This window comes from Eumetopias jubatus, unplaced genomic scaffold (assembly GCF_037043125.1).
Source record: "Eumetopias jubatus isolate StellerSeaLion01/CBP00866 unplaced genomic scaffold, mEumJub1_p1.0 scaffold_10, whole genome shotgun sequence".
NCBI lineage: Eukaryota > Metazoa > Chordata > Mammalia > Carnivora > Otariidae > Eumetopias > Eumetopias jubatus.
In genome coordinates, this window is record NW_028274816.1 from 118,240,157 (window position 1) to 118,379,339 (window position 139,183).

The following is a 139,183-nucleotide window of genomic DNA, read 5'->3' on the forward strand; positions in this document are numbered from 1 at the left end:
TGCCATGGAGGCCACAGTATGGAGCCCATGTGTTGGGGGGTGGAGGGATTAGAACTTCTCATCTCCTAGTTGATTGTCCACTCCATCCCACACAGGTGTGTGCCTTCAATGGGCTGAGCAGTACTGCCCATCTTTCGACACTCATCCAGGGTGCACCAGCAAGCACCCTGGATAAGGAGAGGGGCAGGTTCTAAGAGTCAAGCAACATTCACTATGCAGCACAATAATTTTAAGAATCCTTGGATGGTTCAACAATCCTGAGGCCACTGCCTGCCCTTCCCCCTGGTATGAATTCATCCTTACAGTAGTACATGGTCCCCTGGGGCTCTGCAAACTGTGTCTAGCCAGAATGCTCTCTGTACCCTGGAGAGCCTCAAACTGGAGTGGCGGGTATTTGTAGGCACTGGACCTGGTTCCTTTCATAAATCTCTGAAGAGCAGGATGTGACATTTACTTCTGCCAAATGAGTGCTGACCACATGCCCAGCTCCTCTGGAGTGCTCTCTCAAAACCCTTTTGCCTCAGCTGATACCTCATCTCTCTTCTAGCCTGAACTGAGGCCAGCTGATGCTAAGGAGGTATGACTGGGCCCTGGACTGCCATGAGGGTCGCCATGGGATCCTGGGGCAAGCCAGGGCGTATGTGGGGTTGGTCATGAGCTCCGGTGCAGTCATCTGGCTGCCCCTTCTGGCGTCCTATCAGCCCTCTTCTCTGGACTAGTTTCTGGCCCAGGAACTATATGCAGCTTCTTCTTGCTGCCCACCATTACTGCCATCATGATTATGCTAGGCAACTGTGCCATTTACTCCCCCAGGACAAGGTTCTAGACTCTTAAGTTGCAGAGCCCTTCACTGGGAACACCTGGTCTCCCCTGCCTGCCTGAACACTGGGTGGGTGGGGGGAGAGGTTGTGGGCATTCACAAAAGTTGGGGGTCATCCAGAGTAGAGGGAGAAGCATCCCCACTGCAGGGAATGTGTACAGGAGGAATTCCAGGGATTGTCTCACCTCAACCTCTTCAGGTAACAGGGCCTACTGGGTTTGGATGCAGGTGGGAAAAATCAAGTTCTTGGAAAGTGAGGCGACCCTCCCCTGGGCCCAGTGTCCCCACACAACCCGTAGGACAAGTTGGGAGAGGGCAGTGGAGATGCCCATAATGTGTGAATGCCTACTCATTACAGAATGGAGCACAGGAATTGAGTACTGTCCACTTTCCTGTGCTGAGTGGCCCCTGGAAAACATTGGCGTTCTCTTGGCCCCGTCTGGGAAGCTTGGACCTCCAAGGCGATTCCTTTAAACCTGCTGAGGCAGACAAGCATCCTTGTGGATTATTAGGCCAGTGTGAACAAGGCCTGGAGTCTCCTGGGTTGGGAACGGCGGCTGTAGGCAGAGACTATTCTCTGTTCTCTGGCTGCCGGGCCCAGCATGCTTCAGCACTGCGGGCTGGACAGCGCCTTTCAGGGCGAGCGGTGGCGCCCGGCAAGGACGACTGTCCTCACCTCTTAACCAGACCTTCTCACGGAAGGAACCGGACGGAGTTTCCGGGGTGGGCCCTGAGCCGGCTTTGGGGTGAGGGGCAGGGTGTCCTTGTCCCAGCGCGGTGAGGCAGGTGTCACGTGACCTGGCGCCACCAATCCGCATTAGCCAGTGCCTGGACTTCTGGCATTCTGCAAATACGAGGAGAAGCGGCTCCGCGGGGATGCTGGATCCCTGCCTAGGAAGCCACCCTTTCTGGCAAACGCTACCACCAGCGACTGGCCCAGAGAGGGCCTAAGCATCGTCCCAAGCCACACAGTGAGGCAGGGGAGAGCCAGCAGTAGGTAGGACATGAAACATCGGGAAACCTCCTTCTAGTTCAAACCTATGAGAAAAATCACCGAATAAGCAGCCTCGAATTTACCCTCCTGCTGTGGGCATGTGGACCCTCAGTCTGTGTCATCTCTCCACTAACTGCCTTTGTCACAGCATCATGCAGCTGAGCCAGAATGTCCAAACATGCTCTCAAGGTCCTGGCAGCCTTCTGTACCTTTTTGGACACTGTTCTGGGGTTTGCTATTCCCAGAAAGCCAGCCATGAGGCAGCAAGACTGGTTCTCAGGCCACATAAGTGGAGAATGTGACTTGAGAGAGTGGTCATTTCTCAGCTACCAGGAGAGCCAGAGCTGTTTGGATCTGCTTGGGAGGAAGAAGTGCAGATATCAGCTGTCTGCAAGTGTTCCTTCACGGAGTAGCAGAGGAATCAGGTGGAGGTGGATGGGCAATGCCCTCCAGCCTGTTTGTGTGATGGGAAAGGTCCAGAGGAAACCCTGATGCAGGAAAGGGCACTCTTTAAAAGCTATGCTAATTTTTAAACTTCTTATTTTGAAATACTTTGAAGCTTACTGGAGAAGGTGGTACAAAGAACTTCAGTAAACCCATCACTCACATTTTCCCAAGTTTCTACTATTCTCTGCCTTCATTTTCTCCCTCCCTCTCTGTTTCTTGAGTACACGCACACACATGCAATTGTTATTATCACTGTTGTTTTGAATCACTTGCCAGTGAGTTGTACAGGTCTTACCTACTCATAGTCTGTGAAAGAGCCAGGTCATTGGGCCCCGCTGGGAGCCACAGCCCAGGGGGGAATCAGCCTGGGGGGGGATGGGGTAGGTGGGGGTCTAAGTAGAGTGATCAATTTAGTGGGGACACTGAGGGAGCCTGGATCTCATGGTTTTCATCTCCTCAATGAGCCTGTGGGGCAGGTTGTTTGCATCCCTCAAAAAGCAGGTCACCCCCCCACCCCGACTCTGTCAGGGGAGGGGCCCAACCCAGGGGAGGAAGCCAGCTCTAGTTCCTACCTCAGTGAACGGCTCCCATTCAGGGGCTGGAGTTGGGGAGGGGCCCAATTATCCCCCTGCCACTTCCTGACCGCCATTGACCGTTTTCAGCCATGTGATCTCTCTTCAGGGGGACCAGATTCTTGGCATGGGGCTTGGCAGTAGGAAGTGAGTCCTGTCTACACATAGCATGACACCCACACAGGCCCTATTGAGACAATCTGCTTAGTTTTTCTCCTGTCTTGGGTGCAGTTTTGTTACTTTCACTCTTCCTCCCACCTCCCTTTTCTCCATGGCTTACTTTCCTCTTCTGGGTCCCTTGCCTCTGGCTTCTGGTTGTCATGGATTTTTTTTTAAGATTTTATTTATTTATTTGAGAGAGTGAGAGAGAGCGCATGAGCCTGGGGGGGGGGGCGGGGGAGGAGCAGAGGGAGAGGGAGAAGCAGACTCAAGTGGGATTACAAGAGGCCTCGGAATGGCCAGATCCTGAGCTCCTCAGAAAATGTCCAAAGGGAAGAAGAGAATTGGTTAGAGGCAGGAATGGCAGGAGAAGCCTGCGGAGTGTTGAGGAGGCCAGAGCCAGCCATCGCTCCAAGCTAGTGGTGGTTTGAGGGTTGTTTTCTAAGGTAATTTCTGACTTATTTTTGGTGCTGACTTTAGGATTTAACCTTTATGAAGAAGGTTAATATATTCAAACCTTGGGCGCCTGGGTGGCTCAGTCGTTGAGCATCTGCCTTCAGCTCAGGTCATGATCCCAGGGTCCTGGGATCGAGCCCCGCATCAGGCTCCCTGCTCAGCCTGGAGCCTTCTTCTCCCTCTTCCACTCCCCCTGCTTGTGTTCCCTCTCTTGCTATCTCTCTCTCTGTCAAATAAATAAATAAAATCTTAAAATATATATATATATATATATATTTAAACCTTTACAGGAACACTGGCTTCAGATCAGGGACAGATGCCTAACAGCTCTAATGACATTTTAATTTTTCTCCTTTTTCTGGTTGAAGCTGAAACTATTAGCAGCGAGTTCCTGGCTAACCCAGAAACACACGTGGAGGCTGAGGTGGTTGCTGCTTTCACCAGCCATGCACCGTGCAGTGAGCGTCCGACTGTCCGGCCGAGGAGGCAGGGAGGCGTACTCGGCCCCAGACAGGCCTGAGTTCGGAGGCTGGCTCTGCCACTGAAAGCTGGGTGACTTCAGGGGAGTCCTTGCATCTCCTGGGCCTCACGTTCCTCCTGTGTGTGGGATCCCACCCACCTTGCAGCCTTCCCTCTGGGAGTTGTCTTAGGCTCCGGGGCTCCCAGGACCTGTGCTAAGGCTGCATCTCTTCCTGGCCTCTGCCCATGTCCATTACAGGCTGTGTCCACTGAGCATCAGCCACACCATCCCTGAACTCGAAGCCGAAAGTGGGACTGGATTTACCAAACCAAATCCTGCTTGGAAAACAGGTCCATTCAATGGAGATCCATTCTAGCCAGAGACTTTTCATGGGGTCATTTTAATTAGAATTTCTTTTTTTTTAAATTTTTTATTGTTATGTTAATCACCATACATTACATCATTAGTTTTGGATGTAGTGTTCCATGATTCACTGTTTGTGCATAACACCCAGCGCTCCACGCGGAACGTGCCCTCCTTAATACCCATCACCAGGCTGACCCATGCCCCCACCCCCTCCCCTCTAGAATCCTCAGTTTGTTTTTCAGAGTCCATCATCTCTCATGGTTCGTCTCCCCCTCCGACTTACTCCCCTTTATTCTTAGAATTTCTTTTTTTTTTTAAGATTTTATTTATTTATTTGACAGAGAGACAGCGAGAGGGGGAACACAAGCAGGAGGAGTGGGAAAGGGAGAAGCAGGCCTCCCGCCGAGCAGGGAGCCCAATGCGGGGCTCGATCCCAGGACCCTGGGATCACGACCTGAGCCGAAGGCAGTTGCTTAACCAACTGAGCCACCCAGGCTCCCCTTAATTAGAATTTCTTCGAATGTTTGGATTAATTAAGGGATAATTGGCATCTTTAGTACAGAGGATTAGCATTCCATTACTTAGGTACTCTTTGAAGTTTTTCTAATTGTTCGGTAATTTCCTCTATGACATTTTATGGTAGCATATTTACAGATTCCCCATGAGCTCTTTGGAAGAGAACAGTGCAATCACCCAGGGAAGGCCAGAGTGAAATGTGACTTGAAATTTTGGCTGGGGAGGAAGTAGGGATTTGGCACAGAGTTCCTTTTGAAAGGGAACCAAACCTTAGTTTTTAATAAAGAAAACTTTGCCAAATGTTATAATCTTTTATGTGGTCTACCTTCATTATACCAAAAACCCAAAGGTTTAAAAACAACCATTTGGCAGTAAGCAAATGTCATGTCAAGTTTTCTTTCCGCAGGGGATTTGCCACCTTGAGTGCCTCCATATTTCTGTGGAGATGAGGATGAAGGCTTGAATGACTAGAACATTTAAGGAGTGCGGGTCTCTGGTAAACTTCAACAGGTTCTTGCCTCGGAACTATTCTCTTTTTTTCCAGGCCCTTTGAGAGATACACACCCTTTTCTCCTTAGTTTCTCTGACCCCTATTCATTTATTGGGCTGATATTTCTTAGAAAAGCATCATGCCAGAATTTCTCCCAAAAAGAGGAAATAATTCTAGAATTTGATGGTAGTGATCAAAATAGCCAACCCAGGGAATTAAATGGCTCTTTGCCATCTCTTATTTGCTCCATCTCTGATAGCACTATACCTGAGTCTGGGGACACTGATCATTTATTCCTATGGATCAGCTACCATCCTTTTTACGGGTAAAACCCTCAAATGATACTGCAGAATCCTCAGTGCACCTCCCATCAGGATTCAAATAGAGTCCTTCAAACCTTTCTCCAGAATTAATCAATACCCTATGAATAACAAAGACCTTTAAGGTATCAAGCCCATAATAGAAGAGTAGAAGCCTCAAGGCCTCATCATCCCCAACACTAGTCCCTAGAATACCCTTATTTTACCTGTGAGAAAACCCAGTGGCTGAGGATGGAGGTTTGTTCAGAAACTCCGAGTAATAAGTAACATTACTATCTCTTGCCGCCCTGTTGTTCCTAAACCCCATGTGCTACTCACATCCATTCCCACGGAAAGCAAACCTTTTCACTGTGATTGATGTATGCAATGCATTTTTAGTATGCCAGTTGATAAGGAGAGGCAATATCTTTCTGCTTTCACTTGGGAAGAATGGAAATGCACCTAGACAGTAACGCCCCAGGGTTTCAGAGTCCTTTTTACCTTTCACAAATCTTTTTTTTTTTTAAAGATCTTATTTATTTATTTGAGAGAGAGAGAGAGAATGAGAGATAGAAAGCACGAGAGGGAAGAGGGTCAGAGGGAGAAGCAGATTCCCTGCTGAGCACGAAGTCCGATGCGGGACTCGATCCCGGGACTCCAGGATCATGGCCTGAGCTGAAGGCAGTCGCTTAACCAACTGAGCCACCCAGGCGCCCTACCTTTCACAAATCTTAAAAGCTGATTTGGATGCTGGAAGGGTTTCTGCAGCTTGCCCTTGGTCGCAGTGAGTAGATTTGCTTCTCTGTTCCCCTTCTCAATCCTCTTCAAAAGGAAGACAGCATCCACCTGTTAAAACCTTTGACCTTAAAGGGACATAAAGTCTCCAAAGAAAACTACGCAGTTTGCTCAAAGTCAGGTTCAGTACTTAGGGCATCTGATCTGGGAATGAGGATGACATTTGGACCCAGATGAAACCCTCACAACTTCTTAACAATGACAGATTACCTTTCGACTCCCCATGGAAATTTACAGAAAACTCTAACAAATGCAGATTATTCATAGTTTACCAATGGTTCTTATTTATTTTTTTAAAAAGATTTTATTTATTTATTTGACAGAGACACAGCGAGAGAGGGAACACAAGCAGGGGGAGTGGGAGAAGGAGAAGCAGGCTTCCCGCGGAGCAGGGAGCCCGATGCGGGGCTCGATCCCAGGACCCCGGGATTACGAGCCCAAGGTAGATGCTTAACAACTGAGCCACCCAGGCGCACCCAATGTTTCTTATTGAAAGGATGAAAATGGTGCATTTCTTGCTGAGTCTGCTATTGTAACTCCTTTTGAAGTCACGGAGGCAGCACCTTAACCTTTCCCTTCTTCTGCCCAACAGGCCGAATAATCTGCCTTTACTCAAGCTTGTACCCTAGCTAAGGGTAAAACTGCCAACATTTATACTGATCATTGGTATGCCTTTGGGGTAGCTCATGACTTTGGAATATTATGGAAACAGCAAGATATCCTTACCTCCAATGGGAATAGAATTAAAAAATGGCTCTTATGTCCAAAAAATTTATTAAATGCCATTTTGCTGGCTGCTCCAGCTATTATGAAGGTTCCTGGGCATTCCAGACGTGACTCCCTGGGGGCCAAAGTAATCTACCTTGCTGATATTTCCACCAAAAATCCTGCTTTCAAGGAAGCCAATAGCCAAACCTCAGTCATGGTTCAAATGGATGTTCTCCCAAATGATAATTTGTAAAAGTTGACAAGAGATACCCAACAACTGTCCCAGAGAGGGAAAAATTTAATTGGAAATTTAATAATTATTGGCTCAATAACATAATTCGGTTTGGACCAAATAACAATCTGGGCCTACCAGAAATTCTAAATTCCCACTACTTGCCACTGTACGTGCATTGAACCATTGGTCTCCTAGCAAAATGACAGAATTCATAAATGGGTATTTGTGGGGAAAAGTTAATAAGGCCACAAAAAACTCCCACTTCTCTTGTCCAAAGTAGAACCTGGCAAAACCTGCTCACACAAATGGATTTCATACAACTTCTCCTCTCATTATGTTTCATGATATGTTGAATAAATCTGTTTTAGTCGTGGTTTGTATGTGTTCTCACTGGATCAAAGCTTCCTGTTGTAGACAGGCCAACGCTTCTTCTCTTGGAGATTATCCCTGCCTGGGGAACCCCTCTCAAACTTTATGGTGATTAGGGAACCTATTTTCCTGGTCAGGTGCTTTGACAAGTCTGTGCTATTTGGCTAGTTGTACCACATATTTTTGTTTTGTTTTGTTTTGTTTTAAGTAGGCTCCGCGCCCAATATGGGGCTTGAACTCACGACCCTGAGATTAAGAGTCACATGCTGTACTGACCAGCCAGCCAGGTGCCCCTACAACATTTTCATTGTGCATACCATCCTCAGTCCTCAGGGTTAGTTGAGCACGCTAAAGGCACCACTAAGACTCAATAGGCAAAATTTGTCAAGCCCCTCCAAAAACCTTAGCCAAAAGCCTTGCCATTGGTCCTTCTAAATCTCAGATCTACCCCTTAGAGCAGGATATCCAATACACTTGGCCCCTGCCTCCTTTGACCCACTGTTGATCAAGGAGATTTACTTCAATATTGTAAAGTCCTAATTGCTTCTATTAAAAGTAACCATGCTGGGGGCACCTGTGTGGCTCAGTTGGTTAAGCGACTGCCTTCGGCCCAGGTCATGATCCCGGAGTCCTGGGATCGAGTCCCACATCGGGCTCCTGGCTCAGCGGGAACCCTCTGACCCTGCTTCTCTCTCTGGCCCTCTACCCTCTCATGCTGTTTCTCTCTCACTCGCTCTCTAATAAATAAATAAAATCTTAAAAAAAGATTATCTCTTAAAAAGAAAGTAACCACGCTTTGGGGCACCTGGCTGGCTCAGTCGGTAGAGCATGCAACTCTTGATCTCAGGGTTGTGAGTTTGAGCCCCACATTGTGTGTAGGAATTACTTAAAAAAAAAGTTTCTGTTTTAAAAAATTAAAAGAAAAGACCAGAAAGACTCTTCCGCCTTGATGGAAAGGTCCTTTTCCGGAACTGCTCACCAACTCTTGTGTCACCAAAGTCCAGGAAACCGACTCATGGAGTCACATGACATGAAACTTTGGACCAGCACATCATCTGATGACCTGAAAGTAAAGATTTCCAGGAATTGGAGCCGACGACACAGCTTTGCCAAGATGTCCAGACTAGGCCTGTACACCTTTTTCTTACTGTTGCTTCTTCTGTCTCTTTTGTGGCAAGAAAATGCCCTTGTCCACGTTTCCCAAACTCTTATGAAAAGGGGTAACTTCTTCTGTGACTATGGCCTTTCGGACACAGTCTCACCATGATCCTGTGACAAAGGAATTTTTCACTTGCTTTTTCTGAAGGGCTAGAAGGTTCCGAATTCATGAAAGTCTTCTTTCATCTGAACTATTATTATCTGATTCTGGATTCTTATTCACATTCATGGTTTCTGAATTTACACCTTTACAAACTGTATTACTGAAAACCTGTTTGGTTCTAAACAGTTATTTTGAGATAACATTAGTGTTTTAAATCGTCTTTGAAATTGTGCTGTTTTGCAAAAAGTTCGTTAGCTGTTGCTCTATGTTTATACCTGCCCTGAATCTTCCCAAACGCACCGGGTTCATTCTTTCAGCGCGTTCCTGCACGTTTGCTAGTCACTGCTCTCCGGTTGCTTTAAGCGGAGACCGTAGGAGGCATACGGGTTGCCAGGTCTGCTCTTGCAGGATGGACCTGTCCCCCTCAGTCTCAGTAAGTGCCAGTTACTTTCAGACCTAGAGTCCTGGTTCAGAACCATGATTCCATTTGGAACTGTTATGTTACCTCTTTTGTTATGTATAATTGTTTTAAGTTTTGTATTTTGTTGCCAGTCACACTGTAAAAAAACCCCAAAACCAAAAAACAATGTACCCAATAAGGGGATGCTGGCTCAGTGCTTCAAGATGACCTCTGACACCTACGACCTTGAGAAGATACGGAGTTTAGATGGGAAGTACGTGAGAGTTCTCCCTCCTAGTCTTCCCTATTACTCAAATGTGACCTTAAGTGGTTTCCAACTGTTATGCACTTTCCCTCTGATGTAGGGTATGACGAAAGATCTTGATCAAAGGGGGAAAACGTGGAAATTAATAAAAGGAAACCTTGTTTAGAATGGAGTGGGGAGGGGCGCTTCCGTGGCTCAGTTGGTTTAGTGTCTGTATCGGACATCCTGTTCCAAGGAGTAGATCTGAGATTTAGAAGGACCAATGGCAATGCTGTTGGCCAAGGTATTTGGAGGGGCTTGAGAAATTTTGCCAACTGAATCTTAATAGTGCCTTTAGCGTGTTCAACTAACCCCGAGGACTGAGGATGGTATGCACAATGAAAATGTTGTAGGGGCGCCTGGCTGGCTCAGTCCAGTAGAGGATGTGACTCTTAACCTCAGGGTCGTGAATTCAAGTCCCAGGGTTCTGGGACCAAGCCGGACATCGGGCTCCCTGCTCAGTGAAGAGCCTGCTTCTCCCTCTCCCTCTGCCTGCAGCTCTCCCTGCTTGTGCTCTCTCTGTCAAATAAATAAATACAATCTTAAAAAAAAAAAGAAAAGAAGAAGAAGAAGCTGAGATTTGGCAAGGCAGCAGAGAGCCCAACCTTATGAACCTCCCACCTCTGATAACTGGAACATGTAGCTCAGGTTGGGTGATCAGATCCCTCTGCCCACCCCATCATGGCACCAAGGAAGGTGCAAGGAAGAGGCTCAGGCCCTAGTTAGTAACCTCGCCCTCCCGAGAAGTACGGTTAAACTTCCATCAGCTAATGTGGGTGGCCAGCTTGCAGCTGGATCTCCACCCCTTGGGAATGCCAGGAAGGGTTGGGCGATAAGCATCGGTGAGTTTGGCCCTGGAGGGCCAGCTGCAATTGGAGCCCTCTGCTGATACAGGTCTCGCTTTCGTGGAGGAGACACTCCTGCCCATCCCGTCGCCGCCTTCAGCACCGCGCCCTGCAAGCTCTTTCCTGCCACTTGGCGATGGTCGAGGTACCGGCCAATGCCTGGATTTACCCTCCCCTGCGCGCGGAGACAGCCTTGGCTCGGACACGGAGTGGGGTGGAGTTTACTCCTATCCAGCTCGAGCTCCGCTACACCAGGCCAATCTGGACCTGGAGCGCCCTCTGGCGCGCAGTGCCAGGCTTTGAGCTTGGTCCCGGGAATGCGCTGGAGGGCGCCTGCCGGGTGGCGGAGCTCTGAAAATCATTCGGCCTTGATTATTATCTCACCCGTCTCCAGGTCCGGCTCGGGGAGGCGCAACGCAGCCTTACACAGCTGCTAGGATGGGTTTGGACGGGGGTCAGGGAGAACCAGGGTGCTGCTAAGGGTGGCTACATCAGTGTGGACATGCCGTTGCTGGGCCTGGAGTCATACGTGTTTTCTCTGAACTGGCCACTGCCAAGAAGATCTATACTGGCCTTGCTTGGCCTTTTGATGTTCCCCAACCTCATCACCACCGCTGTCTTTTCCTGGACATTGGAGCAGGAGGGGTGCAGCTGTTTCGGGATGCTGGGGGTCTCCCAGAGTAGAGGGAAGGCTGTCTTTACCGCGTGTAATGTCATGGGAGGAATTCCAGAAACTTTTTCTTTTCACTGATGTCACCATCTCTGGACCCAAAGGTAGAGGAATCAACGTGGTTTGGATGTGGGTGAGTTGGGGTTGAGCCCTGAAAATTGTAGAGACTCTCCATGGCCTCAGCCTCCAAAGACAGCTCACAGGAAAAATCTGGAGTGGGAAGTGGTGATGTCCACAGTCAGCAAATTTCTACCAGGTGCCAGAGAGGGCACAGGATTCAAGTGTGGCCTGGACAAATCACTGACATTCTCTGGCCTTCCCAGGTAAGCGTGGACCTTCTGGGATGGTTCTGGGGTGGTCACGACTATTGAATACAGGGAATGCTGCTGATTACTGGGTCAGTGTGGACATGTCTTAGATTTCAGGCGGGTCCTGGGATACCCAGGGGTAGCTGCATGCGGGGCAGGTTGGGAACTATGTCACTTCAGCACTAAGGACTGGACAGCATCCTCAGGGCAGTTTCGCAAAGCCAAAGCAGGGACGCCTGATGGCTTACGCCCACTGAGGGTGGCCCATAGAGGCTGCCGGCAGAACCCTTTTTGAGGGTCCTGAGCTTCGGGACCCTGGCCTTGAGGGACTTGGGACCTGACACCTGCACTCATAGGGTTGGGATCTGAGCTCCAGGAGTTACAGACTCTGGGTATCAAATAACCCTTTGTAGTGCTTCGAATTACAAACTTTTAAAAAATTCAATCCATTTCTTTACATATAAAGTCTACATGAGTTACGAATCCTCACTTCTGCCACTCTGCTAGAACTTTTCCAGAAAGCCTCCATTTCTTCCTTGATCTTGTTTTCTACCAGTAATGCGAAGTTACTGTGTTTTGAAGGTTATAGCTGTTTGTAAACACCTGCTTGTTGGTCTTCCTGGCTAAGTGCTGGGCAAGGCCAGAGGAGGTCACCATGTCAGAATTGCCTCTAAGGAGGGAGGTAGACACAGGGATGGAATCGTAGCTTTGCACATGGCCACCTCGAGGCTGTGCAGGTGTGGCATGGCCCCCACCCACAGGAAGAGCGAGTCCATCAGCTGCATGACATGGAAATGCGTGAGCTGCTCCTACAGCCTTGTGCTGAAGTTGTGCAGAGAGACATCCTCGACCTTGGCGACCCAAGGCCCCTTCATGCCACAGCAAGCCCCGGCCCTCAATCATCGAAGACTCTGGCTCCGCTCAGATTACATACACTTTTACACATGGTCTTTTCTGTGCTTCTCAACAGCTCAGGAGAGCAGGCCTGCACATCCACACTAATAGGTGGGGGACCTCAGGGAGGGTAGAAGTCACATAGCCAGGGAGGGGTTTGAACCAAGACTGAACAATTGCCTTGGTCCTAGCAGATTTATCCACAAAAACAATGACGATCATGTGGAGCCCTTATAGTAGTGGGATCCTGAGGGCTGATGGGCTCAACGCAAGGGAGGAGGGATTTGGGAGTGAGAATGACTTACGGCCCTAGGTGGGCACTGTGTATGTGGGGTGGGAGCCCTGGTTAGGCTGGGCAGTGCTTAGGGCTTTAAGGAGGCACAGGCTACTAATGAAACATGACTGTTCCTGAAGTCTGAGGTGCCACTCAAGGCCCATCACAGTTCACAGTTCATCTATCCAGACTCATTAGGCCAGGACCCCCTCCTTTGGGCCAGAGCTCCCTCATCTGTTGCCTGACCAAGCCATCCCAGCCAGGGCTGGGACTAGGGTGAGTCAAGTAAGGAGCCTAGGGTGCAAGATTTGAAGAGGCATTCACTGTCAGGGCCGTGCAAGTGCAGGCTGGCACCGGCAGGACCCTAAGACAGAGTCTCTTCTCCCTCCCCTCTCCCTCCTGCCTTCACTCTAAGCTTTGAGCTCCTAGAGGGCAGAGACTGTGCCTGCTACTGCCTTGGGGGCCCCGGCCCAGCATGTGGGCTGTGCAGTGCTGTTCTCAGAGCTCAATAAACATTTGTCAGTGGTCAAGCCTCAGCTTTCGTTCCTGAGAGAAAAACAGCTTAAGCAGGGAAAAGCATGTGCGTGTCACTCAATCTAACCGATTCTGGTTTGGCCACGGTCTGGACTTCTCATTTGCTAAATATAAGCAAATGGAATGTCAAGGGGGAGAAGGCAGTGCCCTTGCAAGATTCAGAAAGTCCAAGTCAGGGGCGCCTGGGTGGCTCAGTGGGTTAAGTGGCTGCCTTAGGCTCAGGTCATGATCCCAGGGTCCTGGGATGGAACTCCGCATGGGGCTCCCTGCTCGGCGGGAAGCCTGCTTCTCCCTCTCCCACTTCCTCTGCCTGCCACTCCCGCCAGGGACAACAGCTAGATCTAATCCGGGAAGCCAAAGCAGCTACTGGATGTGGATCGAGTGTATCGACTTTCTACTTATCAGGACTGGAGCAATAAGCAGGATCGATCCATTGCTTTTGACTGCCAGTGAGTGCTGCGCGCCGATTGGTCCCGGTTAAGGAAACGAGGAAAAAAAAGGCGTGCATGTGGGTGCCTCGGTCAGAGACTGGCGCGTTCGGTGGGAACGAGGCCGGCGAGGGACCATGGCGTCGCTCAATTGCAGCGCCGTCGTCTGCGTGATTTGTTTGGAGAAACCCAAATACCGCTGCCCCGCCTGCCGCGTGCCTTAGTGAGCGCGGGGGTTGTGGGGAAGGGGACCGGGCGGGGGCGGCGGGGGGCCGGGCGGGGACCCCGGGAGGGTCCGCGCGACCTTTCGGGCTGACGCGGCTCGTGGCTTCTGTTGTTACAGCTGCTCGGTGACCTGCTTCCGGAAGCACAAAGGTAAGGCACCGGCGTCCCCTCTCCCCCCCTACCCCCCGAGCCGCCGCTCTCCTCGTGCGGGCAGCCCCACGTCCCGCCGCCCTCCCTCCCGGCCTTGCCTCGCCCGATCCTGTCGGAGCCCCAGGGGGAGCCTCTGCCTGTGAATGCCTCCCCGGATTTTGAAGTCAGAAACTTCTGCTCTGCCTTTCCTCCTACAGACTGTCCTCCCCACCCCCCCCTTAAAAATCGGCGACTGCTTTGGCCGTCGAAGTGAGCCCTAGCAGTTTCTTCATCTTAGTATTCTGACTCAGAAGCAAGACCATTTTCTTTAAATGTCTGGCTAGAAACAACGAGGTAGATCTGTTTGCCTTAAGGAGCGATTAGTGCTGTTAAATCTACATTTTAACTCCAATCAGGAACGTCTTAGTCCTCAGAGACCGTTTCCCACGACTTCATGCTGAGTTGACTCTGGTTAAAGTTCTATTGGTTTTTTGCGTCTAGTGTGATCTCCCCGCCCCCCCCCCCCCCAAGCCAGTCTCTGGCTTAGAGGTCTGTTTCAAGCTGCATCGCTCCCCCTGCTGTTTTGTTTTTTTTTTTTTTTTTACCCTAGTATCTCGAGCATTTTCAAAGGAAATTTGTCAGTTCAAAGAAGTAGAACTGTTTTGCTGGAAATAGGGTCGGGGGAGCCAGGTTGGGTAACTTTGCTCTGGCTCTGCAGCCCTGGGTGGCCCAAGAACCCCTAGGGCAATCCGGGGCAATCTGGAGCTCTAAACAGTGTGGCCCTGCTGCTGCCAGGGTTTTTCCTAAAATGCACATTTGAGTAATTCACTCCCTTGTTGAAAACTCCAGCCTCTCTAGCAAAGGGAGGCAGTGGTTCTTAGCCTGGGTATTGCTCTTCCTAGGGAGACACATTGTGACAATGTGTCTCAGTAGCTGAGGAGGCTTGGGGCCACTTCTGGCAATTGGTATTTGTGCAGATAAACATCCTGTGGTGAGACCATCTTACACCGTTAAAAGACCTTTCCACCCTGAACATCCCAGTGCCTTTGATGAGAGACACTGGTCTTGGGAAGGCCAACCTCCCATGTGGCATTCTTCTCCTGCTTTCTCCACTTGCACCCCAGCCACCTGCCAGGCCTGCCCTGTCAATCAGCTGCTAGTCAGGCATCACTGTGTCCTTGCATGTGACCCTGTTTTTCAGGGGTCTGGTCCAGCTGTAGACCTTTTCCTCTGCTGGGAATGCTCTTTCGCGCTGGCAGCACCTCCCCTTTGTCTCCCAGTCCTCTCAGGTGACATCAATCAGACTCTTAATCCAGGGCTCTAGCTGCCAGCCATAAGGCTCAACCCCTTGAGGTGGGCCTGATGACTTTCATCTGTGTCATCCCAGTGGCATGTGGTACATGCAAATTTGGTATCTGAAACTGCTGAGAAAATAGCTAATTGAAGTCAGTGTGCTACTTAATCTTGGGGAGAGCCCTGTGAGGTTAGGCGGTGTGAGGAGGATGGGGACAGTCCTCAGGGTGCATGAGGCCTGCTTCCTCCACCCTCTGCCAGGCTCAGGATTTCTTTTTTTTCTGGGTGCTGCCCTTTGATTGGATCCCTCGGTTCCTTTGCATTTATCTCCATCCCCACCTACATGCCTTACCCCGTACATGTTTCCCACCTAGATGCTGGCTCGGTGGGGAGGTGCAGCCTTTAAGTGGAAGTGATGTGCATCTGATTTATGTCTCTTTCAGAGCAGTGCAACCCTGAAACTCGTCCTGAGAAAAAAGTAAGGTCAGCTGTTACAGCAAAAACTATAAAGCCTGTAGCAAACAAAGGTGGGTTGCTTGACTTCAAAAAAACCTCGGAAGGGGTTTCATACAGAAGCTTAAGGAAGAGACGTGGGTTGGGACAGGGAATCAGGAACAAAGGCTTCATCTTAGCTCAGCACCAGGATGGGGGGGGGCACCTGTTGTGTATTTTAGAGCAGCCTGAGGGCATTGTTAAGGACAAGAAATGAGGGGGTGAGAGGCAGCAGCTGGCTGTGGTGTGGGGGTGAGGGGTGGACCCTGCTGGCAGGAACCTTCTCCAGTCATAGCTTCAGGTCTCCCTCCCTGGGCCTGGATGGAGCGGTCCGTTCACCTGAGCGAGGCTCAGGTAGGAGGCTGCCTTGACCTAGCTCACCTCCCTGCTGCTGGGGGCCCCTCATGGCTTATTGTGGGAGTGGGCTGTCAACCCATCCATCTCTACAGACTTCGGTATCTCCTGGGTGTCAGGCACCATGCCAGCCTCCGAAGGCAGCCCCTCCTGGTGCCAGCAAAGAGGTACTGAACATTCACAGCATGGGATAGCCTATTTCTGCCCTTTGAGAAACTTCCTTGTTGGCTTTAGGCAGTGTCAGAAATTTTTGGCCATGCTGAAAGCACAAGGTATTCACGGTAGCAGGTTTTTATAGAGCACCTAGTTTTTTGGCCCCTGACAGGGCTGGAGCCATAGTGAGGAGAGCTGGGGTGATAAGAACTGGAAAATGAGGCTCCTGGCCCAAAGACCACAGAGAAACACATAGAACAAGCATGTGAACACGCTAGGATGCATCTGTTAAACTCCCCAATTGTTAGCTTCACCCTCCTTCCCCAAAAAGAGGAATGTTGGTAAAGTCACAAATTCCAGAAAAGGTCACTTTTGTTTTGTCAACACCTGCTTACCGCTGCTCCTGTCACTGGTGTGCACATTTATCTGTTGGAGTAGTTCGTCTGGCAGCTGGGTTCTATTTCTGGTCATAACTAGTTGTGTTCTGTGTTCCTCAGATGGTGAGGACTCTGTAGCTGACTTTCTCAACAGTGATGAGGAAGAGGACAGAGTTTCTTTGCAGAATTTAAAGAATTTAGGTAAGTGTGCTGTGCTTGCTTCTTTATCGACCACTGATACATTTAATCCAATGTATAGAATGTGATTTTAAGTTACTAAATACAGGTGACCTTTGAACTGCACAGGAGTAGGGCTCCCTTCCGTCCACCCTGCAGCTGAAAATTCATGTATAACTTCGGACCCCCGCAGAACTTAACTACTAATAGCCTACTGTCGGCCGGAAACCTTACCGGTAACATAGTTGGTTACCACGCAGTCTGTATGTTGCATGTATCATATGCTGTATTCTTACAATAAAGTAAAAGAAAATGTTAAGAAAATCACAAGGAGAAAATATATTTACGTCACTGTATTTATGGGAAAAACTCCATGTATAAGCGGACCTGTACAATTCAAACTTGTGTTGTTCAAGGGTCCCTGTACTTGAGTGTGGCACGCAGAGCCCTTCAGCCACATGACCCTGTAAACACTCAGGGCTTCCACACTTCCCCGCCTTCCTACGACCCCCTCGGCCTGGAATCCTACTGGTTTTGTGAGTTGGCAAAATTCTCCTCCCTCAAGCTTGGTTCAGATTACCCTTCCTCAGCTCAGTTTTTCTTAGTCTTTTGTCTTTCTCAGAAGCAAGCACTTTTCACCTTCCCATGGGGCCTTGCAATATACCACTCGTATTTTATGGTACCTTCTCTCTCCCACACTGGTCTGTAGGGCAGGGACCTGCATTTACCCCACCTCCCCAGTGCGCCATATGTGGTCTAGCCATTCAAGCAGACGGTAACCCCAGGAGTTGGGAGTTTTAGAGGGATGAGAATGTTCGTAACGCCCGGTGTTTCTGTAGGCCCGCGCGGTCAGGCCTTGGGGCCATTCTGTGACCCAAGTGATGAACGGGCCTGGGTAGTTCCTACACGTGGGAGGTTTCACTTCCGCCTCACCGTCAGGCCCACCCTGCTGCTCACCCAGTCCCACAGCAGGGAGGAGACTGAGGGCAGGTGTGAACGGTTTTGTAAACTGTAAGGCACCACGCAGATGTTGGCGTCTGTTCATTGCTACTGAGCCTGCAGTGTGAGGGCCATGTGCTGGCTTCTGCAGCGTTCAGAGTCTTTGGTGTAACTCTCCTCACCAGGGAGAACCTTTAGGCCTGTGAATAACAACGTGCCATCAACTTCATGTTGTTCTCTGTGGTGTTCTCTGTGTTTGTGCTGGAATTTTTTCCTACTTGAAATGGTGTAAATTTATAGAGATGCCAAGAACAAGAATCTGTGATGGCATTTAACTGGGAAATCATCTGCTATGCTGACCTCACCTTGTTTATGTGGAGCACTGGTTCCATTCTCGGGTTTAAAGGTGAAGGGAATGCACCACCCTTGATCTGTACACTACATCGGACGCATTTAGCTTTTAGCTGTCTCCATCTGTTCCCACTTGAACTCACACTGGCTTTCTTGTTCATTTTTAAGGAGAGTCTGCAGCATTAAGAAGCCTGCTGCTCAACCCCCACCTTCGACAGCTGATGGTCAGCCTCGATCAGGGCGACAACAAGGCGAAGCTCATGAGAGCCTGCATGCAGGAGCCCTTGTTTGTGGAGTTTGCGGACTGCTGTTTAAGGATTGTGGAGCCATCCCAGGATGAGGATTCCTAAGATGGATGATTGTGCTGCTCACTGGAACGTGTGCGTGACTTCGAACCTGCCCGCACCCCCAGGAGAACAGCTAGCGAGGGGCCCTCAGCGAGGGTGCTGACTTGCAGACTGGCTGGCGTAGGGTGGGCTGCACAATGGCCTTATCTCCAGCACTGTAGGTGTGGGTTTCAGGCAAGAGGAGGATACTCGAGGTGACAAACCCTTTATGGAGGGAGAACTTGACATTCTGATGGTGTTTAAATGTTTTAATTTTGGTAGCGTTTAGACATCACACATGATTTGTCAAGTAAGTTTCATACCCATTTGAGTTAAAACTTGCTCACTGTTGCTAAATAAAATCAGGATATGGTGATTCTCTGGTAAATGGCATTGTTCATCCTTAGTTCATAATTGCTTGAAATTACATTAATCAACCTATTAAATAGTAAGGTTTTGTTCCTTTCAAAGGAACTAAATGCAAATATCCCAGTCGAAATTTGGGGGCTACTTTCAAGCTAACTCGGCCTGTTCTGTTTGCAGGGACTTGGGGGTGCCCCACTGTAGTGATGGACTACACAGCTCAGTCGGATCTCTGAAGGTAGTAAAATTGGGGAAATCCTTTCTGGCCCTGAGGTTTCTTAGCCCTGGTTTGCTAACCAACCCTTGACGTCTGTCAGGGCCTGAGATGTGCATGGAAGCCCCGGGCAGCGAGTGTAGGGGCCGCAGCAGCCGTTGCTCACTCACAGGAGCTTGGAGTTGTTGTGGGAGTAGTGTGGCGGCATTGTGTGGATTAAACGTCTTTGGCAAAGCAGCCGGCAGGAAAAGGCCTTGTAAACACAAAGGCACCAAAGGGTTGCCCAGCCAGGTGAGGCTAGAAAGTGGGAAGACCTCACTTGTGGCCCAGGCTGTGTCTTTCCAGCAGAATCTGATTAAAGCCAGTAACACTGTAGGGTGAGGGTTCAGGGCAGATGTCTGCATATGGCAGAGGAGACTTTTTGCAGTGGAACTTGATCGAGCCCTGAGGGGGAGAGAAAGAGACCACTGAACCCCAGCTCCCAGCTGTGCCAGCCCTCCGGGTGCCCCCCGCCCTGAGCCAATGCTAGAAACGCACAGAGATGTGGACGAGCACTGGTAGGAGACCAACAGCAGGAGGATTGGGTTCCTGCTTTTTGCTCATTCTAAACCAGTGGCAAATTAAAATACAACATTTCACATCCATTCACTGTGATGGATGAGGGAGCTCTCCCCTAATAAGAGTATTATCTGCCACAGTCTTAAGACTGCTTAAAACTGGAAGAGCAAACAATCCCACTTCTGTTTATACTCTGGCTGGCTTGTGTGTTGTCATGGGAGATCTTCTCCAGATTACGTCCTATCGTAATTCCTCTGGTATGGAAACTTTCCTTTTGACTTGTGTCACTTAATCCTTGCTGGGACCCCATGTGGTAGGTTGAGCATTAGCCCACTATATGTGTTGGCTGACTGTCTCTCCGGCAGCCCATAATATAAAAACAGAGCTCTTGGACCACTGACTACCTGCTTGTCATTTGCACAGCTGGAGCAGAAGATAAACCAAGTAATAATGTGAGGAAAATAAGATGCTAACTTCAGAATAAACTGTCATCACAACCCAAATTTTAAAAAGTGGAACTAATTAAATGGAGGTTCAGAGGAGCCAGAACACTCAGAGGCAGTTTTTAAAAAGTGAGAGGGCTCTGGAAAATTCCTAGTTGTAATGATGGAAACCACCCAAACCGGCAGCCAGTTGGGAGACTCAGGCTTCTGGTGTCCTGAGCGGGGTCAGGACAGCTCTTGTCCTAGCCTCAGCCCTGCTCCCACCACAGACTCATGGGCTTTGGCTCCTGCCTTCTACAAGGAGGTGTGAGGGACCCAGAGGCGTGCTTACCTGAGGCAGTGCTCGGATGGATGTGACACCAGCTTGTCCTTGGGCCATCTGGACCGTGTAGCTACTGGGGCTCCCCATGGGGAGCTGGAGGCAGGCCCAGACCACCAGCTTCCTCTGAAAGCCGCGGACACCCACAGCTGCGTTGGCCAGGACCAGGCCCAGGGGCCAGAGGCGGATTACTGCCGCCAGGAGGCTGGTCTGTGTTTGTGGCAGCAGGAGGGAGCCCGTGGGAAGGGGAACTTGAGACAAGTGGTTTTCTTCCACACCATCCAGTTCTTTCGAAGCAAGGAAGGCCATTCCAATCTAAAAAAAAAAAAAAGAGTGCCACTTTATAGCTTTCAATGTATTCTTAATGGAAACCAAAATGATCTTTAACAAGGTAGCTTAACAAGGTGACCTGAAGGGCACTGGGCTGGATGCCTTCAACTAGATGGGCGCCATGTGGCCGAACTTCTTTATGCGCAGGGCACCTGTGCTTATAGGCCTTACATATGCTACTTTAAGAACAGCCTTGAGATCTAATTGATACACCATAAAATTCACCCCTTTAAAGTGTGTAATTCCATGGTTTTTAATATATGCCCAGAGGTGTTAATGTCGCCCTTTCTGCGTCCCAGGAGCCCCACCCCAGGGCCGTCGGGTACCGCCGTCCACTGTCCATCTTGCCCAGGGGGTCAGATACTCACTCGCCACCTCCGCCACGCGCGCTTGATGACTGTGGCAGCTGCATGAAGCCTCCGCACGTGTTTCCGAGCTAACCAGGACCGGATGGCTGAGGGGTTTGCCCAGAAACAGGAAGTGAAATGTTCCTTAGAACTATGTGTAGCCTGGCCCTGCAGCCACACCCGAGCTGCTGAAGAAGTTTGGAATCGGCGCATCTTCAGGGGACAGCTAGCCTATGCCACCCGGTAAGGGAGGGAATGGAAGTTGGTACCGAAGTGAACTTGGCTCTGAAAGACGCCCCTCAGACCGTCAGGCTGGGACAGACGTCGTGTGAAAGGGCCGCAGGGAGCAGGCTGAAGTTGCCTACCGGCCTTACGAATTCATAAACTGGACCCCACTGGGCACCCACGTGTTGGTAAAGGTGACACTACTGGATGGTAGACTGGCAATTTTCATTTCCTTCTCCTGCAATTTCAGCATTTTCTGGTTCTTTTACATTCAGAAAAGGAGCTATTCCATTCAATATTAATATGTCTGGATTCTAGAAAACTAAAAAGCTTAAAGACAGATCCAAATCCTATCTCACCAATGCAGACAGTTCTTTAGTTTCCTTACGTTTTTTTAGGCCCATACACACAGAAACACACTTGAGGAAGGTGGCATCACCCTTGACGTGCAGTTTGGCATCCTGGTTTGAACATCACATTGGAAGTAGTTTTCCATTAAATTTAAAATGTTCTTCTAAAACACTTCCTAGCTGCATCATAAGGATGGTCCGTAACAGCCATGACTTTATCACTGCCAGCTACATGGGTGGTTTCTAGTATTTTCAAAATAAGACTGCTGGGAACATGGTTCCTATATCTCTTCCTTTGATGAATCAAATCTTGTCAGTTTTTATCTTCTCAAACTCATTACAAGCCCTGGACCCAACATGTAATTTGTCATAGAGGCAAAGGAAGGTGGCGGCATAAGCTGCTCTCTAGGTCTGGGAAAGGGGAATTAAAGGCAAATTTTCAGCCTCTGCTGCCTACAGAGCACCCTTATTTGTGGTGTCACCTGGTTTCCACTGAACTAGGGAGACACTCTGATGAGAATTCGAATCCCAGTGTACCATAGGGTCGTGCCGTCAGTGTCTTGAGGCTGGGACACAGCCTTGGCACAGGGGGTCTCCAGGAAACCCGGATCATTAGGGGTCTGCACGTGGGCCCGTGGGCCCCAAGCCCATGCACCTCGTACCTGCCTGGATGAGCACGGCTGCCCGCCTCCGCCTCCCCTGCTTGCGGGACCAGTGTCGCCTCCAGCTGCCCTGGATGCGGCGAGCACACTGCTCCAGTACTTGGGCACGTCCGTGTTCCAGAAGCTCCAGCTGGGAGAAGGGGCATCCGCTGAGGGCCTCAGCCTATCCTCCCATTGCCCTGAAGTGGTCCCAGACCCTGTCCTGCTGAGGAGAGCACACGGCTGGCTTCGGGGAACCCCCCTCCTCCTCATAAACCAGCTTACCGTGAAGTCCGTCATGAACACCTTGGTCCTGCCACAGTGAACTGGGGCTGCTGAGGCCTCAGATGGGTCACCAAGTGTAGCCGCTGCCTGAGTCAGAGCTGGAAGAGTGTGGAGGATGTCCTGGAGGAGAGGCTGCAGTGCGGCCGCCTCAGTGCATGGAGACCATTCTGTGGGATGGGAAATGGAGGTCCCATCAGCTCTTGGTCATTCACACGCTTCTGTGGATTGGAGAAACCGGTTCTGGTCTCCCCAGTACTCCACAGACTTCTCTGCTATTCTTGCCTCTAACCACTTCCCCATCCTTTTTTGGGGGAGGCCAGAGGTGACTCCTCTAGTGTTCCTCAGGCCCTGGCTATTCTGAAGAATACAGGAGTCCCCACTTGTGGCTGTGTCCTGGGCTGGCCTGCAGCCTCCATCCCCACCAGTCCCCTGGGCAAGCTCGCAAAGGGCACTTGGTGCCTGGACCCCAACCTGGAAACCCAGGCTACTCAGCCGGCATTTGTTCCAAGGCCCCAAACATGCAGGGGACCAAGCAGGGCAGCTGAGCCGCTCCCTCTGCACTGGACCCCTTAACTCCCTGCCACGTATGAGGAAAGGGAGAACAAATCCCCGTCCCAGGGAGGCCCAGCAGGTGCCCCTGCCTGCCCTCTCGCAGCGTGCAGGGCTGGCTCCTGTAGAGGATTTACCTGAGGGCTCTGACCACCTTTTGCTGCCCAGCACCTCTCTGGAGAAGAGGCTGCCAAAGAGGACGCCGCAGACGAGAAACCGCAAAATCGACTGGGGGCGAAGGGGGCTTTGGGCACGAGACACAGCAGTAGAGCAGATCATAAAGAGAGGAGAAGGAAAGAAGTGGGGGAAAAGAATGAAAGGCAAGTGACAAAACTGTGCCTGAGAGAGGCGGGAAAGCAGAAGTGTTCCAGGTCTGCTGGGCCCCAGGGTAGGGCTGTGTGTGTGGGAGCCGTGGCTGCTGGGCTGGGGTCCGGCTGGGCAGGGGCCTTGCATTCAGTCCTTGGCCCCTTCTTACTCCACCTGTGAGGGGGGGCTTACCCTACATGCTGACGACCCCAAACCAGGGCCACACGCCAGACCTTTCCCTTGACGTTAGAGCTTGCCAATGGGATGACACCAGGGACCTGGAGCTCAGGTCAGCCCCGCGCTCCCCCAAACCTCTCTTCCCCACTGGCCGGGCACAGTCTGACCAGTTTCTTCCCAACATTGCCCACTGTGCTCACATCTCTAGCTTGACTCTGGCCAACGTAATAGCCTCACGCCCATGGCCTCCAGAAAGCACAAGGCTGACGTCACTCCCTTCCTCCTCTGAGGTGCCTCCATTTGCCCAGAGAATAAAGCTCGGCTTCTGTGACATGGCCTATCACCCCAGTCTCACTTCCAACTGTTCTTTGGCCGTATGGGCGAGCAACACTGGCCCGGAGTTCCTCACACACAGGGTTGTCTCCTGCATGTAGCCCTCCGTTTGGATTACCTGTCAGGTGGAATGCTCTTCACCTGGCCAATACCATCTGTCCTCAGACACCACTTCCTCCAGGAAGCTTTCCCTCATTCACATTCCGTAGCACTACCCACGGCACTCTGTTCCCAGCTCTGCCTTTCTACTTTCCCCACTGTCTTCTTTTAGTCTGTTTTCCTGGCTGAACCAAGAACCATGAAGGCAGGGCTGTGTTTTACTCTGAATGCCCAGCCCCTACCCCTGAGATGGCTCAGGATAGGCGCTCAGTCAACTGTGGCTGAACACACAACTAGCAAATGGGGCCCCACTCACCTGAGCGCCCTTCAGCAGGAGGTGGGCCGTGGGGGCCCGGGAATGTGTGAGCAAGGAACCTTCTCAGCAATTCATATCGTTCCACGAAGTTCCGGTGAGGGATCCTGGAAGCCAAGGGCAGCGGAAGAAATGAAGTGACTTCATCTGTGAGCCTGGAATAGCGCTTGGGGCCAAAGGGAGCTCCTCTGTTCAATCTACTCAACAGCTGCCTGACTGTGCCCACAATGAATGGATGAGGTGGTGCTTCTGGAGGGATGACTATGGTCACTCATGGAAGCCCGTGGAGACCATTTTAAACTGGGTCTGCTCTTCCTGCCGTCTTGGTCTACCCAAACAAAGCTGTTCGCTCTTCTTGTAGGGGATTTGCGGCCTGCCGCCTTCCAAAGGGGCTTGCAGGCTTCTCCCCAGTTGGATGGCTCCTGCTACGTACGTGGTCAGCCATATCTGTGCCTTCTGACCCCACAGCCTCCCTTGCTTCCTCCCGATTTCTCTGCTCCCCTTCACTGCAACACTTAAACAGCTGGTGACACCGTGTATCTATCTATACCTCCTCCTCCTGAGTCTGGCTTCTGTCCCCAGCATTGTTCCCATGTGGCTCTTTTTGCAGCCATCAGCAGACACCACGCCACCAAATCCAGTGGCCAGTGCTCTGACTGGCTGATGGGAGGTGCCCGGCTGACCCCCATGACCCCCGTGAGCCTGGCTTCCTCCTTCACCCACGACTCCTGCCCAGTTGTTGCTGGTTTCTCGTCACCTACCCTAAATGTGAATGCTCCTCAGGGAATGGCTTCAGAGTGCTTCTCTCTCCCCACCGTGATTTCCTCCTTGCTCCTGATGTTACAACCCACTGAGGACAGATCCTCATGCGCCCTCCAGTTCCCAAAGCTCTGGGCCCCGAGCTTGTCTTACAGCCGCTGCAAACCTGACGAGGTCACGTTCCTGACTCCCCCCACCATCCCACCTCCAGCCTGTGCCTTCCCCAGACATCCTATCTCAGGGAACTGTCCCCTGATGCATCCATTAGCCTCCGATGGAAGCCTGGAAGTTTCCTGTGTAAGCTGGAAGTTGACTGCTCCTCTGCCCACAACCCATGGTCATCCAACCCCCAGTCCTGTTTCTATCGCAAGCCATACTCCAATTTCACCGATTTCGCTCCATTTTTCACGGCTGCCCCCCTCATCTGGGTCACCATCTTGCCTGTATACTGGCAACAGCCTTCTCACACATCTCCCTTCTCTCCTGCCCCTACGTCCAGCCTCCACACAGCCGTCACAGAACATGAATGGGAGCACAGCACTCTCTCCCCGCAACGTCCAGTGGCTTCCAGGCCCTGTGGACAACCTGCCAAGTCCTCGTGGGACCTGTGCGGCCCCTTTCCCCCAGGTCCCTATGCTCCCATCACTTTAGTATCTTAGTTCCTAAGCTGGGAGCTTTGTGCTTGCTGTTTTCTCCGTTCCCAGAGGCCTGATCTGCTTAGAGGGCTCCTCCCTGACCAGCTCCAAGATCCTCTTCCCCCATTAGTCTCCTAGCAGCATTTTTTGTTTCCTTCCTACACTGATCAACTTTATACTTGTGTGTGTACCCGCAGGAACGCATGCCCCAAGAGGCAGAGTCACCTTCCTTATTCACTGATACTAAAAACTGTGCTTGATACAAAACAGTACACAGAAAGTGAACAGATAAACGAGCGAAGCCTCTCGAGTTGCAGAGGTTGACCTCTGCAGACCTGCTTCTTTCTCTTCACCTCTACCTCCTGCTCTGGGCTGGGCAGCTCTTGTCACGCCTGAGTCCCAGGCTCCACCCCAGCACCGGCCCTGCCCACTCACCGGACGGGGAAGCCAGCAGCACTGATGTGGATGGTCTCCACGAGGCCACAGGCCTCCAGCTGACTCAGGACCTGCAAGGGTGGGAGACAGGCTGGGCACCTGCGGCCAGAAATACCACTCCTGCCCTCTCTCTGAGGCCGTACCATGGCCTTGGTTGGTATGAACCTGCAGGCTGTCTAGAGGCGTGGCTGATAGGGGTCTATTCCTTGGGATCTCAAGAAAATCTCCCTGCTGAAAAGGGTCCTGGTAGCCCCAGGTCCCCTTATCTGATGCCTGGCTTCTGGTGCGGCTGAGGCAAGTGCTGGCCCTGCTCTTCTCCCACTCCTCCAGGTAGTGCAGAGCTTCTGCCTCACCATGCAGCCCAACCCCATTTGTTTCCTATTTATTTTCTATTTTGTGGGCAACAGAGTAAATCATAGCTGAGAGGGAGGAGAGATAATATTGTAAAGATTCTTTGGGACCTGAGTGGAGAGATCCTGGCCTTAAACCCCCAGGCCAGTTGACTGTGGGACACTCTCCAGCACTGTGCAGCACTCAGACCTCATCCACATCTCAGAGCCCCGTACCCTGAACAAAGGACAGCTGCTGGCCACCGACTGCTTTTGTGCAAATCAGAAAACACTCGACCTCTGGTCAGAAATGGCTGCACTGTGCAGGACTGTAAGGCGACGCAGGCTTTCAGCGAATCACAAAAGCCACCCGCCACCCATCCCTCGGGGCAGCTTCAGTTTCATCAGGGCACGTGATGGGCGAACAGAGTGTCAGACGCAGTGCAGCCTTCCTGGCTAGCTTACTGTGCTGTGCACAGACCACAAAACCGTACATGACTGTGCTGCCAAAGCAGGGGACACAAGATGCCCTCATGTGAGACTCAGCCCGAGAGACACGCTCTGTGCACTCCATTTGGAGCCTAAGTTCTGCCTTTCGGCCGTCCCCCCCAGGGCCTTGGCCAGATGGAGCTCCCCTCTGGCCCCGTGAATTACCTCCTCCCGGAGAAAGGTGTGCGCCTGGCCCTGGCTGTTAGGCTTGATGCAGCGAATGTAGTGGGGCGTAGTGCTATGTAGAACCTGCAGAAGCTGCTCCAGGGAGGCCTGCAGGGGGGGAGACTGTGGGGTCAGGCAGACTGGAGCTGCCTGTGTGCATCAGCTGGGTCGTGGTTAGTGACTGCCTCAAACACCCGAGGCAGTCCTCAAAGTCCTGAGGCGGGGATGCTCCTGGGCCCTGGGATGATTATGGGAGGTGCTGAGTCCAAGCACCCTCCTGGCCTGACCTCCCACTGCTCCTCACCCCTGCCTCCAGGGGCCTTTCTGACCTGTGATCCTGTACCTGGTTGGTCTCTGCTGCCCTCCCCCCACCCTCACTGGTGCAATCTTCCTGGAAGAGCACAATCTCGGAAGCCAAAGCCATTCATTCAGGCAACAGCTGTTCTCATTAAGCCCATCCTGTGTGCCAGGGGAGCTGTGCTGGGGCAATGACAAGGTCTGCGGCTGAGCCCAAGGTCTGACGGGCCACACAGACATGGGGTGGGCCCCCTCAGTGGCATGTCTGAGGCTAGGCAGGAAAGTGCCAACAAAATCTGGGCCCCACAAGGTGCTTCTCCAGGAGGTGATCAGGCTGAGGTTTGAAGGAGGAGAAAGCATCAACTTAGGACAAAGGGTATAGAGGGTGGGAGTGTGTGGGGAGGGCAGGGGCATCCCAGGAAAGTGGAACAGAAAGTGCAAGGGTTCAGAGGTGACAAAGCCAAAGGTGCTAGAGAAGGTGACAAATCTGCTAGCCAAGGACAGCTGGAGCAGGAAGCTGGAGAACTGGGAAGGGACCGGCACACAGAGGTTCACGGTAACTATTGCTCTTCCATGACCGCCCTATCAGCAGTGGATGAGAGGCCCTCACTGTGCCACCCACAAGCCCCTAGGCTTCCAATCATGTCAATTATACGTCTGTCAGTTTCCTGTCTCGGTCTTCCCCATGAGACTACCAACTCTGCGTGGACCGGGACCATGTCTACTTGACTCGTCAACACTCCCTGGCACACAGTACCAATCCTGGAAGGTGCTGGGTAAATATCTGAGATTGGTGAATGAACCAAGCACATCGTATCAACACCCCCCGACCCACCTTGAACTTGGACACCACAGTCAACACAGGGGCTCTGCTCTGGCCAGAGGGCTCCTCCTGGGCCTTTTCTTTGGGGTCAGCAGGAAACAGCACCTTGAGTAGGGGGTCCTGGGATTGCTGTAGGAGCCTGGTCAGCTCAGGTGGGACAGGGTCCTATTGGAAAAGGACAAGGGCAGCAGGTAAGGGCACGTGGAGTGCTACCCAGGGCTGTCTACAGATGAGCCAGTCCTGCTCACCAGCGCCCCAAAAGATGGCTTCTATGGGAGCCCCACTGTGGCAGGAGTCATTTCTGGGCAGCTCATGCCTGATTATCAGGGACCTTAGGCAGGCCCTAGAGGTGACTTTGGATTCTGGGAGGATGTTCAGGAGAGAGTGGATGACTGGAAACTTCCATGTATGTGCAGCAATGACTCAACAACCTCATTTCACGCAGGCTCCCACAAGCCATGGCCTGGCCCTCACCTTGTTCTTCTCCACCAGGCCTGCAGTGTGGTACTGCACAGGCCCCGCATAATGCACCACGATGAAGCTGGGCTCCCGGCTGAGCTTGTTGTGGCCCAGGCAGGGGCTGCCCGCCAGCGCACTCTCGATGCGTGTCTGGAGCTGGGCTGCACTGCTTGGCCGATTAAGGCGGCATTCCTGCATGGGATGGGATGGGCAGTCAGCCACAAACATGAGACGGGCCCACCGCAACCCTCATGGTCCCCACGCCCTGTGGCCCCCCCCGACAGCAGAGTTGTCACACAGTGGCTCTCAGAGTGAAGGAATGTAGGGATTAGCAAGCCCATTTGGCAGATGGGAAGACAGAGGCACAGGGTGGGTACAGTATAGTCTCCAAGGCCCCAAAAAGGCCCCAGAAAGGCCCAACTCTGGTGCTCAGCATACTAGCTGACCCCACCTCATTTATGAGGGAGCAGATGCTGATGGGGCTCCCCTCGATGAGATCTAAGCAGGGCTGGTTGTCCTGGTAGTTGACAAATGACCACTCCAGACCCTCGACTGCATATTCCTCCTAGGGGACAAAGGTGGGGGTTGGGTGGCAGGAGAAGGCAACTGTGATCTAAGGCCCAGATGGCTCATCCATGGCTGGCCTCGATACCACAGCATATTCCAGAATGGCATCAAAGAAGGAACTAAAGGCTCTTGGTAAGATCCTGGAAGGAGCATTCCACCCCTCACCTGTTGAGCCCTTAGGTAGTGAGCCACAAAGTGCTGTTGCAGCTTCTCATTGGCGTAGTTGATGCACAACTGTTCCAGGCTGTTGTTGGGAAAGGACTCAAATCCGTACACATCCAGCAGGCCTGAGAGGATGGGGAAGAGCCCATGGGGCTGTTGCAGGGGCAGGGGGGCAGGTGGGGGGACTACAGGAGCCTGGGGCGAAACCTCACGCTTGGCAGCCTGGAGATGAAGTTAAATGAGCATGACACCTGGCAGTGGGCACAGCACACACCCCGCCTTGGGGAGGGGCCCACCTCCACTTCATAGCCTCTCAGAATTCAGAGCAGGAGAGAAGGCTGAATGAGGTTTGAGGGGTGGCCTAGAGAACATTTTCTGTGTCCAATCCAGTTTGGAGGGCCTCGATCTCACCAGCCCAGCTGGTATCTAGAATTCCACTGTCCCTTGAGCAAACTTCACATCTTTGAGCTTGACTTCCTCCCCTAACTATCCCACCCCAGTTCCAACCACGTTAGCGTGTCCCCCAAACCCCCTCCAATCTAGCTACCTTGCCTCTCCCCCCACTGCTCTCCTGAGGCCGGACCTGGGTCTCAGGGGAGAGGAGGGGCCCTCACAGACAAGGCACCATCTGAGTCTGCCTAGGGAGCAACAGACGGGGCAGACGTGGGCACCGAGAGCACAAGCCGTCTTCCCCAGACGTTGGTGGATGAGGAGATGGGAGTGCAGAGAAGGGAAAAGAGCTGGGTAGAGTCGCACAGTGGGCTCTACTGTTCTTTTTCTGAAGGAGTGCTCCTGGAAAGGTGAGCCCCTGCTACCTATGAAAGTGGTCCAGGAGTCAGGGTCTGCACAGATGCTGCTATTGATCACGGATACCAGCCAGTCAAACAGCCTGTTGGGGTGGGGGTGGAGGGAGAGAGGACTCTGGTGAGAGGTCAGGTGAGCCTGAGGGGTGGCCAGACTGCTCCTCTAGCCAGGGTGCCACACTCTAAAGGGCCTGTATCCCAAGCCTGACAGGCCAAAGGGTCAAACCCTCTCCTCCAGTTCTCTGGCCCATCCTGTCTTGCCCTACCACGAATGCAGTCTATGGTCGTGCCTGTTCCTAGGTACACATAAACCTGGCCTGTCCTGCCAGCACGCTGAACACAGGACAATGAGACCTTGGGGCTAGATAGGGAGTGGGTCTCCATCAGTCACTTGGCCGGACACCCAGCTGGTGTCTTGACTAGAAAGGAAGGGGCCCGTGGGTAGGCCTGCATGAGGCTTGCGAAGAACCAAGTTCATTAGACTCCCCTGCAAAACTAGACCTGTGGTGCCTAGAGCTCAAGATCCTGCTACATCCCCCCCACTCGATCCTGCACAAGTGGGCCCTGAGTCACCTGAGGTCAAGTGGCATCCCGCACTCTGAACCATCCCCCCCCCCCGCCGCAGAAGATGAGGTGGTCGCGGTCCCGGGGACACGTTTGGCATGATGTACGGTACTATTAAGGAGTCTCTTTCTTACACTTTTTCTTAAAGTGACTGCTCTGCAATTTACTGCAATCCAGTCACTGGTTTCTGTTTTTGCCATAGGGGCTTCAAGTACCCGTCTGAGGTACTGAACACAAGTGACCCGGCGTTTACCCCGTTGGAAATGTTCTATTGCACACAGGCTCGCTCTGTCTGCGGTCCTCATATTTATCTAATCTGCTCATTTTGCAGTGACTTGACACACAGGCTTTAGAAGACTTTGGCCTGAAATCAGCTTCGGCGCAGTGGGAACGAAGTCTCTTGCTGAACTGGGGTCAGTCTGAGCCCAGCTGCCGTGGGCCACTTTCATCCCAGTAGTGCCTCTCAGGCTCTCGCCTCTTCAGGAAGTTCATGAAAGCAGAGGGACCCTCTCTCCCCAGTGCTCAAGTTCCCATAAGCAGCACATGCATACGCACACGTATGTGTTCTGTCCCATAGCTGTGCAGGATTCCAGGGCCCTTGATACCTTTACTTGGTACCTTGAAGGTTCTCAGAACCCAGGGTGAGAAATCACCCTTAACCACATGGCCAGAGTCCACGTGGAGATGTCCAAAGAACCAACCAGGGAAAGGCTAGGACCCCCACCTTCACCATGTTCTGGGCTTGCACTTGCTGCACACTATGTCATGTGAGACTGTGGGCCACACTTCTGGCTCTACCGTCTTATCAGTCTCCCCAGGTAACATGAAAACATGAAGTGCGAGGGCACATGGAGACAGAGGAGCCGATTCACCCATAGGTCTAAACCTGGAACTGAGAGGGCCCCAGATCGCCTTGGCAGCCTGCTCTGCCAGTGGAGAGCCAGGCAGGCTTTCCTCACCCACTGCCAAGGGCAAGGCAGGCTTCTATGCTTTAATAATGAGTTGAATCTAGCCCAGACTATGGCAACTTCCCCACACAGAGGACTCCGGAATTAAGGTCAAAGGCCTTGCTCAGGAAAAATCCAGGAGCCACCACCTGCTGTCCTTGAGGGTCTGGGAAGCAGGGAGAAGAATGTGTCTGCTTTATCTGGAAGGCTCCACCGTGGGCCCGGGCCTACTGCCTGATGGTGTCTGGTCCAACTCCAGACAGGGGAGAACCTGGAAGGTGGGCAGGGCCCCAAGTGCTCACCGTGCATAGACTAGTTTGGCCACACAGTCTCTGCGGGTGTCGCACTCGGCTCGGGAGCAGGGCTTCTGGAACACCTGCTGCCTGCCTGCCCTGATGGTTCTGATCCGCAGTGTCTCCAGCAGTGGGTCTTCTGGAAGCTGCAGCAGCAAGGCTGACGTCCTGATAGAACCTGAGGACAAATCCCCTCCATGCACACGGCCCTCTTCACAAGACAATGTGACGTCATCACAGTGGAACCATGGAATGGAATGGAATAAACCCCGGTTCAGGTGCGGGAGGCTTGCCCGAGGCAGAAGCAGGACTTGAACTCAGGCCTTCTCTGTCCCAGTCCACACTGCCTCATGTGGGACAGATCACGTCATAAATGCTCTTTTTTCTCATCTGTAGAACAGGGCCGCCGCTGTCTGCCTCCCCAGAGATGGGGGTGAGCAGGAACATCATGGTTTCACCGAGGGCATCGCCTTCCACATTCCAACCCCGGGCCTCCCCGCCTCCCCCCCCCAATCCCACCCATGTTGGCCCTTTTGCAGACAGGGCGGGCCCTGCTCCCTGGCGGTGTGACCGAAGCCTGAGCCCCAGGCCCCCGCCCTGTCCTCACACTTGGCATCGCCCATCAGCTGGCAGGGCTGAGCTTCGTCCTCAGAGTCGGCAAAGCGGATGTTGCCGAGGTGCAGCAGTCCAGCCAGGACCTGAGTGGGCAAGGGGACACGGTGTGAGCTCTTTCTCCAGGGCTGGAGCCTCGCCTGGGAAGGGCCCGTCTCCTGCTGAACAGAGTCCCGGTACCAGGATCATTAAGACAAGCTCCTAACTGATGCCCCCTGACTACAAGACCCTGCCAGGCACAATGCTGTACGAGTTACATGCATCACCTCGTTTACTTTTCAACGATCGCTAAGGAATGTGCTGTGATGATGCCCATGACAGACAGGGGTGACAAAGGGAGAAGTTCAGTCGTAAATCTACAGGGCACCTGGCTGGCTCAGTGGAGCGTATGACTCTCAATCTCAGGGTTGTGAATTCGAGTCGCACGTTGGGTGTAGAGATTACTTAAAAAAAAAAAAAAATACATAAAATCTTCAAATCACAAGCCTGCAGGCCACAGCCTTGGTAAAAGACAAAGGCTGGATGAGAACCCAGGCAGTCTGACTTGAGGTGCCTCCCAGGGCAGCCAGTGGGGCTCCCAAGTCACCCACCATCTGTCCCTGTGCCTTCCCTTCTCTAGAAGCAGACTGTGAGACCACTCCTATTACCTGTGGGCCAGGCTCACTTCTGCATGGCCAGTGGGGCTTTGGCCCTGGCTCCCTCTGGCCTCCTCTCAGCACTGGGGCTCTCTGACAGCTTGGCCTGGGGTAGAATCTGGAATTTTGGTCTCTGCACATTGGGCTCAATGTCCCAGGCCACACTGTACAGTGGATTAGACCCTTATCGGGAGAGCAGGACCTCTCCCACAATCCCCGTCTGGTCCCAGGACAGAGGTCTCCACATGCTACTAGTGTTCAGGCCACAACCTACCTTGGGAGAAGACTGCCATACCCATTGGGCAGAGGGTCATGATACTGCAAGGCCAGAACCCTGGGGTTGTCCACTTGCCCTGGGCTTGTCCCCATGTGCTGTCCCTCTGGCCAAGCTCTGGCCTGATGTGCCTATGCTGGCCATGAACCCCTCCCTGCCTGAGCAGCCCCCATCTAGAGGTAGAGGTCACTGTCCACTGCACTGTCACCTCCCTGCAGAGGCTTCCGTGTGGCTGCTGCCAGCCTATCCTGTATCCCTGCCCCCCCTCCTCTGGTGGGTATGGGGTGATAGGGGAGGGCAGCAGTCAGCCCCATTAGCAGACACAGAAGGGAGAAGGGAGGCCACTGGCGGGATGACGGGGGCCCAGTCACCTAGGTCAGCACTCCATCTGAGAGGAGGGAAAGGTGGGAAGTCGGAATTACTACGTCTGGTACAAACTGTCACTTAGTGATGTCCAACCCGGGGAGGTCACTTTACCTCTCTAGTTTTCTCAAGCATAAAAATGGAAAAAATCTCCACACACACAGGACTGTTGAAAAAACCAAGTGGACTAAGAGGTATGAACGTGATTTTAAAGTCTGAATACACTAGATGAACCTGTGATAGCATTACTTCTCTATTCTGTACTCTGATCACTGCAGTAATAACTGACCTGGGCCCTGCGCCCCGCACCCTCCCCCCGCCGCCCACTGTTAGGTTTTATAGCACAGCACTGCACACTAAATCACTGTCCTCTATGCCCTGTCCGGGCTCAGCGGCTCAGAGGGTAGGTGACTCCTTAGAGACTGCACAGTGGGGCTTAAAGTCCTAGATTTTCAGAGTTCAGAGAAGGGACGTATGAAAGGGGCTGCCCATCCATCACCTCTGCCAAACACAAGAGCTGTGCCTTTTCTTCTAACCTGAAAGATGTTGTTCTGAGTGGGGGTGTCGATACCCAAATGAAGCATGGCCTCTCTGGTCACCTCGAAACAATCCTCTGAAAAGGAATCCAAGTCACAGCCCAGGGTCAGGAACAGAGGTCAGCAGGGGCATCGAGGGGTGAAGAAGGCAGGCCCTGTGCAGAGGGTGAGTGGGTACTGACGGGCCAGCCCAGGGTGCTGGACAAGGCTCCCCCTACCTTCCAAGGTCCTCTCTGGGTTGGGCAGCCAAGAGAAGGCTGCTCCCTCGGGGAGGTGCCACTGGAGCCTCTCGTCCGTGCTGGCTCCTTTACAGATCTGTGGGGAACGGTGGGCGGGTGGCCGAGGTGAGGGTGTGAGGAAGCCCAGGCCCGCATAAGCCTGGGGTTGCCACGAGAGGAGAAATGCTTTGATATCACAAGGCTGAGAGGTCCCTCCACAGAGCCCAGGGCAGGCCCAGGGGCAAAAGCCTTAGCAACAGTTCTGAATGTCTCTAATCTGATGCAAGAAAAGCCTGCTGAGGAGGCCTGTGGTCTGATGAGGAAAGCACGACTCCTGTCTGGGGAGCCCCAGGTCCCATCTGAGCTGGGAGACATACTATCCAGGTTCTGGGGAACCCAAAGTCTGATTTATAGGAGACACATCAGACACAGCTCTAGGGAAGCCCTCACTCTGCTGGAGACCTTTGCCATTGTTAAGAGTCCTCGGTCTCATGAGGGGGACCCAGTCCCAGTCCCAAGGACCTTTTGGTCTGATAGAGAAAGCAAATGCATCTCCATGTCAAAACCATCCTGGGAGCTGAAGTCCAGCATGAGGCAGAAGAGTTGTACAAAGCCTGCAGGAGTAAGTGGCGGCCTCATGGAAAGCAGTGGGTGGGGCAGGCCTAGAGCATGGGGGCGGGGGCGGAGAGGAGCGTTTGGAGGCTCAGACCCATCTCCACCCTACATCTGGGCAGCTGTGGGCCCAGCTTGACACAAACCTGGTAGAAGATGTGAAAGTTCCTCTCACTGGATGCCTGACAGGCCACTCGAGTTTTCTCCAGGAGGTACGTCTGGACTGCAGCTCCAGTCATCTGCTGGGCCCTGGGCACAAGCAGGTAGTCATTTATTAAGGACTTACCATCTGCCAGAATGCAACCTAGCCACTCTCCCAAAAAGCTCTTCCACTTAGTCAAAGTGAATCTTGAGAACTAGGGACCAGCCAGCAGGTCCTCGGGTGGTCTGGAACATTGCCCTGTGACCAGCTCAGGTGGACAGGGCCAAGCCCTCTATATACCATTTTGTCCCATCTCAAGGCAGGAACAGAAGCCCCAGCTTCAAGCTCAGGGGTGCAGTCCAGAGAGGTGGTAGTTTAACTAGAAGCTCCTGAACCAGGGTAGAAGCCAAGAGGAACTCACAGGCCATAACAAGCACACTGCCTCAGGGTCTCTAAGGCTGGAGTAGCTAGAATTCTCCAGGTTCAAAGATCACCCCCAGGTTCATTTATTCCACAAACATTGCATGCCAGGAGGAGCAGGGTTCTGCCCATAGGAGTAGCCCAGGCTGGAAACCGCCCCAGCCACTTTCGGTCTCCCCATCCCCATCCTCCCATCAGCCAGGGCGGCAGTGACCATTACCTATTCAGCTGGAGCTGGATGAACTTCCCAAAGCGACTGCTGTTGTTATTCCTCAGGGTGCACGCATTCCCTAGAGATCACACTGAGGTTTATACCACTCCCCCATGCTGACCAGGTCCTTGTGGGCCAAGGTGGGGGCACGTCTTGATCCTCAAGTCACCTAACAGCCCCTTTGTGGGTTTCCATGAAACAGGGCACAGGACTAGGGAATGGGCACTCGCGCTTTAGCAAATGTTTCCAGAGGATTAGAACTTCTTGGCAATGAATTGGAATAAGCAAGGCTAGGAGGTCAGGGACTGTCTTCTTTGAAGGGAAAGGACCAAAACCAACAAGCTGTCACTATTGAGTTAGACAACATCTAGGTACAACAGACCTATCTCCACCCCGCGTCTGGGCAGCTGTGGGCCCAGCTGGACACATCTAGGCTCGAGTCCCGACATGGACACTCACTGATGAGCATTCTTAGGCAAGTCCCTTTCTTCTATGAACCCTCAGGAAACCATTTAAGAACAGGATTTGAACTAGGTGAGCCACAAGGTCCTCTCCAGCACACTGTTACATCTGCCTAGGCCAGAGAATGGGGTGACTCTAATGGAAGGAGTCCAAGGGCACCTGGGAGGTTGAGGGTCCAAGGCAGTGAGACTCTCATCCTCCATCTCCCAGAGATGGGCTCAAAGCACTACCCCTCTCCCTGGGTGGTGGCAAATCCCAGAGGAAATAGAATTGAGGTACTGTGCAGACGACACTGAGCTTACCAAAAGCTTCCATGACAGGGTTGGAGTTCAAGATTCGCTGCTCAATCCTCTCTGTAATCCTGTGGCTCTCCCAGGATGTGGGTGAGGCGGCCACCACAGCAAAGAACTTCATCAGGCAGCGGGATGTCCAAGTCTGTGGCAGAAACAGCCCTATGGGAGCTGTGTTCATGTTCCCTCCCACCATACCTCAGGATGTGGGGCCCACCAGAGTCCTCTTCTCTACCAGGCACGTTGCTGACCGAATGGGGGAATGTTGAATTCAACTGTGTCCTTTACAGTGAAATGGGGGGTTGCTCCCTTCTGCTGCTCCTAGTTCCAGAGGACACCTTTAAGAAATGAAGGAAGGAGGGACAGAGAAGGGACAACCCACCTTGATCTGGGCAGACTACTCAGTGTCTCTGAGGGCTCACAGCTAATACTGACTACTCTGTGGCAGGCGCTGAGCTAATAAGGATGCTTTCTGTGCATCTTCTTACTAAACCTATCGATGCACGTGCCAGGATATACCTGTTTTTAAAATGAAACTGAGGCAAATAAAGATACTTAATTTTACTGAAGATTACACATCTAGTAAATGACAGAGTTCTGATTTATACCCAATCTAATTAAAAAATTCCCAACTTGTTTTTAATCAGCTGAAATGAGGCACATTTTCACTTCCAATTGTTTGTTGCTAGGGCATGGAAATACAATAGATTTTTAATTTTGTTTTTTAAAGATTTATTTATTTATTTGACAGAGTGAGACAGCGAGAGGGAACACAAGCAGGGGGAGTGGGAGAGGGAGAAGTAGGCTTCCTGAGGTGCAGGGAGCCCGACGCGGGGCTCGATCCCAGGACTCCGGGATCATGACCTGAGCTGAAGGCAGACGCTTAACGAATGAGTCACCTAGGTGCCCCAGATTTTTATTTATTTACTTTGTAACCTGTTACTTTGCTCAACTCTCTACACACCTCACTACAACTTTTTAGTTGTAGTAAAGTTCTGTAAATCCTTTTAGGCCTTTCTATGAGGTGGGAGTTGTTCCCTTCTATTTTCTGAAAGACTGCGTAGAACTGGTTAACATTACCTCCTTAAATACTCAGTAGAATTCACAAGTAAAGCCATCTGGGCCTGGAGCTGTCTTTGTGGCCAGGTTTATTACCATGACTTCGGCATCTTTCATTGATAAAGGCCTATATATTTCTTTTTTTTTTTAATGGTATTTATTTATTTATTTATTTATTTATTTATTTAAAGGTTTTATTTATTTATTTGATGGAGAGAGAGAGCATGAGAGGGGAGAGGGTCAGAGGGAGAAGCAGACTCCCCGATGAGCAGGGAGCCCAATGCGGGACTCGATCGATCACGACCTGAGCCGAAGGCCGTCGCTTAACCAACTGAGCCACCCAGACGCCCAGCACTGCTAATTTTTTTAAAGCAGATTTTGATATGTCCTGTTTTCCTTTTCATTCAGTTCACAGTATTTTTCTAATATTCTTTGTGGTTTTATCTTTGCCCATAAGATATTTAGAAGGGTGTTAATTTCCAAATGCTTTGGGTATTTTCCAAGTATCTTTGCTACTTATTTTTAGTTCAATTCTACTCAGGACAGAGAACACAGTTCGCATGATTTTAATCTTATCAAATTGAGATTTGTTTTAATGGCTCAGAATGTGGTCTGTTGGTGAGTGTATCATGTATACTTGAAAAGAATGTTCAGGGGTGCCTGGGTGGCTCAGTCATTAAGCGTCTGCCTTCAGCTCAGGTCATGATCCCAGAGTCCTGAGATCAAGCCCTGCATCCGGCTCCCTGCTCAGCGGGAAGCCTGCTTCTCCCTCTCCCACTCCCCCTGCTTGTGTTCCCTCTCTCGCTGTGTCTCTGTCAAAAAAATAGAATCTTAAAAAAAAAGCTCAAATCTCAAACTATAATTTTGATTTTATCAAATTCTTTCAATTCTATCCACTTTTGCTTCATGTATTTTGAAACTGTACACATTTAGTATTATCTTCTTTTTTAAAGTTTAATTTTTTTAGGAATCTCTACAGATTGACCTCAACCCCAAGATCAACAGTCACATGTTCTTTCCAACTGAGCCAGGCAGCTGTCCCTAAAATGTTCTTTGTTCTGTATAACTGCTTCAGCTTTCCTTTGATTAATGTTGGAATGAGGTATCTTTTTCTGTTCTTTTACCATGAACCTACCTGTATAATTATAGTGGGTTTTTTGAAGACCTATAACTTGAGTCTTACCTTAAAAAAAAAAAAAAAAAAAAAAGAAATCCAGTCTGATGTTGTCTTTTAATTGGAGTGTTTAGTCTATATTCATTTAATGTAATAATCACTATGGCTGGGTTGAAATCTACCATCTTGTTATTTCTTTGCGATTTGTTTCACATGATCTTTGTTACTTTTTTCTTCCTTTATGGTTGAATTTAGTACTTTTATGATTCCATTGTATCTCCACAGTAAATTGTTACTATCTTTGCCTTAGAGTGAATTATTTTTAAGGTTTTTTTTTTTTTTTTTTTAAGATGGGGGAGAGAGTTGGGGGGGAGGTGCAGAGAGAATCTTAAGCAGGCTCCATGCACAGTATGGAGTCTGATACGGGGCTCAATCTCACAACCTTGAGATCACGACCTGAGGCAAAACCAAGAGCTGCCTAACCAACTGAGCCACCCAGGACCCCCTAGAGAGAATTATCTTATAGAGATAAAAAATAAGATATCACATCCCCAATGTTCTTTACTCCTTTGTATCAATCCAAATATTCACCCGCTTTCATATTCCTTTGGTCTAAAGAACTTCCTTTAATGTTTCTTGTGTACAGGTCTGCTGGCAATGAATTCCTTCAACTTTTGTTTGAAAGTCTTATTTCACTTCCATGGTTAAAAAAATTTTTAAAGTAATCTCCATGCCCAAAGTGGGGCTTGAAGTCACAACCCTGAGATCAAGATTGTATGCTCCACTGACTATCCGGCTGGGCATCCTTTGTTCTCATTTTTTTAGATATTATGATATTTTTGCTGGCAATGGAATTCTAAGTTGACAGGTATTTTTTTCTTAAAAAAACAAACAACAACAAAAAAAACTTTCCTTTTTATTAAGTAATATTTACACCCAATGTGGGGCTTAAACTTACAACTCTGAGATCAAGAGTTGCATGCTCTACCAACTGAGCCAGCCAGGTGCCCCAACAGATACTTTCTTTCAGCACTTTAAAGATGTTGCTATTACCTTTGGGCTTGCAGTTCTTGTTTGTGTTTGTTTTTGTTTTAAAGATTTATTTATTTTCTGGGGCGCCCGGGTGGCTCAGTCCTTAAGCGTCCGCCTTCGGCTCAGGTCATGATCCCAGGGTGCTGGGATCGAGCCCCGCATCGGGCTCCCTGCTCCGCAGGAAGCCTGCTTCTCCCTCTCCCACTCCCCCTACTTGTGTTCCCTCTCTCGCTGTGTCTCTCTCTGTCAAAGAAATAAATAAAATCTTCAAAAAAATAATAATAAAGATTTATTTTTTGAGAGAGAGCGAGCAAAAGAGAACTAGAGAGAAAGAGATCAAGCATGAGCAGGAGGGGCAAAGGGAGGGAGAGAGAATCTGAAGCTGATTCTGTGCTGAGTGCGGAGCCTGACGCAGGGCTAGATCCCATGACCCTGACATCATGACCTGTACTGAAACCAAGAGTCAGACACTCAACTGACTGCGCCACCCAGGCATCCCAGGGCTTGAGTTTTTGAAAGATGCCCGTTGTCATTTTTTTTTTTTTTAAAGATTTTATTTATTTGACAGAGAGAGCACAAGCAGAGGGAGAGAGAGGGAGAAGCAGGCTCCCTGCTGAGCAAGGAGCCTGATGTGGGACTCGATCCCAGGACCCTGGGATCATGACCCGGGTCGAAGGCAGCCGCTTAATCGACTGAGCCACCCAGGCGTACCACCGTTGTCACTCTTATCTTTGTTCCTCTTTTTGTAATATTTCTTTGTTTTTCTGGTTCCCATAAAAGTTTTCTCCTTATGTTTGGTTTTCAGCAATTTGACTATAATGTGAAGTATGTTTTCTTTGTATTCATCTGCTTATTGTTTTCTGAACTTCTTGGATCTGTGCCTCCCATCTTTTGTTCATTGTGTAAGATACCACCTCTGACCCATGTGCTCTCTTTCTCCTGCACACCAAGAACAACTATGGTAGAGGGCGCCTGGGTGGCTCAGTCGGTTGGGCGACTGCCTTCGGCTCAGGTCATGATCCTGGAGTCCCAGGATCGAGTCCCGCATCGGGCTCCCTGCTCGGCGGGGAGTCTGCTTCTCCCTCTGACCCTCTCCCCTCTCATGCTCTCTCTCTATCTCATTCTCTCTCTCAAATAAATAAATAAAAATCTTTAAAAAAAAAAAACAACAACTATGGTAGACCATGGGATACTGTGACATAGCTCTCAGATGTGCTTCTTTCTTTGTTTCTCAATCTGAATTATTTCTATTGATTTACTGTCAAATTCACTAATGTATTCCTCTGCACGTCTGGTCTGTTGATAAGCATGAAGGAATTATTCATTATATTTTTAATTTTTATCATTTTCATTTAACTCTTTATAGTTTCCATATCTCTGCTAAGGAATCTTTTCTGGAGACACTTGACAAGCTCATGAGAAAAGTTATGGACATTCAGGGTCCCACAAGTTTAAAAAGTTACCTACAGTGAGGCTCCCTGGTTGACAATCCTATCCATAAACATAATGACTCTAATCAGTTACTGAATGAGGCATTTAAGAATAATGCCTTATTCTTAAATATGAACAGAAATTTACTGATCATCAACTATTTGATAAACCTCTTTTACATGAATGACAAATATCACAACAAATGAAGGAAAAGGAACCAGAAAGAAACAGAGTCAAAGCAAGGAGAAGACAAATAAAAATCATGAAGTATCCTCAAAAATAAGATACTGAATCTATGAAATAATACCAGGATGGTGGGGCTGTAGGGAATAATATTCAGAGAACAAGCGAGAACTCTTAGAATGAACCCTTTTTTAACAAAAAATTCAAAATTCAAAAAACTGGAAGGTAGAGAATTATCTCCCAGAAGGTAGAACAAAATATTGAGATGGAAAAATAAGTGAGAAAAATAAGAATATTAGACAATTAATCAAACTTCCAACAGGAGTTCCAAAAAGAGAAAATAGAAGGGAGGAAATTATTAAATTACTAGCTATAATACAAATTCCCCCAAACAAAAGAACATGAGTTTTCAGGTTAAAAAGACCCACACAAAATATCCAGCAGAGCAAATGAAACAAAACAAAACAACATGCCAAGACATAGCCCTTGAGTTTTAATACCTATAGATAAAAATGAAGACTATAAAAGCTTTTGGAAAGAAAAACAAATCGCCATTATGGACTGGGACTCTATCACAACATTAAAAAAATATAGAAGAAAAAAACCTTATAAATTTGGAAAGAAAATGGTCTCTAACCTGGAATTATAAAATCCAGCACGAGGTGCAACAACTCAAAAATCTGCCCTGCATGTAACTTTTCCAGGAAAAGAATGTGCTCCATAAAAACAAGGCCGTTAAGAAGTTGAAGCCATGGGCTCCAGAAATGGGTTAGGGGTGGGGCTGCTGTCATAGGACAGAGGGCAACTGGGGGATCCCCAGTGAGGCAGAGAAGTTCCCAGGTAATAACTGTGTGGCAACACCCCTTGGCAGCCACCAGTCCAGGTGGGAGCCAGAGATCTGGGAGCCCTGGGAAGAATATCACCAAGAAAAAAAAAAGGACCTGATGTACTTGCCGGTGGATAGGTGTTACCCAGCTTTGGTGATAAATTTAGTAATAACTTAATAATAGGTATATAGAAACTAAACAAGTGAAAAAACAGGGCAATTATTAAGTAGAGGGAAAGTAAAAATTATACAAGAAAGGATATTATACTGCTTTGCTGTGAACAATATACACATGGCTGTAATACTGCCTATTAATTAGAAATCGTGATATAATCATGTATGTATTTGGGGGCAGAGAAATAGGGCGAAAATCCTTATCAGGGTAGGAAATGACTGGATTAGGTAAAAAACTGAAAAATTAGTAAAAATATAAGGATGTTATTTAGAAATACAGATGCAAACACCCAAATAAACTGCTAGAAGATGTGAAAGTAGCTGCCTCTGGAGAGAGGGACAGTCTTGACAGATATGGGGTATGGCTGCTGTTTTTCTCTTTAAGCCCTGCAGTATTGCTTGATTTCTGATTTATGTAATTATGCTACTACTTATTAAAAAACCACACAGACCCAGCAAAAGACCATAGCGGCTGCTCAATAAAGGGTTACTGAGCTCCAGTGGCATGGGTTTCAGGCCAGGTCCAGCCTCAGCTCCTCAGAGCAATTCTGGAGGACAGTGGGCTTCCTTCCTCTGGGGGCTGGGTATGAGCCACTGCCCTGGCCAGTTTAAAAGAGCTCTTGTAGATCCTCTCCACACCCAAGTCCAAGCTGTCATCCCTGCAGCTAACTATCTTTCCTAGTGGACTGAGAGCCCCCTGAAAGCCATATGTTGCATTTTTCAGCTCTGTTCCTCCCCCTGCTACTCTTCAGTGGCTAGCCCACGGCCTAGAAGCTGACAGGTACTCAGTGCTCGGCCATTCTCTTATATGTCGAGTACAGGCAGAGGCAGTTTCTGGTCTAAAAATTCCCTTGTGAAGGTACAAGCATTGTGGAAAAAGTGGGGTGGCTGGGTAAGCCTTGGCAAGAGGGTGGCAAGGCCTCGCCTGGTGGCCTCCTCTGACCAGCGGTGCAACTCCTTAAGTGTCCTTGTGCAACATTCTGTCTCACCTGTGGTGGTTCTGGCACCTAGGGGGCCACATGACCGCATCACACGCTTCTGTCCTTCCCCACAGCTGGTCCAGTGCACTGTTGTTGCCAGCATGGGCAACCCAGAGGGTACAGGAGGGCTACTCCAATAACCCTTTCCTACAAGTGACCTCAGCTACTTTTAGAGGAGTGCTGCTACGTGCCAAGCATACCAAGTGCCTATGTGCACTGGTCCATTTAACTCTCGTAGGAGTCCCATGACTTACATATTGGTCCTCCTGTCCCTGTCATGTTACAAATGAAAGAACTGAGGTTTGCAGAACCTAAATACCTTTCCGATGTGCTCTTAACCGTATTCTGGAATCCCCAATAGCTGACTTTTGTTTCCAGTGGTGTCAGAGCTGAGACCTTTGAGGAGAAAATGAAGGCTGAGAGAAAAAAGTATCCACCCAGGGCTACATGGAAGAGCCTGGACTAGAACCCCATCTCTTGACTTCTTGCCGAGTGCTTGCTCAACGCTGCGCACTGACTCCCTGCTTGAACCAGCCTATCTGGGAATGATCAGGCAGCAAAAGAACTCCACAGGGAATGACCTCCTCCCTCTCTGCCCACCCCACCAGTCACGAAGTTGACAGGGTGGGAAAGAGGCCCTCCTACCTTTCCAGCACCACTCTCTCCGCTGACAATAACAGACTGGTTGACTGGCTCAGTCAGGCTCTTGACATTCCTGTAGGTCTGTTCACCCACAGTGAAGATGTGGGGCTTCAGTTTCTAAAACATCAAGGGGTGAAAGGTCACATGAGGGAATGCCTGTCTCCAAGGAGTTGTTGATCCAATGATGGCTGAGATGGGGAGGCTTCCTCTAGAAAAATCTCCTGGATGTAAGTGTTAGACCCAACTGTGGGACCCCTATGGTGCCTATATCCGCTCATCTTTTAGTATGGAAGCAGAGCTGGCCTTGACCAGTCTATGACCTTAACACTTTGTCCTCCCATTTTATTTTACCTTAATAGTCTTATTCTGCTTACTATTTTACGTTACTATACTTTGAAGCATGCAAAGAACTTTCCTACAAGTTACTGCCTAAAAAATCTATCCATTAGTTGGATAGCTAATCCTATTTTATGGACGAGAAATCTGAGGTTTGGACGGGTTAAATAATCTTCCCAAGGCCACTCAGCAAGTAAATGCAACCATGTGATTTGAACTCCTAGGCCACTAGTCTTCTTTCCACCCACAAATATTAATTATCTTCAATGTGCTGGGCATTAAACTGGGCACTGGGGAAACAGGAAACCATGACATGGCTTTTGCCTTTGAAGAGGCTGTCAGTGAGATATGGGCTCTCAGGGAAGACTTGGACACTTAACCATGCATGAGCTTCTGGAGGGCCAGGCCATCTGCACAATGCCTAGCCAGCCCAGCACTGCCCACCCAGCACTCACCACCTACCCACAGCTTCCTGGAAAGAAGGTACTGTTGTGGATAGTGTCAGAGCCATCCCTCTCTGCACCTGCCTCTGCCCCAGCTCCCTCTTCCCTGAACTGTTAAAAGCCTCCAACTGTTCTCCCTATATCTTGTTTCACCTTCCTGAACTTGACTCCCCCAACGTCCCGAGTAATTATCCCCATGGTGGGCTCCAGTCAGTCCCTCCAGCCCTGGGGAAGCAGCACTGTGGATACATTCTGCCTGCTGTGGTGCCTCGGACCCTTTGCAAGCAGCCCTGGCTTATCTCATCTCATCTATTGTCTCTCTTCTTGACAGCACCCTCTTTTTTTTTTTTTTAAGATTTTATTTATTTATTTGAGACAGCGAGAGAGGGAACACAAGCAGGGGGAGTGGAAGAGGGAGAAGCAGGCTTCCCGCCGAGCAGGGAGCCTGATGTGGGGCTCGATCCCAGGACCCTGGGATCATGACCTGAGCCGAAGGCAGACACTTAATGACTGAGCCACCCAGGCGCCCCTGACAGCACCCTTTTTTTTTTTTTTTAAGATTTTATTTATTTATTTGAGAGAGAGAGAAAGAGAAACAGTATGAGAGGGGAGAAGGTCAGAGGGAGAAGCAGGCTCCCCGCTGAGCCGGGAGCCTGATGTGGGGCTCGATCCCAGGACCCTGGGATCATGACCTGAGCCGAAGGCAGTCGCTTAACCAACTGAGCCACCCAGGCGCCCTGACAGCACCCTTCTTGCTAGCAAGTTTGCTCTTGACTCTCTCTGAAGACATCATGCACTTAAACACCAGCTAGCCTATTCTCTGCCTGCACCACCTCCAACCCCATCAGAATTTATTCTTCTCATTCCTCTCACTGAGAGGAACAAATGCTGAATTTTCTAGGGCACTCCTTATTATACGTGATTTTATTCTTTCCCCAAAAAATGGTTCATTAAATACACAAATATACCTTTGTAAATCCTTCCCTCTTAATAGTCACAAACAAGAAAAAAGTCCATTATCCTATGTCCTTATTTTAGGTTCCAAACTCAGTTGAACAAATATTTGTCTCTCACTTGGCACCTACTGTCATGTGTCCAAAATTCTTCAACCACCTGGTGGGCAGGGCTGTGGCACCAGCCGATTCTGGATGACTGCATGGCTGGTGAATAGATGGATAATGACAGGGAAGCTGCAAGGAGGCCCCGGGGATATGGCGGAGACCTGAGGCCCAGGAAGTGGCTGAGCCTTACCTGGGGATGAGGCGCAGCGTGGTACTCTCTCATCAGTGCTGGTGAGTAGAGCTGAGGGACGGGCTTGAAGGGGTTCAGAGCGACCAGGGTGCAGCCAGCATTGGTGTAGAACGTGTCTGCTGCGTACCGAGCCTGCAAACACCTCAGGACTGAGGCAGAGGCACCTTTAGCAAACTCTGGCTCAAATACAGACACAACTGCCCACACAAACACTGGCCTAACAGGGCTACCTTTGCAATTAGCCAAGTGCCTTTAGATCCCAGCAGCTCCCTGATGGATAGGTACAAGATCTAATTAAGATGAGCCCCAAATCTGGAGCAAAGTCTGCCCTGGGGAGCTTGGGTGCAGCTGCCAGGCAGACGTCTGGAGCAGCCCATTGGCTCGAGGTCAGGAGTCCTGCCTGCCTTGGTCTGGCCAGGGGAAGCTGTGCAAGCTACCCACATCACACCCCTACCCTCTTGGAGACAGCCCTTTTTTTTAAAGATTTTATTTGTAAGTAATCTCTATACCCAACATGAGGCTCAAACCCACAGCCCCAAGATCAAGAGTTGCACGCTCCACCAACAGAGCCAGCCAGCACCAAGGGGTGCCTCTTGAGGATAGGGAGGCCCATACCTGTCTCCAGTGTCACGGGATTCACCTTGGTGAGGTCATCCAGCTGGTGCAGCGGGGCTTCCCCACTCAGGAACTCCCGCAGGTCTTCTCTGAGGGATTCCCCTCCTTGGGCACCAGAGCCTGAGCTGTGGCCATAAACCTGAGAAGCCACGAGAAGAGAGCCATGAAAGCTGGGACGAGACCAGCTGGCAGCAATGTAGGGGTGGGGGCCTGAACAGCAGGAGGAGAACAGGCCTCTAGTATCATAGTCTGCTTGGGTTCAAATTTCAGTTCTGCCACTTACTAAGCCTGTGAACCTGGGTAAGTTACTTAACTTCTCTGAGCCACAGCTTCTTTATTTGTAAATATAGGAAAATAAAACCAGTTCGCAGGGCTACTAGACAGAAAAATAAGAGATACACAAAGCACTTGGTGCCTGGCACACAGTGTGTACTCAATAAATGAAAAAATGCTATCCCCTCTCCTCTAAACAAGCTCCAGCTTCCAGGCTGGCCAGCTAGGGGTGGGGTCCAAGGTGGGGGGCTGCTACAGGGGATCATAACCCCCCCCCAAAAAAAGAACCATGGCTTGGGCCTTTTTTGAAAGAGACCACTTAGCTTGTGATGAAAAACCAGCTGTAAGGTAGCCCCATGCCTTCATCACCTGGCTCTTGGGGCTTAAATTTAGCCTGGCTATTTAGTTTCCTCTGCCCTGGGTCTACTTGAGAGTAAGCCTGGTTTGGAAGTTGGATGAGGTTAAGAATAGGCACAAAAGGGAAAAGGCTGTTTCTCTTTCGCCCTTGCCGATCCTTGATGCCAACACTTTCCACGTGTTTCCCCTTTCCAAATTCCTCCCATGGTCTCATTTTCCCTCTGATCTCGCTGGAGACTGCAGGGAAGATGGGGTGGGGAGTAGGAGAAGACAGTAAGTAGTACCTGGCTGAAATCTGCTTTTGGAGAAAGGAGTCTGTAATAGGACTGTGCAGGTTTCCAATGAGATTAGGGAACCCTAAAAGTTCAAACCCCTCAAGCCAAGGTGTCAAGTGTCATCTGAGAGGCCCAGCAACAAGTTTCTTTCCAAAGATGTTGTCTGTTCTCTGAATTTGGGCCCACCATAATCCACAAGGCAGGCTCTTGGCCTCCAGGATAAAGGCTGAGGTCAGAGCATGGCTGGATCCATGCAAATCCCTTTGCTCTGGGTGGGGGGAATAATAAGCTGGGCCATAATTTATGATTAGCTCTGATCCAACCAGAGAAGTAGCTGAGTATAATGGTCAAGAGCCTAGGCCTTAAAGCTAGATGCCCTAGATTTGAATCCTGATTATACCACTTACTAGTTGTACAATGTTATGTAAATTTCCTAATCTCTCTGTGCTTCAATTTTCCTATCTATAAAATGGGAATGCTGGTAGCACCGAGGTCAGACACTAATAAGCACATCAAGTATTTAGAGAAGGCAGCTGTATATGCACCCAAAATAAGCTATTATTATTCTTTTAAAAACAGCTCTTCTTTAATTATGAAGTGATATAGCAAGGCCTAAAAAGCACACATGCCTCTTTAGCCTGCAATTCTTTTAGAAAATGATCCTATGTAAAGGCCATAAGAATATTCAGTACATTTTGAGCTACTTATAATCGTAAAAAAGTTGAAAACAACCCACTTGTCCTAATGGTGGACAATTTACAGTATATCCTTACAATGGAATAAAGCAGGTTACAAAAAACTATGTAGCTTCAAATATTTAAAAATATATATATTTAGGGGAAAAATAAAGGATATTTTCTAAAACGGTATCTCTGGTTAGTGTAATTATGGGTAATTTTAATGTTCCTTTTGCTTATATTTTCCACATTGCTTACAGTGAATGTGACCTTGAATAAGTCACATAACCTCTCTGAGCTTTATCTCCAAAACGGGGATACAGTAGCACCATACATATAACACTGTAACTTGCTTGAGAACTAAACAAAATTATTTGTGTTAAATGCTTAGAACAGTAGCTACTACTTAGGGCTCAACACAGAGCAGCTGCTAGAATGGTTATGGTGAACATTACTACTTTTTTAATTAAAAAAATAAATAAATAAAAAGTTAAACAAACAAAAAAAGCCCAGAGCAGACAATCGTCCTGCCAGCTTCTCTCCAGTCTCAAGCTCATTTCATAAGACAAAAGTCTGGAAGATGATCAAGCAGTAGTGTCTACCAGAGCTCCCTTGAGGCTGGCTGGCTTTGCACTTGGTCATCCTGATAAGTCTCAGGCACCTACCTGCCTAGGACTCTACTAGGCTGTGAGTTCCTGGAGAGCAAGTATCATCTTAAACATCTGCCTCAGCCCAGTGCCTGGCCACGTTTTGTAAATAAAAACTCAGCAAATATCTACCTACTGGCATTCTCTTTGGACCGAGAGCTGCACGAGAAGGATGATATGGACAGGAGATGGCTGATTTGGAATCCCGAAGGCCTGGGGCCACAGTAGCCTTTTTAGAGAGGCAGAGGCCTGGAGTAAGGGCAGGTTTCATGCTGCAGTAGCAATTCTCCCACCATACGCTTCCTGATCCATTTATCAGACTCCTATATTTCCACCTAGGCATCTTCACCCACTGACCCCTCTGCTTGGACTGCTTATGTCCCTTCTCCACCTGGCTAATTCCTACATATTCTTTAAGGTTCAGCTTCAAAGAATACCTCCTCTTGGAAGGCGCAGGCTTCCACTGTACCTCGGCAGTTCAGGCCGGCAGGGACATCTCTCAGGGCTCCCTCACTGGTTCAGGCTTGTGAAGTCACCAAAATGCCCTAAGGATTCCCCTTGCCACCCCATCTTACTCATCCCGGGAAGGAGAGCTAAAGACCACAGTAGGAGAGATTCAAATCAGGTATCAGGAAAAGCTTCTCAGGTGAAAGGCAATAGAGTGACTGTGCGAAGAGAGAAAAGGTCTTTCTTCTTTCTTCCTTCCAGGTCAGGGTAAGTGGAATCTTCATTCAGCTAAGTGACAGATGGGAAAGTGCCTTGGATGCTTCAGGGCCTAGGTTACCTAAGGGTGAGGTTTTACCTGCTGGAGCATCTTGCTTCAGTGTGACCAGCCAGGGTTCTGGGTCACAGGCACAAAGAGTGCTATCCACGTGGTCATGGGGGCACAGGTTGGAACATAGGTCCAGTAAAAGGCTCAGTTCTGGAGGAATCTCAGATGAATCACCTCAGAGCCTACGACATGAGAGAGAAGACAAGGGCCAAACACGGGTGAGGGCTTCTTCAGGGTGACTCACTCCGGCTTCTCCCGCCAAGCAAGAAGAATCAAAATAAGAATCAGGGCGAGCCTGGGCAGAAAGGGAAAGTCTGTCCTATCCCCTGCCAATTAGGAAACGGGAAACTTTTATGAGAGCCTCCAGAGGCTCCCTAGGCTCTTCAGGGGCAGTTTTACTACAGAGGTTTGGGGTGGGGCTGCATATGTTCTGAGTCAGTGTGCTGTGGAGAATGGAGACACTGGGAGACAGAGAAGTCTCATGCCCTACCCTCTCCACTGGACAGAAATATCGTATTTTTGTATAGCCAGTAATTGATAGACCAGGGAGGCTGGAGTCAATTCTTGATGCTCTAGGAAAGTTGTGTGGGAGCAAAATTACAGCTCATTCACAGGAAAGCCGTATCACCTTCCTGGCCCACCTTGATCCTTTATCTTGAAAATGGGGGTAGTAAAATCTACCTCACAAGGAATGGTTGTGAAGGTCAATGATGTCACGGAGTACAAATCTGAATATTCAGTCAGAGGGGGAATACTGTTATTAACAGTAAGGACTACCGAGGATGGATAATCCATGTGGGGACACTAATCAGGTAGAACAGCCCAGTGTCAACTTTAAAAAGGCAAGGATTTCAGAGGAGGAAAATCTGAGAGGGGGGTGTTGTGAGGCTATACCTAGACCAATCTCTGAAAAACCGTAAGTGACCCTAAGACTCAAAATATCCCAGGCCTCACACCTCCCTGGCAAGGAGGAATGAGGACAAGAGGTGTCTGTAATGGATGGACCCTGGCGGAGACTTGTTTGAGGCCCTGAAATGCATCTAGCATGTGAAAGAATTCAGGGATAGGGACTTCATGCAAACTGGAAAAAGGACAGAGAAGAGCATCAGGAATGTGTTGGGTACATTCACCTTGGACATTGATCATATGCTGCCCAAGGGACAGCCATGGAGAGGGCAACCCGAGAGTCAAGGAGAACAAAGCTCCCTCACCTGGAAGCTCATTTTAAGAGAAAGGACGGGGGGGGGGGGGGGGGGCTGAGCATAATAGGTTGTGGCGTTAGAAATCAAAGCCCACAACTCCTCCAAGGCAGATCACAAGAGCTCTCTAAGCCTTATTCCATTTACTCGTTTGCAAAAAGGAATACTAATACCTACACCTCAAAACACTGAGTTAAGGATCAAATGGGCTAGTACCTCACAGAACGCCTTGCAAATGTTGGTTATTATGATGCAGCGTCCGTTCCCAGCAAGAGTCAAGTCAGATTAGAGCGGTTTTCTCCAGTTCTCCCAGCTCTTGCTCTCCCCCAGCTTCGCGGTTACCAGCCAAGACTTTCTGGAAAGGGTGTGACCACTGTGGGCAGAAGGGAGATGGTAATGAACAGATGTAACACCAAGTCGAGGCAAGAGGCAACCTGATCACTAGCTCCTCCTCCTCCCCAGCCTCAGGTTCGTCCTCCGCTTGGAGGACCGTGGGAGGGCAGGCGAGAAGAGCTGGGTAAGGGTCCTGGGAACCCAGCTGGGTCCGCCCCTAGCTTCCCTGCGGGAACAAGGACTCCCTCTCTGGACAAGGTGCCCGCAGGGACGAGGGCTGGGATGTCGCTCCGGAAGCACCTGGCACGGGGAGAGTATGCCCTTCCCAGGAAGGTGGATGTGACCGCAGCCAAGGGCGCGCGCGGCTGCCCCGACGCTTACCCTGGCCAGCTGCCCCTTCCCCGTTCCCTAGGATTGAGAAAAGGGCAGGAGACGGGACTCAGCCTCCCAGCTGAAAACTTTCCCCGACCCCGGGCCGCCTCCTGCCAGCAAGGTGGAGAGGTGGAGGGGGGACCATGAAAGGTTCTTGTTCTAAGCAAGGGCCAAGAGCTGGGCTACCCCTGCTGAGATACGAGACGGTCAAAAAGGAAATGGGAAAGGGTAGGCAAACGGCGCTTTGGAAGAAGGAGAGGAAGACGCCCTCCGTTCCTCTGCGCTCCGGGGGCAAACCGGCCTCCCTGCCCTTTCGGGGTCGCGAAGCGCTTCGGACCTGGCCTGGGGGCGACACTCACCGGTCCCACGGCCTGAGCCGCCGAGCGCGCGGCCCCCGCCAGGCCCGACTGCAAAGGCAGGCGGGAGGGCTGGGAGAGACGGCGGGAAGAGCCGAGGAGGGGAGGGAAGAGGAGAGGGCGGGAGCGAGCCGGGGAGGAGAGGAAGCCGGGATCGCCAGAGCGCACCGGCCGCCCGCCGCTCTGGCCCAGTGGCCGGGAGCCAGCCGGCTCCTCCCCCGGGGCGGGGCGCGCAAAGAGCGGGGCGCACGTGGCCCGCTCTTGCCGGGGTCGCAGTTAGGGGCTCCTGCTGGGACAAAGTATTTTAAGAACCTGGGGTAAGATGGGGTTGAGACGCCGCCCTCCCGTATTCCGGCAGGAGACGCGTGGGAGGCAGGGCCTCCCGGGCTTCACAGGGCCTGGGGTCCTTCAGTAGAGGACGCCGTGGTCGAACACTGAGCCGGGCCCTCTGACCCCCACCAGTCTGAGACTCGTCGTGGGGTTCGAGGGACGGCGGTGAAGCGCGTGACGCGTCTGCTCCGGGCTCCACGGACGGACCTGGGCGCGGTAAGCCCACCACGGGCAAGAACTAGTGCGGGGAGCCTACGCTGCTGGGAAACGGGCTCGGGTCCTGGGCGGGACCGGCGCGTGCGCGCTGCGCGCGAAATCAGCCGGCCCGGAAGCGCAGGCCGCCCCACGTCGGCCGGAAGCGCGGCTTGGGAGGCGAAAGCGGGTTCCTCCCGCGTGGCTCCGCGGTTGCGGTGGGAGTCGTGCAGCCAGGACCACGTAGACTGCCGGCTGCAGGGGCGCTGGGACACCGAAGGCACGTGAGGTGTAATTACGGGCCGGCGCGGCCGTGGCGCGTGTCAGTTAGGAAGAGGACTACTTTATTTCTAAAAGCCAGTCGATTCAAATCGGTTTGTTATCGAGAGGAATTGTTGCTGGCTCAGGCCGTCAGGCATGCGTGCATTCATTTGTTCTACATGGTTCTGGTTTGGCCAACAAACGTGTTCTGTGTGCCACTTTAAAGACATTGAAATGAGAGAGAGGTGTTTTACATTCCTTTGAAACCACAAACACTAGTGTGTGCTATACGCCCAGGCCTCCCCCGCCCCCTTCCCCAGGATTAGCATCCATTCTACCCATCTACACTTACCCTGAAAGCATGGCTGTGAATGAGGTAGGGAGCAGCCTGGGGCTCAGGATGTCACTGGAGGACTACTATTTTGTCCTGGAGGCAAATGGGTTCAGAGAGGTTCTTCACACAAACCAAGGTCTTCAACTCCAAGGTGTACTTAAATACCTTCTCCCTATCCCTCTCTGATTTGACTTGAAGTCATTAGTTAAGTGTATTCAGTTTGCATTACAAAATTTTAACAGCCTATCCTAATGCTTTGTAATAGGAATTACTATCTGTGATTCCATTTTCAGGGTTTATATGCCAAATTAACTTGATTTGTGAGCCTGCTTTATACAGAGAATAAGCTTTTTAACCATTGATTTCATACTATTAGCATGACATTCTTATCCTTTTTAAAGATTTTATTTACCTGAGAGTGAGCGCGAGAGAACCCAGAGGAAGAGGGAGAAGCAGACTCCCTGCTGAGCAGAGAGCCTCAGGCAGCATTGGATCCCAGGACACTGGGATCACGAGCTGAGCCAAAGGCAGATGGTTACCTGACTGAGCCATACAGGGGACCCTCTTTTTTTTTTTTATTAAGATTTGAGAGAGTGCGAGCACTAGCGGGAGAGGGAGAGAAGTTCAAGCAGACAACTGTGCTGAGCGCAGAGCCGGGGGGGGGGGGGGGGGGGCTCAATCTCAGGATCCTGCAGGAGCTGAACTGAAACCAAGAGTGGGATGCTTTACCCAGATGCCCTGACATTCTTATCCTGATGTGTTAGGTTTCTTACCACAATCCTTGGGGGGAGGAATCACAAATTCTATTTTCTGCCCTGATTTGAAATCATTAGGCCTAAAGTTCTGCTCTGAAATCTAGTAATATGAGTAAAATCGGGGGCACTGGGTAGGCAGTGAGTTAAGCGTTAGACTCTTGGTTTCAGCTCAGGTCATGATCTCAGGGTCTTGAAATCAAGCCTCACGTCAGGCTCTGAGCTCAGTGAGGAGTCTGCTGAAGTTTCTATCTCCCTCCACTCCACCCCACTCTAATAAATCTTCAAAAAAAAAAAAGTAAAATCAAGTCATATATATGCCTATTCCACAAGAACATTGCTTTTCCAATGTATCCCTTTGCTCTTATCACAGGAAGAAGAAAAAATGTCTCAGAAGCAGATGAAGGAAGCTTTTGTCAGTAACCACAATGGAACCAGCGTGCTGGAAGTCACCCAGGGCCTGTGCTTACCTGCATTCTGTATCCTGTGCAGAGGGCTTCTCATCATTCTCTCACAGCACTTGTGTTCTTTACATACCTGGAGAACTAGATTCTTCATTGACTTTGTTTTCCTAATAGTTCCCCTGGTGGCCACTTTGACAATTTTGTCTTCATTTGTCCTCCTGGAGCACCTTGCTGTAATTATCCTTGGAGCAGGCCTAGTCTATCAAATATACTGCAGGAGAACTTGCTGTGCCAGAATGCCTGTCCAGAAAATACTTGAAAAATTCATGAAAATCAGTCTAGAATCAGAATACGTTCCAGCCATCTCCTGTTTCCGTGTAATTAACAGTGCATTTACTGCTATTGCCATTTTGGCTGTGGACTTCCCACTTTTTCCCAGAAGATTTGCCAAAACTGAGCTCTATGGGACAGGAGCAATGGATTTTGGAGTAGGAGGTTTTATTTTTGGGACTGCAATGGTTTGTCCAGAAGTTAGGAGAAAATACACGGAAGGGTCCAGATTTTATTATCTTACAAAGTCCTTGTACGCTGTTTGGCCATTAGTTTTCCTAGGAGTAGGACGATTAGTCATTATAAAATCCATAGGCTATCAGGAACATTTAACTGAGTATGGAGTTCACTGGAACTTTTTCTTTACCTTAGTAGTTGTGAAACTGTTAACATCACTGCTTTTGATTATTTTTCCTGTAACTAAATCCTGGATTGTGGCCATCAGCATTATTGTGTTATACCAGCTAGCCCTTGACTTTACCCCACTGAAAAGGTTAATTTTGTATGGCACTGATGGTAGTGGCACAAGGATTGGTTTATTAAATGCCAACCGCGAAGGAATAATCTCTACCTTGGGGTATGTGGCAATTCATATGGCTGGTGTGCAAACAGGGTCATATATGCTTAAAAAAAGATCACATGTCAAAGACTGGATAAAAGGAACATACTGTATCCTGCTGACAGCTATTAGCCTCTTCATATCTCTTTACATAGTTCAGGTAAATGTAGAAGTAGTATCTCGGAGAATGGCCAATTTAGCCTTTTGTATTTGGATAGTTGCTTCTAGCCTGATCCTTCTTAGTAGTTTATTACTGGGTGATATAATTTTGAGTTTTGCGAAATTTCTAATTAAAGGGGCTGTAGTACCATGTTCTTGGAAACCAATCCAGTTGTCTGCCACAAATAAAAAGCATTCAGAATCTCTAGTCTCTGAAGCTGAAAGAAAGGAACCCAGTCTTTGTTTAATTACAGCTATGAATAGAAACCAGTTAATTTTTTTCTTGCTGTCAAATATAACTACTGGTCTGATCAACCTGTTGGTAGATACGTTACACAGCAGTACCTTGTGGGCCTTAATTGTGCTCCATCTCTATATGTTTACCAACTGTTTAGTTATATATGTGTTACACTTGCAAGATAAGACTATAAAATTTTGGTGATCAGCATAGGTACAAAGTACCTGTGTTACAAAATGAGGGAGAATATTAAATGTGAAGAAAGTGGGCTTTTGGCAACCCAGTGTTAACCATATTATAGAATTGAGTTTCAATCCTCTATAATAGTAGTGATGCCTACTGTTTTAATGTATCCTAACACCATACAATTTTAAAGAAACTGCAGTCGTGACACTGAAAGATTAGAGGGTAGGGAGGAGGATTTTTACTTTACACCTTACATCACAAACCATTCTGTATTTTTTTATTGTATGACTTTTATAATAAATTTACATTACAACATCTCAGCATGATCGTGAAATTGTCAACACTTCTTTTTTTTTTTAAGATTTTATTTATTTGACAGAGTGAGCACAAGCAGGAGAGGGAGAAGCAGGCCCCTTGATGAACAGGGAGCCCGATGCGGGGCTCAATCCCAGGACCCTGGGATCATGACCTGAGCCAAACGCAGACGCTCAACCAACTGAGCCACCCAGGCACCCCTGTCAACACTTCTTTACTGCTGAATTTTAACCTTTTAAAAATGCCCAAGTATAAGAAAGCAGGTGTTGACCACGAAACACTTATAAAGTCAGAAAATAAATGCTCCAAAGAATGGACTGAATTGTGCGATGTAGTTTACATGCCTAGTAATTATGAGGTAACAGTTTTACTTCAGGACTAATTATTTTTTTTAGCAACTCTGCTAGGGATGATAAGCAGGTTTCTTGGTATCTTGGAGCTTGTAATCCAGTGGGGAAACAGACATTGAACAACCATTATAAACTGTGGTAAGTCATGAAGTATAGGTTACCAAGATTGTCAAATCAAGAACTGATCTAGTAGAGTCAAAGTTTTCCCCACATACTGTATTTTTTTTTTAATATTTTAAGTAATCTCTACTGCAACATGGGGGCTTGAACTCATAACCCTGAGATCAAGAGTCATGCTCTGCAGACTGAGCCAGCCAAGTGCCTCCAGACTGTTTTTTCTTTTCTTTTTTTAAGATAGTCTCCACACCCAGCACAGGGCTTGGGGGGTAAGGGGGTGTGGCACAAGGTGGGGCTCAAACTCACAGACTGTGAGATCAAGACCTGAGCGGAGATCAAGAGTCTGAGGCTCAACCGACTGAGCCACCCAGGTACACCCCTAGATGGTATTTTTTTGAGCTAGAGCTGATCGATAGGATGAGGAATTAAAATGTGGTAAGGGAAGGAGTAAACAGCATTCTAGGTAGAATGAATCCTTCAGCAAAGGTCCTGAGTGGGGAGGGAAAATTGCACGTCTTGGAACTCAAGGCTGGAGCTCAGAAAAAGGGAGAGGGTGGGTAATAAGCTAGAGAGGCAGGCAGGGACCGTATCAGGCATACCTCATTTAATTTACCATGTTAAGGGGAAAGAGAACCAGTGAGAAAGTCAAGCACTAGGCTGATTTAATACAATGATGGCTATATAAACGTTTAATATCCTACTAGGAATTTGAGTCATTTAAAAGTTCTAAGCAGACCTTTGAACCAGCTGTTTAAAATCTAAGATTTAAAAAAAAAAAACGAGATTCTGGGGCGCCTGGGTGGCTCAGTTGGTTAAGCGACTGCCTTCGGCTCAGGTCATGATCCTGGAGTCCCGGGATGGAGTCCCGGGATGGAGTCCCACGTCGGACTCCCTGCTCAGCGGGGGGGTCTGCTTCTCCCTCTGACCTTCTTCCCTCTCGTGCTCTCTCTCTCTCATTCTCTCTCTCTCAAATAAATAAAATCTTTAAAATAAAAAAAATAAACTAAATCCTCAGTTTCCAATTATAATGTTTCCTGTATATTGTTTAAAGTGGGCAAAAAAAGGGGTGCCTGGGTGGCTCAGTTGGTTAAGGGTCCAACTCTTGATTTTGGCTCAGATCTTGATATCAGGGTTGTGAGTTTGGGCTGGCGTTGGGCTCCATGCTGGGCATGGTGCCTACTTAAAAAATAAAAAGTGGGCAAAAAAATCAACTAAAATCTGCCTTTCTGTTGTGTTCTATTTTCAAGGAAAAATCTGATTCTGCAGAAATAGTCAAAAGGTCAGAATGCTCAAGTTAATTTTATATTTGGTTTTATTTGTGGAGTGTAGGTAGAGCCTCCTCTAAAATTAAATTTTGGATTTGCTGTTTTAATCAGTTGCCTCTAAATTAAAAATTTATTTTATACCTGGATTTGTTAAATACAGTCATGTTATTACACTAATTAGTTTACTTCAATTTGTTACATTATGATGGCTAATTTAGTATTTATGTGGCATTTTTGCCAACTATAATCAATATTTGGAGTTAATCTATTATTGAAAGGAATTTTCTCCCTAATCAGTATGTTGAGCAGCTATAAAAACAAAAATCAGATTCTATTTTCAATTAAAAAGATTTTTGAAATTTAACCAGTAAGATTATAGCATATCAATTAAGCATGACTAGGAAAGGTGATTGGTTCTCTTGCTATGTCACAGTGCTAATACCCCATGACTTATCTGTTCAAAGCGTTCAGAGCAGGGCCGAGAGACTAAACATACTGTTCTCTCATTTAAAAAAATGTAATTTAAATTATCTGATGACTGAATGAATATGTTGTCTAACTGGTCTGTTGCTTGTGGGTAACTGCTCCTTCATCTTTTCTAGATCTTAAATATCTCTCAACAAGTCTGTCTCACAATTACAGATACTGAATCATAACTTAAAAGAACAAACAAAGTGTACTCTCTGTTTTTTCTACCTCCAATTATGAAAGTCATGTAAGAGAAAGCAAATGAAATAGCATTCATAAAATAGAAGAATTAGTTAAAAAAAATTCTGACTTGGCTCTAGTTTACAGAAAAGATCACTCAACACAGATTTATTGAGCTCCAATGTACCAGGTATAGGTGCTGGGAAACAGAAAAGACAAAGTCCCTGCCTTACCTTTTAACTTGCAGACATTATTTTCCCTTAAAAGAATTTTTCCCCTCTGAAAAATTTTACGTGGGGAAAGTATGTCTCTATTGTTTTTTTTTATTGTTAACAGACACAACAAAACTTCCCACTGTCAGCTTATAAAACAGAAAACCAAATTCACAGATTCTCAGATTTGGACAACAATGGTAATTTAAGTAACATTCTGCTACTGATTTTATTACCACATAAAACAACGTGGTTATTATAGTGAAAACAACAAAAGGTACTCTAATTGGCTAATTTCCTTTTCAACTATCAATTTAAAAAAAAATATTTATTTGACAGAGAGACAGCAAGAGAGGGAACACAAACAGGGGGAGTGGGAGAGGGAGAAGCAGGCTTCCCATGGAGCAGGGAGCCCGATGCGGGGCTCGATCCCAGGACCTTGACCTAAGCTGAAGGCAGACGCTTAACTACTCAGCCACCCAGGCGCCCCTCAACTATCAATTTTTTAAAGATTTTAAGCAATTTCTATACCCAAAGTGGGGCTCGAACTCACAATCCTGAGATCAAGAGTCATATGCTTCACTGAGCCAGCCAGCCTACCCCTCAACTATCAATTTTTGAGGACAGAAGGGAGGGGGGGATAGAGAAGGGAAGAATATAATATGGTCTACGACTTTATCCTATCAATAACCTCCAGGAAGTGACTCATTCCCATGACTTTGTTTTTTTTTTTAAGATTTTATTTATTTACTTGACAGAGAGAAACAGTGAGAGAGGGAACACAAGCAGGGGGAGTGGGAGAGGGAGAAGCAGGCTCTCAGCTGAGCAGGGAGCCCCACACGGGTCTCGATCCCAGGACCCTGGGATCATGTCCTGAGCCAAAGGCAGACGCTTAACAACTGAGCCACCCAGATGCCCCAATTGTTTATTTTTTTAAAGATTTTATTTATTTGACAGAGAGAGACACAGTGAGGGAGGGAACAAAAGCAGGGGAAGTGGGAGAGGGAGAAGCAGGCTCCCCACTGAGCAGGGAGCCCATTGTGGGGCTCAATCCCAGGACCATGACCTGAGCCGAAGGCAGACGCTTAATGACTGAGCCACTCAGCGCCCCTTTCATGGCTTTAATTTTACACAATTTAAACTGGAGGTATCTACCAACATGTATCAATAGCTTGTGTTTAGAAGATGACGTTTTATTTTTATTGAGCATTGACGTCCAATATGATGTATAAATCACACAAAATCTTATTTTGCTCCCTAGGAGTTAATGTACAGTCTATGAATATAGGCAATAACATAAGGAATAAATCGTTTCTCTTCATTTCTTTTAAACCTAAGTTGCTTGGAAAATACCTATCTCATATATGCTTGAGTTTTGTGGCTGGCTTTTGCACACTGGGAATCTAATAAGAAAAAGAAAGGTATTTTGTTGATAATCTTATTTTAAAGATTTTATTTGAGAGAGAGAGAATGAGAGACAGAGAGCACGAGAGGGAAGAGGGCCAGAGGGAGAAGCAGACTCCCCGCTGAGCGGGGAGCCCGATGCGGGACTCGATCCCAGGACTCCAGGATCATGACCTGAGCCGAAGGCAGTCGCCCAACCAACTGAGCCACCCAGGCGCCCAGTATTTTGTTGATAATTTATTACCTCTCCATCACTCCAACTGTTACTAGGTACCAGCAAAATGTCCTCTGCTGTTGACTGCATTCTCCTTGCCTTTCAAATCCTTCAACCTTGCCTTTCACAAGGTCTACATCGAAATTTAAAAATAGGCAACAGCTGGCTTTTTTATGTAGTAATAACTTATTTTGTCAGAGTTAAGCTCTCTAAAGGCAGATACTTAGTCATGAAATATTTGCTGCAGTATTGGTTTTAGCAGAAGCTAGACCAATAGTGAAAATGAGTGCCTGCTCTAAAACTAAAAAGATATGTAGTTAAAACTTCTAAAAGTTGTTTTCCAGTGAAATAATTTTCTAAGCATTTCTCCTCGAATATTTATCATATTTGGAGCACCCAGGCTATCGCCTTACCGCCTTAAGAACCTACCTAGCAAATTATCCATCTTTTTAACCTTACAGTTTTCACTGAATACCTATGGTACTGTCCAAAGATACTAAGCAGCATGCACAGTGGATTAAAAGACAATTCCAGGGGTGCCTGGTTGGCTCAGTTGGTAGAACATACAACTCTTGATCCCAGAGTTGTGAATTTGAACCCCACATAGGGTGTAGCGATTACTTAATAAAAGACAAATCCAAGTCGGGGAAAGTAACCTCAGATGGAGACTGTTGTGGTACCATTATGTTTTATATCTGGGTTTTAATGCTTTTTCTAACTTAAGATTTAAATCCCCCAGGGTGAAAACTCTGTTCTTTGCTAGTACCCAGTGCGTACTCAATAATCAAAGTATTTAAATTAGCACCTATATATTGAGCTTGTCATTTTCAATGCCCTTTACCAACCACAACCCAAAAGAAGTTTAAGAGGTATAAAGTAGGTACGTTAATACAGTCTTTATAAGAGCACCTTTAGGTCTTAAAAGCCACAGTACTTTTTTTTCCTTAGAGCAGTATTTTTACATAAAACACAAGATTCTCTCAAAAGTCCAAAGTTTGGCTATGTAGTCTAATGTAGTCTAACCTATCAGAAGCTGCATGCTCGTCCTATATGCCTACTGGATCTAAGCTAACGATCACGTTTTTCTGCTCGCCAAACACGGCCAAAAGACACAAATAATAAATACTGGATAATCACACCTTTGGGACTGAACAATGGTTCTTCCAGTTTATTATGTCACCTAACCTAACAGTGACAACACAATGTCGTAAGTCAACATGGCTAAAGATGTACTGCGGGGTTTTTTGTTGTTGCGAGTCTCTAAGATTTCAGGTGATGACGAAAATACTTTTTACAGATCAGTATCACTGCTCTAGCCTAGTCTACCAGGAAATACAGATGTCATCAGGATTAGTTAGTTGTAAGAGGAGCAAATGGACTTATCATTAAAATCATCAAGACTTTCATAGGCAAAGTACTTCCCAACAGCTATTTTGGCTTTACAACAGGCCTCCAAAGCCTTCAAGGTAGGAAATGAGTACATGGTGGCACGCAGAGTGTAGATGAACTGCCTTTACAGCGGCTCTGCTTCTAAGGAGAGGGTCAGAGGGAAGGGCCTTTACCTGTCCCAGTACTTTGCCCGGGGGAATCCGTGTCCCGAGTCCTTAAGTTAATATTAACCCGGCCCAAGGAGTTTCTCTGGCGAGTGCGTTTACGAGCCTCTCCTCACACAGTCTTCCATCTGCCTCTAGAGTAGCAACTACAACGCAAAACCGTCACCACTAAGTTTCCCTCGGCGGGATCTTGACGCAATCGCAGTCAAGGAAGCACTGATGCGGCTGGCTCCCGGTGAATCAGGGCGTTCAGGGAAAGCGGCGTCAACTACCTGGAAACCAAGCCCGGAGTTTCTCGCTCACCCTCCAGACGCTCGTCGCCCCTTCCCGCACTCCCGCTTTCCGCTCCCACTGACTTGGAAAGCCTCAGCTCCTTCCCACTTACCGAAGTCCTCCCAGGGCCTCGACCCTCGGGTGGGCACTGAGTCAGCTCGGCTCGGCACCCTTCGGCCCTCGGGAGAGCGGTTCTCAGGCCCGAGCGGCAGGGGAACAGAGGTTCGGGCCTATTCACTCCTCCTGGCAGCCCTATTTCGGATTTATTTGGGTAGCTAGACTCGGGGGAGGGGGTCGGTCACGCGTTCGAGAAACCCGAGGGAGAACCCCCCCCCACCGCCTCCACCACGGTTTCGAAAGAGGCGACCCGGGAGCGGCGGTCTACAGTCTCGCGAGAGGAGGCGGGGCCCCGCCCAGAGTTCTCGGCCCCTCCCTGCCCCACCCTCCCCACGTCCCCCGCCCTCCCTCCCCCACTGCCCGTGGCGCGAGCGGCTGACTGAGCCTGGAGAGGAAACGGCGTTCGGAGCAGCGCTCCCGCCCAGGCCGGCCCTGACGCGGGCCTCGTCAGCCGGTAACGGGGAGCAGACGTGGGGGTCAGGGAGGCGACCACGAAAACGGTGAAGGTCAGAACCCAGAGGCCTCCTCCGAGAAGGGTGAGGAAAGGGTCTGAGCCTCCCTCTACAGACTCTGCAGAGCTGAGGCGGGGTCGACCCCTCCCAGGGGCGGGGTCGCGCTGGGCAACTGCAGCCCTGGGGACTGACTGGGCGGGGCGCGCCAAGTAAGGGGAGGAAGGGGTCAGCTGGGGGTTGAGGGCTCCCCGGCAGCGGGAAGCAGGAGGTGGGCTGTGGGGCTGAGGCCGTGGGTGGGGTCCTGGAGCTGGGACTCCGGTGACGGGCTGGGGAAGCCCCGGGGCCAGCGGGTCCCTTCCGCCTCTCCTTTGGACCCTGACTGGAGGCCGGCGGGGGTGGGGGCAGGGGAAGGCGAGCGGAGCGAGGGGGCGGGTCCCGGCGCTGCTCGGCGCTGATTGGCTGAGCGCGTGTGGAATCGGGTGATGGGAAACGCAGCCCGGCTCTCCCGTGCCCTACTGCTCCTCTCCCTCCCCCCCGTGGCGAATGTGCTGCGCGGCGGCGGGTGCTTACGCTCGCGGGGTTTGGCTGTTGCAGGCAGGAGCTGGGAGGAGGCGGCAGCGGCAGCGGCAGGAGCAGCAGCGGCGGCGGCGGCGGCAGCTGGGAGGAGGTGGTGACGGTGGCAACGGCAGCGTCGGGGACGATGGCGCGACTGGTGGCAGTGTGCAGGGACGGGGAGGAGGAGTTCCCCTTCGAGAGGAGGCAGATTCCCCTCTACATAGACGACACCCTCACGGTGAGCGGGCCGGGCCGGGCCGGGCTCGCCGCTCCCCTGGCAGCTGTTTCCCCTCCTCCCCCTCCCCCAGGCTGAGCGCTGCGCACTGGAGAAAGAGTGTGTTGCAACTCCTAGGCGAGGCCTCCTCTCCGGCAGGCCCCACAAACTCGCCTTTGCAGTGTGTCGCACGGTAACCCCTGCGGGCCCCTAGCCCAGCGCTCCGTGAGCATTTCGAGCCCCACTCGCCAGATTTTCCTTCCTTTTTGAACCTCTTCCTTTCCCCTGCCTCTTAGCGAGACGCTGCTTTTGCCAAAGCACGCGCCTCGGAGAGGAGTTGAAGGATCTTGGGCGTTTAGGGCCTATCCTTTACAGAATCCACCTACCCTCGGGGAAGCTTAATTATCTGGAAATGTCGCAGCTGCACTGCTACCTGTATATTTTCTCTCTCAATAGTGTAGCTCACTACGGAAGCTTAATTACTTAAGGCAGAGTGGCATGCTCTCGCACAGTAAAGATTCCACTAAAATGATTTGGTTTCATTGCAAATAGTGTCATATTGCCTAGTACATTAAAACTCTTTGAAATGATTGTAGTGCTAGGCCATGACGCCTCAAAATGGATTTTCTTGGCAATAATTATTTTTTAGTGTACAGGTAACCTTTTTTTTCATTTTTTTAATAAAGCAAAATTATTGAACGTGTAAGGGCATTATAAAAAGCTGATTGCTTGTCTGGAGTGTCAAAACCCACTTCTGGGTAGTTTTCTTAGAGTTGATGGTAGTACAGCATACTGACCCTCTGCCCTGTGTTGCTGTACTATTTCCTTTGAAAGGAAATGGCAGAAATTTGAATTGAATCTGAACAGGAAATGAGTGCAGTTGCTTGCCACTATTTCGTAAAAAATGAAATGAACCTTTTCTGAATATCTTTTGAAATCTGCATTTTGATGATGCTGAAGCTTTGGATTATACATTTGCCTCTTTTGATAGGTGTAACTCAGTCTTTTTATCGTATTACCTTTGCCTTTTTGCTTTTCAGAGGCAGTTCTGTTTTGTTCTTGAATTTTTTTTGGCAAATATCTATTGAAGTTTTTTCAAATTTTATATAAAATGCAAGTCATTGTAGAGCTGCCACTCTGTGCCTTTCTGTTTGCCAGTCTCAATTAAGATTTGATTGAGCTGCAGTACTTTTAGATTAGAAGAGCTATTTGGTGACAATTTGTTAGAACTTTTTATGTGAAAGCGTCTTTTTTTTTTTTCATGGAAAGAAAGTGCATTTTTTTTTTCATGGAAAAAGAATGATTTGGCCTGACATAAGGTAAATAGAGTTTGTGTTGATGCATTAGAAAGTGCCTGTATGCCTTGGTTATGATTTCTGTATTTTTTACATTAAAAGTATAATGGAATTGTATTTTAAGTTAAAAAACTAGCACTCTGATCAAATTAAATGATGCATTTCTCCATTTTAAAACTCCTAATATGAGTTCATTTGTTACTTTCTTCTCTTCCTCTTCTTACACACTTTTCTAGAGCACGTAATTTGGTATCAACTTTCTGTGATTATTGTCCCACAATGTCTTTGAAGTTTAAAAAAATCCAATGGGTTTAGACATAAGATTACTTTTGAGTGTATAATATCAAAACATAGGGGAAATCAACATAAATTTGAATATTTACAGCATTTTAAAAGACATTTATTGACACTTCCTGACACTTATGGTCACATAACCACCTTTCGTTTGAGTGGAGCTTTGATACATCTGTCATATAGCACTTTAAAATAGTGGGTGTTTTTATACTCTGTTCTCTGTACAGTGATACTAGTTTCTAAAATTTTCCATAGAAAAAGATGTAACCTTGCACTGTGATACATAATTGTACTTATTTCTCCAGAGACGTTGGGATTGGACTGAACCTGGTGATTGAGTTTTGCTTTTATTGTATTGTGGACTTGTGACCAAGGCAAATAAAATTTAGGGTCATTTAATTTAAATATCCCAAAATAGTATTTTATTTAGGAAAAGGTGCAGTTTCTCTTGTCTTTAGAAGGGTTTTTATCACTGGGAATGAGTGGGACTATTTATTGCTTTGTCTTGGAACTTGTGCATAGTCATTGAATGCTGGTTAGTGAAAATTCTTGTCAAGAATGCATTATATTTAGGGAAACAACTTTCAGAACTTCCTATCAAATACTACTCAAAAGAAGACAGAGCAAACACCTGTTGGGGAAGAGGGAGGGAAGATGCCTGTAGCATAAGTTTATGCTCTGCACTGGTCCACTGATAGTTTGATGGCAGTGTATCCCTGAAGTTAACATTTGGTCTGGTCTTTGTTCTTAGGGTCCATAGGTAATGCATTGAAAAAAGGCTGTGTGATCTTTATTTCAAGTAGTCTTAGAATCTTGTTAGCGCCTACATGTTAAGTCTGGTTACAGCTTTCACAGTTCAGTTACAAATGTTGTATCATTTTAGTAACAGAAGTTGAAACCTCTATCCTTAATTCTACTGGTGATTTTAGGTTGGATTTTATAAAATGAAATTGAGAAGCTTGTTTTTGTGAGGAAGTAGTCTCCTCCTTTATGTGGTATGTTAAATCCACGTTTAAGACTCATTTGGTAATTCTTAGTGGGTTTGAATACTTGAGTACAGGTGTTATAGGTGTATTTGAGAAAATCCCAAAGAAGTAAGTCGGTGGAAAATTAAGAAAGTGGTACGCTGTGTGGCCAAAATGCTTTTTGGTGTTACTAGAATTGTAAAATAACAAATGGGCAGAATACGGATTTTATTTTAGAGATATTTTTGGAGAATTACAATTTTAAGTGAGTAGTTTTAAAAAAAAGAGTCAAAATTTACACCCTTTATAAAATAATCTTGAAAAATAGCGGTATAACAAAGAAAAAAAATTATCCTTAATCCTACTTCCCAGAGATAACTAAGGAGATAGCAGCATTTGCTATAATTCTAGTCATAGACACATAATTAGATGCAGAGTTGAGATGTATTGTTTACTGTAACATTTTATATCTGGCTTTTTTTCCCCCACTAAATGTAATACTGAGAACATTTGTTCTTGTCATTCTTAAGCAGCTTTATTAGCCATGTAATTTGTTGTGTGACATTCCATAATTTAATCATTCTTCCTTTGTGGATGTGTAGGGGTGATTCTGCCTTGACTATGAATAATATAAAAATATAAATAATGCATAAATCTAGGCATTAATTTTTTTTTCTCAGGCTTTGAAGTACAGTTCTGGATCACAGGAGAAGAGCGTTTTGTAAAGTTCTTGATACATAGTGTCTACATTGCTGTAATATTACTGGGAAGCAGTTTACCCTCCTAATAATTCAAATAATCTAAATGGACTAGAGACTCTGATAATGGATTTTAATGGAGACATTAAAAGATAGTAAATGTAACATATCCACTTGGGGATTAGGTATTTAGCATTTTTAAATTTAGTATTTAATGTTTTCTTTTAACTCTTAAGTATTTAATTGATTTTACCAAAGATGATAGATGTTAGAAATAGCTGTGAGGATGAAGTAAAAAAGTAAAGCTAAAGTGACAGTGACTTTTAATAAATACAAATTTAATACTGTTGGTTAGAGCTTGTGAGAATGTGCTAAAAACAGATTATTTGTGGTCAGGAGAAACCAGGACAGATATTTAAGAGTGAAAGTGGGTAATGGATTCAATAAACTTTATAAAGCAGTAATTGCAGGACAATGACTGGTTCTGTTTTAGGCCAGCGAGGGAAAGGCAACCTCATCATGAAACAGAACACTAATGATTCCTCTGTGAAACCACACCTGAAATACTTTACGTGACTGTCTTCTTTTAGGTAACCTAGAATCTGAAGATTAAGTCAAGGAAGTGGTTTTAAAGAATGGCAAAAAATAGTGCTACTCTCCTCTTTGCCTTCTCTTTTTCCTTTTTTCTTATTGTCCTCTCTGAACATAAGAGCATATAGTGATTTACCAGAAAACAGCAAGGTAAAAAGCCATTGTCCTAAGTGTTTGAAAGGCAAGGACAGAATAACTTAGTGTGAGTGCAGAGTTTGTAACCAGGGTGGTATAGAGTAAGTATAAGAGAAAATTTAGTATTATCCAAGCCAGTGAAACCCAGGAAAGACACAGTAATAGACCTAATCTTGACATTTATCTCTACTAGTTAGGTGAAAATCAAATGATCTGAAATGAAGATTAAAAAAAAATTTTTTTGACCCTGTCCCTTGTTGTACCTTTTAGAAATGATTCCTAAAGCAGGTATTATCCATTAAATTATATATATTTGAAATGTCAGCTGTTAGATCTCAGTGTTAGATTTGTTCTTTGACCTCTGCTTTAATTATTAAAACAATAAAACATAGTTGATAAAAATAAAAATTCATTTATGCAGAGTCAGAATTTAGGATTTCCCCTATGAACCAGACTGGAGAGAACTTGATTTGGTTAAATAAGGAGCATTCTTTGAAGGTTCCTTAAATTGGTAGCTTTGATCTTAAAATAGTATCGGTAATTATCTTAATTTTTTTTATGGTGGCAGTTGATAACGTGGTGAAATGGTGTACATTTGTTATCGAACAAGTGAGAATGCAGATCAAGGTGTTAGTTGCTTAAATGGTAGATTTGGAGTGACCTGCAGTGTCCTGTTGAGTTACATGGCTTTAAAAGTTTTCCTACACCTTTTTTCTGACTTGACAGTTCAGTTTCTTTGTGTTTTAAACCATGTAGTGATGACAAAAGACATGTGAGTTAACTGTACAGTACTATTAACTATTTTTATCTTTTATCAGTTTTCATGGACCAGGATTTCTAATATTGGGATTATTAATTTTTTTAAAAATATTTGAGTAGACTGTTAAATATAAGTACAAAGGACAGTATGGATCATTAGATTTTTTTCCTCATATATTTCTGTTATCCTCATGAGTTCATTTAGAGCCACCTTGTTAAAGCAGACCAGTGACCAGTTTTACTTAGTACTGTAGGTGAAGTTAACATATGAAAGTGCATAGAACAACACCCAGTATCTATGATGCTACACTAAATGTCTTACTACTACGGGTCTTCGGAGATATTAATAAGACTGTAAGAGGGAAGATTAGAGAGAAGTCAGTAAACCTGAAAATGGGGTAATTGTTCCTTGAGCCTATGAGATTTGCACATAATAGTCTATGTGTATGGAAGAAGAAACTCCCAGAACAATAAAGCTGTTGAGATGGAAGCATGTCTCTGAATATGGTATAATGAACATAGAATTGGAAGCAAGGAACACTGACTTTTCTCCCTTGTTAATAAACAGTATATATGCATTGTAATAAATTTGGGAAAGGTAGGAACACATAAAGGAAAAACTCTTATCTTTCCACTGCCTAGAGATAGGCCACATCTAACATATGTGTTTTCTTTTTCTGTAAGAAAGTATACTCACATACAAACATTTGAATCATTTTGTACATGCAGTTTTTGGTTCTGTGAAATACAGTGGTGTCCTGGATTGTTGAGTTGGTGCTTGCATCATTGTCCATTCTTGGTATCCCCTTGTCTCTACTTCACATATCCTGTGTTCCCTCCTTATCAAATCAAGAAAAGATCTATTCCTTATACTTGTCTTTATTGTTCAGTCCTTAGTTTATTGTTAGAACAAGCATGTTTTAGGGCTGTTACTTCTAATGTGGAGGAAAAAGAGGGTCACGTCTATTAAAGCAGGTCTTTGTGGTGCTGGTTGGTGAAGAAGGAATCTTTTTAAGATCATATTCAACTGGTTGGGGTATTTTTAGTGTTTTTGCCTCAAATGGGTCTCTTTATCAGGACTTCATTCTTTGGATATGTAGGAGTTTGTGGTCCTTGTCATCTGGAAATATAAGTTTGTCCTAGTACAGTATGTTTAATACCTTTAACAATGTTTTAGTTAAGATATAAATGTGTTACTTTATTTCATTGTTTTGAAAGGCATACTTTTTTTGTTCCCACATTTTACCATCTCTGAAATTGGGATGTTTCTTTTATTTGGTGACATATCTAATTTGGTGACAGTTATAAAGGCTCTTTCCTAGTGGTATGTAACCATGGTACTTTCTAAAATGAGTGGTGTCACAGATCGGTGACATGTGCTAATTAGTAGTTCCCCATTATCTGATACTCAGAAACATCCTTTAGCTTTATATCCCTCTTCCTCTGGTAGGGAATTTTGATAATTGAATAAATGTCTCTGTATCCTTTTTGTTCCTAATTAGAGCAGACATTTAGTATATGCCAGGTGTTGTTCTGAGTATTTCATATATGTGTGGTCCGTATGTATATGGCCACTTGCATAATAAAATTTAGTATATTCCATAATTAAGAGGAATAACTAAAAGTACGTGTATTTAATGTAAAGTATCAGGTTATTTTACATATTATTGGCCACTGCAACAAACGCTTTTAAACATAATTTAATCTTTACAACCACTCTATGAGAGATATGAAACATTATTACTTAATCTTATTTTACAAATGAGGAAGCTGAAAAATCAAACAGGTTAAGTAACTTGCCCAGAGTTATGACATACTTGTAAGTGGTGGAGCTGGGATTTGAACTCTTGTTTGCCTGACCTCATTTTCCTTGCTTCTAATGACTATACCATTCCTGGCTTTAGAAACTTACATAACTTGCGTGGTGGTGGTGGTTGTTGTCTTAACTTCTTTTGACCGGGGGCGGGGGGGGGGGCGGGGGGGTACTGGGATGTGCAAATCCTGCTTTAGGGATCTGTTTCTGTCCTAGGAGTTTATAAAATAGTTCGTAGCATGTGTTCAAAGAAGATAAAATAATTGATTTTCATTCTTTTGCATATTAAGATGGTGATGGAATTCCCTGACAATGTGTTAAATCTCGATGGACATCAAAATAATGGTGCACAACTAAAGCAGTTTATTCAGGTAATATTTTTTAAACTTAATGTTTTAAATGGTGTGTGTGTGTGTTTTGAAGAGTCATTTAAAATTTTAGCTTTAAGTATTAGTTTCATTTTACCTGGGGCTCTCTAGGTCTTAAGATTGCACTGAAATTGCTTTCTTTCATCGTTGCTATAGTGAATATATTTATGTACCTATTATGTGAAAGAGGTTCGGTGGTGGTGTGTTATCATTGTACATGTCCCTATGGCTTTAATTTCACCAAGCCATCTTTCCCAGTTTTTGAAAGATGAGGTGTACAGCTTTTCATTGAGAATGTGTTGGTTTTCTTCTGTAGTGATTGTTTTGTTCAAGTTAAAAAAAAAAAAATCTTGTACTATGAACTTTATGATTTTTATTTAATTTTTAAGCAATAGATACCTTATAAAACCCTGTATGTGATCAAGATAATGGAAGGTAGATTGCTACTTTACTTCAAAATTCTATTTCTCCTTTTGGAGAAAGCTTTGAATGAAAGGTTAATGGTAAATGTGAGAAAATTCTAGGGAGTATCTTACCCATCTTTTTTGGTAAAGCTAGAAACACTATTTGTAGTGTAACTAACTCCATTCAGATAGAAGTTACTTACTAGAGTTTTGCCCATTTCTCTACAGCTGTGGTTCTCAGTCCTTTTTCTACCTTGTCATAACCAACAGATAACATTCATATGCACCACCATATTACTTACTCACTGCAGGCTTCTGCGTAGGTAAGATAGGCCTTGTTCCCTCCCACTAATCCGTAACACACCTGTCCGTACCTCCACGTTGAGAATTGCTGCTTTACATGATCACCATCCTAACTTGATTCCAGTAGCTAAACATAGTGTGGTGGTAATTGAGAGGAAGACATGGCAAAGCTGTATTCCATCTTTATTTTTTTCTTTGTTTTAAAAATTTTTTTTTAATTTTATTTATTTCAGAGAGAGAGCAGAGATAGTGATAGAGATAGCACGAGAGAGTACGAGCGGGGAGGAGAGGGAGAAGCAGGCTCCTTGCTGAGCAGGGAGCGCAATGTGGGACTTGATCCCAGGGCCCTGCCATCATGACCTGAGCTGAAGGCAGATGCTTAACTGACTGAGCCACTCAGGAACCCTAAAAATTTTTTTTATTTCAAGTGAGCATACTAAGCTTAATAGTCACTGAACAAACTAAATTTCCAGAGGCAGGGCTTCTTTTTGCTATGCTGAGGCACATACTGCTTAGCCCTAACATCCTAAGCAGAGTTTTTTTTTTTTTAAAGATTATTTATCTATTTATTTATTAGAGAGAGAGGGCAAGCAGGGGGAGCGGCAGGCAGAGGGAGAGGGAGAAGCTGACTCCCTGCTGAGCAGGGAGCCCGATGCGGGGCTCGATCCCAGGATCCTGGGATCATGACCTGAGCCGAAGGCAAACGCTTAACCATCTGAGCCACCCAGGTGCCCCAAGTTTTTTAGACCTCAGATGCTAGAACAGAGGGCTTTGGGGAGCAAACAGTACAGCTTGGGCAAGGCCGACTTGTTTTTCTGACTCAGTTGTAGATAGAGATGGCAAGTCCTGCCCATATTGTACTTACTACACAAAGACAGGAACCAGAAGTAGTAATGAAGAGAAATTTTATGTTTTTCTCAAGGACTGTTCTTCATTTTTCTTTTCCTCTTTCTCAGCGACATAGCATGCTTAAGCAGCAAGACCTAAGTATTGCCATGGTGGTGACATCACGTGAAGTATTGAGTGCACTTTCTCAGCTTGTCCCATGTGTTGGTTGTCGTCGCAGTGTGGAGCGCCTCTTTTCCCAGCTTGTAGAGTCTGGAAATCCTGCACTTGAACCCCTGACGGTAGGGCCCAAGGGAGTCCTATCTGTAACTCGAAGCTGCATGACTGATGCAAAGAAGCTTTATACCTTATTTTATGTACATGGGTAAGTATAATCAATGGGGGTTAGATGACTTTGTTAAAAATTTTTAACTTTGTGACAGTGGTAGCTCTTTTATTAAATTTGGTAGTGGCAAAGCTTGAGTTCAAAATCAATAATTTTATTGAATATCTTCTGTGTCTCAGTGACTATATATATTGTTCTCATATGGAGAGAGGCAGGCAGTAGGCAAATACATGATTTGTCCGGTAAGTTATAAGTAAGGGAGATGAGAATGGTTGGGTGGAATTGATAATGGAGGATGGTCAGGGAAGGCTTCTGTGATAAAATGACATTGAGTTTAGACTTGAGTAAAGTGAGTAAGTAAACCTTGTGGATATCTGGGGAAAGGCTCAGAAGGAGGAGCAAGTGTAAAGGTTCAAAGGTTGGAGTTTTCCTGGGATGTTTGAAGAACAGTAAGGAAGCCATTGTGGCTGGAGCCACATGATTGAAGGGAACAGTAATAAAAGATGAGATCAGAGGAGTAATAAAAGGCCTACTTATGTAGTGCCATCCTGAGTTTTTTGTTACTGTTGGTTTTTTTTACTCTTAAGACGGGAAGATTTGGGAGCATTTTGAGCAGAGAAGGGACATGGTCTGACTTGAACACCTCTGTGTTGAGAATAAGTGGAAAGGTGGTGGAAGGAGAGAGAAACAAAGGCTATTTAATAATCCATGCAAGAGATGATGGTGACCAGTATGGTGGTCACAGAGGTAATAAGAAACGGCTGGATCCTGGGTATATTTTGAGTAATGAGCCAGTAGTATTTTTGGATGGATTGGATACGGAGGACCTCAAGGGTGATTCACAGATTTGGGATCTAAAGAACAGGACCAGTGGTCTCCATTTACTGGGATGGGTAGGAATGGGAGGAGCAGTTTTGCAGAGCTCACTTTTGGACGTGTTAAATTTGAGATACCATTTGGGCATCCAGGTAGAGTTCGGAGAGGTCTGCTCTAGAGACAAAAATTGGTGTCATCAGCGTATATATAATATTTGAATTATAAATAAACTGCACACACACACACACACACGGACATAATTTAAATCTGTGAGATGAGATGGTCATCCAAGACGGAATATAAATAGGAAATGAGAAGGTCTGAAGACCAAAGCCTTGGGTTTTTCTGTTTAGAGGTGATGGTAGAAAGTTAGGATTTTTTTAGTCTGCCTGAGAAAAGGCTTGGAGGGTTTTTGAACAGAACATAATGTAATTTTTGTTTTGAAAAGATCACTTCAGCAGCTGAGTGGAACCTAGGATGTAAAGGCAGAGGGTGGGAAGGAGACCATTTGGGAGGTCAGCTATTGCACTTAGCTAAGCTAGAGAGGTGAGTTGGACATGGATGGTAATGGTGGAGGTGATAAAGGGTATGATTCTGGATATATTCAAAAGTTAGAGTTGACAGGCTTTGCTGATTGGCTGGATGTAGGGTGTGGATATTAGCTGTACACATTTCTATATTTGCATAAAATTTCTGTTGATGGTTCCTCATCAAGAATAGTTTTTATTTAAATATCTTTTGAACAGGGGAAGATGGCTGAGAGGTAGCAGTCAGTCAAAATATATGAGTGTCAGGCACACTGCTAGATACAGTGCAGATACAGGAATGAATGAGACAGATGCAGTCTAGGGGAATGAGTACACTGAATAGAACAGGTCTCTCTCAACATATTGACAGACTGGGAATGGAATGGAGAAGACAGTGTACAGATTCTTCTCGGTTAGACTTTGTTTGATGAGAAATTTTCAAGGTAAGTGATGTATCCATAATACTTTAAATATACTTTGCACTAAAAGGGAGTAAATAAGAGATTTTGAAAATTCTAAAGAAAAATAAATATTAATCAAAATTTTAATGATTTATTTTTGATTAGGTCCAAACTAAATGACATGATAGATGCTATTCCAAAAAGTAAAAAGAACAAGAGATGTCAGTTGCACTCCTTAGATACACACAAACCAAAACCTTTGGGGTAAGTGGAATCCACTGTCAAGATGCTTTGTAATTGTTAAGATTATAAATGTTGACTGTATTTAGTAAAAAAAAAAAAACACTGCTAGTTTTATTAATTAGTTACACTACAACATAGGTTAAAATAAATGTCTCGTGATTCTATAAGGCCTTGCTGCATTGAGACTGTGTAGGGTCTGAATATAGATTTGATTTTTCTTTTGGAGATTTTTTCCCCTTATATTAAATATGTTTCAGAGGAGGAAAGTTGCGATCTTTTTGGATATTTATTTAGCCAATACTAAGTTTTTCAAAGTAATGATACCATTATTTGATCTATATAATAGTCATAATGTATAAATTATTTTTTTGTCTTTCTTATCTCTAGGTATCCGTAATAATTTATCAAGGATTAAAAAAAAAGTCTTGGATCAGTTGTAGCAATATGTATTTATGTAACTTAATTTGCAGTTTTGTTCTGGTTAGATGGTACAATGCCCAAGGCTGCTTTTGCCCCCATCTCCCAGCACATTGTTACACTTGCCCCCTACAAAATTGCTTGAGGTTGGGGGTGGTAAGGAAAAGCCATGGAATTTGAAGGGGGGTAAGAAGTAACTTGTGTTTTGAAGAGAATGGGATGATATAAAACAGTACTGGATTGCTTTAAAAATTAATTTTTGTCATACCTCATTAATAGTGTTGACACCATTGTTGTATAGACCTTTTCCTTCCTGGTAAAAGACCTGGATGACCAGGTGGTGATATGTTAGTATTTGTTTGTTTTCCTATACTCAGGAACAAGATTTTAAAAAAATTTTATTATGAAAACTGCCCAACACATAGGAAAGTAGAGAGACTATTCAGGAACCTTCCTTCCTACCAAATATCTTCACCCAGATTCAGTAGTGTTATCAGGATTTGTCACATATGTTTTATTTATCCATCTTTTTCTTTGCTGAAGTATTTTAAAACAAGTCCCAGGCATCACGCTTTTTTCTCCTACATATTTCCACATGTATCTCTAAATACATGGACATTATCTTTCATAACAACGGGGCCATTATAACACTTAACAGAATTAACTGTAATAAACTAATACCCAGTTTAGATTTCCACAGCTTTCTCTAAAAGTGTCTTTTTACATGGATTTGTTAGAATCAGGATCCAGACAAGAACCACAAAGTATATATCTAAATGTGAGAGTACTCTGAACCTTCAGTGAAGCTCTATAAACCTAAAGTGGTTATCGAAAGAAAATTGTTACTTTACATACCTGATTTACCAACATCTTTAGAGAATTGTCTTTCTAAATGTAAAATTCAGTCTAGTTTTCTCATTATGCAGTAACCTTTAACTGAATGACCTGTTGGCTAAAGCCACAGAGTAGTATCGTATTAGAAAAAGCCTGCCTTGTGGTTTTTTTGTTATAAATATTCTTCATTGCAGAACCAAAGAGCAGCAGATCTCAACATCTTACACATCGGCTCATTGTTACCTTCCTTCGAAGACCAGTTCTTCTACTTTTCCTCTGGGTTCCATTTCTTCTTGTTCTCAGTGACTTTGCTTTATCAATTACCTACTTTTGTTAAATTGACATAAGCTATGTTTTCCTATCTTTCAGTTTAAAAACAAAAACAAACCTCCACAGACTTCACATTCCCCTTCAGCTACAGCCCCACCACAAAGCCAAATGTTTTAGGAGGTTGTTTGCTGAATTAAGAAATCAGTATGAGTTGGTCTGGAGCACTGTCTCCTAAGGTAGTTTCAGTTATTCCCACACGCCATATGGATAGCAGGCCAGGGAGTACAGTGTGCTTAGCCAAGACTCCCTCTCCTCCACTTTGGATGGCCACTGCCATTGTATGATACTGTGACTCTCCATTTTACGTATTTCCACTGTTATTCCCCCTTTTCTCTGTTTAGACTTTCTCCAGGGAAGTGTTAACAATTGATTAGGTTTCAGCCTAATCAATGGCAACAATCCAGCTCAGCCTTCCTGAGAGTTCTTGTATCCATGCAAGTAACCCCAAGTTACTGGCTGCCTGGGAGTAAGTTTGAGATCCAGAAGAAAAGTCTAGGCTGCATTTGTAGGCCTGTTGCTGATAACTGAAGATTATCTTAGAGAATAGTATGTAACGTCTGTCTAGAGAGTGAGTAAGAAAGAAGAATGCTGAGGAATTTATTCAGTTTATTGGTAGAAAAGAAGCTAGTAAAGAAACTTGAGAAAGAGTGGCCAGAGAGGTAGGAGGAAGCCAAGGGAAAAGAGTGTTTCATGGGGGTCTTGTCAGCTGTGTTGAATGCTGCTGAGTCATCAAGGACCCAGAAGTGTCTATTGGATATAGCAACACTGTGATAATTGGTAATCTTGATGATCAGATCTGTGGTTGAGTGGAAACAATCTGGATCAGAATGGGTAGAAAACTGATTGTGATATAAGGTTGTATTGGATTAAGCTATGAGAGGAAAGTACGGGAGTGGAAAGACTTCTTTTTCAGAAAGCTTGATCTTGAAAGGAAGGAATGATATAAAGACAGTCTAGAGAGGTTACGGATAAAATCTTGATTTGAACTATAGCATTTTTTAAAAGTATTTTTTAGATTAATGCTCTCATGTTCTGATGATATAGTAATCATTCCCCAGCTCTGATTTCATGAACCTTTCCCTCAATTGTGAGAACTTGGGTTTGAGAGTTGATCAGTTTTAGGAGATTATGGATCACTCAAGCATAATTAGAAAAAGAGGAAATAGGGGCGTTGAGAGTAGAAGGATAGAACATGGAAGACAGAGCAGTGGTTGAGGTCTTTGTTTCAAATTAGAGTGCTGAACCTTGCTTGAGCCCTTGTGACAGGAAATAGGGAGTTGAAATGTACGGATGAACTTAAATTGGTGGGCAGGGAGTTGAGAAATACCTGTTTAGCTATATAGAGTTGGTTAAGTAAAGATACAGAGATTTTTCCATCTCAAGCATCCAAGGTAACGAATTTCTAGGGCTGTAGGGAGACCTGCAAAGGAACAGGCAGGAGCCGGTTGTTCAGAATCATGAAATAATCAAGAAGAATATCATTGAATGGAATAGAGACACACATTTCTTTTGGAATTTACATCTGCAACAAAGCAAAATGCATGACCAGCGCCACATTGAAACCTGTGGGGGAGGGAGAGTCTGGGAAGTTTTTAGTAAGTTTTTTAAAAATTATTTATGTAGTATTTATTACTGACATAGGCTGTGTAAAGTGTTCATCTTAGTGTGCTCTCCTTAGTGAAAAAATTGGTTTACTGTAATTAGATTAATCTGATTTTTTTTTTTCTCAGCTACTTACAAATGTGAAGGTAGATAAGAGTTTTGTTGCCGTGGGTTAGATATAAAACCACATTAAGTAGATCAAAACATTTTAGAATTTTCAATTTGTGGAAGATTGATCCATGTTTATAGGTGAAAATACTGTGTTTTTTTTTTTTTTTAGCTCTGTTGACTTTAAAGTATTCCAAGTAGATTTGCTCATAAAATGCTTAGTATCTTAATGAGTTGGTATCTTCATAAATGTAAATGTTGTTAAATTGTGTCAAATAAGCTTAATAGTTGAGCAGAAATTTTTATGTAAAGGTATGAGCATATGTTTAAATAGTATTTTAATATGGTTAAAATGAATATGTAATTATATACAAACTTGTAAACTTATTCTACTATAAATGTATTAAAGAGTTGATGATTTTAATTTAGACTATAGAAATTCCTCCTTCAGATCATCTCAGTGTCACTAAGCTTTGTACTATACTGTACTACAGTGAAGGGAGCAGTAGCAGTGTCAGTTCAGAGAAGTTAAGTACAGATAAGAGAAGTAGTGAAGACCACAGGAAGGACAGCAAGTGTAGGATCATTTTCCATTATGGACCTTTCCAGGGAACAGCCAGGTAAAATCAAGCAATCCTTTACTCTGCCTTTTTTAATGTTTTACCCTTATCTATTCCTCCTTTCACTAGTATTTATTTCTTTCTGCAGAGGTTGTTGGATGGACGTATGGGAACTAATGTCCCAAGAATGCAGGGATGAAGTAGTTTTAATTGACTCTAGTTGTCTTTTAGAAACACTAGAAACATATCTGCGAAAACACAGGTAAGTCTAAAGGTCGTCACATTATAGTTGGAAGGTGCCTTAGTGCTCTCTCAGTCATTCAGATTGACCTGTTACCTCCTTCATATAATAGCACTCCAGTCTTCCCATTAATACCTGGTGCTGGGCAGAGCTTAATGTTAGGGTAAGCAGTTCCTTCATGGGATGACTCAGTGTTAGCCTTCTTGTGTTGAGCCGGCATCTCCTCTTTTTGTAATTTTTACCTGTTGGTTCCAGGCCAATAAAGTATACTTAATTGAGTAAAGTGTACTTAATCACTTTGGAAACTCTAGTGTTCCTTGTTTTAATGGTAGAAGCATTTCATGTTGTCATTTTCAAAATTAAAGTTCAAATTAGCAGCTTTCATTTTGTAATATTTTGAAAGATTTCTTCTATAATTGTCAAGACCTAAAAATAGAGTTAGAATTTGTGTGGTTCTTGTACTAAAAAAGTAACTTCAGGTTTTTCTTTTTAGAATACTACTTTACAAAGGAATTTTTTTTTAAAGAGAGTGCACAAGCGGGGAGAGGGACAGTGGGAGAGGGAGAAGCAGGCTCCCCGATAAGCAAGAAGCCCAATGCGGGGCTCCATCCCAGGACCCTGGAATCATGATCTGAGCTGAAGGCAGATGCTTAACCGACTGAGCCACCCAGGTGCCCTACAAAGGAATTTTCTCTAAGTGTCATTAACATTTGGAAATTTGTAGGGAGGGAGAGTGCAGTAGGAAAGGAAACTGGTAAGGGAGCCATCTAGAGATGGTATTCTTGGGGGGAACTGTACTCTTTTAACATAAATTCATAAGTTATTTGGTATGTGATTGTGTGTTCTTTGACGTGGGACATAAATACTTTGGGGATACTTCTAGAAAACATACGTGAATGTTAAAAACTAGCGTTTTCAAGATTGGTGTTTATATGGCAATGAGCTAATGACTTAATCTGCATACTAAGTTTATTCAGTGTTTTTCTTTTTTCAGTTACAAACTTTCTTGTTTATTTGCCTTTTTGGTTGATTATACCCGAGTAGAGAATATGTCAAATATTTGTAGTTTTGTTGGAGAGGGATTATACATATTTAAATATGTAGGTCCGTTATAGATTCCTTCCCCTTTCAACATGAATTGATCCTTATATTCGATATTAATTGATCCATCCAAAAGATAGCTTTTTGGGGTGATAAATTACTAGTTATAAGAGCTAATGTTTAGGAGTTTCCTGTAATGGTTGTAGGTGTTTCCTGTATTTGGACAGCAGTATTTTATGCCTATTAGAAGGTGGAATCTATTTGATAAATATCTGAAGGATGGGGAGAAGTACAATTAAGAGAGATTGCTTTGAATCTGGTTTCTACTGATTATAACTTTGTACAAGTTACTTTTCTATGCCTCCATTTTTTTAAGACAAAAATAGTGATAGTACTGTAGGATTAAATTTGTCATGGGGATAGACGATACACAGGCTAACTTAGAACAGTATCTGGCTGGGAATGAAAGCTGGTGCAGCCACTCTGGGAAACAGTATGGAGGTTCCTCAAAAAGTTGAAAATAGAGCTACCCTACAACCTAGCAATTGCACTACTGGGTATTTACCCCAAAGATACAAATGTAGTGATCTGAAGGGACACCTGCACCCCCATGTTTATAGCAGCAGTGTCTACAATAGCCAAACTCTGGAAGAAACCCAGATGTCCATCAACATGAATGGATAAAGATGTGGTATATATACACACTGGAATATTATGCAGCCATCAAAAAAAAATGAAATCTTGCCATTTGCAATGATGTGGATGGAACTAGAGGGTATTATGCTAAGTGAAATAAGTCAGTCAGAGAAAGACAATTATGATATGTGGAATTTAAGAAACAAAGCAGAGGATCATAGGGGAAGAGAGGAAAAAATGAAACGAGGTGAAACCAGAGAGGGAGACAAACCATAAGAGACTCAATCTTAGGAAACACACTGAGGGTTACTGGAGGGGAAGGGGGTGGGGGGATGGGGTAGCCGGGTGATGGACATTGGGGAGGGTATGTGTTGTGGTGAGCGCTGGGTGTGGTGTAAGACTGATGAATCACAGACCTGTACCTCTGAAACAGATAATACATTGTATGTTACTTAAAAATAATAATAATACAAAATATATGTAAGTAAAATGTGAATATATATATAAAATTAAAAAAAAAAACCCAAGTATCTGGCACATACATAGTAAGCACATTAGTGAATGTTTGCATACCAGATTTGCAAGGTCTTGTTATTCCTATGTATCTAGTTCTTGTTTTAGGTCCATTTTGAGTTTTTGAGGTCCGTATAATCAGTTGAAAATGATTTCTAAATGTCTGAATAATGGAGGCGCCTGGGTGGCTCAAGGCGGTTAAGCGTCTGCCTTCAGCTCAGGTCCTGGTCCCAGGGTCCTGGGATTGAGTCCCGTATCGTGCTCCCTGCTAAGTGGCGTGTCTGTTTCTCCCTATCCCCGTGTCTGCTGCTCCCCCTGCTTGTGCACGCGCACACTGTCTCTCTGTCAAATAAACAAAATCTTTAAGAAGAATGAGTAATGTACCTTTTTGGCAGTTCTGTTTTATTTAGTGGACTTTTCTGAGTACTTTATAATAAAGATTTGATGGGGAACTGGGGTGGCTCAGTCTCTTAAGTGTCCAATTCTTGATCTCGGCTCAGGTCTTGATCTCAGGGGTGTGAGTCCTGGCCCCGTGTTGGGCTCCATGCTGGGCGTAGAGCCTACGTGTAATAAAGATTTGATAACACTAGCCAGTTAAGTATTATGGTAGTACATGATTAGAAATAAAGTGTTAAGAAACTGTGAAACCTCTGCTTTAAAAAATGTTTTTTACATTTATGTGCAAGGTTACTTTTGAAAACTCGAAAAATCACTTTAATTCTTACTGCTTCCGTATAGTATTTTTAAATTGCTGTTTACTTATGCTTATTATGATTATGTACAAAGATACATTAAACTACCATGAGGATTTAAAGTAGTAAAGTAGGGGCACCTGGGTGGCTCAGTCATTAAGCATCTGCCTTCAGCTCAGGTCGTGATCCCAGGGTCCTGGGATGGAGCCCCGCATCGGGCTCCCTGCTTGGCGGGAAGCCTGCTTCTCCCTCTCCCACTCCCCCTGCTTGTGTTCCTGTTCTCGCTATCTCTGTCTCTGTCAAATAAAAAAAAAAAAAATAGTAAACTAAGGGGAAAATATTTCAAGTTTTATTATTGTTACTGTATGACATCTAACCATTTATTTACCTGAAAATGTAAACTTATCTTTTATAACCTGAAAACATGGAAGTATTTGTTATTTCTGCATCCAAGTCTTTCTTCTCCCCCTCAAGGGGAAGACTTTTTTTTTTTTATTGTGGTAAAAAAAACATAAATTTACTTCCTAAACAGCCTTTAAGTAAACACTACATTACTATTAACTATATTCACATTGTTGTACAGATGTCCAGAATTTTTCATCTTGCCAGATTGGAACTACACCCGTTGAACAACAATTCCCCTTTAACCCCTTAACCCACGCCCTGGCAACCAGAGTTCTGTTTTCTGTTTTTATGAATTTGATTATTTTAGATAACTCACATATGTGGAATCATTCGGTATTGGTCTTTTTGTGATTGGCTTATTTAACTTAGCATAAATCCATGCTGTAGCATATGATGCAGAATTTTCTTCCTTTTTTAAAACTGTAATAGTCCCATTTATGTATATACCACGTTCACCTCTCAGTGGACATTTGGTTGTTGCACCTACATCTTAGCTATTTGTAACGATACTACAATGAACATGAGTGTGCAGATATCTCTTCTTTCGGATATATACTCAAAAATGGGATTGCTGGATCATATGATAGATGATAGTGCTGTTTTCGGGTTTTTTTAGGAGATACAATACTCTTTGCCGTTATTGGCAGCACTATTTTACAGTTTCAGCAACAGCAGTGTCAAGGGTTCCAGTTTCTCTACATCTTTGCCAACACATGTTTTCTATTTTTTTGATAGTGGCTATGCTAATGGGTATAAGGTAGTATCATGTGGTTTTGATTTGCATATCCCTGATGATTAGTGATGTCGAGCAACTTTTCATATGCTTGTTAGCCATTTATATATCTTTAGAGAAGTGTCTATTCATATCTTTTGCCCAATTTTTAATTTTTTTTTGTTATTGAGTTGTAGGAGTTCTTTATAAATTCTGGATATTAACCACTTATCTAGTATGTGGTTTGCAAATACTTTCTCTCTGTGGTTGTATTTCACTCTCTCGTTTCCTTTGCTACACAGAAGTTTTTTGTGTTTTTTTAAGATTTTATTTATTTGTTTGACAGAGACACAGCGAGAGAGGGAACACAAGCAGGAGGAGTGGGAGGGGGAGAAGCAGGCTTCCCGCTGAGTAGGGAGCCCGATGCGGGGCTCGATCCCAGGACCCTGGGATCATGACCTGAGCCGAAGGCAGATGCTTAACGACTGAGCCACCCAGGTGCCCCACTACACAGAAGTTTTTAAGTTTGATGTAGTCTCATTTGTCTATTTGCTTTTGTTCCCTGTGCTTTTGATATCCTATCCAAAAAGTCATCACCTATTCATTGTCATGAAATTTTTCTTCCTGTGTTTTCTTCTAAGAGTTTTGTAGTTTCAGGTCTTAATGTTGGGGTCTTTAATCCATTTTGTGTTAATTTTTGTAAATTTCTGTGTTATTTGAAGCATTAGTGAAACTGATTTAACTTGTCAGCATTATTGCCTGTGTTTACCAAGTGGATTTAGGGACTATTAACATATATTCATTTCAAGAAACATACTTAGATGTGTGCATCAAACTAATGTGTGGCAGTATAAGGGTAAATGCAGTAGGAAGTGTAAATTGCAAATATAGGAACACAGGGGAAGGCTGAATTCTAGTTATGGGAATTGCAGAAGGCGTCTTTAAGGATGGACATGGTTTAGGCAAATAGAGAGGGATATGGAAAGGGGTGGGGAGGAAGCAGAAGAAACAAGACTTTGAAGTAGGGACACATCTGCTATGTTCACAGTAGTCCATTGTCTGTATGGTTTGTATACAGGAGCAGGGTAAATTGCCTAGGCAGGGGGAATTGGAAAGAAGACCTATAAGAGATGTAAGAAATAATTGATACCAGTTGGCTCCACGCCTAAAAGAGGATATAAGAAGAAGTTGGGAGTTAACTGAGGTTTTCTTCCTGGGTGACTGTATGAATGGTGGTGTTCTTAACGTGTTTGTAAGGGAACATTCGTGTTGCCCTTGGTTTTGGAGAGGAAGTTACATGTTGCCTATTGTACATTTGTGATGTCCCCTATTTTTCAGTATGGGTTTAGCCCTCAGGCAAGAGGCAGAAGACTTGAACAAGAGCTGTAGAGGTGAGAAGTACACGTGTTGGCTGAAGCCATTGGAATAGAAGAGGTCACCTAGAGAGATGAATTTAAACTAAAGAGGTTGAAATTTCCTCATTCCACCAAGCTGATCTTCTCAGAGATGCAGTTATAAATTTTATGAGCCTAGCAATTTTATCAGACTAAGTTCTTTTTTGTTTCAGGAAATCAAAGCTAAAGAAACAAGGCTCTTATTTTTTTTTTCTGACTGAATAATGTTTGGTTTCTAAAAGAAAATGTCATCATCCTCTACGTTCACGCTCTCCTCTACACTTTTTTTCTCTTCTACTTTTGCTGCTGAAATTTAGACTACATTTCTATGTATATATTGTCAATATTATGATTGTGTATTGAGAAAAATGCATTTTTTTAAGGAGAAATTTTTTTGGAAGTTACTAGTAAACTAAAATTCCATATTCGACTTTCCTGTTCTTCTCGCCCCCACCCTCTTCCCAGTGTTTACCTAGTGAGGTGTTAAAATGTAGCAAAGTTTGGACTCAGGGTTTACTGATAGAAGATGGCTATTTTCAGAGGCTAAAGGGAGAGGAATTCTTTGAGTCACTGGTTTGTGTAGCCTCTTGTTTTATTTCCAACTTGTACAAATAGCTCTTGAGGTAGAGATACTCTAGTCCTTGGCAACTGTTTTCTGGACGTGTATTTTATGAGCGAGCGGGGGTATGTCCGTCTCATTCTTCAGGCACACATCTCTCTCTCTCTTTAAGAACACTTGCAAATGGAGATCTAGCTATATTCTAATCCCTAAATTTGTATTTCTCTTACATGTGTATGTTTTAAATGTGTGTTTGGAGGATTTTTTTTTAATGACTCCATACGGTAGGGGAGTGTCATTGTCTAGTACACTGTTACGTTTCATGAAATAATTACGCAGCAAGTTCTTAATTTTGAAGTTTTTCTTTTCACCAGGTTTTGCACTGATTGCAAAAATAAAGTCCTCCGAGCATACAATATCCTTATTGGTGAACTTGATTGCAGCAAAGAGAAGGGCTACTGTGCTGCACTTTATGAAGGTTTGCGGTGCTGTCCACACGAGCGGCACATACACGTTTGCTGTGAAACAGATTTCATTGCACATCTCTTGGGTCGTGCTGAGCCAGAGTTCGCAGGAGGGTATGAGTATGTAATTTGCTAGAATGGGCTATCTAGCGCTTTGCTTCATTTTATTACTGAAAGTTTATTTCCATCACCTTTTGCCTCAGTACATATGATATATGTATCAATTAAAGTGTGCCTGTAAAGATTTTGCTTTCTTTAAAGTATGCATTTCTTAACTGACTGAGTAAAAATAGGTAGAGAGAAAGTGTTGTGTGGTGTTCATTTCAGTCCTCTTTGTTGCTTGAAGTAGACAGGCTTTTTTTTTTTTTGGCTTTCATTATTATAGATTATCATTTTCATTTGAAAATGATTAGAGGGGATTTTCCCCCCTCCATCCATGCATTTCCATGTTTAAATTTTGTTCATAATGATGGTTTTTGCATAGGAAGGAAGGTCTTTGCAGCAGGGGGTTAATACTTTATTGACTGTAATTCATGAACTGTATATATTATTATTGAATTGCATAAGAACCTAAAATTTTATCTCTGGCTTTATTATGAAAATAAAGTTCAGAGAAAGTTGTTCTAGAATAAATTGAAGCCATTTTCCTTTGTGTTTTGCATATCCGCTCTCATTTGAGTGCGTACTTTCTGCTAGGCATTTAGAACACGAAGACTTATCCCTGAAATTCTGTGAACACTTCTACTGAAGGCTAGCCTGGAGGGCTTTTGTCTATGATTGAATCACATTGGCATTTCTCCATTCCCCCTCAAAAAAAAAAAAAAAACAACAAAAAGCAAGTAGGCATGTTATAATTGGAAGGTGAAAGGAGCTGTCATGCCTACCTCTGAGCTGGACACATATATGACTTCTCTGTGCCCAAAAAACCATCTCTTCAGGGCCAGTTCCTGAATTATCTTTTAGCAATATTAGGACTGAGTTCTGCCTGCATGTGTATTTCTTATTGGTTATATACATGTGTGCTTCTATGTTTATGTGTATATTGAATTTGAATGTATAACTGGCTTGTTATTAGATATACAAATTGTTTTTAAAACCCGAACTTAGAGAAGTCTTACCTGTCTTTTACTGTTTCAGTAAAGGGTATTAGGAATTATGTGTGGTTTATTCTCCTTTACAGGCGAAGAGAAAGGCATGCTAAGACAATAGATATAGCTCAAGAGGAAGTTCTGACCTGCTTGGGAATTCATCTTTATGAAAGACTGCATCGAATCTGGCAAAAACTACGAGCAGAGGAGCAAACATGGCAGATGCTTTTCTATCTTGGTGTTGATGCTTTACGAAAGAGTTTTGAGGTAAGAACAGTGGGCTGCTTCAGTGTCTAAGATTGCTTAGTCACATTATTAGACTGAATGTTAATATAAGCCACCAGTCTGATTTTGCCTCAGAGGCTTGTGATCCACTGATAGTGTCATGGATTTGGAGGGGTTCGGGGAGGAGAATTGGAATCTAGAAGTTTGTGGGGTTTTTTTTAGTTTTGTAATCCTCTTAATTCTGCCAGCTTTGTTTTTTAGACTTTCTCAGAGTAGAAAACTGAAGTTGATGATTATTTAGCAAGATGTTGCTATCAAATATATCTAATGAAAAGTTAAAAGCAGCCCCAAAATAAACGATAAAATTAGAAACCTTTAATGAGTCTCAGCTTGCCTGCTGATGTCCAGTAGCCTCTTTATATTGCTGTTTTGGGTTTAGTGCTTATGATTTGGTGACCTTTTTTTTTTGGTTCTACTCAGCACATAAAATATTGGCTAGTGAACATTTTGTTACATTCTAGGGCATGGTCGTAACCCTGTAACTGGGTCACAGATCCCTTTTGAGAATAATATGAAAGCTATAAACCCTTTTTTCAGAAGCCCATCCATGAGCTTTAAACATTGTTCTGGGGAGTCTAAGGAGATTTGTACTAGTTCTTGCTGAACACATTTCTGTTTCTTTTCTCTCTCTGTTTGTGACTTCAGAAACTAGATCATCTAATCAGGTTAAATAGTCTTCTCGTGTGAAGAAATGAATGTTTACTCACTGCATTAAAAATTTTGAAATTTGAAACTAGAATATTGCTGGTTTGGAATAGGAGTGTGTATATATAAGTCTGGCTCTCCTGTAGGGATTAGCGGTATATTCACGTGCTGTGGATTTTAAGATGTCATCATTTAAAGTATTAAAATTGAAGATTCTTTATGGATGCCCTATAAAATTGCAACATGAATTACCTGTGTGTGGTATCATTTAAAATTAGCAAGTGAAGGGAGAAAAAATTAGCAAGTGAGGGACACCTAGGTGGCTCAGTCGGTTAAAGGTCTGACTCTTGATTTCAGCTCAGGTCTTGATCTCAGTCGGGGCTGCAAGTTCAAGACCCGAGTTGGGCTCTACGCTGGGCATGGAGCCTACTTTAAAAAATAAAATAAAATTAGCAAATGAGAATTTCCATGGAAAATAGAGGAAGTTTTGACCAATATTCTCAACTTTGTTTTTGTAATAGATGACTGTGGAAAAAGTACAGGGTATTAGCCGATTAGAACAACTTTGTGAAGAATTTTCAGAGGAGGAACGAGTAAGAGAACTCAAGCAGGAAAAGAAACGCCAAAAACGGAAGAACAGACGAAAAAATAAATGTGTATGTGATATTCCTACTCCCTTACAAGCAGCAGATGAAAAGGAAGTAAGCCAAGAGAAGGTAATGTTCCTTAATTTCGACTCATAATTATGTAGTATTGCTTTTTGCTAGATTTTGGTATTTTTACTCTGCTTTTCCAGAATGTGAGGAGCTGCAGCTTGTATATTGGCTTTTTCCCTACTATAATTGGTAAAAGCCAAAATTTTTAATGTCATGTATTCGTTTTATAATGTTCAGTAGTTATCTTTTTACCTGATCTTAGCATGTTGTTAGGTCAAATGTGGAAAGTTAACTCTTTGCATGACCTAGAGCAGTTCTTTTTGGTCTCAGGACCCCTTTGCATTCTTAAAAATTACAGTGCCCAGTGTGCTTTTTGTTTATATGGATTATACTTATTAAAATTTACTGTATTAGAGATTAAAGTGAAGAAATTTAAAATTATTATATTATTATATATAATATATATTTTTTTAAAAAATAAGCCATATTGTATGTTACCATGAATAACATTTTTTGAAAAATGTCACCCCCCCCAGGAGAAAAAGAAGTGAGAAGAGTGGCATTTATTTTATATTTTTGCAGATCTTTTTAATATTTGGTTTAAAAGGAATTAGATGGATTCTCATATCCGCTTCATTTAGTCTATTTCCATAGGTTGCTTGGTTGAAGCATATGAAGAAAGTCTGGCCTCACAGAAAAGGGAGGAATATTTTAATATAAACTTTTTCAGATAGTTGTGGCTATTCTTCTTTGGTATTACAACTTAACAAGTGGTAGTTTCTTAAAGATTAGTTATGATGTGGAACCTGGCACCTGTCAGTGACCTTTTCATAACTCAGTTAAATTAAAACCCATTATTCATTCTTGTACTTTGAATAGATCTTTTACTCATGCATGATTCTGTAACATCATGCATTGGTCATTTGAAAGATACAGGTTTACTGAGTTATGCAGATCTTGCCAGATACTGACATTTCATTACATAATATCACATAATCATGTTAAAACCAGTACTGATCTCATCAGAAAGGTCTTTAAGTATTGGGAAGCTTCAAGCTCATTGTGCTTGTGTATACAAGTTTTCAAAATTCTGATTGTGATTTGAAAGTTTGAATTTTATCACTGACAAATACTGTCCATTGTTTTCCTTGAGGTGATGGGCTGACTTCATTTTTGAGAAAATGTCTTTTAAGTGTCTGAGTCTGAATAACCACGGTTTGTCTCTCATGCTTTCAAGTAAAATTAATGTTCCAGGATAAAAAAACACCTAGTTCAGTATTTATAACTCAAACAGTTGCTCAAGTGCTCTTCCTTGAGATAACCGTTGTACTTTGGTATGCAGCAAAAGTGCTTTAAGCGTACTTCCTGTTTGTCACATAGACTATTAAAAAGGCATCTGCTCGTGAGTTGATACTTAATAAAAATATTTTTATTGTCTTCATCAAAGAAATTCATAAGTGGAGTATCTACTTATTGATTTCTAAGAGTGCTTGACAAGTAAAGAATATAGTGACTGTTAGTACATTTTGATTGCCACTGCTTTGACTTGTGCTAAGTACCAGCAACTTTTCCCCACCATTGCTTTTGTACCATCAGTGTAAGTGTCAATACAGTGAAAAAGGCAATTTGCATTTTAGTATTCTGATGAAAATAGTTTTGACCTAGGAATCAGCAGTCTACACTTTGAGAACTACTCTCCTAGATTTTCCTGATACCATTAACTCTTGCTTTTAGTTGTTCCATAGTCTTGATCAGTGGGTTAGTGATTTTTCCATGAGAATAATTTTTTCAGTTGTTAACCTCTTAGCTCCTAATTAGTTGATGTTAAGGAAATTAAAATGTATCCATTATGAAGGTAAGACTTTTTACTATCCCTTAAAATTGGTCCTTAAAGGAAACAGACTTCATAGAAAACAGCTGCAAAGCCTGTGGCAGCACTGAAGATGGTAATGGTTGTGTAGAAGTCATTGTTACCAACGAAAATACGTCCTGTACCTGTCCTAGCAGCGGCAATCTCTTGGGGTCCCCTAAAATAAAGAAAGGTAACCAAATACAGTTATCTTTTTTCTTTTTTTTTTCTTTTAAGATTTATTTATTTATTTTAGAGAGAGCACGAGCGGGAGGGGCAGAGAGAGAGGGAAAGAATATCGAGCAGACTCTGCACTGAGCATGGAGCCTGACATGGGACTTGATCCCATGACTCTGAGATCATGACCTAAGCTAAAACCAAGAGTCTGATGCTTAACCGACTGCACCAGCCAGGTGCCCCTCTTTTTTCTTTTTTATGTAGGCTCCATGCTGGGCGTGGAGCTCCCACATGGGGCTTGAACTCACGACCCTGAGATCGAGTCCTGAGCTGAGATAAGAGTGCTTGATGCTCAACCGACTGAGCCACCCAGGCATCCCCAACCCCCATATCATTCATTCTTTTTTTTTTTTTTAAGATTCAAGAGGTTTTTTTGGGGTGCCTGGCTGGCTCAGCCGGTAGAACGTTCAACTCTTGGTCTCAGGGTTGTGAGTTCAAGCTCCACATTGGGGATAGAGATTACTTAAAAAAAAAAAAAAAACTTGAAAAAATTAAAAAATAGAGGTTTTTAGAGATCTTATAACTTAGACACTTAATATTTCCTTTTTCTTGGGGCACCTGGGTAGCTCAGTTATTAATTTGATGAAAACAAAACACCATAAGCCTGTACTCATGTTTTCATTATTTAATTTACTTTCTATTTTCAGTAAGCCATCAATTTTGAAATTTTTCTGTAGTCTCCAGTTGGTTCACTCTTTGTGTAATATATTTATTGGTATCTTAATTGTAACTCTCAACTGATTTATTCTCAGGCTTATCACCACACTGTAATGGTAGTGATTGTGGATATTCATCTAGCATGGAAGGGAGTGAAACAGGTTCTCGGGAGGGTTCGGATGTTGCCTGCACTGAAGGCATTTGTAATCACGATGAACACGGTAGGTTCAGATTAAGCTTCCCAATTACTTCTACTACACGGCTGATTTAAGCACATAAATGAGATTATTGATTTCTGCAGGTGATGACTCCTGTGTTCATCACTGTGAAGACAAAGAGGATGATGGTGATAGTTGTGTTGAATGTTGGGCAAATTCTGAAGAGAACACCACCAAAGGAAAAAATAAAAAGAAGAAAAAGAAAAGCAAGATGTTAAAATGTGATGAACATGTAAGTGTTATAATTCTTAAACCTTTGCTGTTGAGGGGAGAGCAACCTATTTTCCTTGGAGTAGCAGCTTAGTTGCTAGTATTTATTATTATTTGAGAATGAGTACCTTTAGAATGCAGTTCCTGTTGGTTGCTCGTCTTGTGAGGTTTGTATGCATGTGTGTCTGATGTGGTCATTTGACCAGTAGTCCATGTGAGTCATAAATCCAATTCATTCTTTTCATAATACTTTTTTTTTAAGATTTTATTTATTTGAGAGAGGGCAAGAGCACGAGTGAGGGGCAGAGGGAGAAGCAGACTCCCCGCCAAGCAGGGAGCTCGATGTGGGGCCTGATCCTAGGACCCTGGGATGATGACCTGAGCTGCAGGCAGACACTTAATCGAAAGAGCCACCCAGGTGCCCCATTTTTTGTAATACTTTTAAAGGAATTAGCCATGTAATCTTGAGCAGTTTGCTTGATATTAGTTGTCCCATCTGTGAGGAGAGAATAGTCCCTATCAGATTAAGTTCTGCGAAGATGAAATGAGGTGATATTGATGGGTTAGCACAGCGTCTGGTAGGTCGTCAGCACCTGCTAAATGCCGGCACTGCTGTTACTCAGCATTCCTTTTAAGAAGTTAACACACTCTTAGTTAACAGACCTTTTTTTCCCTTTCTTTAAAGAGTAATTGCTACTATTTCCTGCCTTTTTATCTGGGACATCCTTTGCTGTGCTTTCAGATCCAAAAGCTTGGAAGCTGTATTACAGATCCAGGTAATCGAGAGACCTCAGGAAATACCATGCACACAGTGTTTCACCGCGACAAGACCAAAGATGCACATCCTGAAAGCTGTTGCAGTTCTGAGAAGGGTGGGCAGCCACTGCCTTGGTTTGAGCATAGGAAAAGCGTACCACAGTTTGCGGAATCTACAGAACCGTCATTTGGTCCTGATTCCGGAAAAGGTGCCAAGAGCTTAGTTGAACTCCTTGTAAGTAAGGATATCTTATTGTGAATAACTGATTGCTCATGGGGTAGATGTGGGAGGGGATAATATTTGAGAATTTAAAGGTGGGACTGGGGAGGCTTTTAAGAAATTCAGGGCAGTCTTTCATTTTTGGTGACTTCATTTCTGTTCTTTTCCTCATGGCTTATGCAACTGTTCTAGAGCACATTTCCTTGTCCTCCTTTGTCTCAAAGGTAGGAGAAAATAGTTGGGAGAGGGGGATAGAGTTAGCATTATGTCCGGGAGTCTGCCTCCTTGAAGACGGTTATTTGTAAGCAAACTGCCTTTCTGAGTGGCAGTTTATAGTGGCCAGAAACCTTCCAGACCAGGAAAATATGTAGAATCTGAACTAGAGTCCACTCTTCTAGGTTACTTCCTTTCAGTTCATGTAAGATAAAAGCATAACTGAAGTTGGAAAATCTTTTATATTGACTCCAAGTCTTGATACTTCAGATGAATTATGCCCTAATTCCAAGGAACCCAGTATATATTTGTGTGCAGCTTGGAGGAGGGGCAGAAAAGAGAAGGGTGGTATACCTTCTCTATAGTAGTTTGGTTCCTAATGGAACCAAATCCTTTAGAATAGTTTTTTCTTTTAACATGGTGGTTAAGTTTCATAAGTTTTAAAAAGGTTATATTTTACTTAATTTGTACAGATAAAAGTTTCAACATAGGACCAGCTGATTAAAAACCAGATCAGTCTGGTTATTTAAAATTTGGGAACTAGTTGTACCATCTCTAGTCATTTTTTAAGCCAAAGGCATGTTGGTAGTCTGTCAGGCTCATAGGTCTTCTAGGACAAATTATAGATCCAGAGTTTCAAACCGAGTTGAGTTCGATTTTATTCTTACTTAGTACTTTAATGACATGATGCTTGTTCTGTAAACAGTCCAAAGACTTTATGTGACTAAATTGCAATCAAAAGGCTAAACTGCCTTAATTTTTAGCTGTCCTCCATTGGTATAGTATTTTGCATTCTTAATTTAAGTCATAATCTTAACTACTGGTTTAATTTGCAGGATGAGTCTGAATGTACTTCAGATGAGGAAATCTTTATCTCACAAGATGAAATACAGTCATTTATGGCTAATAACCAGTCTTTCTACAGCAATAGAGAACAATACCGACAGCATCTGAAGGAGAAATTTAATAAATACTGCCGCTTAAATGATCACAAGAGGCCCATTTGTAGTGGCTGGTTGACAACGGCTGGAGCAAATTAAATAAATAAAATAGCTCTGTCTTTCATTGAAACACTCAAGATGACTACTGCGCCTTCTCTTTCAAAAACTCTTAATTTAGTGACTTATGGCAAAATTTTATCTTAAATCAATGTGATTCTTTCTTGTTTTGGGAGACGGTGGAGGTAACCTCATTAGTTTGTTCTTTCTTCAGGCTTGTGTCTTTAGTTGCGTGGCTGCGCAGGCCTGCCATATGATTTAAGCCATCTCTCTTCATTAAATGTTTCTCTTCCTGTGAGACTTACTAAAGCAACTTAGTGGCAAAAAGTAATGTACTTATACTTCTGTACAGAAATGACAATGAGCTGAATATATGGTTTTACAAAGTAGACATCCACTTGCGAAATGTTTGGATGTAATGTTAAAGCGCAATGTGCAAAATTTAAAATAAAGAATATTTATTAATATGCATAGTAAAAATTGGTGTACATGTTTCTACTTAATGTGTGGCAGTATTTTAATATTTGCCACTTTGAACTCGGTACTTGGCCAGTGATGATGTCAGAATGAAGTGCAAATGAGGATAGAGTTACAGATTGTTGAGGACAAAATTCTTCCCTTCACCAGAATTGACAACCAAGAAAAGCAGTTTCCAGTCTTTTGTTTTGAAAGAATAAATTTGCTGCAATACCTTTAAATATTGGCTAGCTAGCATCTTTCGCATGACATTGTTAATTGCTATTACTAAAAATTCCCTGATATCTAACATAAAACACCTTAAATTCAGAGATTCATATTGAACTAGAAGAATGAAAACAGAACTTGGCAGAATTTCCATCAAGGGTTGCCTGAGAAGGAATTACTCTAGCATGTAGACCTGGGACTAGAAGGCTGCACCCAGAGCTAACCACATTGCAGTCTGTAAGTGCATGCTCCTTATCTGGTTTCCAACAATAAAGTCACTATGGCATTACAGTGTACTGCTTCCATCAGCTGTGTGTGAGTACTGAAGGAGAGGGATTCCCCGAGGACTAGCATTTGGCTGCCATTTAAAAGGTTGAGTCAGTAGTAGACGTGTGCTTAGAGCTTTGTGTCTGCGTGTTGCTAATACTTGGTGGACAGCAGGCAAAGAGTGGGACTGTCAATACCTCTGTGCAGTGGGGAGGGAGTCAATTTTACGGGCTCTCTACCATTTAATCAGATTTCAGGTGGGTAACAGCAGAAGCTTAGATTTAATTTTTATAGATGGTGGCATTTCTTTGATATACCCCCTCATTTGTCTTTTCAAAATCTAACTGTTGTATAGGGATGGGGCAGAAGTAAAATGAGTCTCTCTGACCTTTGTTCACTTCATTCTGGAATCCAGGAAAAATGACTAAGGATCCCCCACAGTCCTGGACCCTGAGCCCAAACCTCTCTTCACCACTTTTGCTGTCAAGTTCTCTCATCCCTAAAAGTAAGGGCTGGTTTCATTTTAATTTAATCTTTATCCTTGGGCAAAACACATGAGTACTTGGTGAATGAATAAACCAGCCGCATTTACTGCTTATACCATTGCTTGCAGGGGAGGGATTCCTTAGACGTGTTTTTTCTTTGGAAGGAGGGCTATATTAATGCAGAGGTAAGGAAGGCAGTTTCCAGAGCTTTGATGGAACATCCTGAGAGGTCAGAGAGCAAAGTGAACTCTCCTCTGAGCAAAACCAATAACCCAAGAAGAGACAAAGGGGAGAATGGAGAGAAGGCAGTTTAGGAGCACATCCCCTGGCCTAAGACTGGACACTGTGAAGTCCAGACCATGCTTCACCCCTGTCTGTCTCGTATAGTCCTTTATACAATGAAGACTAATAAGTAGTATCTCATAGGGCTGTTGTGCGTATTTGTTAATATATTTAAAGTGCTTAAAAGTGCCCATTATACAGTAAGGGCTCAATAAATGCTAGCTATTGCTTTAATCTTGGGCATACATAGTGATACATTTGTCTCATTGGGAGTGGGAGGGTCTAGGACAGTTGGAGACAGTAGGCCAATAAACGTGTACTTGGGAATATTTCCATTTTTGAGTTCTCATTCCGGTCACACCAAGGGATCAGGTAGGGTTGAGAGTCTCTCAAGGTAACTGGGCGGTGATAGCTGAGACACAACCTTTTCTGGGCTGAACCCTTCCCATCAGCCACTGGGGGTGGAGTCACCTTAAATGCCCGTAATTTCTCCTCCTGACCTTAGGGCTCAGGAACTGGGAAGGGAGACTGAACACGGAGCAGGGGTACGTGCAGCCTCGGGCTTGGGCCTGGAGCAAGCCCCCGCTAAACATCGGTTTCCCCGCCCCTATGGGAAGCAGAGCCTCAAGCTCCCGGGACCCTCCCGCGGCGCCTGGCTTCCCACCTCCCGCCAGGCTCGGGGCAGGGCCGGAAGGGGCGTGATACGGGGGCGGGGCGGCCAGGCCGGGACCGCCCCCCGGCTGGATGGGGCGGGTGGCGGGGGTGCGGAGGGTGGAGCCCCAGCCCCGGGCCCGGCAGAATGGAGGCGGGTTCGGGCGCGGCTCGGAGCGTAGCGGATCGGCTGCTGCAGCGGCCGTGGCGGTGACCGAAGAGCGGCTGAGCCCCTGCGACCCTGGGCGGAGCTCCGCGATCCAAATGTCCGGCTCCCGGAGCGAAGTGGGCGGGCGGCTCGGGACCACCGCTAGGGCTGGCATGGAGCGGTGGCGGGACCGGCTGGCGTTGGTGACAGGAGCTTCGGGGGGCATCGGCGCGGCTGTGGCCCGGGCCCTGGTCCAGCAGGGACTGAAGGTAGTGGGTTGTGCCCGCACCGTGGGCAACATCGAGGTAAGTCCCCACCGGGGAGAAGGTCGTTCTGGGAGGCATCGTTTCCACCGGGGTAGGGTCTGGGCTGGGGGTGGGGGGGAGTGGTGACCTGAGCCAGGCTGCGACCCTGACCTCCCTTGCCCGTCACCCCAAGGCCATTTGCAACGGGATCAGAGTGGGAGCCTTGGATACCTAGTAGGGCAGGCCTCTCCCTTCCCTTTTAGAAAGTCCCGTCTTTTAAGGAGCCCCTACCTACTCCTGACAGACTCTACTCCAGTGTACCAAATCTCTGACTCCTTGGCAACTTTCTCCCTGCCTATCTGCCTGCCCAGGTAGTCAGAGGAAAGGGGAAGCCAGGGAGAAGGAAAGAAAGCTTTCTGGCCTCAGGGGCTAAATTGGCTACTGGATTGTTTCCTCTAGTCCCCAGACCTCGCCCACAAAGCAGAGCAAAGTGGCTGCCAGTCAGATGAACAGGGGCTAGAGGTTTTGATCATGATGATTTTTTACCCAGGACTGAGAGTGGTTTTGGGGTGGGAATGGAGCTTCTCAAAAGAGACTCGCCCTCTCCTTCCTCACCCCCAAATTTAAGGGTTAACCCCTACCCAGGGGGATATTTACAGATAGACCTTTCTCCAATTTCACTGTCCTAGGTGGGACTGAGTAGGTGAAATAAGGTGCGGAATATGTGAGCCCTGAGGGGACAAAGCAGTGTGGAACTGGAACTCCTGGTTGTTCTTTCCCAACCCTGGGGTTGGGAGCCGCAAGATGTGAGCACTAAGGGCTCAGAGAAAAATGAAATGAAGTTGGCCGTGTTGTAAGAGGAAGGAAGAAGACGAGAAATTTCCATCATAGGTCATCTTTGGATTTGCTCCTGGCAGGAATCACTCTTGGGGTTTGGGCCAGTGCTTAGCTGCAGGGCATTATTTTCACCATTGCTCAAAGTCCCTGCATAAGGAGGCCTTGGGTGCGGACAGAGGGAGAAGGTGTACCGGAAGGAGGGCTGTCCCCTCCCCTGCTGCTGACCAAAGGTACACTTTATAGCTGCCTAGATAGTCCCAAGGTCACCCAGCTATACCACTGCTCTACTCTACCTCTCCCTTTCTCCTAATCCGAGGAGCTCAGGGCCCAGCCCCAGCCTTGGAGCCTAGATGATCAGACCAGGATTTACACCGCTGGATTCTTTAATTCCAAAGCTGCTGTTGCCTTCTCTTTCCTACTCCTCCACCCCAAACTAGCCAGGAGAGGGGTCCCTGAGCTCCAAGGGGATCATCAGGCTGCTCACCCAGCCCCAGGATGACTCTTTTAATGAGAGAAATGCCTGTGCTGTGAGGGGACAGACATGGTTTAGGGTCATTTCTAGGATAAATGAGGACAGGTGGGACAATGAGAAAGCAGTGACAGGGAGCAATATGTCCCCCGGCCCTGCAATCTGGCTTTCCTGCGGGGATTTGAGTCTGGAGATGGAAGGGAGAATCCCAGGCTTCCTTAGTTTGCTCTTACTGATACTAAAGCAGAGTTTGAGTTCTGGCCTCCGACAGAGAGAGGCCCTGTCTCCTGAGGTGGTTGTGAGTAGGTGAAAGGGGGTCAGCGGGGCCTTCTAAGTCCCAGAGGACCATACCTTTTGAACGCTTGGAGAGTTAAGGCAGAGAAGAATCTCTAGCCCTTTATTCCCATCTTGATTTGAGGAGGAAGGGGTTCGAGGCCAGGGCAGCTGGCCTAAGGCGCCTCCTACCCCCCAACTCTCTCCCTCCCACACATGTACGGTCACCTTCCCGAGGCTCAGGTGCCCAGGCACCGGCCTCCAAGGCCACACAGCTTGGTTTCTTCCTGCTTCTGAGTCTCCACGGCCCTCACAGCCACCTCCCAGTGGCTCTGCTTCCTCCGGTCTTTCTGTCTCAGGGCTCCTCAGTGTGCTGAGGTCCCTGTTGATACACTGGGGCTGCCCAGGGTCACCTGCCACGTGACTTGCCTCATCATATCCCCAGAAATTTTGGGGTAAAGGAGGGTACACTGTGGGACAGACGGAAAGAATCTGTCCTGACTTCCTCACCTTTCCTAGAGGTAGGGCGAGGGGAGACTGGCAGTTGGGCCCAACTTGAAAGCCAGCTGGCTGCACTCTGTGGAGGGAGGGTGACAGTTCAGACCTAAGCCCTCTGGGAGGGACTGGAGGAGGGAACGGGAGAGGAGAGAATCCCGGAGTAACCAGCTTAGTGACTCATGGCACTGGTGGAAGAAGCATGGGGTGGGGTGAGAGGTACAGCTTACCTGTGAGCCGAGGAGGGGTTCCCGTTGGAGGAGAGGCAGAAGAAAGAGAGGCCACGCTATGCCTAGGACTCCTGGCTCCCCTCTCCCTTTTCTGAACTGAAGACTCGAGTTTATCAGGGGATTCCTCCATTGATGATCTCAACTCCCCTGGGCCCCCCTCACTCAGGGGGTGCTCATAATCTCCTGGACTTTGACCAAAGAGGACCAGTAGTCCCAACATCTATGTGGCTGGAAGGTGGCTGCCAAAGGAGCAAGTTCTGTGAGCGGTGACAGTGGAGGAAGGTTGTCTTGGGCAGGAAGGTGTGGGCGTGAGCAGCTCACCCCAGTTAGCCCCCTGTTGGGTTTCATAGGAGCTGGCTGCCGAATGTAAGAGTGCAGGCTACCCCGGGACTTTGATCCCCCACAGATGTGACCTGTCCAGCGAGGAGGATATCCTCTCCATGTTCTCGGCCGTCCGATCTCAGCATAGCGGTGTGGACATCTGCATCAACAATGCTGGCTTGGCCCGGCCTGACACCCTGCTGTCAGGCAGTACCAGCGGCTGGAAGGACATGTTCAATGTAAGGGCTGCAGGCCTGGAGGGTGGGGCTGGGGGGAGAGTAGGGGAGCCAGGGCTTTGTGAACCAGAGGGCTACTCAGGGTAGGACATCTAGCAAGAGGGAGCTTTGGGTTCCTACCTGGGGCACCTTGACTCTCCCCTTGCTTCTTTCCCTACCAAAGGCATAGTGAGTGGATGAATGGCCATATCTTTTGTTCTCCTTTCCCTTGAGCCCCTTAAAGGGGCAGTTTTCTAAAGTCCAGGCTGATTTCCTTCTACTGGAAGAAAGACTAGTAGGGAAGAGAACTGCTTATTGAATGCCGTGTGTGTCGGCACCATGCTGAGTGCTTGGGAACACGGTCTTACAGGAAGCAAAGGAACCAAGAGACAGGAGATGAGGTTCTGACCCAGCCCTGCCAGTCACCCTGTGGCTTCAGGCAGGTGGTTACCCTTTATGAGCTGCAGTCTTGTCACATTTAATTGGGGTGAACACACCTATACCAAAAATATCTAGGGCCCAGGGTCCCCCGGGGCCAGGTAAATACCTGAGTGAGTGAGCTGGGTCAGGTGGAGTGTGCAGTAAATGGGGGAGCACACGGCCAAGTACAAGGGTGACTGCTGACATCCCGCATCACTGTGGTAGTGCAGTGTGGGTCCAGTGTGGCCAGATCTTATGGTTTCTTTGAGAGGAGTGGAGAGCCTGGGTTTTTCTGTGACATCCTACCCCTCCCATTTACCAAAACCTCAGCTCCACAAGGGGAAGGATTTTTTTTTAATAAAGATTTTTTATTTATTCATTTGAGAAAGCGAGTGAGAGCACAAGCAGGGGGGAGGGGCAGAGGGAGAAGCAGACTTCCTGCTGAGCAGGGAGCCTGATGTGGGGCTTGATCCCAGGACCCTGGGATCATGACTTAAGCCGAAGGCAGACGCCTAACGGACTGAGCCACCCAGGCACCCTAGGGCAAGGATTTTTGTCTGGTTTATTCTCTGTTGTATAGCCTCAGCCCATAATAGATATCCAGTAGATACTCAATAGATATTTTTTGAGTGAATGAAATCTTCCAGTACATGTTGGGAATGAATTGAAAGTGTTTTAAAATTTTGTATAGACCAAACACAGCCTTGTTTTCAACCTGTAGACTATATTATGGGTAATATTAGGGTATAAAAGTTTCCCGAGGGTGCCTGGGTGGCTCAGACGGTTAAGCGTCTGCCTTCGGCTCAGGTCATGATCCTGCAGTCCTGGGATCGAGTCCCACATCGGGCTCCCTGCTCAGCAGGGAGCCTGCTTCTCCTTCTCCCTCTGCTGCTCCCCCTGCTTGTACCTCTCTCTGTCTAATAAAAAAATTAAAAAAAAAGTTTCCTGAGAAGTTGAAAGTAGTGTGTGCATGGGGATATGTCTTTTCCCACAATTGATTTAGCACCCAAAAGGTGCTTGGGCCTGCAAATGAACAATGAATGTTGAAACAGTGAACCATGAAAATGAGGCACTACCCCTGTGCTCAGAGAGCCTTCTGGGAGATCTGAGTTGTGGTCCTTGCCTGCAGTAAGTGGGTCTCTAAACCTGGACCTCAACTCCCACATCTGTAAAATGAGGGACTTATATCGAATCCTTAAGACCCTTTCACTAAGAGGGCCAGAAACAGGGCTGAAAGCCCATGAATGTTGAGGCAAGTTCATGCCAAGAGTGTTCTGACCCTATGCCTGGCTCTGACACCCGAGAAACATCGAATGTCTGGGCTGGTCTTGTTTCTTCCCTGGAGGAGAGACATGAGGACCTGCTGAAAGCTTTGTCTCTGCTTGTCCTCATGGGGGAGGGGTGGGGCTTGGCGGGAGCTTTAGAGCTGAGATATTTCTTCAGGCCTTTGTTCCCTGGAGGGTGGGGATTTGGGGTCACCTCTGGCAGAAGCCAAGGAAGACAGAAAGCCCCCATGTGCTTGGGAGCTCCCCTTCCATCCTGTGACCAATTACCCCACCCCCTAAAAAGTCTCTGTGCCTAGTCTTGTAGATGGAACAGAGGGTAAAGGAAGGCACGGAAGGAAGGAAGGTCAGGTCTACTCTGCTTATAGTTGCGGGGAAGGGGACGGGAAGGCAGCAGAGAGTACTCGGTAGGGTGGGGAGAGGCTAGGGTCTGTGCTTGAGGAGAGAGATTTTTTAAAGCCATCTTAGGAAGGATTTTAGGCTTTTTAGAGAGAGCAGGGCCAGGGACGCTGACCCAGAGAAGAGTAGGGTGTTTGGGGAAGAAAAGGAGATGGTTCTCTAAGGCAGACGTTCTATTGTTTGCAGAGGAGACAGCCAAGACAGGGAGGTTCCGGGGTCATGGATAGGTTTGGGGGTTTTCTGTTCCTGTTTACAGAAACTGGGGGAGGAGTGGGTTCACCGGGGGAGAGGAGCTACCTACCACTACTGTCAGCTGGGGCTGGTGGCTTTCGGGGGAGGCAAGGTACCCTGGAGCCATTGGTGGTCTCTGATAGGACCTGGACACTGTTTTGGAATGCCACCCGCCCTGGGCGGGGGCTGCTCTGTGGCTCTGTTACCTGCTCAGATGGGCCCAAGCTGGAGACACCCCATTGCCCTCCTCGGCCTGCAGGTGAACGTGCTGGCCCTCAGCATCTGCACCCGGGAGGCCTACCGGTCCATGAAGGAACGCAAGGTGGATGACGGGCATATCATTAACATCAACAGGTGAGGCAGGTGGCCAAGGGCTAAAGCTCAGACCACCACTCACCCACCAAGCTGGGTGACCATGCTGAGTGATCTGTTGCAGCTCATTTGACCTCTTTGGAGGTCCGTTTCATTGGTGGTAAAGTAGGGATTTAATAGCCGGTTAGCAGCCAAATGGCCCAATTATGGGTGAGGGAAGGAATAGGGCATATCAAGTGCCAGGCCCTAGTTGGACTTGCAGGGAGCTCAGGGCTTGCAGGAGCTGCTTGAATCACAGAAGCTACCTTAGTGGGCCCCCAGAGGTCCCGTTGAGCAGGGTTCTGTAGGGCATCTGGGTGGCGGGGCTGACTGGTGCAGCAGGGGACGTGGCTGCTCTCAGCAGCTTCACTCTCTTCCTTCCCCTTCTCTCCCTCCACCCAGCATGTCGGGTCACCAAGTGTCACCCCACTCCATGATCCATTTCTATAGTGCTACCAAGTATGCTGTCACCGCCCTGACAGAGGGACTGAGGCAAGAGCTTCGGGAGGCCCAGACCCACATCCGAGCCACGGTGAGGGTGCGGCCTGGCCCTAGGGCAGTGGGGGGGGCAGGGGGGGCACAGGCCCTTCCCACCCCCCCCACACACTGGTCAGGGTGTGCTGCTGGGAGTGTGAGGGCACAGGGCCCCTGGGCTCTGCCACTGCTTGCATGACCCTGCCCAGTCCTTGCCTGTGAGGGGGGAGGGGGCTGATGGGAAAGGGAACACAGTGGGTGAGACTGAGGGAAAGCAAGGGGTGTGGGACAGCCTGGCTGGAAACCCGGACTCTGGGCTCTTTGCTGGAAGGCCGCAGGGCCCTGGGCAGCTCACTCAGCCCCTCCGAGCCTCAGCCTTCTCACTCATAAAATGGAGACAGTGACCCCTACCTGGCTATGATGTTTTAAGGGACATTGTTGGAAAACCCTTACCTGATAAGGGCTCTGTAGGTTGCAGGTATCACTGCGATCATTGCAGCTTTGAGAGGATGGGGTGGTTGCTGGACATGGGGCAGCCATCACCGGGAAGCAGGGGGCCCCACCGTCTCCATCCTGCCCTCCCCAAAGCCCGGCCTCTGATTGGGGTGGAAGTGGGGCTTGGCTCGGCCCCTGAGCAGGCCCTCTCTGTTGGTCCAGTGCATCTCTCCAGAAGTGGTGGAGACACAATTCGCCTTCAAACTCCATGACAAGGACCCTGAGAAGGCAGCAGCCACCTATGAATGCATAAAGGTGGGGCCTCCCTCTGGGACGGCTGAGCCACTCACCCCCTACGTAAAGGCAGAGGGAACCCTGGCCTTTGGACCGAACCCTTCTAGCCAGCCTGTTGCCCCTCCTGGAGGGCTGGGGTGGGGATGAAGATGCTAGAGAGGACGTTAGAGGTGGGAGGTCCATTCTGCCCTCACCTCACCCCCTTTCCTCTGGTGCTCTCCAGTGTCTCAAGCCCGAGGATGTGGCCGAGGCTGTCATCTATGTCCTCAGCACCCCTCCACATGTCCAGGTGAGTCTGGCCTTGACTGCGCACCCCCTGGAGGAGGCCAGCCATCCTCAGAGGAGGACAGCAGGGAGGCCTAAGGGGGTGGGGAGAACGTCCTGGCCGCCTCAAGCCTTGTGCCTTTCAGCAGATTGGAGATATCCAGATGAGGCCCACGGAGCAGGTGATCTAGTTTCCTGTGGGGAGCTCGGCCTTCCCTCCCCGCCCCTCGCGGCTTGGCTCCTGCCTCTGGATTTTAGGTGTTGATTTCTGGACTCCTGGATTCCGCTTCCTCTCCCCACCCCACCAGGGGCTAAAAACTTTGTTTGAAGTTTTTATATCTTATCAAATCGTTTCCATCACAAATAGGAACAGTGGGCTGGGAAGAGGAGGTGGTGTCCCTGATTATTTTACCTGTTAACTCGTTCTCGGTCCCCTTCTTACGCTCCTTGGCCTTTGTTTGCTCTCTTCCGTCTCTTCCTTTTGACCTGGGGAAGGGACTGTGGCCCAAAGGGGGGCTCCCCCTGTCCCTCAGGAAGGAGGTGGCAGAGAGAAGCCCTCACCTTCCATCTGAATGGTAATCCAAGGCTCCAGGCTCCCTCCTCTCCCTGCCCTACTGCCCCCATCACCCCTTCACTTCCCCCATCCCAGTTCTCCAGCCCAGTCTTGGCTTCTCGGCTCCCACAGGGGTCATCACTCCACTGACTATGGCAGCTGAATACCAGGGCCTGCCTCCCAAGTGGATTTCACTGTGATAATTAAAAAAAAATTGCAACAACTTCAGGAGTGTCCTTCAGTTCTTCCTCCTTTTCTGTGTGATCAGGGGAGGTTGTGGGTGGATTTGGGGCATCACTCCTGGAGTGTGGATGACCTTAGGCAGCAGACGTGGGTTTGGGTTGGGTCTTGAAAATGGGTCGGAGTTTGCCAGCCAGGAAAGAGGACAACAGTGGAGACGAGGGTGGGAGGCTGGCTGAGCAGGCAGTGGTGTGGGAACAGCACGGAACATAGTGTGCGGGGCTGGAAAGGAAGCTCCTGCCTGAATCACCGGAGGTCTGAGTGCTGAGCCGGGAGACTGCCCATTACCTGTGGGCCGAGGGCATCAGTTGGCTTGTCAGCAGGCGCAGGACAGGCACAGAGCTGTCACTTAGAGAATCAGCCGCCACGGGATAGGAAGTTACTGCTGTGGTCCTGCTGACTGATGCCGAGGGTTTGACAAGGCAGTGGAGGTGCAGAGGAGGGGCTGGATGCAGAAGTTTCTAAGGAAAATCACCAGCACCGGGTGGTGAGCTGGACGGGGGCAGGGAGTCACCACGATTGATCTGGTTGAACACCTGCTCTTAAAGTGGCCTTTGCTGGTGCCTGGGGTGAGTGTGGCCCTCCAGCCTCCTGGGACCTCTTGGGACCTGGAAGGGCGCAGAATGAAGTCGCTGGTAGGGGTGGCTCGGCCGGCGGCGGGTACAGACAAGGCGGCGGTTCAGCCAGCCCTGCAGGAGGCTCTGTAGGCACGGCCCGGCGGCAAGGCATGCGCAGTGCGTCGACGGGCAGGGGGCGGGCCGCCTGGACCCGGAAGCGGGGTCGCCCACGTGGGAGGCGGGGCGGGGCCGCTGTGGTTCGGCTCCCTGCTTCTGGGTAGTCTTCGCGGGGCAGTCCAGGCCGTTCGTCCCCTTCACCCGTGTCGGGGAGCCGGGAGCCGGCCCCGGCGGGAGAGAGCGCTCCAGATGACGCTGCAGGGGCATTGACCATGGCACTGCTCTTGGCCGTCGGGGGCGCGACCTGGCGTTGCTCGGGTCGCCTCCCCGCGCGTCATTTCTCCGGAGCGGCGCGGCGTGGGGAGCGGCCAGGCGGGGAGGAGCTGAGCCGCCTGCTGCTGGACGACCTGGCGCCGACCTCGCGCTCTGCGGGGGGACTGGAACTTCTGTTTGGCCTGTCCCCTTGTCTCCTGGCCCTGCGGGCCGCCCGTCGCCGCGTGACCAGGCTCCTGCTCCAGGCCGGCAGGTCCGGGCTGCAGGGGGAGAGGGCCGAGCTGCTCCGGGCGGCAGAGGCGCGGGACATCCCCGTTCTGCGGCCCAGACGGCAGAAGCTGGACGCCCTGTGCCGCTTTCAGGTCCACCAGGGCGTCTGCATGGAGGTGAGCCCGCTGAAGCCTCGGCCTTGGACCGAGGTCGGGGAGGCGAGGCCAGGCGACGACCCCCAGCAGCTGTGGCTCGTCCTCGAGAGCCTCCAGGATCCCCGGAATCTTGGGGCCGTGCTGCGTTCTGCTCACTTCCTCGGAGTGGATAAAGTCATCACCAGCGGGAGAAACAGGCACGGACGTCCCTTAGTCCTCATGTGCCCCAGTTTGGGGCGCAGCCGAGTTTCTAAGCACCTTGATTCTTGATCCCTCAGCCAGGCCTCCCCATCGCCAGAATTCTCACCTTAACCCTTGGGGGCCCAGGCGGAGGGCAGGGCCACTGGGTTTGAGATTACCCAGATTAATGCGGGGCATGGGGAAATTTGCAGCTGCCCACTCACTCCGGTAGTCAGCAAGGCCAGCGCGGGGGCTCTGGAGGTGATGGACGTGTTCTCCACTGATGACCTGGCCGGCTTTCTACAGGTAATGGCGCGCAGGGGGGGGCGGTGGGTAAAGGAGCAGAAATGAGCCAAGCTCAGTCTCTCCAAGGGCACTCATCCAGCAGCTGATGGAGGAAGGGGAGGATGTTGGCATCCTTCCCTACGCCCTTCTGAATCGCTTTGGGAAGGGAAGGATCCTGGAATTTTCGAAACCATACGTAGAGCAGGATCTGAAGTTAGAGACTTCGTAGCTTCATTCCCTTTACCTCACTTCTTCCCCAGGCATCTCTTTGCCCCGTAGGCTAATGTACCTGAGAGCCTCACTGCCTTCTCAGCAGGTTGTCAGTAAATGCTTTTTGTTCAACTGTGGGAAGCTGGGTGGCAGGAATCATGCATTCGCTGAGTAGAGACACATTTCCAAAGGCTCTTTGAACGAGGACAGACTGATCTCTGCCTTTCCCCTCCTCCCACCCCCACAAAAAACAAAAACTCAAACAAACCACCACCACCACCATCATCAACAACAACAAGAAACAACTTTGATATCCAGGAAGGGATAAACCTAAGAAACCCCTCTACTGCTCCAGCTTTTGGTCTTCAGCTGTCCTTCTCTTGCTGGACACAGGGGGGCAGTCTTGCCTTGCATTTGGCTGCTCCCCTGACCAGCCGCCCCCTCAGGGCTTCCAGGCCCAGTCCTTGGATCTCTTCATTTCTTAGTTTCATCCAGTCTCAAGGCTTTACACAGCATCTATACTTGGATGCCTCCCAAATGCGTATCCTAGCCTGGATCTTACTCGTGAGCCCCAGATTCAACAGCTGCCTTTGTGATCTGAGGGGCATTTCACACTTCCCATTTCCAAAGCTGAGTGCTTCCTTCTGTAGACTTGCCCAGCTCAGTCGAGGGTGACTGCATCCCTTTGTTTGGGGCCCTTGATTCTTCTTCCTGCTCTCACACCCCGTGGCCCACCTACCTGCAGATTCTGTCGGTTTTACCTTGAAGTCATTTTTGTATTCACACCAATCCTCACCATCTCTACGGCTCCCACTGTGGGGCAGGCCACCATCCTCTCTTGCCTGCCTTACGGTGGAAACATCCTCACCAGTCTCCTCCTGCTATTGGCTCTCAACGCAGCCGGCGGAGTGATTCTGTTGAAGCATGTCAGACCATCTTACTTCTCTGCTCAAAACCTTTCAAAGCCTTTACAGCTCTCCCAGAGTAAAAGCCAAAGTCCTTCCAGTGGCCTTTGAGGTCCTGCCTTAGGTGGCCACTTGGTTTCCCTCTCCTGCCCCAGCTGCTCCCTCCCCACGGGCCACCACCTTGCCCATCTGCCGTTCCTCACACGTGTCCCATAAGCACCAGCCTCTCAGCCTTTGCATTTACTCTGCCTACCCCAGATGTCTACACGGTACTCTTCATCCCCTTCAGCTCTGCCCTCCGGTGTCACCTCAGTGAGGCCCACCCCAATCACCCTTCCTCTGGGTGGCTGCGATTTTGGCCTGTTTTGTTCCCTGCCCTGTCCCCAGAGCCTAGAACAGAGCCTGTCCATTCTAGGGGCTTAACAACTGTTGACTGAATTGAATGGATCATATGGGCAAGTCCAGCTCCTCGCCTGGGGCTCTGATGAAGGTTTGGGAAGCTAGAACGTGATTTCTTCTCCTTGTCAGGCTAAAGCCCGGCAGGGCTGGCTCGTGGCTGGCACGGTGGGCTGCCCAGGGCCTGAGATTTCCCCGTCCTCTGAGATCCCCACCACTAGCTGCTTGGAGTTCCTCTGGGACCGGCCTACTCTCCTAGTGCTGGGTAGGTAGATGTCCCCACTTTTCCGTGTTGAGATCTGTGCGTCCCACTGCGGCCTTGTTAGCCCTGCGCGTCCGTGCCCTGCAGGTAACGAGGGCTCGGGCCTGTCCCCGGCCGTGCAAGCCTCCTGCCAGCTGGCGCTTACTGTCCTGCCCGGCCGGCGGCTGCCTCCTGGACTGGGGTCCTTGAATGTCTCCGTGGCTGCAGGTGAGTCTGCTGTTGCCCAGCCTCCTGCCCTCTGATCGCACACGCACGGCTCCTTCTCCCTAAACAAGTTGCTCTCTCTGTCTCTGTCACTGTATGTGCCAAATGGGGAAAGTGCATTCTTTTGAGGATGAAACGAGGGAGTGCTGGGATGTGGTCCTTCCTCCTCTCCATCCTCTCCCTTCCCCTTGTCCTTCCCCTGTCTGTCGGCGCAGGAATTCTTCTTCACTCCATTTGCAGCCAGAGGAAGGGTTTCCCTGTGGAGGGGAAGAGAGAGCACCTTCTCCAAGACCCCTGAGAACCCTCAGCCACATCCGAAGGGCCCGGAGTGGCGCAGCACCCAGGACTGGCCTCAGGATCAGAACAAGAGAGGCAGAATGGGAGCTGACTTGGACTGAGTTGTGTGTACTGGAGGGCACACATACCCACACGCTCGAATGTGCTGGAGTCTCTTACCCAAGTGTGCACCCAGGCCCTTCTTTACTAGAGACCAGAGGAAAGTTGTTTCCTGTTTTGATTTTGGCCTTGGGCTTGGGGGTGGTGGCTTGTTGATCTCCAGGATGTGCTGGGCTGGGATAGAGGGTCTCTCCTCCAGGGCCCTGCCTGGAAATGAAGACATCAGAAGGGAATCGGGCAGCCCAGTCCAGGTGTCCTGCTCCTCCTGAACCAGTGTGAGAACGTAGAGGGAGGCCTGAGTTCCTCTTGTGGATGAGACAGGTACAAATCCAGGCTAAACTCTGCCCCAGTGGGTTCCTTGAGCCCATGGCTTCATCCTTCCATGCCTGCCTCCCAGGGCTCTTTGTGAGGATCAAATAAAATCCCCTGGCCAACTGAGGGTTCTAGAGGGGAGGGGTGGGGGGATGGGCTAGCCCCGTGATGGGTATTGAAGAGGGCACGTTCTGCGTGGAGCACTGGGTGTTATGCGCAAACAATGAGTCATGGAGCACTACATCAAAAACTAATGATGTAATGTATGGGGATTAACATAACATAAGAAAATTAAAAAAAAAAAAATCCCCTGGGCTGTTCTGTCCCATTCCTCCACTAGGTGGCAGCCTTGGTCTTTGATCCACAGTCTCTTGGCAGCTTTGGCAGCCACCTGGGGAGGTGCTTGGCGGTGGCCCCCAGAGAGGCGAGGGGAAGAATAGCAAATGCCTCTCACCTCACTGGCCCTCCAGAACCCCTCACCAGCGACTCATCGGTGCACCTCTGAGAAAGGAACCTATGAACCACAGAACCTGGCCTTTGGTTCTGTGTAGTAATGAGCACAGGGTTGCTGTCGATTATACACCCCAGATGGGTTTGGTCCTCCTTCCACGGGGTCCCACAAGTGGAGCAGAAGCCCCCAGTATAAATGGTTTAGAGCAGTCTTGGCTGCACGTTGGAACCATCTGGCAAGCTTTCAAAAACAACCGACACTGGGGGACTACCCCTAGAGAACCTGGTGTAAATGGTCAGGGGGCAGCCCTGGGTATCAGGATTGTTAAAGCCGCCAAGTGGGTGTGCTGTGTAGCCCCAGCCGAGAACCAATGGAGCAGGGCTTCTGGTCCTCAGCAGTCTTGACATTCGTTGTGATGGCTTGTCCCCCACTGGATGCCAGTAGCACGCCCTGCACCCTGTTGTGACAACCAAACGTGTCTCCAGACATTGCCACATGTCCCCCCCGGAGGACACAGTTGCCCCTAGTTGAGAACCACTGCTCTGGAGCCTGGATCTGGGGGACAGCAACCCAAGTTCAAGTCCCGATTGCTGTGTGACCTTGGGCAAGTTCCTTTCCCACCTGAACCTCAGTCTCCTCGTCCGTGAAGGGGGGTCACCCTACCTTCCCGAGTTGTGGGAGGACGAGAGGGCAACGTGAGCTCAATGCCCCCCACACAGTGGTGCTCAGTAAATCGTAGCACCCTTTTCTCTTTGGAATGAGTTTATCTTGGAATTTGATGGGGATGCCAGTTTAGAAAGACATTAAAAGATTAGACAATAAAAGATTGCTCTAAAGTCAAAGTTCTTCCTCTCAAGAAAGAGGAAGAGGGGCGCCTGGGTGGCTCAGTCGTTAAGCGTCTGCCTTCGGCTCAGGTCATGATCCCAGGGTCCTGGGATCGAGCCCCGCATCGGGCTCCCTGCTCGGCAGGAAGCCTGCTTCTCCCTCCCACTCCCCCCTGCTTGTGTTCCCTCCCTCGCTGTGTCTCTCTCTGTCAAATAAATAAATAAAATCTTGAAAAAAAAAATAAAGAGGAAGAAATCCTTTCGTGAAACTCAGATCTCTCTACCATGTTGGTCCCCTTGAGCTGTCCGTCTTCAACTCCCACACAGATTCTGACCTCTACTAGCACATGTCAGCCTTGGGCAAATTACACGGCCTCCCCCACCCCTGCTGTGCTCTTGGCCAAGAGCCTAATGCGGTTTTGAACCTTGGCTACACCTTAGATGGGGTTGAGGATGTGTGTGGTGGTGGTGGTGGGGACATCTTTAATATTCCAGATGCCCAGGGGCACCAGGCTGATTCGAACAGAATCTCTTGGGAGGGAGACAGGTCCCTCCCCTGCTGACACCAGTGAGCCGTTGGGGTTCGAGAATCACCTGTCTTCGAACCACCTTCTCATGTCCAAGAAACTGTTTCTAAATCACTCACACCCGTGCTTTTGAGCGCATGTCTGAAAGTTTGGGCCAGTTGACCTTTTATCTCTGTCCCTGAGGTCTTTAAGAAGGTGCTGGGTCCAGCCCTGGCTGCATGGATTCTGGCCTGGATGGCTTCCCAGCCTCCGCATATGTAAAATGGGGATAGTGCCTTCAGTACCTGCTCCAGCTAGCCCTCCCCAACAGGGATTTGTAAAAATAAAACGAGAGAGCATCAGTAAAATAGCATTCTGTAAATCTAAGCCCTGCATACCCCAGGAATAGCACATGATAATACAGACCTGCATGTAACCGCTCAGTTTATGTATGGAGTTGCCTGGGCCACAGCATACCCCGATATTTGGTCAAACATTACTCTGAGTGTTTCCGTGAAGGTTTTTGGATGAGATGAACATTTAAGTTGCGGGGTGCCTGACTGGCTCATTTGGAAGAACATGTGACGCTTGATCTCAGGGTTGTAAGTTTGAGCCCCGCATTAGGTGTAGAGATTATTAATAAATAAACAGATTATTAATAAACTTCAAATTGGTAGACTAAGGCAGAGCGCGCTTTCCAGTGTGGGTGGGCCTCATTCAATCAGTTGAAGACCTGAACAGGGTGGGAGAAAAAAAAGGCTGACCCTCCACTGACTAAGAATTCTTCCTGCCTTTTGGAACTGAAACATGGGCTCTTCCTGGTCCTGAGCCTGCTGGCCTCAGATGGGGACTACATCACCACTCTCCCGGGGCTCCTGCTTGCTGACTCACCCTGCAGAACTGGGACTTGCCAGTCTTACAATGACAGGAGCCAAGTCTCCATAATAAATAAGCAAGGATATGTACATGTGGACAGAGATATGGGTATGGATAGACACCACCTCTTGGTTCTGTGTCTCTGGAGAATCCAGACTACTAGACTTGATGAAAATGAATGGAGATGTCACGGTGTTCCCTCCGTGTGTGGCAATACAGAATCGAGCTCTGCTCTCTAGGAACAAACCCAGCATGGAACCTAGACGTTGGGATTGGGGCTACTTGGGGTTCAGAGCCTGCTCTCCTGCCCACGGACTCCTGTGTAGTGTCTGGAACCTAATCTAACCTGCTTTGGGCATGGTGGGTCCCAGGAGTCTGAGCCATCTAGAGAGCCACTCTGGGGGCTACCAGCCATGCACGGGGGTGGGGGGGTGGGGTGGGGGGGAGGGGGAGGCTCCTCCCTGCTTCATCCCCTGGGCACCACGCTGTCTGGCCTCTGGGAAGACAGGTTCACTTGAACCAAAGGGTATTGAGGCCTACCTGCCAGGCACACATCGATAGGTCTGTAGTTCTGTCATGCAAACCAGGCATTAAGACAAAGAGAAAGCACCTGAGACCCCCCAAGGCTAAGGATGAGGTGGAAGTTTCCTTGGGGGGGGGGGCGGCCTCTGTGCCTGCCACAGAGCAGTGCCTGCCACACAGAGGCTGCTCAGCCAGCATGGTGAAATGCACAGGCCCCCGGGAAGGCCGCGGCTGCGGGTATGAAGGGGAGGCCGGGTGGGGGTGCATCCCCTGCAGGGCAGGGTCAGGATGAAGCCAGAGGGGAGCAGGGGCGGTTAAGAACACGACCCTGGCTGTTAGGTAGTGCTTGCTTGGAGTTCCAGCTCTGACTTGCTAGTTCCGTGAACGTATCTCCTAACTTCTCCGCGTCAGAGGACCAGGCCGGGGATGGGGGTGGGGGGCCGGATTCAAGGAGCTCACGGGCGTACAGCGCTCCGCCGGGTCCTGGAGGAGCAGTCCAGCTGTTCTTGTAGCACCTGAGGGCACCAGCTCTGCTGTCCTACCAGCCTGGCCTCCATCTCCCCAGAGACTCCAGGGCCTATTTCAGCGGCAACACACGATTTACTCCTGAGAACCGCTGGAGGGAGTTGGAGAGGGGAGGGGTTGAAATGACATTGGCAAGATCCTTCTTTGTCAGGGCTCCCCAGCCAAAAGGGGAAGGGGCTCAGAAGGTTGGTATTCCAGAAGAGCTGAATTGTGGCCAGCACCCCCAGCCCCCTCCAGGGCTGTATTTTTTTTTCTTTTCTTTTCTTTTCTTTTTTTTTTTGGCAGTAGGCTAAATTGCCAGCTCCCTCCCCCAGGCTGAGGTCCTAAATGAGACCCTCCCCTGTCACTCTGGCAGGGCCAGGCGCCAGGGATCCCCACAGTTTGTAAATGTAATCAACCTTGAGGTCTCGGGCTTCCACAGGTGCAATTAGCATGCCCATCTGCTAATCCCTGATTAATGATGTTTACAAACATGGGACGCCGCTCACAGAGCTGCTCAGCCCCTCCCTCCAGGACCAGGAGGCAGGGGTCTTCCTAACAGCACCCCCGCCCCCTACACACACACACACACACACACACACACACACACACACACACACACACACACACACACACACAGTCTTTAGGCCAATGTCCCTCTCCCTCCCTTTCCTCAGGCAGTGGCAGAGCTGGAGGTCCTTCCATGGAGCCCCCTGGCCCAACTCTTACTACACACATAGGGAAAGAAGACCCAGAGTGCATGCAGGGAGAGTATGAGACTCAGTGGTAGGGCTAGGATCCTGTTCTTCCCTGTTTCTCTCCGGTTCTGGAATCTCTGGATACAGGGTGGGCTTCCTGCCTTTCTTTACCATGCGAGCTTCAGCTCTGGGGTCACATACAGGCCTCCCTGCATGGAGGTGGGAGCCCACCCCCCATGTCCCAGGGGTTGGGCTCCTCTACCTGTCTCCAGACAGGGGACTATTTCCACTCCACCCACCCTCCTTGGTGTCTCCATGCCCAGGGGCACAGTAGCAAAAGCATTAAGAACGCAGACTTCTGAGACAGACAGTCCTGGGTCCAAATGTTGGCTCTGCCTCAGGCCAGTCCTTTAACCCAACTGAGCCTCAGTTTCTTCACCTGTAAAATGGAGACAAGGATAGTACCTACCACATAGCTCGTTGTAATGATTCATTATTGGACTTAGGAAATGGACTTAGCACCGTGCATGGGACACAGTAGGTGCTTAATAATGTGAGCTTTTTATTGTGAAAATGATGATGATGATGGTGATGATGGTGATGGTGATGATGAGGAAGAAAGGAGGCATCTGAGGCTACAAAGATGCCCAAGGACTTCCTCTTCTCCCCGCACCCTCCTCTCTGGGGAGAAGGGCAGGTCCCAGCTCATTACCGGTGGGGGCTAGGGTGGAGGTGTCAGATTGGAATCACTCCTGGGTCTGTTCACAGCTTCCCTGTTTCATTAACACCTCCCTGGTGGTCTTCAGCTCATCCTACTGGGGGAGGTGCTCCAGAAAGTTCTAACTGCCCCCTACTCAGCCAGAGCTCAGTGTGGCCCGCTCCAAGGTCTGGGCTCAGATGCACATAGAGAGGGTTTTATGTGGCAGAGAGATGGTGGCCACTGGCCAGGAGACTGTCACTGTCCTCTCCCTCCCCCCAGGGTCCTGGAGGCCTGATCAGGGGACACAGTACCTGAGGCTGCCCCTCTCTTTTCCCTCCCCCATCAACCTCTCCTTGGTAAGTTCTAGTCCCCTAGCCCCACTGCATCCCAATCTGGACACTTCCTTTCAAATCTGTGCCTCGAGGTGAGCAGCACGATCTTGGGTTCTAATCCTGATCCGCCTTTTCCTAGCTGGATGACTTATTCTATAGCACACGCAGTTGCTTCTGTCAAACAGGGCTACCATCCCTACGGCTGGGGTAGCACGGGGTAGCACGGGGCCCCGAAACTGTAAACGCTCAATAATGGCAGCCACTGTTATTTTGCAGACACAACTGCTTTCTGCATTGTCTTTTTAAATCGCAGAACCTTGTTTAGCCGACTGTGGGTGGGGGCGGGAGGGCTGCCACGTTTAGAGAAGCAGGAAAGGGCGTAAGCTCTGCCCCAGTTAATTGTCCCAGTTTCTTCCCCAGACCGGGAAAAGGAGTGGGGCTGGTCTAATGAATTAGGACCAGGAGATTTAGATCTTGGGCTCTGGGAAGGCTGCTTCTAAACCAGGTTCCCCTCCGGACACTCCAAGAAGGATGCTTATGGAAATGCCTGTCTTTGCCCCCGCTGTGCCACCTCTGTCACAATATCCCATTTCAGAAGACACCCTCTGCCAGCTGTGGGCCGGGAAGGAGGGGCTGCCCGGCCCCTCCCTGCCCCAGCCCTACAGCTGGCTGAACTTGGCCGGCCCTGCTTTCTCCTGCCACCTCTACACCTCACTTCCCCTCAGACTCAGGGCTTTTTTTGCTGAGGTTTGTGGGTGTCCGAAGAGAGACTCCATGAAGAGTGTCACATTTCTGTGATTGATCCATAGTCTCAAAAAAAAAAAAAATGTCAGTGGACTGAGCAGTTTCCTCTAGAAAGGAGAAACTGATGTGGGAAACAAAGGCAGAAGAAAAATTATTAAATTTCCTTACTACAGCCCATTGACAAGTCCTTGAAACAGGCCGAGTGACATTCCTCTAGGGACTCAACTGCCTCAATGTTAATACTTTGCAAAGGGCAAAAGGCAATCCTAGCCTGACCCCCTCCACTCTCCACCAGGATCCTGTAAGTCTACTTTAACATACAAAAATTCCTTTGGAAACTTCCTTTATCTCTAACCACCCCCCTCCCGCCCCCCCCAAGATACGTGTTGGCAATCATCCCCCAAGCATATGGCCCACCGATATACATCTGAAGGGTCTCATGACTGAGGTTTTATTAGACGGTAATAAATGACCTTTTCCCAACAATAGCTAGCCCCCTCAAGGTCCTGGAAACCTTGCTCCCAAAATTCCTTAGAGACTTACGCTATCCCTAAACCCCTCCCAACTTGAAAGTATATAATGGGCCATTCCTCCTGACCTCGGTGCTCCTCTTTCTGCCCATGGGGCCTGTCCCCAGGCTTTAATAAAACCACCTTTTTGCACCAAAAAGGTCTCAAGAATTCTTTCTTGAAGCCGTCGGCTTTGAACCCTAATAACGTCTTTCCCACATCAAAACCAAGGCACAAGTCCGCCAAACCAGGGAGGCGGCAAGATACTGGGGCTTGGTCTCTACTTGCAAGTAGCCCCTTGGCCCCCTGCAGGCCTCTGCAGACACGAAAGCCCCTCCCACCTCTAGCCCCCCACCCCCACCCCATCCTTTATGTGAGCTGGGCAGGAATTTGCTTTCCTCATTTTATATTCCCTGGTCCCCGCCCAGGGCCAGGCCCACACTGAGGGTTTAAAAATCCCACATGAACGCGGGGACGGGTGCTGAGGTCGGAGATGAACTGCCTCCCCCTCTCCTCTATTGTCGGTTGGGGCAAATCTCAGCTCAACTCCAGCTAACCCTCCCCTTCCCCTTTCAGAGAAGGCAAGACGCAAATGAGTCCCTAGCCACAGCTGCTCTTGATTCTCTGGAACAAAGGAGCTAATGGAGAGCAAGGGGATGCTCTGTGGAACCCCTCAGCCCTCGGCCCTGCTGAGACCCATCTGTATCCGGGTCTTGCACAGATGCCCTTCCCATAAGTAGGGGGACTAGCGGTGGGTCAGGCATAGCGAGGGGCCGGATCTTGTTTGAATCAGAGCCCTGAGACCAACACACATACTTTAAACAATCTCAGCATGGGGGGTATGGGACCCTGAAGCGGTGTGCTTGGAGAGGGGTGATGATGGTGATGGTGATGGTTCCAACGTTCATTATGTATTTACCATGTGCTAACGGTTTTACATGCCTCGTCTCATTTAATCCTCATGATGCTTTGGGGTAGGCACTGTTACTACCTTTGATTTATGGATAGGAAACTGGGGCCCAGAGAGGTTAAGTAACTTGCCTAAGTTCATGCTGTGGCAATCCCATTCTGAAAGGTTTGTAGGGGGTGGGGGATGGAGGGTAGGAAGCTGGACTTGGCAGGAGAGAACCTCCAGCTCAAGCATCAGCTAGGAGGCCTGCAGCTGAGGAGGCCAAGCCAAATCCACACACAGCCACCCTGCCCACACCCCCACCACACCAAACCCGCCCCCATGCAATACCCCCAAGTCCCTCTCTGCACTCCACCTCTCCTGAACCATCCCGACAATCTCTAAGTGGGGCATCCCAGCGGAGGGGACTGGGGGCCACCTCCACCAGCCCCCCACTCAGCTGTGGGTGGTATGCCCCAGCTGGAAGGCCAGAATAGACAGCTCAGAGCTACCGTGGGATGCAGCGAAAAGAGCCTGAACTCTCAGAGACACCCAGATTTAGGTTTAAATCCTGGCCCTGCTCCCAAATAAAGGCTCAGGCCTTGGTCAAGTTTCTTAACCTCTGAGCTTGGTTTCCTTCCTATAAAATGGCACCAGTAACTTTTCTCCCAGGGTTGTGCTGGGGTTTGAGAAAAGATGCTTGTGGCACATGGTAGGTAGGCCTTCAAGGACTGTTCCTTGCCTGCCTCTTCCTTCCTTCTCAGGGGCCTCCCTCTGTGTTTGCCTCCTTGCCCTTCCCAGCTTGGGGTCTGGTGCCTCTCTCTCAGCTCTGCCTGTTTTCTGATGATCTCCATCCTGTCTGCTTGCTGCTCGGGACTCCCTGTTGCTGCTGCCTTTCTGGGGCTGTGTCTCCACACCCTGTCTGTCCCTTGCCTTGCCTCTCCCCTGGCTCCTGATACCCTGGGGGCTGATCGATGGCAGCCGCTGGTTATCGATTGGGGTGGGCATCCAAGTGTGGCTGCTGGAGGCCGATATTGATGGGCAGGATTGGTGCCCAGGCTGCATGGAGTGGCAGTTGGGGAGCCTGGGGCTGCAGGGGAAGTGGGGCTCCCCCCTCCTCTGCCAGGACCTGGGAGTGGGAGTCCTTAAAGCTGCAGACCCCACCACTAGGATGGGAGTAGAGGATGGGGCAGAGGGCCTCTGAGGATGGAAGGCCAAGGCTCGGCTCATGCTTTCACTTAACAAGATTTATTGAAGACCTACTACGTGCCAGCTGGGGATACAACAGTAAACAGGTCAAAAATCAGTAAGTAAAATTATATAATGTGTTATGGAAGAAATAGAGCAGGGAAAAAGATGGCAGTGCCGTGGTGGGGGAAAGTTAACATTTTACACAGGTTCCTGAGGGATGGAGCTCCTCGGAAAGGTGACCTTTAAGTAAGGACCTGAGGAGGGGAGGGAGTGAGCCATTTGAGAGCATTCTAGGCAGTGGAAACACCAGATAAGTGCAAAGACCCTCTGGCAGGGACACGCGTGGTGGGTAGTGGGCTTCCCAGAGAGGCACGTGTGGCAGGAGTGAGGTGAGGAATGAGGAGAGCAGGAGGGAACGGGTGGGAGACGGGTTGGGGCCGGGGCTGTCCAGAGCCTGCGGCGGACGGACAGTCAGGCTCAGGCTGACAGCTGCCCCAGCTCCAGTCTGAGAGGCCTGAGCAGCGTCCTCCAAGGGAAGCTTCCAGAACATGGTTCTGCTGCCTCTGCCACTCCATGCCTAGAGTTTCACGCCAGCGTCCCAGGCCCTTCACTGCTTTGTTAATGAGAAAATGCTCACAGCCACCCAGCTAGATTCTCTCACTCCCTGGTGTAGAGTTGAGAACAATGAGGCTCAGAGATATTTGGCGACTTGCCTCAGGACACACAGGAAATGGCAGGGCTGGGACTCAAGTCTGGTTCTGTCTGCCTCCAAAACCATTGCTTTTTCCGTCTCTTTTGTTTACCGTCTTAGCTGCTTTTTAAAAAAGGATTTTATTTATTTATTTGAGAGAGAGAGAGAGAGAGAGAGAGAGAGAGAGTGCGTGCAAGCAGAGGGGAGTGGGGAGGAGCAGAGGGGGGAGGAGAGGAAGAGGGAAAGAATCCCAAGCAGACTGTGCGCTGAGCACAGAGCCAAATGGGGCTCAATCTCATGACCCTGAGATCAGGACCCAGGCCGAAACCAAGAGTCAGACACTCAACCAGCTGAGCCAGCCACACACTCCTTAACCATTTTTAAGTGTATAGTTGCGTAGTTAGGTTTATTCATACTGTTGTGCGACAGACCTGCAGATCTTTTCCATCTGAAAGTGAACAGAAACTCTATACCCATGAAATAACTCCCTGTTGTCTCCTCCAGCCCGTGGACAACCACCATTCTATTTTCTATGTATCTATGTACAGGACAACTTTAGATACTCATATAAGTGAAATCATACAGTATTTGTCTTTTTATGACTGCCTTATTTCATTTAGCCTAATGCCTTCAAGGGTCATCCATGTGGCATGTGACAAGATTTCCCTCTTTTTAAAGGCTGAATAATATTCCATAGCATGTATATACCGCATTTTATTTATCCATTTATTGGCTGATGGACACTTGGTTTGCTTCCATCTCTTGGCTTGGCAAATAGTGCAATGAACGTGGGTGTACAGATACCTCTTTGAGATCCTGTTTTCAATTCTTTTGGATATGTACCTAAAAGTAGGATTGCTGGATCATGGGGTAGTTCTATTTTTAATTTTTTAAAGAAGATTTTATTTATTTGAGAGAAAGAGAGCACACACAAGCCAGGGGGAGGGGCAGAGGGAGAGGGAGAGGAAGAAGCAGACACCCCCCCACCCCCGCTGAGCAGGGAGCCTGACACAGGACTCGATCCCAGGACCCCAGGATCATGACACGAACCGAAGGCAGATGCTTAACCAACTGAGCTGCCCAGGCGCCCCTCTATTTTTAATTGTTTCAGGAACCTCCATACTGTTTCTATAGCGGCTATAAGCATTTTACCCTTCTACCAGCAGTGCACAAGGGCTCTGATTTCTCCACACCCTCTCCAACTCTTGTTTTTGTTTTTTTTTTTTTCTTGAGAGAGCAAGTGTTGAGGGGGCAGAGAGGGAGAGGGGGAGAGAGAGGGAAGTAGAGACAGAGAGAGAGAGAGAATCTTAAGCAGGCTCCACACCCAGCGGGGAGCCTGACCTCAGGACCCTGAGATCACGACCTGTGCCGAAACCAAGAGTCAGACACTTAACTGACTGCGCCGCCCACGCGCCCCAACGCTTGTTACTTTCTGGGTTTTTTGTTTTGTTTTGTTTTGAGAGTAGTCACCCTAATGGATGTGAGGTGATACCTCATTGTGGGTTTAATTTCCTTAACGACTAGTGATGCTGAGCATATTTTCCTGTGCCTGTTGGCCAAGTGTGTATTATCCTTGGAGAAATTATTCAAGTCCTTTGCCCCATTTTTTTTCTTTCTTTCTTTTAATTACCATATAGTTAATACAGTGTTATATTAGTTTCAGGTGTACAATACAGTGATTCAACAATTCCATAATCACCCGGTGCTCACCAGACAAGTGTACCCCTTCACTCCCATCACCTATTTCACCCATCCCCCACTCCCTTCCCCTCTGGTCCCCATCAGTTTGCTCTCTAGAGTTAAGAGTCTGTTTCTTGACTTGTCTCTTTCTCTCTCATTTTTTCCCCTTTGCTTGTATGTTTTTTTCTTAAGTTCCACATATGAGTGAAATCATACGGTGTTTGTCTTTCTCCGACTGACTTATTTCCCTTAGCATCATGCTGTCTAGCTCCATCCGTGTCATAGCAAATACGTTTGTCCAGTTTTTAATTAGGTCACTTGTTGTTTGCTCTTGAGTTGTAGGAATTCTTTATATATTTTGGATATTAACCCCTCATCAGATGGTGATTTGCAAATGTTTTCTCCTATTCTGTAGGTGACCTTTTCACTCCGTTGATTGTGTCCTCTGTTTTAAATTTTGATTTAGTCCTGTTTGTCTAGTTTTTCTTTCGTTGCCTATGCTTTTGGTATTGTATCTGAGAAATCATCACCAAGTCCATCCACATTGGTTGCTTTTAACCACTTCTCTCCGCTCTCAGCAATTCTGTCAGCTCCTTTAGGTCCTTGCGCGGGGCAGACTCAGACCCCAGGACTGGAACCAGTGGGAATCTCAGGGAGACAGACAGCAGCTCAATCTAACAGGATTCCAGAGGTTGAACGGGGATACTTCGGAGGTAGTGAGCTCCCTGTCCCTGGAGGAGTATAAGCAATCAGATGACCATTCAGGTAGGATGTTGCCCAGGAGCTTCAGGTAGAGGATATTTAGGCTGGATTGATGGCCTCTGATCGCTTCTATGATCCAGTAAGGAAGGATTGGGAGCTTAAAACTCCAGCCAGTGAGGTGGGGGGACAAGGGATGGGCAGGATTGCAGCTGACAAGTGTGCCTTCCTCTGTGCCTGGGGAAGTCTTGTACTGGGGTCTATCTGTGGTGGAGATTCCCTGAGTTCTGGTCACCCTTGACCTAAACCCAAGCTGTCCTTGCTTGTCCCAAGGTCCAAGCTTGGACCTTGACCTAGATGGTCCAAGGATCTTGGAGCCCTGGGCTGGAAGAGAAGATAGAGAAGATAGAGATGTGGCTGCTCCCTCACCTGCAGGGGGCTGCTTGTGAACCGAATGCATGAAACAAAGACTGCAGAGCCTGGCAGACCTTGACCCGGGTACTGCCTGAGGCACTCACTGGCTGCATGGGTTCAGGCAATTTCTTTTTTTTTTTTTTTAAAGATTTTGTTTATTTATTTGACAGAGAGAGAAACAGCGAGAGAGGGAACACAAGCAGGGGGAGTGGGAGAGGGAGAAGCAGGCTTCCCCCGGAGCAGGGAGCCCGATGCGGGGCTCGATCCCAGGACCCTGAGATCATGACCTGAGCCGAAGGCAGCCGCTTAACCAACTGAGCCACCCAGGCGCCCCGGTTCAGGCAATTTCTTTCACTTCTCTGACTCTGGTCTTCCTCATCTGAACAAAGGGCTGTCACCTCTCATTCAGGGTTTTCTGCAGAATGATAGTAACAGGTGCCTGGAGCCTGGCAGGTGATCGGTAAACCACAGTGATCGGGGTTAATCCCAGATCATCGGCTCTCACCATCCTCCAAAGCCAATGACCCTGAAGGTGCTAGCTATTCCCTACCCTCTCGTGACCACTTCTCACTGTTCCTGGCCTTGGCCAGCCTCTCATTCCTTCTGAGGGCAGGGGATCCAGTCTCCTGGATCTAGAACCCAGCTCAGCCATGGCGGATACCCAAGCCGGACCAAGGGCCCTGTCTGGGCCTGGTGGGAGGTACCGGAGGGCAACCTGATATCCTATCTGTTGGGCCTCTGTCTCTGCCTGTCCCTGCAGCTACTGGGCCTGGAGCCTCCTCACTCTGGCTGCCCAGGTCTTCCCAGCCCTGCATCCTGTGTCCTGGCTCATCTCCCATGTTGCACCCAGAAATTTCCCCCACATTACCCCCAGCCCAGCCCATCGTGGAGCAAAATCAAATCTCATTAAAGGCCATTGATTTTCCTCCAGATTTGCTGCGAGTACACTTTGAGGCTTCTCAATATTACTGCTGGGCTCCCACCTTCAGCCCCTCAACCGCCACCATAGCTTCCTCAGGGAAATTGAGGAGTGCGGGGCGGGGAGGCCATAGGGAGAGCGCGACGGCTGTAGGCGCTATCTGCGGAGCTCCCAGCCCGCTCTGGCCCTTCAGCGCACTAGACTCTGGACATGGCGCTGGTTTCTGGGGAGTGAGTATTTCCCTGCCTGGCTGCCCCCTGACTGCAGGGCTTAGGCAGAGGGCTATGTGTTTCTGTGTGTGTATGTCTGTCCTTGTGTGATTTTGTGTGTCAGTGGTGTGTCTCTATGCACCTGTGTGTATTTATCTCTGTATCTGTGGGGGGGTGTCTATAAGCGTGTGTGTGTATGAACGCAGTGCGGGGTGGGGGTCTTGGCTTGCAGTTGAGCTTCGGATGCTATGCTGCCCATGAAACAGCCAGCCTGGGGAAGGGGAAGGGGCTTGACTTGGGATAAACCCAAGATATGGTTCTTTTCCCAGGGGCCAAGGGCTGGGTAGGCTTCTGGAGGGGACGCAGGCTTCTTTGCCCTCTCCAACTCACCCCTACTGTCCCTTTGTCATCTTGGAAATGGGGCACCTTGCTGACTTTGTTGCAGTATTAGGTTTGGGGTTTGGGGGCTGGTGACAAAGATTTACAACCTAATGTTGGAGGGTGGGCATGAATTCTGCCCCGGCCCCTCCGAGCTGAACTAAGAGTCCCAGGTGGGTGGGTTTAGAGTTGAATGGATGTATACTCACCTGGTGAGTCTGGAGAGAGTACGTTAGAAGATTGGCAGTGAGGGTGTCAGGGAGGGTTTGTGGCATGGAGGGCATTCCTGACCTCCTGGGTCATGTTCCTAGCATAATGTCAAACATCAAGTTCAGCCTTAATGGGGATAAAAGTCATAAACAGGGGCGTTTTTGGCTTTTGTGGGGTGAAGTGACTTTCGGCCTGGCAGTAGGCCGGGCCACTAGCCTCTACCCCACCTGCCAGGGCCAGAGGTCAGCCATGGTGCCAGACTGGCCTTCTAAACTCTGGGACACAGCTCAGCTACCCCAGGGAGCAGGCTTGATGAGCCCTCTGATAAATCTGGGGGTGGGATGGTTCCTGGGTATGTGCCCTCAATGAAGTCTCACCTACCACCCTAGTCCTGCAAGGTCTGTCATGTTCATGGATGTGAATGCATGTTCTCCTAGAGGCCTCTGCTGGGGAGCTGGGAGCAGCTCTCCGGGTTCTGGGGACAGGCCAGATTTATGGCACTGGGAGAAATATTTAGGCCTGAGACAGTTTGGTTGTGTTAATTATGGAAATCTAAAGATAATCTATATTTAATGCTGAATTTTGTCAAATTTGCTAAAGAATTAGGGGAGCGTGTGCAAACAGTGACACTTCAGTGAAGAACAAGGTGCAATTAAACTCTGAAATTTACAGTGGAATAATTGGAGAGCATGACAAATATAGTTATCAGCGGCAACTAATTAGGGGTCTGCTCGAGGTTTCTGGGCTTGATTAATCTCGCCTGGATGCTAATATGTTATGCTGGGCAGCTGATACCATTTGTCGCCTCCTACTTTCCACCCTCTCCCCAGCGCACTTGGGGGGTGGGGATGTGGCCCACTCGGTCCATCCCTCTGTACAGCCTGGCCTGAAGGGGAGAATGGGGCCATCACAGCTCCTGTGCTGAGACCACCCCCTCCAACTGAGGATGGCAGGAACATCTTGAGCTGCCCCTGTTCAGGCATCCTGGGATCTCACTCGAGGCTTGCTGGGGTTGGGGGACAGAGGGTTGGGGTGAGTTTTGGGGTCTAGCTGAGCCTCAGTGGGTCAGATTTGTTCCCTCCCTGTTGACATAGCTCAGCCTGACTCTGCCTTTCACTCCACACCTCGTGGGAAGGGGGACTGAGCCCCTCTCACCCCAGAGAGATCCGTACAACTTTGGCCAAACGCCCCCCTCCTCTTTCCCTGCCAGGTCTCTGCTAATCTTCCTTGCCACTGTTGGTAGCCAAGCCTTAGATCCACTGATTGAAGTTTAGGGCTGCCCTGGAGCCATTACCCAGCTGGAGTGTGGCCGGTACCTTGGGCATTGCTGCCAGGCCCAGCTGCGAAGCTAGAACCACCCCCTTCCTCTCTCTGTCTCTCACCTTGTCTCGGAGTCTCTCTGTCTTATGGCCCAGAAACCTCCCTCAAACCTGTTGCCCTTGTCCGCCTGCACGAGCCCACCCTGGGAGAGGTCTCTGTGTGACGAGTTGGGAAGAGGGAGTAACCCCTCAAGAGCTCTCTTCTCCGGACTGGCAAGTCCCTCACCTGGGGTCCCCCAGGGCTGGTGGCATCTGTAGGCCATGTGCATGGGGCCCGTCCTGAACAGTCCCCCTTTCGTCCCCTGCCTTTGTTCCGTGTCATTTGGCACGGGATGAGGACTCCAGTTGGCAGCCTCGGAGGAGGTGAGTGAAGACGAACTGCTTCTTTGTGAATGTCTTCAGTATACCAGACCTCTCAAAGCATGAGTGTGAGTGTGTGTGTGTCACAGGACCCTGGGACCTTGATGTGGCTGGTGGACAAGACAGCTGGGAGGGGGTGCAGGAGGACAGGGGCTTCCAGAATGCTTCCCCTTGGTATCCGGATCAGAGGGGTCCGACTCCTACGAGAAGGGGTCATTGCTTCCTGGAGCCTTAGTTTCTCTCTCTCTCTTTTTTTAAGATTTTATTTATTTATTTGAGAGATAGAATGAGATAGAGAGAGAGAGCATGAGACGGGGGAGGGTCAGAGGGAGAAGCAGATTCCCTGCTGAGCAGGGAGCCCGATGCGGGACTCGATCCCGGGACTCCAGGATCATGACCTGAGCCGAAGGCAATCGCTTAACCAACTGAGCCACCCAGGCGCCCCGAGCCTTAGTTTCTCTTCCTGCTTGTGGCCTGAGGAGTTGTGAGGTCAGACCCACCTGGGCCTGTGTCCTGGCCTTGGGGGCCCTAGGCTGTTCCCAACCCCAACCATATCAAGTCTTGATTTCCTTCCTGTGGACCAGGGATAATGACTTCAGGGCACTGGTCCCCGGGGTTACCAGGACCTCCAGTAAAGGGCTAGGAGCTGAGCAGGCTCTCAGTAAGTGGGGGTCCCTCCTCGTTCCCCGTCTCCTTCCTTTTACCTGCCCCGCCCACCTCCACCCCTTTCACTCCCATCTGAATTCCTTGTGGTTTGCACAGTTGTGCCCGTGACTGTGTCAGACTCCTCCACCAGAGGGCGATAGATGCTGTGGGCACAAGCAAAATGGACCCAGGCATGGGGTGCATCCTCCTTGGTCCTCCCTCTGCTCTGCAGTCTCTTGGACTGGAGGGCTGGACGAGTTGAGGTCAGGGAGTCTTTTGGTCTCTTCTCTTCATGGATAACACCCTTTGAGATTTGGGTGAAAATTCGAGAACAAGCATCTTATGTTGGTACCCTGCAGCACGCTTACCGATCACCACTGCCGGCCCCGGGCCCCTAGGGCAGGGCTTAGTCGGCCCATTTTACAGATGGGGAGACGTACCTTGGTAATTGCTTACTCTTGCAGAGACTGGCAAGTCACAGGTGCAGAAGGCATTGGATAAACGAAGGCTCTCAGCCAATTTGCCGAGGGTGAAGTGGCCTGTGGGTGCGGGGGAGTTGGGACTCAAACCTAGGCTTCCCTGACTTCTGGATTAGCAACTTTTCCTCTGCTCCAGTTTTTCCGATCAATCAAGACCGTGGTCTAATCCCTCCCTGTCATTGTCACGGCCCCTGGTTCTGAGGCAACTGCAAATGGGGCGTCAGGCTTCAGACTCCAGCCTCTAAGTCCTCAGGGGCTGTGTGTCTGTGGATAGATCACGAACTCGTTTGAGTCACAGCTTTCTGGAAGATGGTCAGGTGATGCTAGTCCCTTCCTGTTGACTATGGGATGAAATGAGATGATGAATGCAGAAGACCCCTCTCCCCTAGGGTGGGCTCCCCTTCGGGCTGGAGGTTCCCCCCAGGGACTCTAGGTCTGTCACTTGGAGCTGGGAGGGGGAAGGCAAATACCCACGGGTCCTGTGCAGCCTCTCTCTGGGGGAAGAAGAGAGCTCCCGGGGGCTCCTTTCTCGGGAACCTCCAGCCCTTGCAGCTGCGAGAAGCGATCGGGCTCCGTCGCCATGGCAACGCGGGCCAGCCGCCTGCAGAGCCTTCCCGGGCCAGCCGCCTTGACCTCACTTAGGATGATTACCTTTCGGCAAATAAAATAATTGTGCTAATAAAGAGGCTGCTGGCCCCCTCATCCCCCACCCCGCTTGGCCTGTTCCCCATCCCCACCCCGGGGAGAAGGAGAGGCTTCCCCCACCCACTTACCCCTGGCCTGGGGGATGCCTTACTCTTAAATAAGTTGTTGACTGAGATCCCGACTGGGTTTTAATTTTTGCTAATTTTAACCATCTCCCACCCTCCCCTTCTTGCCTGCTGCCTCCTTGCCCCGGACGTCTTTGTGGAAGTTGCTCAGCTGAGATGATAATACGACTCTTCCGTCTTCCTTCGACATGGTTGTGAGCACCCACTGGGCCCCCCAAGCTAGCACAATAATAAATTCCACTTATCGTGGGCCTGCTGTGTGTTACAACCTTTACAAGTGCTTTCACAACTGTCCTCTCCTTCCTTAATCCTGGTAACAGCTGTGCGAGGCAGGAACTTCAGTGCCACTTGACAGAGGAGAAGACCGAGGCTCTGGGAGAGAACACGTTTTTGGTTTTTGGTTTTTAAATTTTATTTGTTTATTTTTTAAAATTGGAGTAGAGTTGTTTTGTCAGGGTCAGAAACCTGGTCAGGCCTCTGGACTGGAGAACAGACTCTCCTACCAGGGTGTGGCCATTTGGCCTGGAACATTCAGTTCAGCCCCTGGCTGGCCACTGGGCTGGGCTTCTAGGGGGTCAGGGAGAGAGGGACCTACCCACAGAACACGGAGAATGCACGATGCATTGTGACTCACGCTCAGAGAGCAGGAGAGCGATGGAGACCCAGCTCAGGGTGCTGTGGAAACAGACGTCATGACAGAGGCCCCGAGGGGAACGAGGAGGACAAGACTGGCGGTTATGGGGCTGCCACTTTGCTGAGTGCCTCCCGTTTGTTAATCGCATGTGATGCTCATTACAAGCCCATTTTACAGATGAGAAAAGTAAGGCTCAGAAAGCTAAGGTGAATTTTTCAAGGTCACCCAGCCGGTAAAGAGAGAGGTTGTAAGCACAGATTTGCTTGACCTCTGTGCCCATGCTCAGTGCTTGTTTCGCTTTATCAGGCTGCCTGCCCAGGTGTGGGAAGGAGAGGGAGAGGCGGGGCGGGAGAGAGGGAGCAAGGTATGGAGTACAGTCTCCGGACACGGATGGGGCCTCTTGGACAGCTAATGATGCTTTAGCCACTGTTCAATATTTTAGGTTCTTGGTAAAAATACTTGCCGAAGAGGGGTTATCAAAATTGTAGCTAGGAATGGCGTCAGCAGTCTGGATTTGAGGCCTTTCATAAGTGTGAATCCCAGGCTAGAAACCCGTTCTCCTCTTCAGCCCCCCACTCCCCCCAGAGGTGGTGCCCCAAAGTGAACAGACCGGCAGGGACAGCCTGGGGACAGGGCATGCGCTGGGCACACTAGGTGGCGCTCTGACATTGGTCAATCCTCCGAGGGCCTGGTTGTGCTGTGGCCGGTGGGTGGGGCAGAAGTCCCTCTCCCTGGACTAACACCGGGGACTAGGGCTGGTGGAGAGGTGCTGGAGAGGTCAGAAGCCAGGCTGGGGGTCGGGGGCACTGTTCGTCCCAGTCATGACTCCTGGCCATTCCTGGGGCCCCAAACAGGGGGCCTGACACAGTAGCAGTGGAAGGGACAGAGGACCAGAGGGGCTGTGGAGGGGGGTGTCGCGGTGCTGGTGAGGGAGGAGCTGCCCAGCAGTGTGTGGATGACCCTGAGCTTCTGAGGGCATGGGGAAGGCTGTCCTCTTATTGACCACTAAAGCCCAGGCTTCTAAACCCAGGGGCCCCCCTGGAGGTGGGACTTGCCCAGTTCACCTGCTCTTGGAGCCCAGGGGCCTGGGTAAGAGGGAGGCTGGGGAGGCCGAGGTATGCATAAGCCTCCAGCTACTATTGAAGGAAGCCTGGGGAGATATTGGCAAGACATGGGCCCAGGCCCCGAAGACCTGGATTCCTGTCCCTGTTGAGCTGTGTCCTGGCCGTATGACCATGGGCAAGTCTCAGATCCCTGCTTCATTCTTGGTGACACAGGTGTCGTTCTCCAGGTTGCTGGGACATTGGAATGAGGTCATACACAGAGGCGCTCAGAGCGCCCAGGATGGGGCATCTCTCTTGTCCCTTTAGTTTACGGAAGTGGCATCTTGGTCCCCTCGGTGCCTGCAGGCCTGGTCAATTCTCAGTGACGTTGACTGGTTAATGCCTGGGGTGAAGGCAGCTGCAGCTGCCAGTGTTCCAGAGGGGGCCTTCAAAACCTCACCCTGCGGGGAGACCGTCCTCCAGAGAACCCTGCCCTCAGAGTTTAGCATTTCCCCTCCTTAGAAATGGGCACCTTGGAGCTGGGCCTGCCGGCTCTGCATACCTGTCCTGTGTCCCCCCTGCAGGCCTCTCTCTGCAATCCCTGGGCGGAAGGAAGGAGAGGGGCAGACTTTTTTCCAGTAGTCTGCTTGTCTACTCCCTTCCTAGCCGGTACAGGTGGGGAAACTGAGGCAAGGGGGCACCATGGAGACAAACCACAAATCTCTGAATGCTGGTAGGTATGGGGAGCGAGGTGGTGAATGACTTCCTAGCCTCCCTGGGGAACTCTGGTGGGGGCGGGGGGATGGGTCTTCACCCTGAACTCCTGGGAAAGAGGTGTCAAATGGTTGGTCTGAGACCAACGAGGCGTTAGGAGAAAGGACAGGAACAGTCTGGGAGCAGTAAGTCGAGGGCAAGGGCAGTGGAGACAGACTTCTTCAGTGGACAGACATTCTGCAAATGTTCAGTGAGATACATTATGTGGGCCAGGCGCTCCTATAGGTGCTGGGTGTTCAGGGTACCCAGACAGACACAGTCTGCACCCTGGGGGAAGGTTCATGGAATCAGGCTGCTTGAGGCTTGACTCCAATCACCTAACACCCCTAAGTCTCTGTTTCATCATCTGTAAAGTAGAGATAAAATGCCTTCCTTGTGGGACTGTTGTGGCTGTTAGGTGCACGGAAGGTGCTTAGCACTGGGCTTGGCATTTAATGACTGGGGACTGCTGTACGTTTGGTCACTATTAGTGAGGTCACTAGCTCTGGAGAGTGACCTTGAGTAAGTTGCTCACCTTCCTTGAACCCTGGGTTCCTCATCGAAGAAAAGGGTTCATACCATCTGCCTTGCCCACCTCACGGGACCCTGTTGTGGGGCTGAAACCGAGTGAGAGAATGCCTGGGAAGGGTCCGTTTAAATTGTGTGTGTGTGTGTGTGTGTGTAAGAGCCCAGCATTTGTGCTCCGTCTACCCTGCAGGCTACCTGAGCAGGTAGAGTTTTCAGATGCTGTGCGGTGCCCTGGCGACTCATATCAGGACGTCTGTTCCTAGAGGTCCAGGGCTGGAACTGAGGCCCCGGGGGAAGGTGTGGAGATGAGAGCCAGGCTGAGAATTTGTAGCATTTCCCCAAAGGCCTAGGGAAGTCAGGAAACAAATCTCAGAGATTGAGATGGGGCCAACCCCTCCCCCACCCTAACTCTGGGCTGGAAGCCGGGCAGGCAGCCCTCTGCTGAGGTCAGGGGGGGTCCTCTCTCCCCCTGTGGGTGTCCTTTTCTCCGTGGGCCCTTCCCTGCCAGGCCGAATTCCGAATTCCGGCTGCCTAGCTACAGAACAACCCAAGGAAGAAATAATACAGTGGACTCTATCCCAGAGGTTTTTGATGTCTGCCTCCTGGCTCCTCACACAGATGAGAAGGTTCCTGTCACCTCCTGGGGTGTTTATTAGTGCCTGGGGCTCCCCACCCCCTACCTATCCCACCTGCCAACCAGCTGGCTGAGTGGTGGCCCTGGCCAGGGTTCAGCTCGGACTGGGGCTGAAGAAGCAAAGAATCCAGAGAGGAGACTCCCATCTGGGAGACTTAGGATTGGGGGCAGCCCCCCGTTTATGGGGAAAAGAGCTGTAAGAGGTAGTGTGGTAGAGTGGGAAGAGCCTGGGCGGCAGGGTCAGCGAGCCTGGGTTCCCAATCTCTGCTAGCTGGGGGTGTCTCGGGCAAGATGACTGGAAATAGGACTCACTCTGGAGGGAGGACACGCAACTTGCATGAGATCACCAGAGTGAGGGGCCTGAGACTGTGAATTCAAGCATCCTTGTCGGTGGGGTCACTTAACTGGAACTTGGGCAATTTTGTGGCTTCCCATCCCCCTACCCCAGCTGCTTTTCTCAGCTCATTGACTGATCGATTCGGTGAAAGGCATCACAGGGAACGAGCAAGGTGCCATCCGGTTGGGGGATAGGATATGAGCAGAAAATCCCAGAGTATACTTCCTTTCCAGAACAGCATAGAAGAAAAGGCGCTTTTCTGGCAGGGAGATTCCAAAAAGGTCTCATAAAAGAGGAAGCGTTTCTCAGGTGGCTCCAACTGCCTGACAGGTGGAAAGCCTGGGGCCACAGCCAGGAAACTGCAAATAGGCTGCTTTCCTAGAGCAAAGCGTAAGTGACGTGAAACTGAAAGGGAGTTGTGGCAAATTCCTGGATTATTAAAACAAAAGTGCACTGTGTCAGGGAAGCGCATAGGAGGCTGAATTATTTGGGAAATTACTAAAATGTTCTTTCAAATGCCTGGATCTGCTCTGCTCCCTCAAGCTGGCGCACTTCCTTTTTCCTTCCCTTTCAGAATAACAGGCTTAAAAAGTCTCTTCTTCTTCCTCCACTTCCTCAGCTTCCCATGGTGTCCTTAACCCCATTTCCACTCCTCCAAGAAAGAAGGTGGCATAAGAGGAAGATTGGGGGGGTGGAGATAGGTGGTCCCCAAACTGTCCTTGGACAATGAGGAGGGATGGCCTTGGGTTGGAGATGTCAGAGCCCGGAGCCCCGGAGCGTGTTTCGTGCTTGGGTCCCTGAAGGCAGGTTCATGGGGGGGGGGGGGGATCCTTTTCTTTGCCACAAATACTCATGTCAAGTAATTTACATTAAACCAGGCTCACAACACTCTTTATTCTTTCCAGGATACCAAAGGAAGGGGATGGAGTTTGGGTAGCAGGGGATGGAGTTTGGGTAGCAGGGGTGGAAGAAGGAGGGGGAGGAGGAGGGCCAGTACCCTGTTGGCAGAGTTGCCTGCTTTATTTTTCTTGTTCCTGGAGCAGGCCGCCAGAGCCCGTCCCTCACCCACAGCAGCAAGAATACAGGCTAAAGGAAAAGACAACTTGGGCCCTTTTCCCTCCCTGCTTCTGGCTCCATCTCCCTCTGTCTCTCTGTCTCTGATTCATGAGGCAAATTCCCAGGGGACTCCTAGGGAGCCTCTGTGCTTCCTTTGAGTTGCACAGGGTGGAGATGATTTTGTTTCTTCTCATTTTAGTCTGAGCTTGGGATTTCTCATGCCCAGTTACTGAGCGTGGCTTTGGTCCCCTTTGGGGGAGCCGGGGTGGGTAGAGGGCCCACATTTCTCTCTGCTTCCATTCTTCCAGAGCCCAGATGGTCTTGGATGGGCCACCAGTCCTCTACGGGGAACCTTCCAAGGGCTGGAGCGCGTATTCCCAAACCAGGTCCAAAAGGATCTGAAGAACTTTAATTTTTACATGTTCACATTCCGATCAGTTCTTTCTGAGGTATCACTACCTTCAGGGGCATTTTTGTAAAAAGTCCTGAGCACTGGGATCTGATTTAGGCTTTTCCCCACCCTGGGAGCAGGGGTGTTGATCTCCCTTTGCAAATGGAACGCCCGAGGCTCATGACGAGCATTAATAGCCAAGCCTGGACTTGAACCCAGTTAGTCCCTTCTCTGATGCAGGGCTCTTTCCCTGGGGCCTGTGTGCCCTGCCTTCCCTTCCTCTGAGTTTCCTGCTTTCCCCTCACATCCACTCCCATGGGCATTTTCAGGCTTCGAGCCCAGGGTCTTGTCATTTTCATGGCTACATGGTATTCCATCATGTTGCTGGATTGTCACTTTGGTCACTCTTGTTGGGTGAGAGGTGTCTAATTTCCTGCACCTTTTCAAATTACATCCATTGTTTTCGTCATCCTGCGTATGTTCCATGAGTAGGTCCGGAATGGCGCGGGTTCTGCGTCTCAACCAGGGCTGGGGTGGTGGTCAGTGCTCTGTATCCTGACCCAGAGTGCGCTCCACGCAGAGATGGCGGGCAGTCACCTCTTAGAGCATTGTCATCTCCACCCAGAAAAGCTTACAACCACCCCTCTAGGAGCTGGTGTGGTGGCACCATGTAGATTCTGTGCCATTGTGGTGTAGCCTGGACCCACTTCACCGTTAATAACACAGTTCATCTCAGCATTTCTCGGAGGCAGCACCACATTAAAAACCAAGGGCTGAAGTGACCCAGAGTATAAATCTGCCTCAAACGTTGGCCAGGAAATTTAATATTAGCTGAATGGCCAGTGTATCAATAGCTGGCTTAACTCGGAGCTACTAATGCATTTCCCAAAACAGGTAACAAGATTTAGAGACGGAACATGGTTAAGTGGTATAACCATAAAGTTCAGTCTTTAGCCATGACGCATCTGTTTGGTGGAAAGCATACATTTTATGAACCACGTGGGGAATTTGAGAAAAGGGATCAGCCATAGGAGAAGACCCTTATTTCAGTGCCAGTGGAAGGGAGGCTTGTGGTTCAGGTGGCGAATGGGGATGGGAACACCTCCGGGGTGTGAGGGTCTTAGGCAAAGGAGGGAAGCAGAGGATATTGGTCACTGTGGAGGGATGAGGAAGGAAGGGGCAGATCTTCCCAATTCAGGGGGAGGTGAGGCACAGAGCAGGAAGGGACGTGCCTGGGGTCAGGAATGGATTCCCGTGGAGTTCCAAGCATCTGAGCCAAGCTGCCTCCTGGTTTTGCAAAGCATGGATATTAATAAGGGTGATTAGTAATCATGACGTGTGAATAATAAGGGGATGGTTAATTGTCCTGGTTATGATGAAGAGCAGTCACTGGGAGAGGGTGGGGGAGTTGGGACCCCCTGACACACACACAGTCACATGGGAACTGTTCCTGGCTGCCGATTATGAGTCCAGAAAGCCAGCAAGCTCAAGGGGTATCAGTATTTTTAAAAACAGAACCTAAGAAGGCAGAATTTTACAATTCATTTTAATTTCCCTTTATATAATATAAAAGGACATATGTTCCCAGCAGAAAATTTGGAAAATACAGAAATACCAAGGATGGAAACAAAAACCAGTAAAAACATCTTGATGGATATTCTTCTAATCTTCTGTGTGTACATAAATATGGCCACAAACTATTTTTTAAAACAGAACCAAACGCAAATGGATTATATTCTGCATGGCATTTGGGTAACTTGCTTTTTTTTTTTTTTTAACTTACAAATCTTCATGTGTACTTCTCCATGGGATTAGTCTTTGAGAATATGATTTTTTTTTTTTTAATGAGGGGAATAATATTTTGGGCAAGGAGAAGCCCATTTGAAAAGAAGTGCATCCTTTCCTGCCTTTTCCTATTGGAGAGGCTGGGGATCTTCAGGACTGTGGGAGGGAAATACTGTGGGGCAGGGTAGCTCAGTGGGCCCCTGTGGATCAGGGAGTGGGCAAGGAAGGGGGTAGTGCTGTGTCAGAGCCTGAGGTGGGGGGAGGAAAGCCTCTTCTGAAGACATACAGAACTTCTGAACTCCAACATGGTGCCCTGCTAGGGAGCTTCCAGATGCCTGGCTGGTGCCAGGGTGAGGAAGGTTCAATAATGCTGCTTCCTCACAGGCCCGGTTCTCGAGAAGAAGCTTACAAGTGGAGCCACACACTCTCTGTCCCATGATGGGGCCACTGGGGAAAGAACATCTTTTGGTTTGAGGGAGATGAGAGATGGAGTGTGATTTCACCCTTCCTGAAAATGGGAAAGCACGTGACAACAAATGTTGACCTGACCACCAACACCAAGAAGCTCAGCTCCCCAGAGCTCTGAGGCCATCTACCTCTACCTCTGCATTGGTTATCAGCCTCAGCCTTCGTGGACTGAAGGAGGACACCACAGGACCACTCCTATGCATATTTGGCACTTTGTTAGAATTCTTATGCAATTTTCATTCATTGTTCATCCACTCCATAAATGACAGTTATCCGCTATTTCATGAACAGCTTTCCCATGACCTGCTGGCTCTGCGGCCAGGTGCAAGGTGCTGCCCCTCTCAGTCCTCAATGTCCTCATCTGTAAAATGGGGCTCATTATGGGAGGAATAAGATGAAATAGTAACTGCAAATTGTGCTTAGAACAGTGCTTGGGACATAGTGCTCAATAACCATTAGCTACCATCATCACTGCTACTCCTGTGTCAGGCACAGTGGATAAAGAGATGACTAGGGTGGGGGCGCCGGGCTGGCTCAGTCCATAGAACCCGAGACTCTTGATCTCCAGGTTGTGAGTTAGAGCCCCACGCTGGGCGCAAAGATTACCTAAAATACCTAAAAATACCCCAAATAAAAGCTTTTTTTAAAAAGGGGGGCACCTGGGTGGCTTAGTTGTTTAAGCATCTGCCTCAGCTCAGCTCAGCGTCCTGGGATCAAGCCCTGCGACTGGCTCCCTGCTCAGTGGGGAGTCTGCTTCTCTCTCCCTCTCCCTCTGCCCTTCCCCCACCCCTCCTTCTCATGCCCCCCATCTCAAATAAATAAATAAAATTAAAAAAAAGAGAGAGAGAGAGAGATGACTAAGATCCCTAAGACACAGATCGTGCTCTCAGGGAGTGCAAAATCAGCTGCACGAAAGCCCTCAGGTCTGGACGGTGGGCTCTGGGCGCCCCAAAGAAGAGAGTGCCTCCTTCCCAGGGAGTAGGGTTTTGACAGGCAGCCCCCGGCCCCATCCCAGGCTTGCTCTCAGCTGTGGTTCCCCCAAGACATGGCTCCCCAAGACCCGGCCCAGTGGGCAGCTTTCTCCAGTCTTTAAAAAGCAAGGCCAGCACCCCCCTCCCCAAGTCCCCTTCTGCTGCGGCAGCAAGGAGGCTGTTTGGAGAGGTGACAAAAAATTAAAATTAAAGCTAGATCAAAAAGAAGATTCCCATTTCTTCTCCCCATCGCACTTTCCACCTTAATTTTATCGCATCTTCCTTCTCGTTTTATTGACTTTTAGAAGCATTGCCACAAGATTTAGTGTGGAGCAGGAGGGGAGGTAATAAATGTGGTACTCCTCTTGCCTCCAATTAATAGGGGAGAAGAAGGGGGCTGCCTCTGGGCGTGAAGCCCCTAGGGGCAGGGACCATCCAAGGCCACGGAGCTGGGGGTGAGACCTGCTAAGGTGGGGGTGATGGTTACTTTGGGCTTTTGTCCCCTCCCTGGGCCCTTTTCCTGGTGACCCACAGAAAGAGAACCGGTCCGAACTGTTCTAATCCGTCCAGAAAATAGAAATCAGAATTTACAGTCTCCCTGGCCTGGCTTTACAAACAACTCCAGAAATCTCCCCTCCCTCAAACTCCACCCATATTTCCCGGGACTGAAGATTCCCCACCCACCAAACAGATCTTTATTTAATTTAATTTTATTTCATGCTTTGGTGGTTCAAGGCAGTTTTTCTTCCTCTCCACCCTCCTTTCTTCCTCTATTTATTTTTTTTTTTTTGCTGCCCCCCCATCTCTAATATCATTTTCACCCACCCACGGCGACGCTTCGTATTTTCTTCTGACCTTAATGGCCCCGGTTTCCCCTCAGTATTTAAGCGGAACAAGACAGAGGTAAGTGGCAAATAAACAGCGGTTGCTATTCACGCTGGCAATTTCGGTTGATCGTGGAGAGGCTGCCTTGAAATTAACTCTGCCGCGGAGGAATGTCAGGCACGGAGAGCGAGCCACCGGGCTCCCTACCGCCCATTACAGCCCCTCCCGGTTATCCGCCTCGGTGACACTGGAGGGGTGGGTGTGGAGATCTGGTGCCCAGAGGGTTTCTTTCTTTTTCTAAAAACAGGCCCCTCCCCCTTCTTGGCCTTGGCCTTTCACCTCCATAGACCAGCGGTTCAGTATCATCCTCACCAGGGAACTTGGTAGAAATTCAAATTCTCCAACGATCCCATCCCAGAAAACTCCAGCAATCTGTTTGTTTGTTTATTTGTTTGTTTGTTTTAAACAACTTTATTGAAGTGTAATTCACGTACTATAAAATGTACCTGTTTTAGGCATACTGTTCAATGACTTTTTAGCAAATTTTTTGAGTTAGACAACAATCACCCCCAACCCAGTTATAGAGCATTTCCCTAACCTCAATAAAATCCCTAGTGTCTGTTCACAGTTAATCCCTTCCCCACCCCAGCCCTAGGCAACCACTAATCAACCTTGTGTCTCCATAGATTTGTCTATTCTGGAGGATCTTTTCAGTCTGGCTTCTTTTACTTAGCATAATGTTTTGTTAATTGTTAACAGCTTTATTGAGATATAATTCACATCACCATACAACTCACCCATTTAAAGTGTACAATTCGATGGCTTTTAGTATATTCAGAGTCGTGCAACCGTCACCACAATCAATTTTAGAACATTTTCATTACCCTAAAAAGAAACCCGGTACCCCTTAGCTGTCACCTCCAAATTCCCCTATCCCTTCACCCTAGGCAATCACTAATCTACTTTCTGTCTCTAATAAATATGCCAATTTTGGACATTTCATATAAGTGGAATCATATAAACTGGGGTCCTTTGTGACGGGCTTCTTTCACCTAGCAGAATGTTTTCAAGGTTCATCCATGTTGTAGCGCGTGTCAATAGTCTTTCTGATTGCGAATAGTATTCCATTGCATAAATAGGCCACATTTTGTTTATCCATTCACCACTTCATGTACTTTTGGGTTGTTTCCAGTTTTTGGCTCTCCTAATAATGCTGTGAAAATTCTGTACATAAAATTCTGTATGCGTGAACATAAGAAATCTGTATTTTAATCTGATCTTGCTGAACTTGAGAACCACTGCGCTAGGCCTCATCCCCCATCTCTCTTCTAGATCTTTCCTTTACTCTCCCATCTTCCTACACCAAGTGCCCTTCTTCCAGGGGTCTCTTTCATCCCCTGAACAAACATTCATGTACCATCTACTGTGTGTGCCTGGTTTAGGTTAGGGTGGGCCGGTGGCTAGCAGGAGCACAGAGTATTGGTGCTTTCCCCCTTCCTTCCCAACTCCCTGAAGAGCAGGCCTGGGACTCCCTCCCGCAGAAGCCCCACCCGCAGCCCAGCTCTGTCCATCCATCCCCCGCCCCCCTTCATAGCTCCTCAGATTAGCCAAGCAGGTTCGCAGGACGGTCTATCCTACTTGCCGGAGTGTGATCGTGTGCATTTCCTTGACCTCTGCTGCCTCAGCTTGCTCAGTGGGTGAAGTGGGCGTGCTAGCCGAGCTGACCTGCAGGGATGCCTGGATCATCACCGGATAGTGCGCAGCTTGTGATTACTGCTCCCTGACCACAATCCCACTTTTCCACTGAAGTAGTTTGGGGTGCTCAATAGGTCAAAGGGTCGACTTGAAATCCATCCTGCTTCTACATCCTGCCTTGTCACCTGCTCCTAGTACTTGGCCCCGGCCGCCTGCCTTCCTTCCCTGGAACCCAGGGCCACCTCCTCACCTCTCCCTCCGGCAGCCGCCTCCGATACCGCCCTGTTCCCCGCCACTGCGCCAGAGGGCTGCTGGCTTTCCGCCACCCTTCCCGGGCGTGGAGCCACGCCTGGGCGCCTGAGGCCGGGGGCTCTCCTCAGAAATCTTTGAAAATGCAAGATCTTCTGGAGCCACCGGGTCCAGGCCAGGGCTCACCCGCGCGGAATGCGTCTCAGCTTGGGATGGGGCCAGTGTACCTCCACTGGTGTCTCAGGAGCCCTTGCTCGATGCCCAGACCCCCTCCCCGAAATGTGTCAGTGTCCCGTTCTCTCCCCCGGGTGTGAAACCAGCCCGCGTCCCGCCCGCAGGGGACGACGTCTCCATCAATGGGCTCCGCTGCCGGCGGGGGGAGGGGGGGAACCTTGGCTGTCGCCCCTCGCCCCTCAGTCTTTGTTGCTCCCCTTCTCCGTCCCCTCTCGACCCCCTCTCAGGGATCGCTCCTTTCCCTCCCCGGCACCCCGCCTTCCTGCGCTCGCGGGCGGCGAGCGGAGCGCGCGGGCCGCACCTCCCGCCCGGCTGTAAAGCTCCTCATTAGCGTGTTTGTTTTTATTGGACGCACAATCACCGTAATGGGCGCCGGGCGCGCTCTCTAATTACAGCTATGAATATTCATAGCGCGGGGGGCGCTCCGGGCGGGGGGAAGCCCGGGGGAGACGCGCGCGGGGCCTGGGCGCCGGCGGAGGAGGGGGGCGTTGGTCTCGGGCGCCCCGGAGCGCAACGCTGGCTTCCGAGGAGGGCCGAGCCGGGAGGGCGGGTGGGATCCCGGCCCCGGCCCGCTTCAAGCGTTCCCCGGAGCCCCCAAACCAAAGCACCAACTTCCCCCCCGCCCCCGCGCTGTGTCTTTTTTTAATTTTTCGTTTCCTTGCGCCTTGGCTGCTTGGGAAAGTGAGGATCTAGATTCGGGTTCTAAGGGATGGCCCCACTGCACAGTGCGGACTCCGTAGCGCTTCCTTACTTCCCTGGCCTCCACCTAGGTCAGGGGGCTCGCTCCGTCTCCGTCTCGGTCCTGTGTGTCTCATTTTGGTTGGGTTCAGTAAAGGGGAGCGTGTGCCTTGTGAATTAAGAGATTTAGTCACTTGTGGAATGACTTTATTTTATAGCGACTTCCTCCCCGACTGAGTGATGTTGCATGCATTGGTTGTATTTATAACTTAATAGCTTTTCTCAATTTTATTATACTTTTTATGATACTTGTGGCTTTATGGGACTTCATAATTTTTCTCAGATTCATTAAATTCAGCTGAGGGTGGAGCTAATGACAGGAGCAGGTACCGGTTTACAAGATGGCAGGCAAGCAGGTAGGGTGCCGTCCCCCCCACCACCCCAATCCCTTCCACTCCCCTCCCCTCCTCAGGAATCCGGCTTTTGCTGGCTGGCTGGCTGGTAGTGATGGTGATGGGTCTGTGAGGTAATCTTGGCTTAGTTTCTCATTTGGGCCTGGGATTTCGAAGACAACCTGCCTGACAGAGAGCCTTGTCCAGAGTTACCCCACCTTTGCTCATGGACTGCATCTGACTTGGGTTCTCTCTTTCTTTCCGACGATAATTCCTAGCCAGAGACACTTCCAGCCCAGATGGGCAACCCTCCCATTTTACAAATGGGGAAACTGAGGCCCAGAGACTGGCTGTTACAGAATTAGAAATGGCAGACCCACGTCTCCCAAACTCCCAGCCCAGGCCCCTTCCTCCCGGTCTCTGCTGACTCAGCAACAGCTTCATACTCTTTAGCTTAGCTCCCAATTTCCCTCCTCTCCCCAAATTGTACCATCTATTAAGAGCCTCAGAGGGAGGATTATCATCCTAGTAGTTAATAATATGGAGCACATGCCTGTGGTCCTTGAGTCCTCCCAGCGGCCGCTGGCTACTAGTATTTATTCCCATTGTACAGATGAGACAGCAGAGGCCCAATGAGATTAGAGTACTTTGCAGTGACCACATCTGTGCCGTCAAAGCTCAGTAGATTGTTTGCAAATTTTCCTGATGCATTTTCTTTCTTTTTGTCAAGAGGAGGTGGGGAGGAAGAACAAATAGTCTGGAGGACAATCAGAACAGGGGCTCTTCCTTCCTGAGCTGTGATCTTGGTTGAGGGAGGAGGTGGGAAGGCAGAGGAAGAGGAGGGTCAGCTGTGGGTGGAGATGAGGAGGGGTACCGGTGCCCTCCCCTCGGTGTCTCCGTCACCCTGGGAGCCTCTGGCATCTAGGAGGGTAGCAGCTACTTGTGAGATGGATGACTTTAATCGAGTTCTAGTCCCCGGCCCTGCTCAGTCTCCCCGGGGCCTGTAGGCCTCTTCTATTTTGGAGGCTCCAATACATTTAAAAATGAAGAAATGCCAAACATGGTCGCAAAAGTGTCATCTGATTTACATTCCACAAGTTAACAC

General features: G+C 48.1%; 6 protein-coding genes, 1 long non-coding RNA gene and 1 pseudogene across 15 annotated transcripts; 5 read left to right on the forward strand and 3 right to left on the reverse strand.

The window, feature by feature from the left end:
• Nucleotides 1-10,982: 10,982 nt before the first annotated feature.
• LOC114213879 (proteasome assembly chaperone 4 pseudogene) lies at nt 10,983-12,349 on the reverse strand (annotated as a pseudogene).
• Nucleotides 12,350-13,674: 1,325 nt separating this feature from the next.
• ZNHIT3 (zinc finger HIT-type containing 3) lies at nt 13,675-22,016 on the forward strand. 3 transcript variants are annotated; one of them, XR_003610292.2, is made up of 7 exons: nt 13,675-13,827; nt 13,948-13,979; nt 15,695-15,778; nt 16,748-16,828; nt 18,263-18,474; nt 18,964-19,021; nt 20,947-22,016. XR_003610292.2 is itself a non-coding variant. In XM_028109258.2 (6 exons), exons 1-5 carry the CDS (start codon nt 13,742-13,744, stop codon nt 18,442-18,444), a joined length of 465 nt encoding a protein of 154 aa, XP_027965059.1. In that variant the 5' UTR covers nt 13,675-13,741; the 3' UTR covers nt 18,445-18,474; nt 20,947-22,016. The 3 variants fall into 3 exon arrangements, 2 of the variants coding, with proteins under 2 accessions (XP_027965059.1, XP_027965058.1); XM_028109258.2 differs by lacking the exon at nt 18,964-19,021; XM_028109257.1 differs by lacking the exons at nt 18,964-19,021; nt 20,947-22,016 and having other exon boundaries at nt 18,263-18,808.
• On the reverse strand, nt 17,151-52,684 carry MYO19 (myosin XIX). 2 transcript variants are annotated; one of them, XM_028109252.2, is made up of 26 exons: nt 52,434-52,684; nt 51,277-51,433; nt 49,892-50,043; nt 46,861-46,999; nt 46,246-46,394; nt 44,219-44,332; nt 36,787-36,919; nt 36,032-36,101; nt 35,396-35,498; nt 34,638-34,734; nt 34,420-34,496; nt 32,607-32,697; nt 32,009-32,177; nt 30,208-30,281; nt 29,396-29,517; nt 29,115-29,228; nt 28,679-28,855; nt 28,217-28,369; nt 27,085-27,192; nt 26,102-26,172; nt 24,276-24,379; nt 22,496-22,662; nt 22,232-22,361; nt 21,016-21,101; nt 20,330-20,632; nt 17,151-19,441 (listed from the first exon to the last, which is right to left on the reverse strand). In XM_028109252.2, exons 3-26 carry the CDS (start codon nt 49,901-49,903, stop codon nt 19,313-19,315), a joined length of 2,892 nt encoding a protein of 963 aa, XP_027965053.1. In that variant the 5' UTR covers nt 49,904-50,043; nt 51,277-51,433; nt 52,434-52,684; the 3' UTR covers nt 17,151-19,312. The 2 variants fall into 2 exon arrangements, with proteins under 2 accessions (XP_027965053.1, XP_027965051.1); XM_028109250.2 differs by lacking the exon at nt 52,434-52,684 and adding an exon at nt 52,125-52,299.
• On the forward strand, nt 52,554-56,181 carry PIGW (phosphatidylinositol glycan anchor biosynthesis class W). Its single transcript, XM_028109256.2, has 2 exons — nt 52,554-52,667; nt 54,364-56,181. The coding sequence occupies exon 2, from the start codon at nt 54,376-54,378 to the stop codon at nt 55,882-55,884; it is 1,509 nt and encodes a 502-aa protein (XP_027965057.1). The 5' UTR covers nt 52,554-52,667; nt 54,364-54,375; the 3' UTR covers nt 55,885-56,181.
• A 5,091-nt stretch (nt 56,182-61,272) lies between these two features.
• Nucleotides 61,273-62,608, reverse strand: LOC114213894 (uncharacterized). Its single transcript, XR_003610284.1, has 2 exons — nt 62,330-62,608; nt 61,273-62,216 (listed from the first exon to the last, which is right to left on the reverse strand). It is a non-coding gene; the product is annotated as an uncharacterized LOC114213894 (long non-coding RNA).
• An 84-nt stretch (nt 62,609-62,692) lies between these two features.
• GGNBP2 (gametogenetin binding protein 2) lies at nt 62,693-93,358 on the forward strand. 3 transcript variants are annotated; one of them, XM_088028356.1, is made up of 15 exons: nt 62,693-62,870; nt 63,381-63,579; nt 70,396-70,476; nt 72,137-72,390; nt 74,261-74,359; nt 78,124-78,249; nt 78,338-78,451; nt 84,757-84,966; nt 86,027-86,201; nt 87,386-87,580; nt 89,415-89,562; nt 90,359-90,484; nt 90,565-90,713; nt 91,434-91,682; nt 92,717-93,358. In XM_088028356.1, the coding sequence occupies exons 2-15, from the start codon at nt 63,487-63,489 to the stop codon at nt 92,918-92,920; spliced, it is 2,223 nt and encodes a 740-aa protein (XP_087884482.1). In that variant the 5' UTR covers nt 62,693-62,870; nt 63,381-63,486; the 3' UTR covers nt 92,921-93,358. The 3 variants fall into 3 exon arrangements, with proteins under 3 accessions (XP_087884482.1, XP_027964895.1, XP_027964897.1); XM_028109094.2 differs by lacking the exon at nt 78,124-78,249; XM_028109096.2 differs by lacking the exon at nt 78,124-78,249 and having other exon boundaries at nt 84,757-84,960.
• A 2,016-nt stretch (nt 93,359-95,374) lies between these two features.
• Nucleotides 95,375-103,366, forward strand: DHRS11 (dehydrogenase/reductase 11). 2 transcript variants are annotated; one of them, XM_028109213.2, is made up of 7 exons: nt 95,375-95,700; nt 98,295-98,504; nt 101,073-101,167; nt 101,567-101,696; nt 102,296-102,388; nt 102,591-102,656; nt 102,781-102,897. In XM_028109213.2, exons 1-7 carry the CDS (start codon nt 95,512-95,514, stop codon nt 102,820-102,822), a joined length of 825 nt encoding a protein of 274 aa, XP_027965014.2. In that variant the 5' UTR covers nt 95,375-95,511; the 3' UTR covers nt 102,823-102,897. The 2 variants fall into 2 exon arrangements, with proteins under 2 accessions (XP_027965014.2, XP_087883460.1); XM_088027334.1 differs by having other exon boundaries at nt 95,397-95,700; nt 102,591-103,366.
• An 860-nt stretch (nt 103,367-104,226) lies between these two features.
• On the forward strand, nt 104,227-109,374 carry MRM1 (mitochondrial rRNA methyltransferase 1). 3 transcript variants are annotated; one of them, XM_088028357.1, is made up of 6 exons: nt 104,227-104,624; nt 104,734-104,757; nt 105,129-105,222; nt 106,845-106,977; nt 107,062-107,181; nt 107,394-109,374. In XM_088028357.1, the coding sequence occupies exons 1-6, from the start codon at nt 104,371-104,373 to the stop codon at nt 107,474-107,476; spliced, it is 708 nt and encodes a 235-aa protein (XP_087884483.1). In that variant the 5' UTR covers nt 104,227-104,370; the 3' UTR covers nt 107,477-109,374. The 3 variants fall into 3 exon arrangements, with proteins under 3 accessions (XP_087884483.1, XP_027964781.1, XP_027964782.1); XM_028108980.2 differs by having other exon boundaries at nt 104,227-104,933; XM_028108981.2 differs by lacking the exon at nt 107,062-107,181 and having other exon boundaries at nt 104,227-104,933.
• Nucleotides 109,375-139,183: the final 29,809 nt, after the last annotated feature.

Bases quoted from the DNA above. Each gene is read 5' to 3' on its own strand.
- PIGW (XM_028109256.2), top strand. From the start codon at position 54,376: ATGTCTCAGAAGCAGATGAAGGAAGCTTTTGTCAGTAACCACAATGGA.
- MRM1 (XM_028108980.2), top strand. From the start codon at position 104,371: ATGGCACTGCTCTTGGCCGTCGGGGGCGCGACCTGGCGTTGCTCGGGT. The intron at 106,978-107,061 runs GTAGGTAGATGT...CGTGCCCTGCAG, and splicing joins GCCTACTCTCCTAGTGCTGG to GTAACGAGGGCTCGGGCCTG. The intron at 107,182-107,393 runs GTGAGTCTGCTG...CTGTCGGCGCAG, and splicing joins GAATGTCTCCGTGGCTGCAG to GAATTCTTCTTCACTCCATT.
- MYO19 (XM_028109252.2), bottom strand. The intron at 44,333-46,245 runs GTAAGGCTCAGC...TTGATGTTTTAG, and splicing joins ACGCTGCGCCTCATCCCCAG to AAACTGAAGCCCCACATCTT. The intron at 22,362-22,495 runs GTAAGCTGGTTT...CCCTTCTCCCAG, and splicing joins TGTTCATGACGGACTTCACG to CTGGAGCTTCTGGAACACGG.
- DHRS11 (XM_088027334.1), top strand. From the start codon at position 95,512: ATGTCCGGCTCCCGGAGCGAAGTGGGCGGGCGGCTCGGGACCACCGCT. The intron at 98,505-101,072 runs GTAAGGGCTGCA...CTCGGCCTGCAG, and splicing joins GCTGGAAGGACATGTTCAAT to GTGAACGTGCTGGCCCTCAG. The intron at 101,168-101,566 runs GTGAGGCAGGTG...CCCTCCACCCAG, and splicing joins CATATCATTAACATCAACAG to CATGTCGGGTCACCAAGTGT.
- GGNBP2 (XM_088028356.1), top strand. From the start codon at position 63,487: ATGGCGCGACTGGTGGCAGTGTGCAGGGACGGGGAGGAGGAGTTCCCC. The intron at 70,477-72,136 runs GTAATATTTTTT...CCTCTTTCTCAG, and splicing joins AACTAAAGCAGTTTATTCAG to CGACATAGCATGCTTAAGCA. The intron at 90,714-91,433 runs GTAAGTGTTATA...CTGTGCTTTCAG, and splicing joins TGTTAAAATGTGATGAACAT to ATCCAAAAGCTTGGAAGCTG.
- ZNHIT3 (XM_028109258.2), top strand. From the start codon at position 13,742: ATGGCGTCGCTCAATTGCAGCGCCGTCGTCTGCGTGATTTGTTTGGAG. The intron at 13,980-15,694 runs GTAAGGCACCGG...TGTCTCTTTCAG, and splicing joins CTGCTTCCGGAAGCACAAAG to AGCAGTGCAACCCTGAAACT. The intron at 15,779-16,747 runs GTGGGTTGCTTG...TGTGTTCCTCAG, and splicing joins AAAGCCTGTAGCAAACAAAG to ATGGTGAGGACTCTGTAGCT.